This window comes from Lucilia sericata, unplaced genomic scaffold (genome assembly GCF_015586225.1).
Source record: "Lucilia sericata isolate MDLA Ls3-8-SP2 unplaced genomic scaffold, ASM1558622v1 Contig000291F_arrow, whole genome shotgun sequence".
NCBI lineage: Eukaryota > Metazoa > Arthropoda > Insecta > Diptera > Calliphoridae > Lucilia > Lucilia sericata.
This window is the reverse complement of record NW_023994316.1, coordinates 243233-387411: the sequence shown is the minus strand read 5'-3', so window position 1 is coordinate 387411 and position 144179 is coordinate 243233. Positions and strand designations below refer to the sequence as shown.

Genomic DNA, 144179 nt, shown 5'->3' with positions numbered 1-144179 from the left:
ATATGTATTATGTAGCAAAGTTCCGTTTCGAAATAGGAGAAAAGGCGAAAAAACAGGAAAAATTTGTACTTCTATGTTTTAGTCTGATTTTTTTCGTTCTTAAGTAAAAATATTTTAGACGATGAGTTTTTAGTTTCAGAGATATGTGTATTCGAAAGTCCACCTCTAGAGGGAAAAACATATAAAAGAAATTCAAACTAAATGTGCAAAAACGGCTTATTATGCGTTCCTTTACTACATTTTTTGTAGTTTAATGAAATTTGAGAAATATAAATTTTTTTTTTAATATTTTTCCGTAATCGGTCAAAATATGTGTTTTTTGAAAAATGTTTTGGCAAAACATCATTAAAGAGGGAAGGATCCTCTCTGACGTGATTTTCTTAATAAATGTTCTACAACATCGATTTCTGAAATGATACAAAATATATTAAACAAAATACATAAATTTGAATAATTCAATGGAGAAAGAGGGTATGGGTAGTATTTTTGGTACTGTGTTGGTATCTTTTATAAATATTGTTCAAATTCAATGAAATTTCTTTTATAGCTTTATAAGATCACAAAAAATTGCTAGGAGTTTCTTTATAAGGAGACCTTCAGCATTTTTTGAAACATGAATAAGTTAGGGAAAAATTAGCACTTTGTGCTTTAAGTCAAGAATTATTCTTTCTCCTAAGTTAACTATGTATATTATAGTTTTACCTAACTAGATATTATTAGAATTATAATTTTGGAATCTTTTAGCTTTGTAAATTGGAAAAAAATTGTAATATCTTAGTGAGGAATAAAATGAGTAAACTTTTTCATTTCGTAAATGCTATGTTATGTTATTTAAGTCAACGAAATTTTTATATTTCTAAATGTTGAAAAATTTCAGAAATTGTTCTATGGACATAAAGCACATTTTTTAGTTTACTCTAACGGGAGAATACTTAAGTATTATGTTATGAAACCACTTAAAACTCCGGGTACAAAAATCTAGTGATATATAAAATTTACACTTTATTTTGTCCGACAAAAAAGTAAATTTACTTTAATTTTAGATGTTATACAGAAAAATTTTAAGTACAATAATTTAGTTTTATTGTTATTTTTGTAGCATTTTATATGTATTAGGGTGATCGACTCGATTTTTCAACCGGTTTTAAAACCGGTTTTTTCTGCTTTACCAGTGTCGGTTTTTTCTTAATGTTGATTTTTCGAATATCGAATAACCCGTTTTTTTCACTTTTTAAAAACCGGTTTCGAATACTCTTATTTGCTTTGTATTCAAAGATTATTTAAATGAAATTTTTAAGTAAATAATAATACAGCCCGTCTAAATTTTAAAAATATTCGAGTCGAGGAACTAGCGTATATTTTTCTAAAGCTCCTTTGGCTAAACTTTTTTGATTTTCCTAATTAATTAAAAAAATTTATTTGTAAAATTGATAACTGTTTGATAAAATTTTATCAATCTTAAGATTATGTTCCAATTACAATAATTAATTTACGGCTGAAATTTTATGGAAGTGTTGGAATGCCTATGCAAATTTCCTAAACAGGGCTTTTAAAATAAGCTAGGATTCCATAGTACCTTATGTTTAACAGAAGTGTCCCACTTTTTTCCTAATTTTTTTATATTAATGAAATAATGTAAATCAGACGACTAGATCTACAGTTATAATCTTTTAAACTGTTAAAAATAATTTCGGGCCATGTTTTATTAATCAAATTTAAACATAAACATTAAGTTTTTCAAATTAAAATATATTTTTTTATTTATAATGAAAAACCGGTTAACCGGTTTTTTTTCTGAATTTGAAAAATATCAACCGGTTGTTTTTAAATGTCAACTATTCGAACTATTCGAAAACCGGTTTTTGGAAAATGTCGAATAATCGATCACCCTAATATGTATGTACAATGTACATTGTATGTGTATGTACATATATTCGCATTAACGTTAATGTGAGTTTTTATCCTCATTAGATTGCGTAACCCCTATTTGGAGTATGGGAAATCCTTCAGATAGCTTGTGGACAATAAATAAAGCAATAAAATAGTAAAGAAATTAGGTCGATATCTCTCACACATTAGCGATAGATGCGATTTGAGTTTTGAGGATTTTTTAAACCAATTTTTTAGTATTTTTTTGAAATTTGCATTTTATAAAAGATCTTTTCAGAATATACATATAATGCCATATATTAGGAAATATACATCTCAAATTTTGCCAAAATCTAATAAAGTTAACCCATAAACTGTGAAGGCTAAAATCAAACCATCAAATTTTGGGAAATTCTTTGAAATCATAGTAAAATATTTTTTTGTTTTCAACCGATCTAAATGAAACTTAGAAAAAATATGTAATGAAGACCTTGTTTACAATGACATCATATACTAGCTATACCCTGTGTGCTTTGCTACCCAAACATAAATATAAATTAAAAAGAGACTTTACGATTTGTGAAGATTCTAGCTATAAAAGTTTCCCACATATACGAATTTTTGTGTGGGAGCCCCTTATTGAAAGTCCACCAATTTATTACCCAAATATTTACATGGATGTCAGAGATCTTCGTGCAAAATTTAATGATTCTAGCTCTAACAGTTTCCCAGATATACGAATTTTTGTAATTAATTCATATCTGAGATGCCAATCATCCCTAATGATAGACCGCCCCTAAAATCAAGTCCGCTAATTTATCACACAAATGTTGACATGGATGTCAAAGTTGTTTGTGCAAAATGTTAGAATTTTGTCTCTAATAGTTTTTGAGATAAACGAAATTTTGTATTTAATTCATATGGGAGGTGCCTAGGCCCCCTTGTGCCCATTTCATACCCAAATATTCACATGTATGTTAAAAACCATCGTGTAAAATTTTAAGTTTCTAAATCCAATAGTTTCCCAGATAAACTAATTTAGTTTCTTCCAGACATACCGGAAGACACTTTGAAAATTTCAAGAAAATCCGTTCAGTCGTTTATCCGTCTATAAAGTCCAAACAAACATACATACTTACATACATACAAACACACATTCATTTTTATATTTATATATAGATAAAACTTCCGTTATATGTATATGGACTAGATATTCATTGCCATTTCGCGATAAAATTGTAGGTGATAAAGAAAAATATATATGAAATTCTGCATCATCAGCAGCTTTTAAAGTTATTACAAAATAAGCGATTTTATAATTTATCGTAGATTTTTTTAAAGACAAATTACAAAACATCATTAATGGTGGAGTAGGATATGAAAAAAATCCTAATTAAATATCAACAATCTATATAAAAGCTTGACTTGAAGCAAGTACAAACAGAACAAAACATTTTGACATGAATGATTTTCTAAAGCCAACGTCTGTGGAAAGCGTTTGAGTTATATCAGTAGCAGTACATTTTTCCACAAAATAACGGAAAAGTTGATCTTTTCTTATATTTAACTAATTCTAAGAATTATGAATGAATCTTATTAATTTAATACTTAACTATTCCTCTACCTATGGAGTATATGATTTGTTTAGTAGTCCTATGGTATGCAAACTATCTCATCAAGGTTGGCTATGAAGTAACTGCCAAACAACAGTTTCTCTTAGCGGCTAGATCAGGACATTCACAGAGAAGAATGAAGACAGTTTCTTCCTTTTCCCTGCAACTGTACTCATTGCAGGGTAGCTCAAGCCGATTTGCATATCTGCCTAGCACCCAGTATCTTGTTATTACTGCTATTAATCGCGTAATTCGGGTTATAACGTGTCATTGAAAGAAGGCCACAATGCCTTCTATCTATCTTCAACATTCTGAAGAAAGAATGTGAGGATACTGCTCTTTATAATACCTAACGGAGTTGTTACTGCAACGGCGTTGGAGATATCAAGAGCTGATCCCGTTCTAGCAAACTCATCTACCTGTTCATTTCCATAAAAGCCCCTATTCAGAGGGATCCAAACAAAGACAAGGACAGATCATACTTGAATTGTCTAAATAATAGAGAAGTAGTAGTATAATAGTTTAGTGGAAGAATATTTCTATGTTGCCACGAATATTAAGATCATGTAGTACCCTACAGGCTTAATTTAAATAATTATGTTTAAAATTTTCCGTTGGCAAAATTAAAGAAATTGTTTGATTTGTTCTCAAAAGAGGAATATTTTAGATATCGCTAAATTTATAAATTAAGTTTTATATAAATTCTCGGGATTCCCGGGAAATGAATTTTTTCATTCCCGTTTCCCGGGAAATTGAAAAGTCCGAGAATTCCCAAACTCTAATCTGGATCCACGTACCAAAAACGAAATTCAGCAATATTTGTGCTAAATTTTTTATGGATATCATTAGTTGGTAATGAGTAATATGCGCTTAAGTAATTTTCTGAAGGTGACCTTGAATGGAAGCTATGACCAAATATGGACCGATCGTAAAAGAATTTTACGGTAACATTTCTATTTATATGTATATCATTATTTGGTAATGACTTATGTGCGTTTAAGTGATTTTTGGATGGGGACCTTATATGGAAGCTAAGACCAATTATGGACCGATTCAGAAAATTGTTTCTTGAATTCTATTAGTATAAACTTTATACTATAAAGCTTTAATTTGTAAAATTTTGCAAAGATATGAACATTATAACATTTATCTGCAGTAGTATTTGTACACTTTGCCGAACTGTGTGTATGGAGGAAAAATAAGGTGCCAATGTTCCTAACTAAAATTAAAGTTTAATTTATTCTAAGATACCATTTCTCATTTCTCTGGCGTTTATTTGCCAGTAATGTGAAAAAAACCTTAAAAAAGGACCTTTTTATCTATTGATCCAGCTCACAAAAATTTTAAAAAATAGTATTTTATAATGATCTAAATTTTTATTTTCGATGGGAACATCAGCAAATTTCATTTTGGGGCCCTAATATATATATATATATATATATATATATATATATATATATATATATATATATATATATATATATATATATATATATATATATATATATATATATAAATATGTATATATCCCGTGGAGTTTGTCTTAATGTTCTTGCATATTTCGGCAAAAAAGGAAAATGTTTTATTAAAATATTCAGCAAATCATTTATAGCTCATATATGTATAGTATGTTTAACGGCCCAAACAGCAAATTTCTCTCTGAATATCCATATTATCAATTACGTCAGATTTCGCATCTTCTTCAGAGCTTGAAACCTCCTTTTCACTTGCATCCAAATTTTTATCTCTAAAATTTAAGCTTATCTAAGTCAGATTATCTGGCTAGAGCTGGCTGGAACTTCACTGTAATCGTTTATTTAAGGTTTTTTAAAATTTAAAAGCAATTCATCAATTTCTTTTGATTCTTTTCGAACACTGTGTTTTAATTTATACGTTATTTTTAGAATTTAATTTTAAGTACCTTTTTTAACACAAATTTTATATTATTATACCCTCTACCACCATCAGTGGTGATAAAGAGTATTTATAAGTTTGTCATTACGTTTGTAACACCGAGAAATATTCATCTGAAACCCAACAAAATATATTTTTGGTCCTTATGAAATTATTTAGATATGTCCGTCTGTCTGTATAAAACACGCTCACGTTAAAACGAAGCAACAGAACTTTATGAAATTCACCCTTATCCTACCATCCAATCAGCAAGATCGGTAATATAGGTTCAGAGTTATAAGTAAAAATTTGAGTCAACCTCGAAAAAAATTTAGATTTTTCACATATTTATTTGTATTTTTTACAAAAACAACTCCAGATAAATTAATGAATTTTGTCAGAGATATAACTCGTGATGCCACGATCAACATTGTTAAAAATCGGAAAAATCGGTTGACAATTTCATATACCTCCCATACAAATGTACATATTTCCGGAAATGACATTATTGTTAATAACATCAGTAATAATGCCGATATCTTTACAAAATTTTACAAATTTAAGTTTTATGCCGATAGAATTCATATAAAGAAACAATTTTCTGAATCGGTCCTTAATTGGTCATAGCCCCCATATAAGGATCCCTTCTTAAAATCCCTTAAATGCACTTAACTCATTACCAAATAAAGATATCCATACAAACTTTAGCACAAACATTGCTTTTATAAACAGAAATGATACTGTAAAATATGTTTACGATAGGTTCGTAATTGGTAGTAGCTCCATTACAAGGTCCCCTTTCGAGAATCACTTAAACGCATATTACTCATTACCAAATAAAGATATTCATACAAAATTTGGCACAAATATTGCTTTTATCTACAGAAATCTTGCTATAATGTTTTTCACGATCGGTCCATAATTGGTCATAGCTGCCATATAAGGTCCCCTTTCGAGAATCACTTAAACGGATATTACTAATTACCAAATAATGATATCCATAAAAATTTGGCACAAATATTTATTGTTGAATTTTGTCAGACATATAGTTTGGGGATCGAAATCGGTCCACAATTTCTTGTACCACCCATAGGGATTATTTCGTGAAAAATTAAATAAAAACTGTTCAAAACGAACAGGATTCGAACTTAAAATCTCCCAGTTGCTAGTTCTACGCAATACAAATCAATTAGGTTCAACAATAAAAATTTAAATTAAGAAGAAAAATAATAAGAAAATCAAAAAAATAAAATAACGGGATCTTTTATACGAAAACAAAACTATTACGATTTTATAATCATAACTGAGTGTACAGCAGGTATTATTGCAAATACTATTGTTTTAAAATTGTTCATAATTAACATTAAAATAAACCAATCATAAGTATGCTTACGATAAGTTAATTCTTAAATTTAGTTACATTTTGATTATGGCTTGGTTTATTGGGTATGTACTAGGGTGATCGATTATTCGACATTTTCCAAAAACCGGTTTTCGAATAGTTGACATTTGAAAAAACCCGGTTGACATTTTTCAAATTCAGAAAAAAACCGGTTAACCGGTTTTTCATTATAAATAACAAAATCTATTTTAATTTGAAAAAATCAACGTTTAAATTTAAATTTGATGAATAAAACATAGCCCGAACTGATTTTTAACAGTCTAAAAGATTATAGATTTAGATGTAGTCGTCTAATTTACATTATTTCTTTAATGGAAAAAAGTGGGACATTTTTGTTAAACATAAGGAACTATGTAATCCTAGCTTATTCTAAAATCCCTGTTTAGACAATTTCCATAGGCGTTAAAACACTATCATAATATTTAAGCCGCAAATTAATTATTGTAATTGGAATACAATCTTAAGATTGATAAAATTTTATCCAATAAATTTTACAAATTAAATTTTTTAATAAATCAGGAAAATCAAAAAAGTTTAACCAAAGGTGCATTAGAAAAATATACTCTAGTTCCAGGACTCCAACATTTTTATACCCTCCACCACCATCAGTGGTGATAGAGGATATATATAAGTTTGTCATTCCGTGTGTCATCACCAACAAAGTATATATATTCTGGGTCCTTATGAAATTCTGAGTCGATTTAGCTATGTCCGTCCGTCTGTCTGTCTGTTTAAAACACGCTCACGTTAAAACGAAGCAATGGAAATTAACGAAATTCGGCCAAAATATTTATCATTATCCCGTACAGTTTGGTATTGAAAATAAGCAAAATCGGTTCACATCGGGAAAAGTTATGAATCAAAATTTAAAGCAACTCCGAAAAAAAGCATTTTTTTACTCATTCTGATGTAATTTTCTCGAAAACTATGCAAGATAATTATATGAAAATCATTACACATTCGTTTCTACACAAGATTTTGATTCCTGCTGAAAATTGCCAGAATCGGTCCATAATTTCATATACCTCCCATACAAAAGTACATATTCCGGATAATGAGTTTTTTTTATTAATAACTTCCTGGATCGGTTCATAATTGGACATAGCTCCTATGCAAGGTCCCCTCCCGAAAATCACTTAAACGAGCATAAATCATTACTAAATTAAGATATCCATATAAAATTTGGAATAAGTATTGCTCATATGCACAGAAATATTCCTGTGAAAGTTTTTTTCGATCGGTCCATAATTGGTCATAGCTCCCATACAAGGACCCTTCCCGAAAATCACTTAAACGCGCATAACTCATTACAAAATTAAGATATCCATATAAAATTTGGAATAAGTATTGCTCATATGCACAGAAATATTACTATGAAATTTTTTTCCGATCCGTCCATAATTGGTCATAGCTCCTATATAAGGACCCTTCCCGAAAATCACTTAAACGCGCATAACTCATTACAAAATTAAGATATCCATATAAAATTTGGAATAAGTATTGCTCATATGCACAGAAATATTAATATGAATTTTTTTTCCAATCGGTCCATAATTGGTCATAGCTCCCATACAAGGTCGCCTTCCGAAAATCACTTAAACGCAGATTACTAAATTAAGATATCCATATAAATTTTATACAAGTATTGCTCACATATACAGAAATATTACTATGAAAGTTTTTTTCGCATCGGTCCATAATTGGTCATAACTCCCATGCAAGGTCCCCTCCCGAAAATCACTTAAACGCGCATAACTCATTGCTAAATTAAAATATCCATATAAAGTTGGACACAAGTATTGCTCATATACACAGAAATATTACTGTGAAATTGTTTTCCTATCGGTCCATAATTGATCATAGCTCCCATGCAAGGTCCCTTTCAGAAAAACTTAAAGGCACATAACTCATTACCAAATAGTGATACCAATAAAAAATTTGGCATACATACTATTTTTGTACACAGAAATGTTATTTCAAAATTTTTTCATGATCGGTTCATCCTTGGTCATAGCTCCCATATAAGGTTCCCTCCCGAAAATTACTTAAACGCACATAACTTATTACAAAATATTGATATCCATGCATTTAGCACAAATATTGCTTTTATATACATAAATTACATTATAAAATTGTTTTACGATTGATCCATATTTGGTCATAGCCCTCTTACTAGGTCCCCTCCAGAAAATCACTTAAATGCACAATATTCATTACCAAATAATGATATAGATACAGAATTTTATTTTTGTTTTTATTCTTTTTATATTATTACAATAAATTAAGTTAGAAAAACATGATTGATGGCAAATTCAAGAACGAAGTCCAGTTTATATAATAAGTGTCAAAATTCGGTGTAAGTCGGCAAAATAACGGTAATAGGGCTTTTTAAACAAAAACAACCATAAAAAACTGTTTCATAATTATAGCGCACTCTTTGAAATATGTTGAAACAATATTGAAAAATGTTAATTAATTTTGAAAAATTGCAACTAATTATTATGAAAGGACAGTTGTCAGTTGTGCTTCTAAATGCAATTTAATTTGAAGTGACAAATATTAAGCAGTTGTCTTTGGTTATTTTTGCTGAAATGTGTCTTGCACTACTAGTAAATTACTTTATGTCCAAATTATGCCCTTAATTGGTCAATAGTCCAATTTTTTTAGGATTATATCTAGTGACATTGGAGATAACCTTCAAATGAGATTTAAATTTTTTTTTTCCCCAGGGAAAAAACAATCTGACCTTCTAACATGGGTCACTTTTTGGCAGATTTAAGATTGTGATGGTACAAATTGTAATAATTTTATCAAATTTCACTGTAAAACCTTAAAAAACTTGCTTATTTATATCTAATATCGTATTACATCGATTTGATAATAAATTTGTATATTAATAAAAGAAAAATAATAGTTTTCGTTCGAATTGACCTCTATTTTCCATTTTTTGAAATTAAATGATGAAACAGAACTGGGGCATAGCGCTTTTTTCCATACAAATTGGCATTTTTTGAAGTCGTAGAATGCGCTTGTAAAAATAGATTTTATTTTATTTTGAGAGCGTTTATTTTTATGCTCACATTTTTAGGTACTCATTCTCTCAACAGCATTACCATACTTTCAAAATATTTTCATACATTTTATAAACAAAACCAAGTAAATAGGCAACGAAAAATAAAAACAAAAGAAAATAAAAAGAAATATGAAAGAATTTGTAGTTACTGCCGTAGCTTTAATTATGGGCCAATGTCGTTTTGACAACGTTTTTGCTTGAAGTTACAGTCGTATTCTGTTTCATCATTAAAATTTCCATTTACTGCAAAGAAAATTTACATTTATAAGAATTTTATAAACGTTTTTTGGTGGTGTTTCAGTTAGCACATGTGCATGTCTTAGCATCCTTTTTCTTGGCCTATTATCTTTTTATAAAAATATGAAAATATTAGAGTCACTAAATTTTAACCTTTTAGAGAAAATATGATCACATTTTTGGGCCTATTTAAACAGAGGCCTAGTTGAAATATTAAAAACGCTCAATGCTATCGCGCGAAATTCAGAAATTTTGGATCTATCAAGGAAATATTTTCATATAACATTGACTGTATAATTTGATTGTAAAATGCTAAAAAATTAATTTGTTAAAAAAAACCCAAAATGTTGGCTACACTTAGGCAACTCAATACCAACTGGGACTAAATGGGTCTTAAAATATAGGGGCAGACGTATTTTATCATCCCGAGATCCAATATTAATAAACATTTCATTTAAGAATATTTTATTGCCAATTTGATTATAAATGCGCTATAATTTTGAATCAATAATTAAGGACTTGTTTCGTAAAATATTTTCTAGCGCAGTTATTTTGCTATTTTAGAATAAATTTCAATATTGTTTTAATAAAGTGGACTATATGCTTTAATTTACCGCAAAAAAAAATTATTATCTTAAGTTTTTTTAATGGTATAAAAAGAGAAAATAATAAACAGAAAATGCGCTATATTTTTGAGCAGTGCTTTATAAACAGAATTTTGAAATTTTGTCTTAATATACATAATTGGTCATAGCTCCCATACAAGGTCTTTTTACGAAAATCTCTTAAACGCACATTACTCATTACCAAATAAAGCTATTGATACAAAATTTGGCACAAATATTGATTTGGTATACAAAAATTCTATTTCAAGATTTTTTCACGATCGGTCCATAACATGGGTGCAGTCGGTCCCATGCAATTGTCCCTTCAGAAAATCTCTTGAACACACATTACTTATTACTAAATTACGATATAGATACAAAATTTGACTGAAATATAGCTTTTATGTACAGAAATTTAGCTTAAAGAATTTTTTACGATCATTCTGTAATTGGCCATATCTCCCATACTAGGTCCAGCCCCTAAAAGCAATTTAACCATATTTAGGTAGGTAGTATTTAACTAGTTGCATTATCTATTTGTGTAGAACAAAATTATATATATGTATTTTGAAAATCCTTAAATTATTCACACATATGCATACATGCACATTATTAAATATCGTTAAAGCATATCTTAGGGCGCTATAAAAATATAAAAGAAAATGGGGTTTGTAATGTTCAATAAATCCTAGAATTGTAACAGATTTAAGCTATTTAAATCTTGGTGCTTTTCTATTTAAGACATGAGAAAACTTATTTCTACAAATATTTGATCAATTAAAAAAGTATTAATATAAAAGTAGCTGGTGGAGAGTATTTAAGATTCGGCTCAGCCAGATATAGCACTCTAACTTGTTAAAATTTAGATGGGCTGTATTATTATTTACTTCAAAATTTACTTTAAGCAATCTTTGAATACAAAGCAAATAATTCGAAAAAATTCGAAACCGATTTTTAAAAAGTAAAAAACCGGGATATTCGATATTCGAAGAATTAACATTTAGAAAAAAAAAAAACGACACTGGTAAAGCACAAACTCCGGTTTTAAAACCGGTTGAAAACCCGAGTCGATCACCCTAGTACGTACATAAGTACCTATGTATGTATGTACATATGAAACTTGAAATACCATAACATTTAAATACAACCTGCTTGCCTCATGTAAATACAAAATAATGCATTTGGACATATTGCAAGCAGAAATACAATATAACTGCAACCAGCAACATCAAACAGAACCACAAGCACAGAAAAGAAACGCCTGTCACAGAAGTTCGATTGACAGTAGTTGCGTGCATGTTATTTTATTAAATTTTGAAGCTGCAGCAACAGCTCCTCCATCAATATGAAGCTTCACCATTACGGGCCCAACTAAAGGTTCAATTTGGAATAGTGTTGCCAATCATCCACTGTTTCTTTTTACTACGGAATTTTGGTTTTATAAGAAAAAAATCTTTTGCGAAAGCGAATTACATAGATATTCCACTATATTTCTTTTTGCGTGGTATTATGTGAGGTTGAACTGAAAAATATTTCAAGTAATTTAATAGAGAAAAAATATTAAACTATATATATTAAATACCCTCCACTAGGCTTGGGGGTCATGATTACATTTTTAATTACAATTACATTTGAACTAATTGCAATCGAAGCTTTACAATTACTTTTAATTGTAATTGAAGCTTTGGCAATTACAATTACATATTTGTAATTATAATTTGAGCTTTGCAAATTACAATTACTTGTAATTGAAGAATTTCCAAGTAAAATTACTTGTGATTGTGAATTTTGTTCCTTATAATTACATGTAATTTGTAATTAGTGATACCTAAATTACAATTAATCAGAAGTGATTGTAATTGGTAAACTTTAACTATAATATAAAATTTAACTATAACTACAAGTAATTGTAAGTGTTTATTGGTCAATTACAACTATACATATAACTATCTAAAAGTATTATCATTTAGTAATTTCTTTAAGCGGAACTAATTTTGATTAGGTCCGGAAAAATTTATATTAAGTGATTTTCGGATATGAACTTTTTATGGGTGCTATGACCTATTATTTTCGAAACGATGTTGATGACCTGACATAGGAGCTATGACCAATAACGGGTCAATTTGAATTTTTTTTTTGCAAAATGATTTATCCGTTCCCGAATTTTATATATAATATATATAATAACTTAATAATATATTGTTTGGTATTAAGTGATATTTTAGAAGTGAACCATATATGGGAGCTATTATCAATTGTGAACCGATCCGGAAAAAATTCCTTATAATAATTTATTCCGATAACTCAGATTGTCATTGAAATTGTGCGTTTAAGTAATTTTCTGAAATGGTCCTTATATAGGAGTTGTGACCAATTATGAACCTATCCGGAAAAAGATTCTCATAATGATTTATATGATAGCTTTATTAACTAATTAAATATGTGCGTTTAAGCGATTTTCAGTAGTGGACCTTATATGGGAGTTATACTCAATTACGTGCCTATGCGGAAAAAATTTCGTAGAGTGATTTCTATATATACATAAAACATATTCAAGTCGAATTTTATCGAGATACCATTATGGTCTTTATATGGAAGCCGTGGCAAATTGTGAAGTGATCTGTAAAAATTTCGCAAAATGATTTATTTATCAATAAAATATTTGCGTTTTAGTGATTTCCGGAAGTGGATCTTATATGGGAACTATAACTAATTGTGGACCGATACAGATTTACGTTGATAATGTAATTCCTGTTCATATTATATTTTCATATACAAAATTTTGTGTTGATAACGATATATTTGAGGAAGTTTTTAACGATAAATTCATTTCCGGGGATATGTGCCTTTGAATGGGCGCTATGGGAAATTTTGTATCAATTGTTATGTGAAGAAATGTGTAACAAAGTGCATCGAAATATCTTGCATAGTTTCTGAGAAGACTATTTAAGAATTAGGGAAAAAAAATATTTTTTTCAATGTAGTCTAAAATTTTTACTCATTACTTTTTACGTCGTGAACCGATTTTGCCGATTTTCAATAGCAAACTGTTTAGGACAATAATAAATATATTCGGTGAATTTGGTTGATTCCCTTTGCTTAGTTTTAACATAATCGTGTTTTACACAGACAGACAGACGGACATAGCTAAATCGATAAATAAGGACGCAGAATATATTGGTGTTACACACGGAATGACAAACTTATATATATATATATATATATAAGTCTTCGATTCGAATAGGATACTCGTTGTTTGTCTGATAATATAACATTCTTACATGTTTATTTTCAGAACTTCTTCAAAAAAATTAATATGAGTACTTTTCGTGTATAAGTTTCAATAATCCCTTCATTGAAAAACTGTTTTAAAATTTGTCCATCTTTTTGGAATAATAAATTTGGCAACCATACGTTACAGATACAATTAATTTACAAAAGCTACATCCATACAATTTATACACATAGAATAAAGAAATTAGGGTATTCAAAAAAATAATCATATTGTTATTTGAAAATCCCTAGCCTTAGATCCAGCTTAGCGAAATTGACGCAGCGATTAACAATTTAAGAAACTTATGTACTTTTAGATTCAATTAAGTTATTAATTTTGTTAGAAACTTTGATATTGGCGCCACCCTAATGTACTTATCTACATATATACATATCTTTCGATACCAACATCAGAACGTCGATGACCACAAAACGAAGAAATGATGACTCAAACAACGTGTTTGCTAATATCAAAAGGTTTCTGCAAAACTTTCATACGAGTACAAGTCACAAAAATATGAATGTGTTTATACACCCGTTTGAACACAAGGTAATTTAGAGCCATTCTTTATTCATTCAATAGCCCATGGAATATGAAGTCAACATACATTGAAGTATAATGTGTAATTATTATTGTTCAGCAGTAATGATAAAATTGGTCAGGAAATTAGGCTAAATTAAGGGTTGTAAATTGTACAAGAATTATAAATTTATTTAATAACGACGTCCACAGCTACAACAACGTTTACATAATTCCATTGCCATTAATAATTGTCGACTATTTCGTTATTCCCTAATAACACTAGTCTACAACTTATTTATTAAAATTATTCTAAATTTTATTATCATAAACAGACTTTTGAATGATTTATTGAGTATTAATTTATTATCACCAGGGCAAGGATTTGTATGCAAATGCATGTTTGTAGTCAGTAACTCAAAATAACTTTTAACTAGTTTTATTTTCAAATCAAAGAATTTGCAACAAAATGGCATCGATTTGATGTAGCATATTTTTGCATATTTTGTTATAAATGCATAAATTGCATATATTTTGTATATTTCTAACATTTTGATGGCATATTTAGCATATTTTTTTAATTTTTCGAACACAAGTTGTGTTTTTTTTTTGTATTTCATATTTTTACAATACAAAAATCTTAAAAAAAAAGTAAGAAAAAAACCAATTTTTAAACAGTAAAGTAGGTAGGTAGGTAGGTCGATTTGACTACATCAAATCCGAAGAAATACACCTAGGCCACTATCGGGCCTGTTGTGCGCTCCTTATCATGAAAAAAAAAAAATAAAAAAAAGAGAGAAATATTTTTCAGTGTTCAGAAACTCAGTTTCCTGAACGTAATTCGTAAGAATCTTCCAATCAGTGTTAGTCAGGAATGTTATTTCCGGAATAACATCATTTCCAAGATACTTGGATCCAACTTTGACGAACGCCTGGCAGTGGCAAAGAAAGTGCTCCAGAGTTTCACTGTCCTCTCCACATGCTCTACATTCGTCTGAATCCGCACGTCCAATTTTGCATAGATGTGCTCGTAGTCCTGTGTGTCCACTCAGAATACGTGCCATCATAGTAACCTCAGACTTGCTCATTTTGAGGAGTAAGTAAGTAAGTAAGTAAGTAAGTAAGTAAGTAAGTAAGTAAGTAAGTAAGTAAGTAAGTAAGTAAGTAAGTAAGTAAGTAAGTAAGTAGTAAGTAAGTAAGTAAGTAAGTAAGTAAGTAAGTAAGTAAGTAAGTAAGTAAGTAAAGTAAGTAAGTAAGTAAGTAAGTAAGTAAGTAAGTAAGTAAGTAAGTAAGTAAGTAAGTAAAGTAAGTAAGTAAGTAAGTAAGTAAGTAAGTAAGTAAGTAAGTAGTAAAGAAGTAAGTAAGTAAGTAAGTAAGTAAGTAAGTAAGTAAGTAAGTAAGTAAGTAAGTAAGTAAGTAAGTAAGTAAGTAAGTAAGTAAAGTAAGTAAGTAAGTAAGTAAGTAAGTAAGTAAGTAAGTAAGTAAGTAAGTAAGTAAGTAAGTAAGTAAGTAAGTAAGTAAGTAAGTAAGTAAGTAAGTAAGTAAGTAAGTAAGTAAGTAAGTAAGTAAGTAAGTAAGTAAGTAAGTAAGTAAGTAAGTAAGTAAGAAGTAAGTAAGTAAGTAAGTAAGTAAGTAAGTAAGTAAGTAAGTAAGTAAGTAAGTAAGTAAGTAAGTAAGTAAGTAAGTAAGTAAGTAAGTAAGTAAGTAAGTAAGTAAGTAAGTAAGTAAGTAGTAAGTAAGTAAGTAAGTAAGTAAGTAAGTAAGTAAGTAAGTAAGTAAGTAAGTAAGTAAGTAAGTAAGTAAGTAAGTAAGTAAGTAAGTAAGTAAGTAAGTAAGTAAGTAAGTAAGTAAGTAAGTAAGTAAGTAAGTAAGTAAGTAAGTAAGTAAGTAAGTAAGTAAGTAAGTAAGTAAGTAAGTAAGTAAGTAAGTAAGTAAGTAAGTAAGTAAGTAAGTAAGTAAGTAAGTAAGTAAGTAAGTAAGTAAGTAAGTAGTAAGTAAGTAAGTAAGTAAGTAAGTAAGTAAGTAAGTAAGTAAGTAAGTAAGTAAGTAAGTAAGTAAGTAAGTAAGTAAGTAAGTAAGTAAGTAAGTAAGTAAGTAAGTAAGTAAGTAAGTAAGTAAGTAAGTAAGTAAGTAAGTAAGTAAGTAAGTCAGTAAGTAAGTAAGTAAGTAAGTAAGTAAGTAAGTAAGTAAGTAAGTAAGTAAGTAAGTAAGTAAGTAAGTAAGTAAGTAATAGTAAGTAAGTAAGTAAGTAAGTAAGTAAGTAAGTAAGTAAGTAAGTAAGTAAGTAAGTAAGTAAGTAAGTAAGTAAGTAAGTAAGTAAGTAAGTAGTAAGTAAGTTAGTAAGTAAGTAAGTAAGTAGTAAGTAAGTAAGTAAGTACGTAAGTAAGTAAGTAGTAAGTAAGTAAGTAAGTAAGTAAGTAAGTAAGTAAGTAAGTAAGTAAGTAAGTAAGTAAGTAAGTAAGTAAGTAAGTAAGTAAGTAAGTAAGTAAGTAAGTAAGTAAGTAAGTAAGTAAGTAAGTAAGTAAGTAAGTAAGTAAGTAAGTAAGTAAGTAAGTTAAGTAAGTAAGTAAGTAAGTAAGTAAGTAAGTAAGTAAGTAAGTAAGTAAGTAAGTAAGTAAGTAAGTAAGTAAGTAAGTAAGTAAGTAAGTAAGAAGTAAGTAAGTAAGTACGTAAGTAAGTAAGTAAGTAAGTAAGTAAGTAAGTAAGTAAGTAAGTAAGTAAGTAAGTAAGTAAGTAAGTAAGTAAGTAAGTAAGTAAGTAAGTAAGTAAGTAGTAAGTAAGTAAGTAAGTAAGTAAGTAAGTAAGAGTAAGTAAGTAAGTAAGTAAGTAGTAAGTAAGTAAGTAAGTAAGTAAGTAAGTAAGTAAGTAGTAAGTAAGTAAGTAAGTAAGTAAGTAAGTAAGTAAGTAAGTAAGTAAGTAAGTAAGTAAGTAAGTAAGTAAGTAAGTAAGTAAGTAAGTAAGTAAGTAAGTAAGTAAGTAAGTAAGTAAGTAAGTAAGTAAGTAGTAAGTAAGTAAGTAAGTAAGTAAGTAAGTAAGTAAAGTAAGTAAGTAAGTAAGTAAGTAAGTAAGTAAGTAAGTAAGTAAGTAAGTAAGTAAGTAAGTAAGTAAGTAAGTAAGTAAGTAAGTAAGTAAGTAAGTAAGTAAGTAAGTAAGTAAGTAAGTAAGTAAGTAAGTAAAGTAAGTAAGTGTAAGTAAGTAAGTAAGTAAGTAAGTAAGTAAGTAAGTAAGTAAGTAAGTAAGTAAGTAAGTAAGTAAAGTAAGTAAGTAAGTAAGTAAGTAAGTAAGTAAGTAAGTAAGTAAGTAAGTAAGTAAGTAAGTAAGTAAGTAAGTAAGTAAGTAAGTAAGTAAGTAAGTAAGTAAGTAAGTAAGTAAGTAAGTAAGTAAGTAAGTAAGTAAGTAAGTAAGTAAGTAAGTAAGTAAGTAAGTAAGTAAGTAGTAAGTAAGTAAGTAAGTAAGTAAGTAAGTAAGTAAGTAAGTAGTAAGTAAGTAAGTAAGTAAGTAAGTAAGTAGTAAGTAAGTAAGTAAGTAAGTAAGTAAGTAGTAAGTAAGTAAGTAAGTAAGTAGTAAGTAAGTAAGTAAGTAAGTAAGTAAGTAAGTAGTAAGTAAGTAAGTAAGTAAGTAAGTAGTAAGTAAGTAAGTAAGTAAGTAAGAAAGTAAGTAAGTAAGTAAGTAAGTAAGTAAGTATGTATGTATGTATGTGCAGACAATGGGTTAATAACCACCAAAGGGTTAAATTTCGCTTAAGTTTTTTCTAATATACCTATTTATGCCTATGCTCCATCTTAGACTTTAAAGAGTTTCATTATTTTATCGATCTTAATTTCGCACTGAGAAAGTGATGATTTGAACCAATGTGCAGCGAATGCAAATCTTGATCTCAGTACAATATGCTCAAAATATATTTTCTGCGATCTTTTCCAAATGGATCTCAAAAATTTCATAATTTTGAGTTTATCGCGGTAAAAAAATTTATGTTACACTATTCCTGGTCCGCAAAACTACTTTTATTGTATTACGATGGATATATAGATTTCAAAATAATCTAAAAAATTCTAAAATGTATGACCAAACCAAATGACAAACTATTTTTTAATAATTCTCTGTATAAACTAGAAAGTTCGACAATTTTGACAACTATTTCGATAAAAGCGAAAATAATATCGCACACCTAGTACAAAAGTGACACAACTCAAAATTTTATTTTTGCGTTTTTATATTCTTTAAGCCTTAAGTTTAAGCCTTAAACTATACACAAGATACTTGTTTAACTCTACAAAAATATTAGTGTATTTTGTTGTTGTTAACTGTTCAAGAAAAAACGTTATGTCTTTCTTTATCTTTCAGAATTTGTAAAAAATTTGTTTCCTTTTCTTTAAAAAATTTTTTTGAGTTGTGTCACTTTTGTACTGGGTGTGCGATATGCCTCTCCAACCAACTTAAAATCATTTTATGGACCGAAAATACTCTACAAAAATTTTAAAATTATTTTTCCCTTAATCAGCTCAAAATTACGGAATTTTTGAGACCCATTTCAGGATTTTCAATCGTTGGTAGGGAACTGAGGACCATGCAAAAAAAAAATATTTTTTATTTTTCTGGTGTTCAGTACATTAATACGCATCGATTGAGGGGTATTCCTACATGAAAATCTTAAAAAGGCTGTTCCTCGGTACACTCTAATACATATGGGGAATTTCATATCAAGTGATCCTACTCAAAAAATCGATTTCGATCAAATTTGCACTAAAGTTAGCACTATTGGATAGCAGATCAGACACAAATGTTCAGCTCTGTCGTTCAAGAACTGTCAAACTTAGAGGTGGTCAAATTTGGACATTTTTGTCACGTGTAACTTTTCACCTATTGCACTAAGTGACCACAAAGCTCTTAAATGTAATGGTCCAAGCTTTCTTTTGAGTAAAAAAGTACAACAGAAACGTCCATTTTGAAAAAATTGGGGAAAATTAAATTTTTTTGATGGATATCCCTCCCACTCGCATCCCATTATGGGACTATAAAGCCGTTTAAGGAAATTATGTAAGCTTTCTTTTAAGCATATACAATGTATATTATACATATATGCTTAGAACTTAAAAATTAACCAGTCTTTTACAACTTTTTTTTTTGTAAAAATATATAAATTTTACTTAAATTACTTAAGGGACAAAAATTCGTGGGTAATGCCCACTGTTACGTATATGTAACATCTTATAAAACCAGACAAGATAGACAAATTTTTTAAATTAAAATCGGTTTATATACACAAGAAAACTGTCATATCCAAATTTCACATTTCTATCTTACGTGGATTAATTAGCTTTTTAAGAGTTTTTTTCTACCTCTTCAAAAAATATGTTTTTATAAAAATTAGTAAACATTTTTTATAGGATATTTAACGTGGTGGGGAGTTTTTCCTACCGAGCGCGTCCCCGGGTGGCGGATAGGGGGTGGTGATGGACCATCTGTCCTCCCCCAGTTTTAGTTTGAATCAAGCTGAGGGAGGGCAGATTGTCCACCACCTGGGAATATTATATTCCCCGCGGACCAAAAACTGGAAAAAAACAACATGGAAAATAAAAATAAAAATATGAAAATTACGGTGCAGGGTCTAAATAACCCAGTACCGGCGGCAAGTGTTGATCCACTCGCGAGTCACGTGTCGTCGTCATCCTGCAATCGTGAGCAAAATACTACTACGGAGGTGGGTATCTTGGCCTCCGTGGCGGACAATGCGTCAAGTGTACAGCATGCCATTAGCAAAAACATAGGGGTGAAAGAGAAGGATGTACTCGGAGAGAGCTCTAAGCTACCTCAGCCTTTAAATAGGTGAGGGTTCCGACTCTGAATCCTCAGAAGATAATAACAACACCATTATAGCAAATCCCAAAAAGGATGAAGTATAGCAAATGGTTAAACAGGTGAGTGATAGCATAGCTAAACTACCTATTACTAAGAAAAGACTATCTGGAGCACAGAGGAGGAAGCTGAAAAAGATGCTTCAGGAAATCATAGTTAGTCAATCTAACGACACTCCAAAGGAAAAATCGGACTCTCTCACAAGATCTGATCTTCTACAGAGTAAGGTAGAAGATCTGGTAAACAATAAGATAGTGGACTATGCAAGAGAGTTCAGCATGGCGTGATGTGGATGATGTTGGCATCTCACCAATGTGTTAGCACCATAGTTGCCAGATGATTTGGGCGCGAAATCGTCAAATTTCGAGAAGAAAATCGTCAATTAATTTTTCCAAATCGTCGTTAAATCGTCAAAACTATTTTCCATACATAATATACATATTTGATTGTATTTCTACCTTTATTTTTATTATTTATTTTAACTGTCGAGACATTTTTATCAATTTTGATAGTTTTAGTTGTTATTATCTGTTTAATTTGGCAAATATATTTCGAAAGAACTGGTATTGTATTTTTGTAAACTATTTGATATGAATATGTATGGGATGTTTTTAGTATTCAATCCCAATAAACATCGATTCAAACCTGTGAATATTTTTGAAAATTTTCTTAACTAAATAATGTATTTTCCAAATTGTTTTCAAATTTTAAAGTTTAGCCTTTGAAATAAACATGATAATTTCAAAAAAGTTTAAAAAAATATAATGTGTGATATTTATAAAATTTTCAAAGTTTTGTTTTAATTGAACTTAGAAAAGTTTCTTTCAAAAAATAAATTATTTTAGAAAAATAAAAACAGAACATTTTTTCTACAGCAAGGGAGCGAAAAAACGTTAAATATAGGAGAAATAATCGGAGATATAAAAGAAAAATATGCTAAAATAAATGTATGAATGTTTTATTTTCAGGTGATGTAAAAAATATATATGAATTTTGCAATAGTTAGCATTATAATTAGGGTTTGAAATATGTATGAAAATAATAATAAAGAATACTTGAAATACGTTTGAAAATTTTTTAAGTTTCAAGCTTACCTCTAGCCTTTTTTTAAATTTCAAATACATTTGAAAAATACGTTTGATTTCTAACTGCCTTTTTGTTTGAGAAGGCCATAATTTTCCATTTGAAAACAAAAAATTTCAAATTTGTTCTCAAAGGCTATGTATGAAATTTGAATAGGTTTTCAAATACATATTTACATCATTTCAAAGGTTTTTGCTTATTGGGATCTTTTTGGTCGACTTTTTTTTAATAATATTTTTTTAATATATGGGCAATTTCGTGTCAAGTGACCCAACTCAAAAAATCGATTTGGATGAAATTTGCATCACGGTTAGTACTATTGGATAGTAGGCCAAATACAGTTTTTCAGCTCTATCAGGAACTACCGTAGTTAGAGGGGATCAAAGTTGGACATTTTGGTCATACATGATCCTTTTTAAATAAGTGTAAATTTTCACCTATTGTTCCTAGCAAAAATTGTCCAAAGGAGTTTAGATAGCTTTTTCTTCTTCATCGAAATTATGATTCCCTTTAATCAATAAAAGCTAATTTTTCTAGCCTCCTTCCACATCCTATTTTCATAGTTCCACAATACACAGCATGAGTAGGTATCATAAGTGCTGGTCATAAAACTATAATTGGTTTCGCTTTTAGGACAAATATTAGGCCAATATACCTATACCTTTGTTGTAAGTTATTATAATTCTTAATTTTATTAACATATTTATAGAATATTCTGAATATGCTTCGATTTGCTTTTAAATATTAGATCAAATAATGATAAAAATTATGAAAATTTGTGCGAACATCCTGTTTTAAAAATCGTCAAATTTAGAGTTAAAATCGTCAAATCGTCAATAGGTAATTTTTGACACCGAAAATCGTCAAAATGACGATAAATCGTCAAATCTGCCAACAGTGGTTTGCACCCTAAAGACCTTGGTGGAAATTATCCCTCCTCCCTGGGACAGCGCTAAGCTATGACTGGCAAAGAAAAGCGAGCTTCCGGTGCTCTTAAAGTCCACTGTCTACATAAAAGGATGGGGCAGTAAACTGGCTAATGAACGTATACTGGAAATTCTTGGCGGTCAAAATGCTCAGCTGGCCGTGGAAAAATGGGATGTCTTTTACAGGAAAGAAGAACCAGAGGGAACTTTATTTGTAATAGGTATCGACCAGAAATCTATGGCTAGTCTTGCCAAGAATAAAGGTAGGGCTTACTTCGCTTCTAAAGCTGTCATTTTCAAAATTGGGAACGTGCCGATTGGAAGGGCTGTTACAACAAGCCTCGATAAGGACACTAAAATACCTAAGACCACAGCATCAGTGGTCAGGATGTCTTAGTCCTACTATGACAAATTGGCTTTATAAAAGTGTAATTAGACCAATTCAAGCTTATTCTTCAATAATCTGGTGGACTGCTCTGGACAAAAAGTGCAATATCAAACTACTACAGGGAGTTCAGCGTACATGCTAGTTGGGTATAAGTGGTGCCATGTGTACTACTTCAACCAAGGCTCTGGAAACGTTGCTAGATATTCCACCCATTGAAACATATTTAAGATATGAGGGGGCGCATACAGCCGAACGGCTCTTTACTTTAGGCGAACTGACCAAAAGCGGTTATAGGACACGTCATCAATGTATACTGGACACATTGGAAGGATATATACAATCATCGGATGTGCCTGATCGTATACCAGACACAGAATATGTCGGAAACTTTGAAACGCTGATCCCAGATAGAATGTCTTGGTCAAGCAGAACATTAGAGCAAATACCAGCCTCGATAAGGACACTAAAATACCTAAGACCACAGCATCAGTAGCAACTACATATAACGTTAAGGAGTCAAATCCTAAAAGCGAGGAAGCTACCACTAACTCGCCAAAAGAAGGTGCAGCTGCCCTTTCCAAAATTGGGGAGGCGCCGATTGAAAGGGATGTCAAAACCGGCCCCGATAAGGACACTAAAACACCTAAGACGGTACCCAAAGCATCATTAGTAAGTACTGGTAATTTTGAGGAGTCAAATCCTAAAAGCGAGGAGGAAATCACTCACTCGCCAGAAGACAGAACAGCAGTGCTGTCCAAAATAAGGACACCGCAGTCCCATCAATGGTACCCACTGCATTAATAGCCACTTCAGGTTACCCGGATGAGTCAAATCCAACGAGCGGGGATGTGATCACTAACTCGCTGGAAGACAGTTTAAATGGATGACAATGATTGAGGTTATCCAAATAAAACTCCATCGGAGCGAGACAGCTACCAACGCTCTGATGGCTAAAATTAACACAGGTAAGATACATATACAAACACCAATCGCAGGGGACAAGCCCTTATGGATTTCCTTAATACTAAAGACTTGATCACATCGAACTTAGGTAATAAAGCTACCTTCGTCAATAGAATCAGAGAAGAAGTATTAGATATAACCATATGTTCAGAAGAGCTTATAAACGAAATTCAGGATTGGAGAGTATCGGACGAGCACTTCTTTTCTGATCATCGGTACATAAGATTCAAAATACTACGACCGCCACCAAAGCCGATAAAGGTTCGGAATAAGTTTAAAACTAATTGGACAATGTTCGATTCCTTACTAAAGAACCGTTTATGTCAGAACACTTTTCAGTGTCGAAATAAAGAAGACATAGACGCCAAAGTAGAAATGCTCACAAGTACCTTGGTTAAATCGTTCGAGAACAGCAGCCCTCTGCGAGAGCGAAGATCTGCCCAGAAGAAACCCTGGATAACCGGGGAGATCCGGAACCTTGGTAAGACTCTTTGCAAACTATTTAACCGGGCACGGCGTAAAAAGACCGCAGTATACTGGGATGAGTATCGTGGTAAATTTGGTGAATATAAGAAAATTGTTCTTAAAGCCAAACGAGAGTCCTGGAAACTTTTCTGTGAACAGGTAGACAGCGTAAATGACGCATCGAATTTAAAAAAAAAATTTCCAAAACTCATGTCCAACCGGAATCTATGATCGGTGATACGGGCAGGAGGCTGGAGAATATGGAGGAGACTATGAAACTCCTAATGGACTCTCATTCCCCACCCGGTATATCGAATAACATAGATGAACCGATATTGGAGGAAGGGGAGGCTTACACGAAAATTGTAATTACATCTGATATGATTAAAGGGGCGACCAAGTGCTTCGCTCACTATAAAGCTGCAGGGCTGGATGGCATTTTCCCGGCACTCTTACAGATGGAGGCGGGACTGGTTTCCGTGCATCTGTCTCAGATATTTACTGCATGCTTGAAATTCACATATACCCCCATTAAATGGCAGGATGCAAGGGTAATATTTATACCTAAACCAGGGAAACCTAGCTGTTCGACACTTAAGTCTTATCGACCGATAAGACCTTGGAACGGATAGTCGATAATATGATTAAAAGCAGTATACCCGACAAAGACCTAAAATTTAAGCAGCATGCTTATGTAAAGGGACAATCGGTGGAAACCGCTTTAAACGAAGTTGTCCACTACATAGGTGCATCCTTTGATAGCAAACTATATACACTGGCGGTATGTATTGACATCGACGGCGCCTTCACTAACGTGCACACTGATACTCTTATCCAATCCCTAGACCAGTTTTATGTTGACCGGGTGCTCCGTAACTGGATCAACCACATGCTAAGGAACAGATGGATAAGCTGCGAGATGTACGATATAACTATCAGAAAAAACGTATTTCGCGGCATACCACAGGGTGGCATTTTGTCACCTTTACTCTGGGTTACCACGATTAATAGCCTCCTAAGGACCCTAACCAAGAAAGGACTTAGACCTGTCTGCTATGCAGACGAGGTTGTGATACTTTTAAAGGGAAAGGAGAGACCACATAGAGGGTAGGATCAACAAGGCACATCGGTGCTGGCGATATGTAGGAGAACTATAGGCATGAAATGGGGTCTTAGTCCTACTATGACAAATTGGCTTTATAAAAGTGTAATTAGACCAATTCAAGCTTATATTAAAAGTGCAATATCAAACTACTACAGGGAGTTCAGCGTACATGCTAGTTGGGTATAAGTGGTACCATGTGTACTACTTCAACCAAGGCTCTGGAAACGTTGCTAGATATTCCACCCATTGAAACATATTTAAGATATGAGGGGGCGCATACAGCCGAACGGCTCTTTACTTTAGGCGAACTGACCAAAAGCGGTTATAGGACACGTCATCAATGTATACTGGACACATTGGAAGGATATACACAATCATCGGATGTGCCTGATCGTATACCAGACACAGAATATGTCGGAAACTTTGAAACGCTGATCCCAGATAGAATGTCTTGGTCAAGCGGAACATTAGAGCAAATGCCAGTAGGAATCCATTGTTACACGATTGCTCTAAATTGGGGGACCAAGTGGGGCTGGGGTTCTATATTGAAGACCCAGAAACAGAAATATACCACCGTTTACCAAATCATAACACATGCTTCCATTCAGAAGTACGAGCAATAACGGAATGCGTAAATTGGATTAGAATAAATATGGCGCCCACAGCGCTTAATATATTTACCGATAGCCAGAAGGCAAGTAGGGCGATATCAGGCGATAGAACTAAATCTAAGACCTTATTGGATTTTAAGAAAGCTTTAACTGAATACTCTCCCAGAGGTAAGGTTCACATCATATGGGTACCAGCCCACTCGGGAGTAGTTGGTAACGAAAGGGCGAATGTAATATCTTTAAAGGGAAGGGAGCTCGAGGCAGTTAACCTGACAAACGCAAAAGTGGACGTGCGGATTCAGACGAATGTAGAGCATGTGCAGAGGACAGTGAAACTCTTGCTCAGTGAAATGAGCAAGTCTGAAGTTAGTATGATGGTACGTATTCTGAGTGGACACACAGGATTACGAGCACATCTATGCAAAATTGGACGTGCGGATTCAGACGAATGTAGAGCATGTGCAGAAAACAGTGAAACTCTGGAGCACTTTCTTTGCCACTGCCAGGCGCTCGTCGAAGTTAGATCCAAGTATCTTGAAAGTGATGATATTCCGGAAATAACATTCCTGACTAACACTGGTTGGAAGATTCTTAGGAATTACGTTCAGGAAACTGAGTTTATGAACACTGAAAAATAATTCATTCAGTTCCCTTTTTTTCATGATAAGGAGCGCACAACAGACCCGATAGTGGCCTAGGTGTATTTCTTCGGATTTGATGTAGTATACATCCTCTTATCAACCTACCTATCTCTATAAAAATCTTGCTTTTTCAACAGGTTTTTTGTATTTTTTACAAAAACTACTGCAGTTATATTATTGATGAATTTTGGAAGATATATGGCTTTATATACAAGGGTCAACTATGTGGAAAATCGGAGCATAATTTTTTATACCAACCATAAAATAGGTCTAAAAGTGGGTTAAAAAAGTTGTTTTATTTAAAAAAAATGAAAAATATACAAGCAGACTGCGTTTGAACCTAGACCCTTACAGTCGCCGGTTCTATATCCTGACCATTAATTACACTTAAATTTGCTTGTTAACTGGTGGGTTTTACATAAAAGTACGATTTTCACTGCTAACGTGCGATCAAAAAAAAAAAAAAAAAAAAAAAAAAATGTGCACATTGAGAAAACGTAACTCTTTAAATTTTTATGCAATTCAGCAAGACCAGTGTTGACAAAAGGCAACTGTTTTGTTGTACACACCGAAAAGAATATTGTATTTTTATATGACAAACATTAGTTATTGGAGGGTAAAGGAAAGCAGTTGTGTTGTGGGTAGAACAGTGAATTGAAAAGTGGAGCATAAGTGGTTCGAATCTAGGTCAACTCAGTCTTTTTATTTAATATTTAAATTTTATATTATATAATTTTATATTTATATATTAATTGTCGCAAAATTTATAAGTACTTTTGTAATTCCTCTTCAAAAAATTAGATATTTGAAAGGTAATCTTCTGTATCATTAAAAATTCGATTATTATAACCTCTACCACCATCACTGGAGCAGGTTTGTTATTCTGAGTGTAACACTGAGAAATATTAATCTCAGACCCAACAAGATATATCCATATGAATATTGTGGGTCCTTACATATGAATATTGTTGGTCCTTGTGAAATTTTGAGTCGATTTAGCTATGAACGTTTGAATAAATAGTGTTTAATTTTAGAGAATCAAATTAATTCTTTAAAGTATTTTTTCCATACATGTGCCAAATCAGAAATCGCACTTCCTTCAATTTGGAAAATATGTAGTTACTACCCAGCAAAAATAAAACGAAGTTCCAAAAGAATTACATTTTTCTGTCGAAGTGATGTTAAATGACTTTCGAAGAAGCGAAAATAATTATATTTTTATACCCTACACCACTATAGTGGGGAGGATATTATACGTTTGTTCCGATGTTTATAACGCATAAAAATATTGTTCCTACACAAACCTTTAAGTATACCGATCGACTCATCACTTTCTGAGTCGATTAAGACATGTCTGTCCGTCCGTCTGTCCATGTAAACCTTGTGCGCAAGCTACAGGCCACAATTTTCAAGATATTTTGATAAAGTTTTGCAACAAGGAAGATGCCTATTGAAAATGTTTGAATTCGGTCCATTATTTAACCTAGCCCCATACAACCTTACCGTCCGATTTAGGGTTTTTAACTCATAACTACGTTAAACTACTACTATCTCACCAAAAATTGGCACAACTCAGTTTTATATAGGCATAAATGCCAATTTTTATAATACAAACACCTCTTTAAAAAATAACTTAAACGTCCAAAAATTTACTTATGACCATTAGTATCGAGATGAAAGTCAGCATAACTAACCTTTATATAAAATTACATCCCTCTTCCCAATTTGTTGAGGATCGGCCTATATTTGACCCTTACTCCCATATAAAGCCTCTTTTAGAAATTTAGTTTTTCTTCAATAAATTGCTTAAATACATAGGAATTAAGGTAAAATTCAACATTAAAGTTTCTTTATTTAAAATAAATAATTTTCAATATACTCATGGTGTAGGGTATCATATAGTCGGCCATGCCCGACTATACTTTCATACTTGTTTGATCTTACATTTTTGTGAGTTAAAAAATATTATTTTTGAGCTTTTATGTTAAATGTGTCTATTTCTCTTATTAATTCTATAATACCACCATTTCAACTTCCGAAAATAACATAAAAACTACTTTTTGTGAACGACTTCTAAAGTAGTGAAACTGGAATCAAAATTGGAATCCTATGACAAGTCTGTGTTAAAATCACCAGTTCTGCAAGTCTTTTTTAGTACTTCAGTAGAGTAAATTCTACTTCTTTTTCGCTTCTTTTGAAGTTCTTTTTTGCTGAGTAAGTGCATTTACATAAGGCTGGGGTTAATCATCGGTTTTTACTATTTCTTGTTAATATTTTACAAAAAGTAATGCGGATCAATGATTTTGTCCTACATAAACATAGACTTTGGTACTAGGATCAACAATGGAGAAAGTCGTAAAATCGGAACTCATGTTTTTACAAACAAAATTATCTAAACAGTTTTGTAATACATTATTTCCATTTTCAGACAGATACACAACATTTTCATAGTTTAAAATTTGTTAAATTTAGTACATTATGTAACAGTCTGTTAAGTGTTAGTTCCGTTTTACATTGTATATTTTAAGGCGTAATGAAGGATATATTATGGTGAATTGAAATCCATCATTAAAATTTGATGATTTATATTTATTTATTTGTTTATTTATTTATTTGCCTATGGAAAAGTTCCTTACAGGCATTTTTAAAAAATAATATAAAAATGGTTTACATAGTTATGAATTTAGCTTAAATAATAAATTATTTTTAATAACATGTGAAGACAATGAGAAATCAATATACAAATAATATTTATTAAATTCATGAGACATCCTCCTTAATGGATCTGCACTTGCATAGTTAGCTCTAAAAAATTGTATTGATATCGGAGAAAAATATCGGGACGAACGTCGAGGAACATTAAACGCGATGTTGTTAATTAGAAAACTGGAACATACATCGCCAGTAATAATTTTGAAAATGAACGAAATATTTAACATTGTTCTGCGGCTTTTGAGTGTTGGGAGTTTAATTAAAGCAAGTCTAGCGGAATACGAAGGCAAATTTAATGGATTAAAATTTAGTCCACGGAGACAAAAAAGCAGGAATTGCTTTTGGACAGATTCAATGGCGTCGGAATATTTTTTGTACAAAGGGTCCCATATAATGGATCCATACTCTAGAATAGGCCTTACCAATGATGTATAAAGTGTTTTTGTAACATAAGGATCATTGAATTCCTTTGACCACCTTTTTATGAAACCAAGTACACCTCTGGCTTTATTAACTGTCATCGTTATATGGGGAATACAGTTTAGTTTGGAATCAAGTAAAACTCCAAGATCAAGGAAATTATCAACAAGTTCGAGCTCATATCCATCGAAGACGTACTTAGCAGGGATAGGACTTTTTCTTGCAAATCGCATGTATTTACATTTTTTTAGGTTTAGTTCCATTAGATTTATATTACACCACGTAAGAAACGAATTAAGGTCATCTTGAAGATATTTCTGATCACACAATTGGCGATAACTAAGGAAGATTTTTACATCATCAGCATACATCAGGATATTGGAATATCGAATAATTTGAGGCAAGTCATTTATAAACAGCGAAAATAGAAGAGGATGACAAGATGACTTCCTTGTGGAACACCGAAAAGAACATCAATTCTTCTGGAACGGGAGTTTTTAAATATTACGATCTGTTTTCTGTTGGTTAAATATGAATATATCCATTTTATACTCAGATCAGAGAACCCCATTAAATAAAGTTTATTTCTCAAAAGTACATGGTTAACTTTATCAAATGCTTTACTGAAATCAGTATAGATTGCATCAGTCTGTTGCTGTTGAAGAAATCCACGATAAATAACGGTTGAAAGATGAAGAAGATTTGTGGTAGTGGAACACTTCTTTTGAAACCCATGCTGACAAGGGGATATTAAACTTGAAACTTGGAAACATAAGTGGTCGGTAACAATTTTCTCAAATAATTTTGGTATTATACTAAGTTTTGCAATACCACGATAATTTGAAACATCTGATTTATTTCCAGATTTATACAAAGGAATTAGGAACGAATCCTTCCAAACATTGGGAAAAGAGCCACTTTTTATTGAAGTATTAAATAAATATGCTAGCGGAGTAGCAATAGCGTCTGCACAAATAATTAAAATACTGCTCGGAATATTGTCTGGGCCAAAGTTATAGGAAAACTTGAGTTTTTTTATTTCCATAGAAATGGTACAAATATCAATTAAAGGTAAATGATACTAGTTGATTCGCAGTTATTTTAAAAGGATAGTCTAATGAATCATTATAAGTTGCATCAGAATATGTAATTGAAAAGAAGTTAGCAAATAAATTACTAATATAAGCCTCATCGCTGGATTCATATTGTTGAAATTTCATGGATAAAGGAAAACAAGTAGTTTTCTTCTTAGAATTAACAAATTTGAAAAATGATTTTGGATTTCGTTTAAAGTTGATCTTCATTGTGTTAAGGTAATTATTATAACATGATTTATTAAGGATATTGTATTCAGCACGGGTAATAGAGTATCTCATATAATCAATGTAAGAACCGGATTGTCTAAATTTTTTATAGCATTTATTCTTCCTATTTTTTGCGTAAGCCAGTTGTTTATTGTTCCATGGTGGACCGGATAGATTTTCAGATTTTCGCATAGGAACACATAAATTGAGGAAATTATTTAGCTTCATATAAAAGGCTTTTAACTTATCATCAACATTTGTATGACAAGAAAATAAGTATTGCCAATTTGTATCGAGTAGTAGTTCATTTAACTTATTATAGTTGGCATGTTTAAATGAAAATACTTTTTCATTTTTGCTGGACGAAGGCGTTGAAAAATTTAGTGAAATGGATGTTCTTAATTCAATTGTTGGATGATAACGATCTTCTGGACATGAAATAGGAGATGAGCGTTTAATAAAACTATTTGACACATCATTTACGAATATTAAGTCCAATATTTTTGAATATTCGTTACGAATGCCATTAATTTGGAATAGACCCATATCATATAGGATATTAAAAAAATCATCGAAATTAGAATTCTGCCTCGTCTGAATGAGATATCCATCATCTGGTAAGAATTTCCACTCTGTTGAGGGCAGATTGAAGTGTCCAAAGATAAAAAGAGAGTCTCCATCTTTTGAAGAACGAGCAACAGATCTGATAGCTTCAGCATGCTTACCGTATAAAGATTGATGAGAGGAAGGAGGAATATACGAACAAGAAATAAATAATTGATAACCATTAATTTTAATAGAAACGGATATAAATTCAATATCATCATGAGGAGATTCCATGACTACGAGTTCAGATGATAAATTACATGAAACAGCAATTAGGACACCACCTCCTGTAGTATTGTTACCACGATCACGACGGTAGATATTAAATTTATTGCAAAGAATTTCAGTATTCAGAAAATTTTTATTTAGCCATGTTTCCGTAAATATTAATATTTGTTGATCAATATTGAAACTATTCATATACAACGTTGTTAACTTTGTTCTTAATCCTCGAACATTTTGATAGACGATGGACAAGTAATCATTAATTAGTTTTTTGGAATAAAAGATTCACGCTGTGGAAGAGCAGCAATGGTTTGAGGTCTGGACCTGTAAATATATTCCCGGACCAGAGTATTTATTGGCCAGAAATTCGGATCAAGCAATCTTTCGAAGTGATTCATAGAAACTGTAATCTTAAAAGATGATATTGATCTCGGTTGAGAAAAATTAAATTTTTGTATTGATATGTCAGCATCATTACCAAGTTTATTTTTTATGTAGAAATCAACTGAATCGGAAGTAGTATCGCTTGCTAGACGAGAAATGAATATTGTCTTTTTTGGAGGAATTGCTCGGAGAGGAATAATTTCAGTATTTATCAATTGCGGAGGATTATCAACAATCGGATTAATCACATTAGTAGTTACATTGGCAGAACATAAAACTGCGTCAGCATAACTGGATCAGATGCAGTGTTACACGAAGGTACAGAAACAGAAATATTAGTTAATGGAACGTTTGGATCAGATGCAGTGTTACACGGAGGTGCAGACACAGTTGGTTGATCATCACGTTTTTCCTTGGTTAAGTTTCTTGCCGATTTACGTCGTTTGGGAGAAGATTGCGGAGGAGATTTTAAATTATCTAGAGATTTAAAATCATCGAACAATTTTCCGTATGCGGAAATGCGTTCATTTAATTTAACGGCTTCATCTTGAATTTCGGCGAATTTCTTTTTAGTCTCTTGGAAAAATCGATAATAGTTTACACCAAATTTTCTACAACTTTCACAGCACCAATGTAAACCTTTATTTTTAGAAACAGCTTCTGCTACTAGCCCTGAAAGTCCACTGCATTTAAAGTGACAACATTCATGGCACAGCCAACAGACCACCATTCTTTCATCTTCACCTTTAATATTACAATTTTTTAATAAACAAGCCATTTTTTTAAAAAATTAGTATGTATTATTTTGCACAGTGTAGAAACAAGATAAATCAGATGGCAACTTTATCATTTGACAAGCAAACAAAAGAGATGATCAATGTTTGTTGTTGTAGTAAAGAAAAACAAAACAAAAAGGAATAAGAGAATGGTACTTATCTTTGTATTATGTTGTTGTTATAAACGTGTAGATGAGTACAAGTAGAGGAATTGATGATCAATTATTTATCACTGTTGTTGTAAGCTTTTCTTTATATTTCTTTTATGTTTTATTAAATGTTTTCGGATCAAAATTTTGTTTTTTATTTAAACAGATTAATGTGGAAAAATTAGTAACGATCCAAATAAATAAATACACTAATAAATAGCAAATTTTTCACTGATTTTATTAAACAAAGTCTCAGATTTTAATTAAGTTAGGTTGTAAGATAAACTTTAAAAATTCGGAGCGAAATTAATTGCGGCTTTACACTTAGGAAAACAGTCAATACATATAACCTGTTTATGGTGGAGGGTATTTAAGATTCGGCACAGCCGAATATAGCACGCTAACTTGTTACTTCATAGTATTTCAATAGAGTAAATATGTATATATATAGTAAATATATTTATATTATATAGAAAGTTTTGTAATACATTTTTATTTCCGTTTTCACACAGATAAAATTATGTTAAACATTTATCATGGTTTAACATTTATTAATTTAAGGCATTATGTAACAGTCTGTTAAGTGGTACTTCTGTTTTACATGGTTTAGTTTATGGCGCTATGAAAATGAATGATAAGTTTAAATCCATCATTAAAATTTGATGATTAATATAACCTGTATATGGTGGAGGGCATTTAGAATTCGGCACAACCGAATATTGCACTCATAGTGAATTATGAAGATATTTAAATAAATGATTCGACTCTATTAATTTGTGTATTTCCTTTTTTCATAAGTATATGCATTAGAGTGTCCCGAGAAACGTATGCGTATTCCCTCCAAAAAGTGAGCCACGGGACATCCTAATATGCATTCAAGTACACACATACATACATACATACATACATACATACATACATACATACATACATACATACATACATACATACATACATACATACATACATACATACATACATACATACATACACATACCGACTATATGATACCGTACAACATGAGTATATTTGAAAAATGATTTATTTTCCACAAAGGAACTTTTATGTTGAAGTTGGGAGTTAGTTTTAAATTGGTAGGAGGGATGTATTTTTATATAATTATGCTGAATTTCATCGCGATACTAATGGTTATAAGTAAATTTTTGGGAGTCTAAGATATTTTTAAAAGGAGTTTTGTATGTGGGCTAGGGTCAAATGACGGCCCACCATAGTAAAAATCGGTGTACGACCAATATTTTTGTGTGTTACATACATCAGTACAAACGCATAATACACTCCCCACTATAGTGGTGTATGGTATAAAAATGCAGTGGAACTCCATCCCGAAGAAAATAAACATCTGTATCCAGACATTTCGGTAAATATTTCAATTTATAAAGAAAACTCAAATAAAAGAAAAACAAAACAAAGAAAACAGTTAATAACGGCTCGTTTAGAGCGAAAGTAATGGAAATGAAACAAAACAAAACGAAATCAATGCTCCGTAAATACTTTCACGTACCAAAACTTCAACACAATGTTGATAATGATTGTGCGCAGAACTCGTAGAGTACTTTTAAAGAATGAGATATGTATGTAAATAGAGAGAACAAACAGTGGATATGGTTCGTATTTGAAAACCTGACAGAATTGAAGCACTCTAAAATCGAATAAAAAAGTGTTGTTGAGCAGGTATTAAAATGCTATATATGTTTATGTATGTATGTAAGTACATTCATTCACATCAAACACAGATATACTTGAAATCATAATAGACTGGTCCAAAAATTTTAACAATTTTAGTTATAAATTGGACAGATTATTAAACATGTAACAAGTTAGAGTGCTATATTCAATATACCCTGAAATACCCTCCACCCTAAACAGGTTATATAACTTATCAAATTTTAACGAAAACATATCCTTTATTTTTATGGCCCCATAAACTAAACCAAGTAAAACAGAAGTAACACTAAACAGACTGTTACATAATGTACTAAATTTAACAAATGTTAAATAAACTATGGTAAATGTTTAACATAATTTGTATCTGTGTGAAAATGGAAATAAAGATAACACCAAGAAATATTCATCCGAGACCCAACAAATATATATATTTTCGGGGTCCTTATGATTTAGCTGTCTGTTTCCCTAAAACACGCTCACGTTAAAACTAAGCAAAGGAAATCAATCAAGTTCACCGAAAATATTAATTATTGTCCTAACCAGTTTGGTATTGAAACTCAGCAAACTCGGTTCACAAAATATTATGAATAAACAAGTTAGAGTGCTATATTCGCCTGTGCCGAATCTTAAATATCCTCCACCATAAACAGGTTATATGTATATACATATGGGGAATGTCATGTCAAGTGACCCAACTCAAAAAATCGATTTTGTCGAAATTTGCACTAAGGTTAGTACTATTGAGTAGTATGTCAGACACTACCGGACTTATTAGTCCCAGCAAAAATTGTCCAAAGCAGATCAGATAGCTATTTCTTCATTCTTTCCAATTTTTTTTTTTTAATCTTTAAAAATTTATTTTTAATTTTTTTTTAATTCTTTTAAGCAAAAAAGGTCCCATTTAAAAAAAGAATTAAAAAAAAAAAATATTAAAAAAAATTAAAACAAGTTAGAGTGCTGTATTCGTCTTTGTCGAATATTAAATACCCTCCACCTTAAACTGGTTTCATAAATTATCAAATTTTATGAAATTTATTTATTTTTTATTACACTTACTTTCATTACGCCTTACAATATTCAATTAAAAACAAAACTTCCACTTAACTCTTTGACGTATACGGGAGACCGGTGTCCCAATATTTAAGTTCGCAGCTACAGTAAATGGTTATTTCTGAAGAAAAATAAGTTGTTTTTTAGAATTTGATGTCACTACATGCTAAAAAGGATAATATCCTGCGATATCCTTAGAAAACACTTTTTCCATTTTTCACCAAAAATGATCAATACACGTCAAAATTAGGTGTGTGGTGAAGTCATATCCATAAACAGTCTAGCGGTTTAGTTTTGTGAGTGAAAGGGTTAACACTGTTACACAGCGCACAGTGGTATAGGAAAAAAAAAAGAGGGAAATAATTCGGTAACTTCTAAACGGTTAATCCGATTTTAATGAAATTTGGTGTGCACAAAGAGGAGGTGTTGTCGAGTTTAGGTTTTGAATTTGGACCTTATAGGCCAACCAGGGGCCCGGCGGGGGGTCATCAAATTAGGACACCTCGGCTATGTTAAATTTTTAAAACGATCCTATTTCTTCATTTGAGTTCCGATTTAAAAAAAATTTCGTATATAGAATCTCCTCATCGAGCACTATAAAAAATGTCGTCGTAGCAGTAAATTATCTCTTATAGTTTAGGAGATATTCGCATTTGAATATTAAAATTTTAAAATTTTTACCGTCCTTACTTTAGTTTTTTTGATAATAGCAGGTCCAAATATTTCCGATTTTCGCCATTTTTTTTTATTTGCTTAACAACAAGTTTATATACCAAGCAGTGAAAGAATTATGTAAAAATCATGACTGAGTCCAAAGTTATAGGCATTTAAATTTAAAAAATTAAAAAAAGGCGATTTTTTGTCATTTTTTTGGGAAAAAAGTATCTTTTTCTTTTTAAGTTATCTAAAAAGTTTCTAAGAAGATGTATATAGAATTTATACTTTTTGGAAAGCTGACTTTACATAAAATACGATAAATGAAACAAAACCTAAAAATTTTTGATACCGAGGGGACCAGGTCCATCCAAAAAAACCCTATTTTTTATGGAAAATTAAATTTTGAGCAAAAATTCTCAAATCGCATAGTCGATATCAAATTATAGTGACCTGTTTTATATGACCCAATAAGTTCTTAATCATTTTGTAACGGGTTTCGATAACCCCGCCCCTGGTATGGATATAATAGGCAAAAAACCAAAAAATCCCATTTTTGGGATTTTTTAAAACTTTTTTGGGAATTCCGGGATTTCTAATAAGAAAATTCGAAATTTTTATTTAATTTTGGATTTTGAGTAAAAAAATCTACCTAACTGTAAAATTTCATCAAAAAATATTCATAAATAAAATTTTTATTGCAATTTGAAAAATTTGTATCTTCGCAAAAACTGAATAAAAAACATTTTTTAATTTTTTTTAAAAAAAGTATTCCGCGAATTTTTTAATTTTCAAAAATTATATACAGTTTTGAAAAATAGACAAAATTACCTTTCCATTGATATATAACATGCCTACCTAATGTTTTTTAAGTGACAAATTAATTAGGGAAAACTCAACATCTTTTAGAAAATTTGCCTAGCACTATTATTTTCATCCATAAGGTTAACTCTTAAATTTGTTACATATATGGATGAAAATAATAGTGCTAGGTAAATTTTCTAAAAGATGTTGAGTTTTCCCTAATTAATTTGTCACTTAAAAAACATTAGGTAGGCATGTTATATATCAATGGAAAGGTAATTTTATCTATTTTTCAAAACTGTATATAATTTTTGAAAATTAAAAAATTCGCGGAATACTTTTTTTAAAAAAAATTAAAAAATGTTTTTTATTCAGTTTTTGCGAAGATACAAATTTTTCAAATTGCAATAAAAATTTTATTTATGAATATTTTTTGATGAAATTTTACAGTTAGGTAGTTTTAAAAAATCCCAAAAATGGGATTTTTTGGTTTTTTGCCTATTATATCCATACCAGGGGCGGGGTTATCGAAACCCGTTACAAAATGATTAAGAACTTATTGGGTCATATAAAACAGGTCACTATAATTTGATATCGACTATGCGATTTGAGAATTTTTGCTCAAAATTTAATTTTCCATAAAAAATAGGGTTTTTTTGGATGGACCTGGTCCCCTCGGTATCAAAAATTTTTAGGTTTTGTTTCATTTATCATATTTTATGTAAAGTCAGCTTTCCAAAAAGTATAAATTCTATATACATCTTCTTAGAAACTTTTTAGATAACTTAAAAAGAAAAAGATACTTTTTTCCCAAAAAAATGACAAAAAATCGCCTTTTTTTAATTTTTTAAATTTAAATGCCTATAACTTTGGACTCAGTCATGATTTTTACATAATTCTTTCACTGCTTGGTATATAAACTTGTTGTTAAGCAAATAAAAAAAAATGGCGAAAATCGGAAATATTTGGACCTGCTATTATCAAAAAAACTAAAGTAAGGACGGTAAAAATTTTAAAATTTTAATATTCAAATGCGAATATCTCCTAAACTATAAGAGATAATTTACTGCTACGACAACATTTTTTATAGTGCTCGATGAGGAGATTCTATATACGAAATTTTTTTTAAATCGGAACTCAAATGAAGAAATAGGATCGTTTTAAAAATTTAACATAGCCGAGGTGTCCTAATTTGATGACCCCCCGCCGGGCCCCTGGTTGGCCTATAAGGTCCAAATTCAAAACCTAAACTCGACAACACCTCCTCTTTGTGCACACCAAATTTCATTAAAATCGGATTAACCGTTTAGAAGTTACCGAATTATTTCCCTCTTTTTTTTTTCCTATACCACTGTGCAGCGTACTCAATTTAACATATGTTAACCTATGTTCTGTATTTAAAATAATTTCTATGTGTGAGAAAAATGCATGGCAATCTGATCAGTTATAAAACTTACATATGTAAATAATTTTATACGGTAGGTACAATAGATTTTCAACGTTGTTGATCCTATGGAAAAAAATAAAAAAATGTTCTTTTAAATTTTTATTGTTGAACCGGCAACGCCCAGTTTGTTAATTTTCCGTTTCATCCGCTACATTCATTATTTTGTCCGATGTACAATAGATTTTCAACGTTGTCGATGCTATGAAATCCTTTCCATCCGCTACATTCATTATTTTGTTCTTCGATGACTAATATTATTCTTATAAAAATGCCATTTTATTTTCTGTTTGTACAAAACATTGCTGCTGAATAACTTTTATCAACACTGATGTTGCTGAATAGCATACAAAATTTAATCCTGTTCTTTTGGACAGTTTTTATTTAATTTTTTTGCGATAAATAATACATTTTTTAAACCATTAGTACAAGAAATTGTGGACCGATTTCGATTTTCAACACAGTGGATGTCCAAACTATATATCTGACAAAATTCAACAATAAATATTTGTGCTAAATTTTTATGGATATCATTATTTGGTAATTAGTAATATGCGTTTAAGTGATTCTCTAAAGGGGACCTTGTATGAGGGCTACGACCAATTACTGACCGATCGTAAATAAATTTTACAGTGTCGTTTCTGTATATAAAAGCAATGTTTGTGCTTAATTTTGTATGGATATCTTTATTTGGCAATAAGAAATATGCGTTTAAGTGATTTTGAGAAGGATACCTTGTATGGGAGCTATGACCAATTGTGGACCGCTAGTGAAAAACATTTTAGTAAGATTTCTGTAGATAAAAGCAATATTTATGCCAATATTTGTATGTCGTTATTTGGTAATGAGTTATGTGCGTTTAAGTGTTTTTCTGAAGGGGACCTTATATGGGAGCTATGACCAATTATGAACCGATTTAGAAAATTGGTTCTTTATATGAATAAAACTTAAATTTTGTAAAGATATCGGCAATATTACGTAAGTTATTAACAATAAATTAATTTCTGGGAATATGTACTTTTGTGAACTGATTTTTCCCATTTTTTACAATGTTGATTCTGACACCAAGAATTATGACGAAATTCATCAATTTATCTGCAGTAGTTTTTGTGAAAAATACAAATAAATATGTGAAAAAGCACAATTTTTTCGAGGTTGTCTCAAATTTTTACTCATAACTCTGAACCTATTTTACCGCTCTAGCTGATCCGTTGCTATGTTTTAACGTGATCGTGTTTTATACAGACAGACGGACATATCTAAATCGACTCAGAATTTCATAAGGAGCAAGAATACTTTGTTGGGTCTCAGATGAATATTTTTCGGTGTTACAAACGGAATGACAAACTTATATATACCCTCTATCACCACTGATGTTGTGGAGGGTATAAAAAGTGATTATTGGTGAATAAATTTTTGCTTAAATATAGAGAATCAATTTAATTTTTTAAAGTATTTTTTCCATATATGTTTCATCAGAAATCGTTTTTACAAACTGGTTTATATAAGAAAATCGTACTATTTATTAATGTATTAAACAAATTATGTATATTCAGGGTAAAACGCTATTTGGTTTTTATCGACCAAGCTATTGATGTTTTTCTTAAAACAAAGTTGTTCAAACCGATTTTCTTAAAGATGCATTGTTCGGGGCAATATATGCAATAAAATCGATAATAAAACTAATACTTAGGTTAGGGTTAGGGTTGGGTTGATAGGATGTATACTACATCAAATCTGACCACACAACAGGCCTGCTGCGCGCTGCTTTTCAACTTTTAATGTTCTGGAACTCAATTTCCTGGCCGTATTTCCTAAGAATTTCCCAATCAGTGTTCGTGAGAAATTTTCCGCTTGACCAAGACATTCTATCTGGGCTCAGTGTTTCAAAGTTTCCGACATATTCTGTGTCTAGTATGCGAACTGACGATTGTTTATTGCCTTCCAATGTGTCCAGCATACATTGATGACGTGTCCTATAACCGCTGTTCGGTTGTAAGTGCCGCCTCATATCTTAAATATGTCTCAATGGGTGGAATATCTAACAACGTTTCTAGAGACTTTCCGTGTGGAGTTGTCAGATCTCCCATCGGACGCGTCCCAGGTGGCGGATAGGGGGAGCTAAGCATGGTCTTTTTCGACACATTCGACATAATGGTCAAAAACGATGATGCTAGCTCGAGATAAGGCAGACCTGACTAGATACATTTTTTGACAAATGGTCTAACAAGTCTGTCATATCTAGATGAGTGCATGAATCAGGACAATCTTTTATCATATCAGTGGATACATTTTTGACAAATGGTCTACTGATATGTAAAGAGATGATAGAGTGCTGATATGATTTATGATACATCTGATAACAGACGGTCATATATGATAACAGGACTCCTCCTGTTCCCCATGCACAAATCCGCGGACCAAAACTGTCAACCCCACCCCCATCCCCATATTTCCCAATTAAAGAGGACTAGTCGATAACAGCTCCCCTCCGATGCCAGGGTACGGATCGGTTGTAATGCTTAGCCTAGCCCACGTACGCCGTCCCTGCGTGGGTCGTCCACCCATTACGCGCCTACTCATGGGAATCACATGGAAAACACAACAAATAAACAAACAAATAATAAAAAACTCGTGGAAAGCCAGTTGGGGAAACCTAAACTGGTGGACTGCAAACAGCCTGTTATCCAACCTTCTGGTGATAGCACGGCTGAACGCAGCGAGGAAATCTTGTCAGTAGTGGCAAGCACCTCATCAGCTGCACAAGCCTTAGCTGGTACGCCAGCAAACACCCCTGCCTCGGGAACTGTGGACCAAGCAGTGACCCCCGCGACTTCTGGACAGGTTGGATCGTCGAACTCGATGGCGGGTCCAACTAATGCTCCCTCAACCGCCCTCACGGCTAACGAAAACCCCCCTAGTCGCAAAGATCCATCTAGGAAGGCTTTTGTTCAAAGGCGTGCCGCCATGCGTTTAGTCGAGCGACTTGGAGTTAAGTCGGTCGATGCGCTTACCACGGACGAAAAATCGTCCCTAGATTGGGCTAAAGCCCTACTGGCTCAGCCGGAGTGTTCTGATCCTCCTACAACCTCAGATGCAGCGGACCAAGCTACATCTGCAGGGCCTAAACGGTAGCGATCGGAGGAAGAACATGCTCTCCAGGCAGTCCCACAGCCGAAGACTAAACGTCAGAAGCAGTTCGAGACTCGTATAGTCAATAGACCCTACAGCGAAGTTGCTAAAAACCCGCTAGTTAGGGCCATTGTTGACAAGAGTGTCAACGACGGAGCTATCTCCCAGGACAAATGGTTGATAATTCGTCGAAAAATGCTGGAGGTGTATTGGAAAATTCTCAAAGAGAATCCCGGTCCATCTACGCAGAATGATGATGCTGGCTGGTACCAATGCCACATCAAACTGCTGGCGTGCACGAACGAGCGCTCAGCAAACCTGCTTAAGTTGGCGGTTACGTCTATAGGGGAAGTGTGGCCCGGCGCGAAACTTGACGTGATCCCGGTTAGTGAGATACCTCGCAGACCGAGATCAATCACCGTTATTCCGGCGGAACCACACGAACCAGAGGCGATTCTGGCGTACCTTCAGACTGGAAACCCTGACCTACCTACCCACAATTGGAAGGTAGTCAAGGTCTCCGAACCTGAAGGTGCTAACAGGTCGTGGTCCTTAACAAGGAATCGTTGCCGTTACTCCGAGAGAAGCAAGGCAAAGTATACTACGGATTTGATAGTATCAAGCTGCGCGTCTACCGGAGTGACGACAAACTAGACCCCAAACCGGTAAGCACGGACGGAGGGAAGGTAGACGATACCACTAACTCTGACGAACAAGTGGACGCCCAATCAAGTACAGACTTGATTGGGAATCTATTTGATAGCCAGGGCGAAGTGATTGACGAAGACGAGCTTCTGAAAACAGACCCAGAAGACGCCGACGTCACAATCGTCTACGACCCTGACCAAGATGAAGGTGATCCAAGTGAACCTTCATCACTCTAAAGCAGCTTCGGCTGCATTACACCTCCACCTTGGATATCAAGGGGAGGATATAGCGTTGATCCAAGAGCCGTGGACCCATAACGGCAACATACTTGGAATCAACGTAAAAGGCTATAAAATACTATACGCAAAAGGCACAGGTAACATTAGATCTTGCATACTTGCTAAAAGCACCCTAAATATCTTCATTCTATCTGATTACAGTGATGAAGATACAGTAACCGCAGCATGGGAAACAGAGGAATCCACAATGTGGATCCTCTCCTGCTATATGGCGCACGACCAGACAGACCCCCCGCCAAGTAACACGGTCGTCAGGGCAGTAAGTGCAGCAAACGGAAAACGCATCCCTGTTATTATAGGCGCAGATGCAAATGCACACCATACACTATGGGGTAGCACCAACATCAACACACGAGGTGAGTTTGTATTAGACTTCATTTTAAACCATAATCTTGAAGTAGTAAATAGAGGTTCAGAACCTACATTTGTAGTTGCAAATAGACAAGAGGTACTGGACATAACGCTTGTAAATACAAGTCATTCGCACATAATCCGAAACTGGAAAGTATCGGAAGATTGTTCCATTTCAGATCATAGATATCTCGTATTCTCGATAGAAAAAACACAGGAAAGGAAAACCCCCTTTCTAAACAGAAGAAAGACAAGATGGGAAGAACAAAATCGAATCCTGACAAGTCTTCTTCAAAATACGCCGGAAATAAACAATACAGCAGATATTGATATAGTTGTAGACAACCTTACACGCTCTCTTAATCAAGCAACAAGAAGAACATGCAAACCTTCGATACCAAAGGGTAAAAGTAAACCTCCTTGGTGGTCCTCGGAAATAGCGAAGACTAGGAATAGATGTCGCAAACTTTTCAATGAGGCCAAAAGATCAGGTGAATGGTCCACATATAAAGCCTCATTGAATAAATTTAATAATCAGGTTAGGAATGCTAAACGCTGCTCATGGAGAAGCTTCTGTGGTAGCATCGAAAGCTCTTCAGAGACAAGTCGTTTATGCAAAATCCTGTCTAAATCACAAACCGTTCAAGGCTACACCCAAAAGCAAGACGGTGAGTGGACAACGAGTGGACAAGAATCCCTACAGGAATTAATGAACACTCATTTTCCAGGTAACTTACCATTGGATACTACAATGGAAAGACCACAAACGTATTGTCAAACCCCGATCGGAATCACTATAGACGAGGGAATGATAAAATGGGCAATAAACAGCTTTAACCCATATAAGTCACCGGGTCCGGACGGCATAATTCCAGCTGACCTGCAATATAATGCAGAATTAGTTATACCATGGTTACTTGAAATATTTCAAGCCTGTCTTACATGGTCTTACGTACCAGAACAATGGACCAAATGCAATATGACGTTTATCCCCAAAGGAGGAAAAACAACGCATATTAAGGCAAAGGATTATAGGCCCATAAGTCTATCATCGTTTCTGCTTAAAACTCTAGAGAGAATCATTGACGTCCACATAAGATCGTCAATAGATCCTATGCTCCTACCTCCCTCACAACATGCCTACACCAAAGGCAAATCAGTTGAGACGGCCCTACACTCATTAGTGGGACATATAGAAAAGTCCTTGGAATTTGGTGAATACACGTTAGTGGCCTTTCTGGACATAGAAGGAGCCTTTAACAACGTCAAACCCGACATCATCATATCAGCTCTAGAAGAGCTCGGTATTGAGACATCAGTGATTAAATTCATAAAAGACCTTCTTCAATATAGGATTATCCGTTCTAACATGGGAATGGCATGTATTCAAAGAATGGCAATCAGGGGTACACCTCAAGGTGGAGTCCTATCACCACTTTTATGGAATGTGGCCATAAACAGCCTACTAATGAAATTGGACACCCAAAGATACAAGACTGTCGCATACGCGGATGACGTTGTTGTAGCAGTATCAGGTTTCCATCTGAATACGATATCTCAAAGACTCGAATCAGCACTCAATCTACTAAGTAAATGGAGCGTTGATAGTGGTTTGAGTGTAAATCCTAGTAAAACCGAACTTGTACTCTACACCAGGAAATACAAGAATTTTACCCTACCTCGACTAAACGGAGTCGTGCTCTCACTTTCGAACAGTGCGAAATACCTAGGGGTGATACTTGATAGTAAACTATCATGGAAAGAGAATATCACAGCCAGGGTAAATAAAGCCTTAATGGCAATGTACATTTGCAAGAAGGCCATAAGCAAAAGATGGGGACTAAATCCCAAAGTGGTAAATTGGATCCATGAAGCGGTTATTAAAGCTATTCTCCTTATAACAGGAGCACTGAGAACAACTTCCACCAAATCTCTATACGCAATGCTTAATTGGATCCCAACGGATCTGATAGCCAGAAAACTGGCACTCATCACTGCCCTCAGACTCGATGCCATAAATGCTTGGACACACAGGCCATACGGCCATGCGGCCATTATCGAGGAAACATCTTTCCTCCCGGACGATATTGATTACTGCACACTCAAACTTTTCCTCCACAGGGACTTCAGATACACAATATCCAAAAACTCTTCACTGGAGGAGAATAGTTCCCCAAGAACCCTCCTAGTATATACAGATGGTTCTAAAAAAGGGGAACGAGTGGGAGGTGGCATTTTCATCCCTGAATTTGGAACTAAAATAAGCTTTAGGATACAGAATAATTGCAGTCCACTACAGGCTGAACTATCAGCCATAAAAAGAGCAGCAAATTGGCTTTGGTACTACAGAACAGAGATATTCAAATTTGTACCGATAGCCAAGCTGCTATCAAATCCCTGATTGGTGTATATACTACATCCAAACTAGTCCAGGAATGCCGGGCAACCTTAAACAGGATGGCGAGACATTCAATAATCGTGCTCAAATGGGTACGGGGACACGGCATCTATATCGCTGATGAATTAGCGAAACTAGGAGCCTCAATGTCCGACAGGGACATAGACATCTTTTGCGGAATACCGCTAAAAGCTTGCAAGACCATAATGGATGGAAAGTTCTATGAAATTTCTCAGACAAGATGGCGAAATGAACCAACTTGTATCAATACCAGGAAGATATGGCCAAATTTGGACAGTAAACGCACTTCATATCTTCTGCAACTAAACCGCCCTCATATCAGCAACCTTGTTGCTGTCATTACGGGGCATATCTTATTGGGAAACCATGCAAGAAGACTTGGAATTCCCCACAACGACTTCTGTAGAAGTTGTCAAGACGAAGAGGAGGAAGAATCTATTGAACATCTTCTCTGTCAATGCCCTGCGCTAGCAGATACTCGATCCGTATAACTGGGAAAACGACTATTTGATGATTTGTCAGAACTATCCAGTCTAGGACTGGATAACATAAATGCCTTCATCAGGCACAGTAACTGGTTTTAGGACCACCAAGCCATAATTAAGGCACTCACCAGTCCACAAGGACAGACCTCTCAATCTTCTCCTCCACTTCAATTTCTCTTCTATGACTTAATCCTAAACTATCTTCTACTACCATCTACTGTCTTTCTTTTATATTTTACTATCTTTACAGGTATCACAAAGGGACCAACAGGACCCAAGTGTGCGTCTTTGCAGCCTGAATACCTAACCTAACCTTCTAGAGACTTGCTTAACGTTGTGCTTATGACACCTCTTGTGCCCAAGCAGCATGTACGCTGAACTCCCTGTTGTAGTTTAATATTACACTTTTTGTCCAACGAAGTCAACCAGACTTCTTGCCCAGGAAACAGTACACTTAGAAATTGTGGTCTGCCTTGTGAAATGACAGGTACTTAAAGAACCAAATTAATTATTGTTTATCTGTTTCACTTATTGCTTATATTTAGATTTGTTTTACAAAATATTGACATAATTTCAATGCTATGTATAATAAAATGTTCGTAAAAAGTAACATTCGATTAATCGACCAAAATTGTTCCAATTATTCTTTATTCTAAATTGAACATTTTTTATTCGTTCGAAGAAAAACTATTTTTTCTTCGATTAGTCCAATAATTTTTATTCGAATGAGAACCCTAGTTAAAACGCATCAAGTTAAAAATCAACCTCGAAAAATGCATCGTTTTTCAGTATATATTGTGCATTTTTTACAAACACTAATGCAGGTCAATGATGAATTTTGCCTGATATATAGATTTTGGTACTAGGATAAACAATGTTGAAAATCGCAAAAATTTCTGACACTTTAAAAGCTAAATCGAAAGTAGTTCGCTTTAGAACAGATAAAAATCACTTTTTAAGGACCAAAAATACTAATTTTGACAGTTTTTCGTCATTTCCCCCATTTTTACGCGTTTTGGTCAGACTTTCACAACGGAACTTTGCTAATAAAAATTTCTTACTCTTTAGATAGCTAAATCGAAAATATTTTCGCTTTAGAATATACAAAAATCAGTTTTCAAGCACAAAAGTATCGATTTTTTCCGTTTTCCGCCCTTTTCCCAATTTTTGATACCCATTTTGTTCCAACTTTCGCAACGCAACTTTACTAATACATATTTCTGACACTTTATAATTCTAAATCAAAAATATTTTCGCATTAGAACAGACAAAAATAAGTTTTTATTCACAAGAGTACCAATTTTGCTCCATTTCGTCGTTTTCACCCAAATTTGAAGAAAATCGGTTCAGCTGTTTAGGCGTGATTGACGCACAAACAAAGAAACAAATAAACTTGCAAAGAAATTTATAATTATATATTATTAGGATAGGATATTTGACATAGGTAAACATTTGTTAAATTTAGTACGCTCTGTAACAGTCTGTTAAGTGATAGTTTTGTTTGTAATGGCATATTATAAGGAGTAGTGAAAGTAAGTGTAAAATATTAACGTACATTTGAATAAATTCTTAACATTTTATGATTTTTTTCACCAATTCAAGGTGGAGGGTATTTAAGATTAAAAAAAATTAAAAAAAATTAAAAAATTAAGAAAATTAATTTTTAAATAAAAACTGTGTAATTTTTGCCTAACTAAATAAGTAATATATAAAATGTTAAAATATGCTGTCAATATATATAACAACAATAATAAAATTTAAAAAACAAATCCCTTTTAAACAAGTAAAAGTGTACTTGACCATATGATACCCTACACCAGTTATGAGTGTACCTAAAATGTGTATTATTATACCTTCCACCACCATCAATGGTGATAGAGGGTATATATAAGTTTGTTATTCCATTTGTACCAACAAGAAATATTCATCTGAGACCCAACAAAGTATATTCTTGGTCCTTATGAAATTCTGAGTCGATTTAGATATGTCCGTCTGTCTGTCTTTCTGTATAAAATAGGCTCACGTTAAAACGAAGCAGCGTAACTTTATGAAATTCACCCAAAATATTTATTGTTATCCTAAGCAGTTTGTTAATGAAAATTAGCAAGATCGGTAAAATAGGTTCAGAGTTATGAGTAAAAATTCGAGACAACCTCGAAAAAAATTATGCTGCAGATAACTTGATGAATTTTGTCAGAGATATAACACTTGGTATCAGGATTAACATTGTTAAAAATCGGAAAGATCGGTTCACAATTTCATATACCTCCGAAACAAATGTACATTTTTCCGGAAATGAATTTATTGTTAATAACTTCCGTATAATGACGATATCTTTAGAAAAGTTTACAAAATTAAGTTCCATTATTGGTCGTAGCTTCCATATAAGGTTCCCTTCCAACTTTGTCACAAATATTGCTTTTATCTCAAAAATCTTACTATTTTTACACGATCGGTCTACAATTGGTCATAGCTCTCATACAAGGTTTCTTTCTCAAATCACTTAAAAGCTTGTTTCTCATTACCAAATAAAGATATCCATACAAAATTAAGCACAAACATTGCCTTTATATACAGAAATGATACTGTAAAATTTGTTTACGATCGGTCCGTAATTGGTCGTAGCTTCCATACAAGGTCCCCTATCAAGAATCACTTAAACGCATATTTCTCATTACCAAATAAAGATATCCATACAAAATTTGGCACAAATATTGCTTTTATCTACAGAAATCTTACTATATTTTTTTTCACGATCGGTCCATAATTGGTCATAGCCCCCATATAAGGTCCCTTTTCAAGAATCACTTAAGCGCATATTGCTAATAACCAAATAATGAAAACCATAAAAAATTTCTCACAAATACATATTTATTGTTGAATTTTTTCAGTTTGGGGATCCACTGTGTTGAAAATCGGAATTTCTTGTACCACCCATATTTTTGTAGGAATATTAGTGTATTTGGCATAATTATGAGCTCCAAATGGACCGATCAAAATCAATAGGATTCGGGGGTCAAAAGTAATGTGTGTACCAAATTTCATACAATTATCTTTAAAATTGCGACTTGTAGCTTGACTACAAGACAGACGGACGGACATGGCCCAATGGACTCAGAAAATGATTCTGAGCCGATTGGTATAAGTACTTAAAGGCGGGTCTAGAACCGTTATAAACATCGGCACAAATCTAATTTACCCTCCCCACTAAAGTGGTGTAGGGTATAAAAAGCAACATAAATTTATAAAGAATACTAGACTTTTGTAGCCGGCGCACAGTGGTATAGGAAAAAAAAAAGAGGGAAATAATTCGGTAACTTCTAAACGGTTAATCCGATTTTAATGAAATTTGGTATGCACAAAGAGGAGGTGTTGTCGAGTTTAGGTTTTGAATTTGGACCTTATAGGCCAACCAGGGGCCCGGCGGGGGGTCCTCAAATTAGGACACCTCGGCTATGTTAAATTTTTAAAACGATCCTATTTCTTCATTTGAGTTCCGATTTAAAAAAAATTTCGTATATAGAATCTCCTCATCGAGCACTATAAAAAATGTCGTCATAGCAGTAAATTATCTCTTATAGTTTAGGAGATATTCGCATTTGAAAATTAAAATTTTAAAATTTTTACCGTTCTTACTTTAGTTTTTTGATAATAGCGGGTCCAAATATTCCCGATTTTCGCCATTTCTTTTTTTATTCGCTTAACAACAAGTTTATATATCAAGCAGTGAAAGAATTATGTAAAAATCATGACTGAGTCCAAAGTTATAGGCATTTTAATTTAAAAAATTAAAAAAAGGAGATTTTTTGCCATTTTTTTGGGAAAAAAAGTATCTTTTTCTTTTTAAGTTATCTAAAAAGTTTCTAAGAAGATGTATATAGAATTTATACTTTTTGAAAAGCTGACTTTACATAAAATACGATAAATGAAACAAAACCTAAAAATTTTTGATACCGAGGGGACCAGGTCCATCCAAAAAACCCTATTTTTTTATAGAAAATTCAATTTTGAGCATAAATTCTCAAATCGCATAGTCGATATCAAATTATAGTGACCTGTTTTATATGACCCAATATGTTCTTAATCATTTTGTAACGGGTTTCGATAACCCCGCCCCTGGTATGGATATAATAGGCAAAAAACCAAAAAATCCCATTTTTGGGATTTTTTAAAACTTTTTTGGGAATTCCGGGATTTCTAATAAGAAAATTCGAACTTTTTATTTAATTTTAGATTTTGAGTAAAAAAATCTACCTAACTGTAAAATTTCATCAAAAAATATTCATAAATAAAATTTTTATTGCAATTTGAAAAATTTGTATCTTCGCAAAAACTGAATAAAAAACATTTTTTAATTTTTCCCATCCCATTTTTGGGATTTTTTAAAACTTTTTTGGGAATTCCGGGATTTCTAATAAGAAAATTCGAACTTTTTATTTAATTTTAGATTTTGAGTAAAAAAATCTACCTAACTGTAAAATTTCATCAAAAAATATTCATAAATAAAATTTTTATTGCAATTTGAAAAATTTGTATCTTCGCAAAAACTGAATAAAAAACATTTTTTAATTTTTTTAAAAAAAGTATTCCGCGAATTTTTTAATTTTCAAAAATTATATACAGTTTTGAAAAATAGACAAAATTACCTTTCCATTGATATATAACATGCCTACCTAATGTTTTTTAAGTGACAAATTAATTAGGGAAAACTCAACATCTTTTAGAAAATTTACCTAGCACTATTATTTTCATCCATAACGTTAACTCTTAAATTTGTTACATATATTAAAAAATTTTCAGGTATTATTTTTTAAACTGTAATGATTTTTACCCCTATAGGTCACTTTAATAGGTAGCTTATTAAAGTGACCTATTGAGGAAAAATTCATTACATAAGGATACGTTAGACATATTAGGTAGAATATCATAACCCTTTAAAAAATAATTTAATTTAAGTACCTGTAATTAATATATAAGACAGGTTTATATCTGTTTGTAATTATTTGTAATTTTCTAACCATGGCGATCGTACTAAAAAAAAATGATTTGTGCTCCATTTTATTTGAACACTCTTCAGCTCCTTTTCAAGATAAAGTGAACTTCTTATTGAAATATATTGAAACTGCACATAAAAATAAAGTGGATAAAACTGATATATGTAAAATTGAAAATTTTATAAAATCAGTTGATATAAAACTGAAGAGTATTCGGTATTCCATTGCTAAATTTCGATCGAAATTTTCTGATTGGCTGGATGAATGTGTAGAAGTTGCTATTTGCCTATCAACTGTTGGTGCTCCCTGTAAGCAGTATGAGGATTTGAGCTCAAAATCTAAGAGGAAAAGGTTATCAACTTCACTAGAAACCTTATCTAACGAAGAAGTTTCGGACACTTTTAAAGCAATGTTAAGAAAAGAAAAACAGCCTTTGGATGCCATAAAAATTGCAAATATTCTTCCAACCGCATCACCAAGACGACTGAAAAGAATTGTAAAGAGTATACCCACACCATCATCTGATACAACGTTCACTGAGGAAGAAGCTATTGCGCTTATGTTGCAGCTGGGATTAAGTCGTGATAACTACATAACGTTAAGAAAGGCGCTATCTGAAAAAGGAGTGGATGTTTTACCATCATATGACAAAATAAATGAAAAGAAGAAAAGCATTATACCACCTCCTATTGAAATAACTGATCGGAAGGCTGTTATTGGACTCGGCGCTCTACTCGAAAATACTGCTTTAAGGATTGCTTCTGACTTTTCTTCAGACCAACTAAAAAAATAAATTCTTGTGATCTTCAACTCATTTGTAAGTGGGGATGTGATGGATTATCAGCACTCTCGGAATATAAACAAATCAACACAAGTGAATCATCTTCCGAGTATAAAAGTGTATTTATGGCATCGCTAGTTCCATTAAGAATTCGAAAGTATGCTGACAGCGATTCTCCATCAACCAGTTTCGATGATATTTGGAAGAATTCGACTCCAGGATCCAAAGCTTTTTGTAGGCCAATAAGCTTTGAGTATATAAAGGAATCCAAAACAACAACGCAAGATTTGATAAATCGTATTGAAGCAGAAATTAAAAACTTGGAACCTATAACAATCGAAATAGAAAATTATTCGTTTAACATGTCCTATGATTTAAAACTTACAATGATTGATGGGAAAGTTGGAAATGCCATTACAGGAACATCATCTACTTGGTACTGCTACATATGTGGTGATAAAAAATCAGAATTTTCGAATATTTCCAAGCAAAGATCAATAAATGAGGAAACATTACAATTTGGAATATCCCCCCTACATGCTCGCATACGATTTCTGGAACATTTTCTACATTTAGCATATGATTTAAAGTACAGAAGCATACCGGAAAATGCAAACAAAAGTGCAAATAACAATAAGGAGTTAATGGAAATGAGAGCCAGTGAGAAACGAAGAATTCAAGAGGAATTTAAAAAGCGGATGGGATTAAATATTGATAAACCACTCACAGGATATGGAAGCACAAACGATGGTAATACCGCTAGACGTTTTTTTAAACATTTTGAAACTACTTCCGAAATAACCGGAATTAGTATGGATTTACTGCAAAAGGTCAATATTATTCTAATGGCAATAAATAGCAAGCATAAAGTGAACGCAACAAAATTTGGAGAGTATTCTACAAAAGTTTCTAAATTACTTTTGGAATTATATCCCTGGAAAGAAATGACACCTACAGTTCACAAGATATTATGTCATGGAAAGGTCATCATAGAACATAATATTCTGCCTTTAGGAGAGCTTACAGAAGAACCCCAAGAATCGAGGAATAGAGACTTTAAGCATATTCATCAGTTTAGCTCAAGGAAGTGTTCTAGGCAGTCTCAAAATGAAGATATTTTTAATAATCTGATTCTATCTTCTGATCCTGTTTTATCTACTATAAGGAAACGTTGGATTTGCTACAAAACGTTAGCATTTGAAAATATTCATGAATTTAAAGATTTACTTTATCTTTTAGATATGGACTACTGTGATACCGATTATTTTACAAAATTATATTAATTTATAAAAAAAAAAATAAATAAAGACTATTTTTATATAAAATAAATACTTGTTAATTTTTTTTAGGGATAAAGAATAAAAGATTAATCGTAAAAAGTGGCTGTAAAAATTCATAAAAATTTAGGTAGTAAAACATGCCTAACAAATGTATGGATGAAAATAATAGTACTAGGTAAATTCTCTAAAAGATGTTGAGTTTTCCCTAATTAATTTGTCACTTAAAAAACATTAGGTAGGCATGTTATATATCAATGGAAAGGTAATTTTGTCTATTTTTCAAAACTGTATATAATTTTTGAAAATTAAAAAATTCGCGGAATACTTTTTTAAAAAAAATTAAAAAATGTTTTTTATACAGTTTTTGCGAAGATACAAATTTTTCAAATTGCAATAAAAATTTTATTTATGAATATTTTTTGATGAAATTTTACAGTTAGGTAGATTTTTTTACTCAAAATCCAAAATTAAATAAAAATTTCGAATTTTCTTATTAGAAATCCCGGAATTCCCAAAAAAGTTTTAAAAAATCCCAAAAATGGGATTTTTTGGTTTTTTGCCTATTATATCCATACCAGGGGCGGGGTTATCGAAACCCGTTACAAAATGATTAAGAACATATTGGGTCATATAAAACAGGTCACTATAATTTGATATCGACTATGCGATTTGAGAATTTTTGCTCAAAATTGAATTTTATATAAAAAATAGGGTTTTTTTGGATGGATCTGGTCCCCTCGGTATCAAAAATTTTTAGGTTTTGTTTCATTTATCGTATTTTATGTAAAGTCAGCTTTTCAAAAAGTATAAATTCTATATACATCTTCTTAGAAACTTTTTAGATAACTTAAAAAGAAAAAGATACTTTTTTCCCCAAAAAATGGCAAAAAATCGCCTTTTTTTAATTTTTTAAGTTAAAATGCCTATAACTTTGGACTCAGTCATGATTTTTACATAATTCTTTCACTGCTTGATATATTGACTTGTTGTTAAGCGAATAAAAAAAAAATGGCGAAAATCGGGAATATTTGGACCCGCTATTATCAAAAAACTAAAGTAAGGACGGTAAAAATTTTAAAATTTTAATTTTCAAATGCGAATATCTCCTAAACTATAAGAGATAATTTACTGCTAAAATTTTTTTTAAATCGGAACTCAAATGAAGAAATAAGATCGTTTTAAAAATTTAACATAGCCGAGGTGTCCTAATTTGAGGACCCCCCGCCGGGCCCCTGGTTGGCCTATAAGGTCCAAATTCAAAACCTAAACTCGACAACACCTCCTTTTTGTGCATACCAAATTTCATTAAAATCGGATTAACCGTTTAGAAGTTACCGAATTATTTCCCTCTTTTTTTTTCCTATACCACTGTGCGGCGTTGCCCGGGGTTTTAAGTGGTTTCATAACATTATACTTAAGTATTCTCCCATCAGAGTAAACTAAAAAATCTGCTTTATGTCCAAATATTAATTTCTGAAAATTTTCAATATTCAGAAATATAAAAATTTCGTTGACTTAAATAACATAACATGGCATTTACGAAATAAAAAATTTTACTCATTTTACCCCTCACTAGAGATTACTTCACAAATATTTTTTGACAATTTATAAAGCTAAAAGATTCCAAAATTATATTAGTTAGGTAAAACTATAATATACCTATTTAACTTAGGAGATAGAATAATTCTTGACTTAAAGCATAAAGTGCTAATTTTTCCCTAACTTCTTCATGTTTCAAAAAATGCTGAAGATCTCCCCATGAAGAAACTCCTTACAATTTCTTTGTGATCTTAAAAAGTTTTAAAAGATATTTCATTGAATTTGAACAATATTTATAAAAGGTACCAACACAATACCAAAAATAGTACCCTAAAGAAGGTATCTCCATTGAATTATTGAAATTTATGTATTTTGTTCAATATATTTTGTATCATTTCAGAAATCGAAGTTGTAGAATATTTATTAAGAAAATCACGTCAGAGAGCAACCTTTCCCTCTTTAATGATGTGTTGCAAAATTATTTTTGAAAAACACATTTTTTGACCGATTACGGAAAAATATTAATAAAAAAATATATATTTCTCAAATTTCATAATAGTACAAAAATGTAGCAAAGAACACATAATTAGCCGTTTTTGCCCGTTTAGTTTGAATTTATTTTTCCTGTTTTTCCCTCTAGAGGTGGACTTTCGAATACACCTATCTCTGAAACTAAAAACTCGTCGTCTAAAATATTTTTTACTTTAGAACGAAAAAAATCAGACTTAAAACATAGAAGTACAAATTTTTCCTGTTTTTTCGCATATTTCGAAACGGAATACATATTTCAGCCACTTTAAAAGCTTAATCAGAAATGTTTTTGCTTGAGTATAGACAATAATTAGTATTTACTCCCAAAAGTACGAATTTTGTCCCTTTTTCATCAACATACCCCTTCTTGTCCCTTCTTATCCAAGTTTTGGAATCAGAAATGTTTTTGCTTGAGTATAGACAATAATTAGTATTTACTCCCAAAAGTACGAATTTTGTCCCTTTTTCATCAACATACCCCTTCTTGTCCCTTCTTATCCAAGTTTTGGAAAACAATATAGCCTATCACACCATACACCTATACATCTAACTATGTTTCAAATTTAAAGATAATCGTTCCAGCCGTTTAAGTGTAATTAAAAACATTATGCGCACACTACAGGTCCCAATTTGCAAGATAATTTGATGAAATTTGGCACATACTTTTCCAAGGATGAATCCTATTGAAAATGGTTAAAATCGGACCATTATTTCGCATAGCCCCCATACAATCGCACCCCTGAATATGTCTTTTGAGCTCATAAATATGTTAAATGTTCTTGTGTCACACCAAAAATCTGCAAAACTTAGTTTTATATAAGTTTAATGACACTGCTAATTTTCGTAATGATCCGTCATCATTTGATCACATTCCCCATATATAGTCCTCTTCATAAAAGGACATACGGCGATATTCTACATAAATAACTTTAATTTAAACGTAAATCTCTTTAGCACCTATCCCGTATAACCTCTTTTAGAAAATCCCTTTTTGGCCATGCCCAACTATAAATTTTTACTTGTTTATTTATTTGTTTTATTTATTCATTGAAGTAGTTTGAATTTTCTGAAAATATGCATTTATTGAGTCCCTTTACGCAGCAAATACGGATTTGCCTTTTTTACCGTTTTTTTCTGGCTGGGATTTCTAAATATATGTACAAATGTCTGAGACTATCAAAATCATATTTTATAATATTTTGGCTTTAGAATAGAAAAAAAATCGTTCCTAAAGCACTAATTTTGTCAGATTTTCGCCATTTGGCGTATTTTTTTGTCCCCTTTCGGTACAATTTTCGCAACAGCACTTTGCTAATATACATTTCTAACAAATTGATTAGTTTAATTGAAAATACCTTTGGTTAAGAATACACAAAATCAGTATTTACTATCAAAAGTACTCATTTTGCCCGTTTTTTACCCATTTTACCCCTTTTTGCCCCCTCCTAGTCCAAGTTCTGAAAAAACATATAGCCTATAACAGACTTACAAAGAGATTTATAATATATATTAGGATATATTAGGATGGTTGTTTTCGTACTTTGCAATCAACATTGGGGAAAGTAATTAATTCGATTGCAGTATCTAAAATAAAGTATATGTTAGGGTTATCAATTATTCGCGTTTAAAATTATTCGAATAACAAAATTTTTGTTTCCGTATTGAGAGTACTAAAGCTACGTTCAGACCTGTAAAATATTTGGTCCAAATATTTGTTATAAAATATTTATAAAGTTGCGTCAAACAAACGCAATATTTATTTCATGTTCAGACTTGAACAAATATTTGATGGCATTGTTTTATCAAACAGTCCAAAAATAATTTGGTTCAAACACACACATGTTTTGCAGCCACAGAATATCGTATATTTTCATGCAAGAAAAAAGCAATTTGGCAATTTGTTTTAATTTAAACTATTTTTATTAGGTTTAAAATTAAATTTTTATAATAAAAGTGTATAATATTAATATATAACACGATTGAAAAAACTTTGTTTGTCGAATCTGAACATAAAATATTTCATGTTAACAAACAGCAATGCGGATGATTTTCATAAAACAAATTGATTTGCTGGCAAATAAATATTTTCTCATTGTTTCATCAATGTGAACACCAAAAGTCAAATAATTTACGTCATTTTAGTAAAATAATTATTTGATCTTGCAAACCAAATGTAAGATCAAACAGCGTCAATGACAGCTGTTCTTTGTTTATTTTCTGAAAAAGAGTGTTATCACCTCATACAAAAATGTAAATAGTCGCTTATATGACTGGTTTTATTTTATTTTTTATAAAATATAAATCTGAGACAAAGTTGTGACATTTAATTGAAATTCAAGCAATTGCGTAAATTAATGATAATTATTATTTTTGTTGTTTGTTTTGTTATTTATTGGTTGGTAACAACATACTATATATAGTTATGCTACATAATATATGTATCTATAGTCTAGTTTGCAGTCTAGTCCAACGGTTCCCAAATTACAATTAAATAAGAGATACTGTTATCTCCAAGTATGAAGTTAGGCCACATTTCATAATTCAAGGACAAGCTTATCGCAGATTTAAGTTTATCAAATTGTAAACAAAAGTGTTCTTGTTTGGAAGGACTAAAATAATATATTTCCGAAACAGAGGTGACTCTTTATTCGTCTTCAATACGTTAATCCAGGTAATTTTAAATATAAATATTCCATTCCGACGTGATACACAGATTTTAACTTGATTTTGTCGACCAATATTATTAAATTAACATCAGAAAATGCGTAAATAGTCAAAACCATGCAGTCAAATTCACAGTACTTTCGCAAAGAGTTCAAGTCACATATTATGCCGATAACGCATTCCACAACAATATCGAAGAAGTTCAACTTTCTTATATTATTTTCCCGAAAAATTAGCTAACATACTCAGTTCACCCGTCTGCAATCGCAAAAAATTTTTGCAACGTGACTCTTTAAGCACATGTCGACGATATTTGATGAAGAAACCTTTTCGTTACCTTAAAGAAAAATGAACGTGAATCATAAAATTAAACATCATGTTAACATTTCAACAATGAAGTCATTCTATCTTCAAAAACAGGCAATTGAAACTTCTCTGAAATATTAATTATTCTCAATGTACGGGAATATTTTATAGAAATGACATATCTACATCTGTTTGACCTTGGGATTTATGGACTATGACAATTTTCGGATGAACAATTACATATTTAGAACAATAAGATATCAAAATATGTGGGGGGGTCCGCGAATTTAAATAAATTCCTCAAGGGGTCCGCGAAGTAAAAACCGGGGGAACCGCTGGTCTAGTCTATAGTCAAGCTATAGTTTAGTCTATAGTCTTGTCTATACTCTAGTTTATAGTATTGTTTATAGTCTAGTCTATAGGTTATAATCTAGTCTATAGTTTAGTAATTAATTGAGAAATTATTTAATTAATTTATTACTCAATTTATTTAAACAATTATTTATTATATTAATGGATATAAAAATATATTAATAATAAACAATTCTCTATAATTTTCAATTTTATAGATATGTAATTTAATGAAAATTATTTATAATTTGGTTATTTCCGGGCTTATAGCGATTTTTTTGAAATCGCTATAAACCGTTCCAAACAACCAAGGTTTTTCGCTACATTGACTATACTAAATAGCAACAACATGACAGTAAAGATATACCATCTATCTCTTTTCCACTTGCACAAGGTACTGAAATGTAATTTCAATACCTTGTGCAAGTCTATCTATCTCTTTTCCACTTGCACAGGGTATTGAAATGTAATTTCAATACCTAGTGCAAGTCTATCTATCTCTTTTCCACTTGCACAAGGGATTGAAATGTAATTTGTATTTTTTGTGGTAAAATTTTGATGAAAAACAATATTAAATGAAATTTTAGAATATATAGAAGTTATTATTCAATGATATAGCTTTTTAGTAAATATAAACACATATATTTTTGGCTTTTGGTTTGGTTGCGTATTAGCTGTTGTTGTTGTTGTTATGTTCGTCTTTGCCTGCAAACAAAATCTTGTTTTTTTACTGTTTTATCCGTCAATTGTTTTACGAAATTATTTGTTGTAATGTGAACACCGGGCAAACAAACTTTTACTATTTGTATTGAATTGTGTTTGGCTTTGTTTTTTCAAACAAAACGTCAAAATAGAAATACTCATTTTAAGCACATTATGAAATAAAAATGTATTTAATTTTTTGTTTTTAGGCAGAAATTTCTATGAAATCGTAAAAAATATTATTAAATAGTTTTTTTTAACGTTTAACAAAAATATTTCAATTTTGGTGTTCACATTAAGAAAATATTTGTAGGTTGACAAATAAAAATGTTTCACGGAAAACAGCTGATATTTTGTTTGCTCTTCAAAAATATTTTGTGTTCACATTACAGCCAACAAATATTTGATAAAAAACGTCAAATATTTGATAGGTGTGAACGTACCTTAAGATATACACAGAACATACTCATGTGGAATTTATCCGGATATAATCATTTAATAACGAATTAAGTGGTATTAAGTGATTTGCAAAAGTAAACCTTATATGGGAGCTAATACAACTTATGGGCCGACCCGGAAAAAAATCCGTAGAATGATTTATATACACAAAATACACATTTATATCGAATTTTATCCCGATAACTTTGATTGTCAACGTGCATTTAAGTAATTTTCGGGAATGATCCTTTTATGGGAGTAGTGACCAATTATGGACCGATAAGGAAAAAATTTCGTATAAATATGCAAAAAAAAATCAAGTTGAATTTTACTCCAATAGATTTATTAATTAATGAAATATGTGAGTTTAATTGATTTTCGGAAGTAGACTTTATATAGGAGCTATGACCAATTCTATCCTATCCGGAAAATTTTCGTAGAATGATTCATATGTACACAAAACATATTTGTGTAGATTTTTATCAATATATCTTTATTTTATAATGAAATATGTGCGTTAAAGTGAGTTTGAAGTGGACCTTATATAGGAGCTATTACCAAATATGGACCGATCCGGAAAAAACTTGGTAAAATGATATATGCTCACATAACATATTCAAATCGTACTGTATGCCGATAGCTTTATTATTCAAAGAAATGTATGCGTTTAAGTGATTTTGGTAAGTGGACCTCATATTGGAGCCTATCCGGAAAAAAATTCGTAGAGTGACTCATATAAAAACAAAACATATTTGTGTCTAATTTTATCAAGATAACTTTATTTGGCAATTAAATTTGTGCGTTGAAGTGATTTTCGGAAGTGGGCCTTACATTAGGTCTATTAGTTTCCCAGACAAACGACAACGCCAATTTATTACTCCAATGTTCACATAAATGTTAAAGTTCTTCTCGCAAAATTTGAAGATTTTAGCTATAATAGTTTTTCAAATATACGAATTTTGGTAAAAGTCCTCCCTTTATCTCCAAAATTTTCAGATGAATATTAAAGTTCTTCGTGCAAAATTTTAAGAAGCTAGTTCTATTAGTTTCCCAGATAAACGAATTTTTGTATATTTTATTCATATGGGAGGAGCAACGCAACATTGGTAGTCCGCCAATTTATTACACAAAATGTTTACATGGATGATATAGTTCTTTGTGCAAAATTTGAACCTTCTAACTATAATAGTTTCCCAGATAAGCGAATTTTTGTATTTAATTCATACGAGGATACCACGCCCCTTTCTTAAATAACAATATTGATACTAAAGTGGTTTGAGGACTCTGTTTGTTATATTTTCTCAGATATACTAATTGAAGATTTTCTTTATATGGAAGGTGCCACGCCCACTATAGACATTCCGCCAATTTTATCCAAAAATATTCTTATGGATGTCAAAGTTGTCCATACAAAATTTGAGGACACCAACTCTTGCAGTTTCTGAGATATGCGAATTTTAATACTTATTTTTGTTATGTTTGTTTGTGTATTAAACGGATGAACTGATTTTCTTGAAATTTTCACAGCGTATCCTAAATGTCTGAAATAGGTAATAGGCGGAGTAACATTAGGGGGTGTAGCACTTCCCATATAAATTAAATACAAAAAATTGTTTATCTTAAAAACTATTACAGTTAGAATCTTAAAATTTTTGAAAAATAACTTTAACATCCATGTAAACATTTTGGGTAATAAATTGGCGGACTACCCAAGAGGAAGCGGCACCTCCAATCTTAATTAAATACAAAAATTCATTTATCTGGGAAACTAATAGAACTAAATTCATAAAATTTTGCACGAAGAACTAAATTATTCATCTGAACGTTTTTAAGGAAAAAGAGACTTTCATCTGGAGTTGCTTGGAGCCCCCATATGAATAAAATTGAAAAATCGTATATCTGAGAAACTATTAGAGCTAGAATCTTTAAATTTTACTTGAAGAACTTTGACAGTCATCTGAACATTTAGAGTTTAACGGGCGGACTTACAATGGGGGAGTTGGTACCTCCCATATGAATTAAATACCAAATTTCGTTTATTGGGAAACTAATAAAACTAGATTCTTCAAATTTTGCACAAATTACTTTAATATTCATATAAACATTTTGAGGAAAAGGGCGGACTTTCATCTGGGAAGCTTGAAGCCCCACATGAATTAAATAGAAAAATTCGTGTATCTGAGAAACTATTAGAGCTAGAATCTTCAAATTGTACATGAAGAACTTTGACATTCATGTGAACATTTAGAGAATAACGGGCGGACTTTCAATGGGTGTCTTGGCACCACATATATGAATTAAATACAAAATTTCGTATATCTTGAAAACTGTTAATTAAAATTTTTCATAGATAGATAAAAATTGGCTATAGATAGAAATTGCCGAATTTGCAATAATCTCTCATATGTAACATATTGCTAATCTGGAAAACTATTGTAGTTAGAATTTTCAAAATCGTTGAGTTTTTTATTTATATTTATATATTATAAATCAGTAAATTAGTTGAATCTAAACCTATTTTTTCTCAATGGAAGCTGAGGCGTTTTTACAAACTGTTTTATATAAGAAAATCATATTATTTATTAATGTATTGGAAGCAGGCCACTATCGGGCGCTGTTTTCATGGAAGAATTAGTTTTGTTGGTAAAAAAACAACATAGTGTCCACTGAATGTATTATCTTTCAATGTTCTGAAACTCAGTTTCCTGGCCGTAATTCCTAAGAATTTCCTAATCAGTGTTCATGAGAAATGTTCCGCTTCAATGTTTCAAAGTTTCCGACATATTCTATGTCTGCTATGCGATCAGGCACGTTCGATGATTGTTTATAGCCTTCTAATGTGTCCAGTATACATTGATAACCGCTTTTGGCCAGTTCACCTGAAGTTATCAGCAGTTCGGTTATAAGTGCCGCCTCATATCTTAAATATGTTTCAATGAGTGGAATATCTAGCAACGTTGTGCTTATGGCACAACTTGTACCCAAGCAGCATATACCCTGTTGTAGTTTGATATTACACTTTTTGTCCAAAGAAGTCAACCAGATTATTGAAACATAAGCTAGAATTTATCAAATTACACTTTTATAAATGTGTCATAGTAGGAATAACACCCCATTTCAAGCCTATTGTTCTCCTTCATATCGCCAGCACCGATGTGCCTTTTTGATTCTATCCTCTAAATTTACTTTTCTGAAATTTACTTTTAATATCAACATTTTTAGACACAAGAGATTTAAATTTACATAAAACTGAAATGTTGCTAAACATATTTAAACACATAAATAAGTAATTTTAAACATTTTGTATTTATATTTTTGCATACAGAGTGTGTAAAATTTTTTTTCAACATGTATTTTTACCTTAATTATACTAGAAGTCTGGTTACCTAAATTGAATGGGGAAAATTTAAATGAAAATTTATAAGAGTGTAGCAGATTTTAACCAATTTTAATACATAATATTAATAAGATATCTTTATCAAAGCCTGTGTTGATCTCTCAAATCTCATATCGTCACTTGAAATGCAAAAAATTAGTCACTTCCAAAAGTCAGAAAGTCCTTTTTTGATAATAATAGACAATTTCTGACAATACAGTTATATTTAAATGATATTTGGATACAATAGTTGTAAGAAAATGTCGTTTTTATAACAACAATAGCTTTCATTTTATTTAGTTTCTCTCCTGTAAAATTTTTAAAAGTGTTGTTACTTGTTACAATTTTTTGCTTTCAGGTGACGATATAGAACATAATTAAATTTATACCTATTAAAAAGATTTATTGGCATTTAGAATTTATTGGTATTTTAGAATTGTTTCAAAAAATCATCAACATTGATTTTATTTTTTAATTTGTGGGCTACTTAAAATCTGCACTGAAAACCGTATTAAAAAATCCTAAGTCGCAGTACACATTTTAAATATGAATTAGAAAATGTATTCCAATTGTTATGAATAATTTCTATATTACTTAGTCGAATTTTTCAATAAACATTTATTTTATATACACAATTTTCGGTCAATGCTATGTTGGAATAATAAAAAGTAAATATACAATAAAATCATTAACTTTTTTCGGTAAATCAAACCTAGTACTTTTAAGCATATTGTTCTATAAATAGAGAAGAAAAACAAATTTTCAAATCGATTATAAACTTGTGAAATTTAAAATGAACAGTACCCTTTAAATTTATCACCAATTCATATGTATGTGTCAACATAGCAGCCGTGAGAATTTCCAAAATGTTCGTGCAGGAACAAAGAGGCAACGAAACATTCTCCTGCAATATACACTGTCCGTTTGTGTAGCCAGTACAATTGTTGTGTTGTAATAAATTTTCCGATTGTGAGTAAGTGAGCGAATACATATTACATACAATGTTGTTCCGCTCCAGTGTCTACTGTTAAACTCACAGTTGACGTTGCAAGGAATAAATGGAAAAGGAAACAACAACAATAAGATGGTTCACACACACAGACAGACACACAGTTCCAATGGAGGTGACCTAATCCAGGTACTGCAGAAAGTGAATTCAGTTACTGTCTTAGTTTTGAGTCGCATGGTATCCGTCGGAAGCCATTGATGTTTGTTGATGTTCTACGAACAGGTTGCAAATTGTTTTGTTTGCTTTTTGCGTGCATCATTAAACGTGTTTGTTCGAATGTTCCTGGTGAAACCTAAAGAGAAAAAAACAAATAAAAACAAACAGCTCCTGTCGAAAGCCATCCATACATCCATCCATCGAATGTTTATGTAAAATGAAATAAAAATGCACAACCGTTTGTTCTCTCGCGGGTATTTTAAATTAGAGTCATTTTCGTAGTTTGTTTCTATTTTCGCAAATTATACATTTTATTTGGGGTACTTCCGTTTCCCACTATACACAATCGGTGTCATTCTTTTCGCCTGTCGATGCATACATGCACTAAAAGGTACAACTAACCAAAGAGTGAATAAGTGAATTTGTGAGTGAAAAGAGCAGAAGTGGGAGCAAAAATACTCGTACACTTGCACACGGACCGACTGACAGACTGAATCATATGCAATTTGTAAATAATCAATACCATCGGGTGGGGGGGTCAGTAGTAATTTTAATTTTTCAGCATTTGTTAACGTTGATATAATAAAAGAATCTCATATTTAAAATTGCTCGTATAACTACAGAATGTGAGTGAGTGTGTCTATATACATATTTATCTGTCTGTCTCGTAAATGTTTGTGTATAAAACAAATTAAAAATCTCCTTGTGTATGCACGAGTGTATGAATAAATTGTATTTGTTGAGAAGAAAATCAAATAAATCTGTGGTTTTGGAGTTTAGAGTAAGCATGACTATGACTACCACGATAGCAGCTACACTAATACTATTACAACAATTTCCACTACCACTAGAACAACTACTGCAATTACTGTAAGTCCTTGCTGTTGCAGTTTTTAGTTGTACTATAGCATCATCCATCTATCTATCGGTCGGTCGTACATTGAGTCGTTTGTTTGTCGGTCGGTCTGTCGGTGGTCGTTTGTGTATGTCTTTAGTTCCCAGAATATGGATGAGGAGTTGCATCGCTCCTAATCCTTTTTGTAGGGTTAATATTGTTGTAATTGCTTAGGCAAATAAAATAATTGTAAATACTCGGCAATAAAAGTGTTTTAATGTCTGTGTTTGTTTTTCTGTGTTAGATAGTGGATCTGCATATGTGTCGACGGTTTAAACTCTACACAATTTCAAATTTGCATGAGAGTGAGTGCGTGTGTTGAAATTGCAATTTCTCATAGTTACAAACGTATGTATTCGTTGGCCATAGCTTTTGGCCCAGGCAATAACAATAGCAATAATAATAACAACAATAACAATAGAAAAAAGGCTGGGTAATACTCTTATAGCCTTCGGCCTAACATGCATCAAGCCAACAGCATCTCGACACACAATAAATCTGGATTATATTACAGCCACTTTTGGGAATAAATATACATAAATATTTTACATTTTAAGGTAAGTTTACTACTACTACACATACACCAGATCATGAATATGCCATACAATGTATAACAGACAATTTTTAATATCTTTCACTCCTACAATTCAGATTTATTCCTACCGTTAAACCAACCATATATACATATTTTGTCAGACAGACAGACAGACAGACGGTAGAATAGACAGTCATTCCAAGAACGAGGGCGGTATACATACAATACATACATACATTAGGGAGTATGATGTTTTTTAAATTTTAATTTTGAGAATTTCAGGAAGATTTAGTATAAAATGTTTTGTTGTTCTACATTAGGAACAACTTATGTTACATAAGTTTGAAAGAAATAATATTTTCAAATATTTAATTTCGTAAAGTGAATAAATTGAACATATGGTTTTAATAAATACAAAAACACAATTTTTTTTAGAAAATTCATTAATGTTTTAATGAAACCTAAATTTCCTTGCGTAATATTTTATTAAATTTATTTTAACGAACTCAATTCCAATTTTGTGACCAGTACTCAAATATCAAAATCGGCACATGTTCATTTAGTGATCTATAATATCCAGGGCAAGGATATCTATGCAAATGCATGTTTGTAGTCAGTAACTCAAAATAACTTTTAACAATTTTTCTTCTCGAATCAAAGAATTTTCTACAAAATGGCATCGATTTGATGTTGCATATTTTTGCATATTTTGTTATAAATGCATATATTATATAATGGCATCGATTTGTTGTGGCTTATTTTTGCATATTTTGTTATAAATTCATAAATTTAGCATATTTCTAACATTTTTATTACATATTCTTAATTTTTCTAACAAAAATTGTGTTTTGTTTTCTTTGTATTAAACATTTTTACAATAATACTTACATATTTTGATTTTTTTAAATAAATAAAAAAAATATTTAGCAACAAAATACTAGGTTCCTTCTCTGAAACTATGGAAATAAGTTTTACACAGTTTTAGTTACTTTTTAAAACCTACACCACTATAGTGGGGAAGGTATTATGCGTTTGTGCTGATGATTTTAATGTCCATAAATATTGGGTCAGAATCGCTTTCTGAGTCTGTATATCTGTGTGTCCATATAAAGAATAAACTTGACGAAATTTTGCCCACACATATCTCTCACCCTAGCCCACATATAAAATATTCTTCAGAAAATGGCTTTATCATCCATAATTAACAGTCCCACAGATGAACCCTCTTTCATATCATATTTAAATATATTCGAAATTGGTGTAGGGTATCGTATGGTGGTTTGCCGTACTTTCTTGTTTTTATTGGGACATGTTTGTTGTTCTTGAGATCGGGGTTAAATTTAAATTGGTATTAGAGTACATAAAGTCATCAACAACCTATACATATGTGGTCGAAATCTTAAGTTCCCTACAGTACGAGAAGTGCCAATTGACACCTTTCACTAGTTATATTACCGCATATCCAACTAACTCGAAACGTTCACTACATTTCACCATTCACGTTCACTACATTTCACCATTGTAATCAATAGTTCATATTTGATAAATTTTCGCATGAAATTTATGAAAATAAATTCCAGAAAAATTATATGTTTTAAAAATGTCACATTGATAGCCACATGTAGTGCTTAAAGTAACCGCATGTCACATTTCTGACGAAATGTAATGCTAAAAGGGACCGTTTGCATTTAATGAAGCAGAAAATGCAAAAATTGTTAAAAAAAATTCTTGTTATTCATAACAACAATTAGAGCTTTGTGTGAAAAGGAGGTCAGCAGCACAGTGGTGAGAGCTTCTAGCTACTAAACAATAGACCCCAAGTTCAACCCCAGTTTTAGAATTTATTTTTTTGTTTTTTTTTTTTTGGAGAATTTGAACTAGTGATATTTATGGAATCATGTTATGCATACGGTGTCAATCGGCCACTCTCAATGACATCCCCATGTTAAATTCACCAGTAAATAACATCGCTAGTGGGTTGAAAATTCACTGGTTGTTCTTAGTGGCTGTTAATATCGCCGTTGTTGAACTAGTTCGTCGTACTGCAGGGTTCTAAATATCTACAAATACATATGTACTTAAATAAGATAAAAGAAAAACAAGTAAGAATGTATAGTCGAGCGTGACCGACCATATGATACCCTACACCAGTTATGAATATTAAATGTGAATTATTTTTCATAATAAAGCATTTATCTTCAATATTACCTTGTTCTGATACATTTCAGCAATTTATGGATGAAAAACTAATTTTCTAAATGAGGCTTTATATGGGGGACTGGGGGCAAATATGGACCAAGTCCGATAAAGTTTTGTGAATGTATTTATATAATATTTATTCGTGCTGGATTTCATCGCGATATTTGTGCTTACAAGTTAATTTTGTGCATTCAAGTAATTTTCTGAAGGGAACTTTGTATGGGAGTCAAATGAGGACCGATATTTATGAAATTTGGTAAGGTCATCAAGACTTGTATAAAACTTAGTTGTGCCGCTTTTTATCGATATACAGGTATATTTAACATAATTATGAGCTCAGAAGCCCTTATCGGGGTGTTCTGTTGTATGGGGGCTAGGTGAAATAATGGACCGATTCCAACCAAAAAAAGCGTATGTGCCAAATTTCATCCAATTAACGTGGAAATTGCGACCTGTACCTTGCGTACAAGGTTTACATGGACAGCCAGCAGACGGACGGACGCACATAGCTTAATCGACTCAGAAAACGATTCTAAGCCGATTGGTATTTTTTTAAGGTGGGTATAGGACGAATATTTTTGTATGTTACAAACATCAGCACAACCCAATAAAGTGGTGTAGGATATAAAAAGTGATTACAACTGCAATTTTTTCATCGCTATACTCGTACTTCTAAAGCAGTTATGCCCGTTAAAGCCGTTTTTTGGAGGTCCACTTATATGGGGGCTATCCGAAAAAGTGGACCGATAATGCGCATTTTCAATACCAAACAAACCTTAGCGATAGAGAATATTTATGCAAAATTTCAACTGTCTAGCTCCTCCCGTGTGGTCCCAAACGTGATATCAACAGACAGACCGATAGACGGGCGGACGGACATGGCTAGATCGTCTTAGAATTTAATAAGGTCCCGGAGTATATATACTTTTATGGGCCTATGACCAATATTTCGATGTGTTACAAACGGAATGACATAATCAATATACCTCCATCTTTTTTGATGGTGGGTATAAAAATACTAATTTATATCTGGTAAGAGCATTCTTCTACTTTACAGCTGATGGAACACAGTTTTTATAATAGATCTTTAAATACAAATTTTCATGAAAACCCCCTAATGTATTTATACGAAGTACATACATATGTATGTATGTACGTATAAATATGTATATGTACATACATATGTATTAGGGATGCCAAACGGGACTGGCTTTTACAAATCCCGGGATTCGGGATTTTGAAAATTGCAATCCCGGGATCCCGGGATATTTCGGGATCCCGGGATTTTTCGGGATCCCGGGATTTTTCGGTATTTCGGGATTTTACGGGATTTCGGGATTACATGAATTTAATTATTTTATATATGAAAATCTTTAAATCATCATATTTGTAAAGAAAATTGTTTAATTTTGTGGAAATTTAACAGACAGAAGATATATTTAAATTAAAACAATCCAATTAATTCCAATTTTTAAATAAAAACTTTTAGAATTGCATAATTTCTGAAACTTTTTAAATACATACTTACTTCCTAAATAAAAATAAATATCAAGTTCCGAAATTAGACATAAGCACTTTTTAAAACCTCATACTGTTCCATGTGAACTAATAATTATAACTGATACCAATTCAATTATTCGAACATCAATTTAAAACCTATTCTTTGAAAAATATTTGGAATTTTACTCAAAATACATATTAGTTTTGGAACATATTATTATATTCGTAGTATTAATTTAAAATTTTAGGTGCATTCAGAACAAGGTAATTTACCTTTACCGGTATCATTCAGATTTGTAGAAAGTTAGAAATGTAAAATCCTCTAGTATTGAAAAATAAAGTTTGTATTCGACTGTGCCGAAATTAAATACCCACCATCAAAATATTGTAATGTATTGATATTAATATCAGCATCAATGTGATTTTCAGAGGAGGTCCAATTAGGTTTTCTTGTGTCAATTTTGGTCCAAATTTGCAGCCCAAATAGAATGAGTCTTCTAACTCGTGTTTTCAGCTTGCAGACACAGAATGTGTATACTTTTTGGGTCGGTCTACGACCAACATTGCAATGTGCTAACAAGTAAAAAGTTATAGTTGGGCGAAGCCTACCATATAATACCCTACACCAGTTATAAAAATAAAATGTGATTTATTGTTTATAATAAAGCATCTAAGTTGAATTGTACCTTGCCTCAGATATAATTTAGCTATTTTTTGTTGAATAAAATTGTGTACATTTAAGTCATATTTCGAAGGGGGCTTTGCATAGGGGCTAGGGTCAAATGAGGCCGCATCATCAAAAAATACATCAGGGTCATGAAGGCTAGTATAGAACTTGGTTTTGCAGCTTTTTGTCGAGTTACGAGTATATTGAACATAATTGTGAACTTAAAAACCCTATTTGGGGGGTTCAGTTGTATGGGGGCTAGGTCAAATATTGGACCGATGTTATCCATTTTCAATAGGATCCGTCTCTAGTACAATAGAAGATCATGCAAAATTTCATTGAATTATCTTCAAAATTGCTGTAGTTTGATTACAAGGTTTACACGGACGGACGGACATAGCTAAAGGTAAGTTTACTACTACTACACATACACCAGATCATGAATATGCCATACAATGTATAACAGACAATTTTTAATATCTTTCACTCCTACAATTCAGATTTATTCCTACCGTTAAACCAACCATATATACATATTTTGTCAGACAGACAGACAGACAGACGGTAGAATAGACAGTCATTCCAAGAACGAGGGCGGTATACATACAATACATACATACATTAGGGAGTATGATGTTTTTTAAATTTTAATTTTGAGAATTTCAGGAAGATTTAGTATAAAATGTTTTGTTGTTCTACATTAGGAACAACTTATGTTACATAAGTTTGAAAGAAATAATATTTTCAAATATTTAATTTCGTAAAGTGAATAAATTGAACATATGGTTTTAATAAATACAAAAACACAATTTTTTTTAGAAAATTCATTAATGTTTTAATGAAACCTAAATTTCCTTGCGTAATATTTTATTAAATTTATTTTAACGAACTCAATTCCAATTTTGTGACCAGTACTCAAATATCAAAATCGGCACATGTTCATTTAGTGATCTATAATATCCAGGGCAAGGATATCTATGCAAATGCATGTTTGTAGTCAGTAACTCAAAATAACTTTTAACAATTTTTCTTCTCGAATCAAAGAATTTTCTACAAAATGGCATCGATTTGATGTTGCATATTTTTGCATATTTTGTTATAAATGCATATATTATATAATGGCATCGATTTGTTGTGGCTTATTTTTGCATATTTTGTTATAAATTCATAAATTTAGCATATTTCTAACATTTTTATTACATATTCTTAATTTTTCTAACAAAAATTGTGTTTTGTTTTCTTTGTATTAAACATTTTTACAATAATACTTACATATTTTGATTTTTTTAAATAAATAAAAAAAAATATTTAGCAACAAAATACTAGGTTCCTTCTCTGAAACTATGGAAATAAGTTTTACACAGTTTTAGTTACTTTTTAAAACCTACACCACTATAGTGGGGAAGGTATTATGCGTTTGTGCTGATGATTTTAATGTCCATAAATATTGGGTCAGAATCACTTTCTGAGTCTGTATATCTGTGTGTCCATATAAAGAATAAACTTGACGAAATTTTGCCCACACATATCTCTCACCCTAGCCCACATATAAAATATTCTTCAGAAAATGGCTTTATCATCCATAATTAACAGTCCCACAGATGAACCCTCTTTCATATCATATTTAAATATATTCGAAATTGGTGTAGGGTATCGTATGGTGGTTTGCCGTACTTTCTTGTTTTTATTGGGACATGTTTGTTGTTCTTGAGATCGGGGTTAAATTTAAATTGGTATTAGAGTACATAAAGTCATCAACAACCTATACATATGTGGTCGAAATCTTAAGTTCCCTACAGTACGAGAAGTGCCAATTGACACCTTTCACTAGTTATATTACCGCATATCCAACTAACTCGAAACGTTCACTACATTTCACCATTCACGTTCACTACATTTCACCATTGTAATCAATAGTTCATATTTGATAAATTTTCGCATGAAATTTATGAAAATAAATTCCAGAAAAATTATATGTTTTAAAAATGTCACATTGATAGCCACATGTAGTGCTTAAAGTAACCGCATGTCACATTTCTGACGAAATGTAATGCTAAAAGGGACCGTTTGCATTTAATGAAGCAGAAAATGCAAAAATTGTTAAAAAAAATTCTTGTTATTCATAACAACAATTAGAGCTTTGTGTGAAAAGGAGGTCAGCAGCACAGTGGTGAGAGCTTCTAGCTACTAAACAATAGACCCCAAGTTCAACCCCAGTTTTAGAATTTATTTTTTTGTTTTTTTTTTTTTTGGAGAATTTGAACTAGTGATATTTATGGAATCATGTTATGCATACGGTGTCAATCGGCCACTCTCAATGACATCCCCATGTTAAATTCACCAGTAAATAACATCGCTAGTGGGTTGAAAATTCACTGGTTGTTCTTAGTGGCTGTTAATATCGCCGTTGTTGAACTAGTTCGTCGTACTGCAGGGTTCTAAATATCTACAAATACATATGTACTTAAATAAGATAAAAGAAAAACAAGTAAGAATGTATAGTCGAGCGTGACCGACCATATGATACCCTACACCAGTTATGAATATTAAATGTGAATTATTTTTCATAATAAAGCATTTATCTTCAATATTACCTTGTTCTGATACATTTCAGCAATTTATGGATGAAAAACTAATTTTCTAAATGAGGCTTTATATGGGGGACTGGGGGCAAATATGGACCAAGTCCGATAAAGTTTTGTGAATGTATTTATATAATATTTATTCGTGCTGGATTTCATCGCGATATTTGTGCTTACAAGTTAATTTTGTGCATTCAAGTAATTTTCTGAAGGGAACTTTGTATGGGAGTCAAATGAGGACCGATATTTATGAAATTTGGTAAGGTCATCAAGACTTGTATAAAACTTAGTTGTGCCGCTTTTTATCGATATACAGGTATATTTAACATAATTATGAGCTCAGAAGCCCTTATCGGGGTGTTCTGTTGTATGGGAGCTAGGTGAAATAATGGACCGATTCCAACCAAAAAAAGCGTATGTGCCAAATTTCATCCAATTAACGTGGAAATTGCGACCTGTACCTTGCGTACAAGGTTTACATGGACAGCCAGCAGACGGACGGACGCACATAGCTTAATCGACTCAGAAAACGATTCTAAGCCGATTGGTATTTTTTTAAGGTGGGTATAGGACGAATATTTTTGTATGTTACAAACATCAGCACAACCCAATAAAGTGGTGTAGGATATAAAAAGTGATTACAACTGCAATTTTTTCATCGCTATACTCGTACTTCTAAAGCAGTTATGCCCGTTAAAGCCGTTTTTTGGAGGTCCACTTATATGGGGGCTATCCGAAAAAGTGGACCGATAATGCGCATTTTCAATACCAAACAAACCTTAGCGATAGAGAATATTTATGCAAAATTTCAACTGTCTAGCTCCTCCCGTGTGGTCCCAAACGTGATATCAACAGACAGACCGATAGACGGGCGGACGGACATGGCTAGATCGTCTTAGAATTTAATAAGGTCCCGGAGTATATATACTTTTATGGGCCTATGACCAATATTTCGATGTGTTACAAACGGAATGACATAATCAATATACCTCCATCTTTTTTGATGGTGGGTATAAAAATACTAATTTATATCTGGTAAGAGCATTCTTCTACTTTACAGCTGATGGAACACAGTTTTTATAATAGATCTTTAAATACAAATTTTCATGAAAACCCCCTAATGTATTTATACGAAGTACATACATATGTATGTATGTACGTATAAATATGTATATGTACATACATATGTATTAGGGATGCCAAACGGGACTGGCTTTTACAAATCCCGGGATTCGGGATTTTGAAAATTGCAATCCCGGGATCCCGGGATATTTCGGGATCCCGGGATTTTTCGGGATCCCGGGATTTTTCGGTATTTCGGGATTTTACGGGATTTCGGGATTACATGAATTTAATTATTTTATATATGAAAATCTTTAAATCATCATATTTGTAAAGAAAATTGTTTAATTTTGTGGAAATTTAACAGACAGAAGATATATTTAAATTAAAACAATCCAATTAATTCCAATTTTTAAATAAAAACTTTTAGAATTGCATAATTTCTGAAACTTTTTAAATACATACTTACTTCCTAAATAAAAATAAATATCAAGTTCCGAAATTAGACATAAGCACTTTTTAAAACCTCATACTGTTCCATGTGAACTAATAATTATAACAGATACCAATTCAATTATTCGAACATCAATTTAAAACCTATTCTTTGAAAAATATTTGGAATTTTACTCAAAATACATATTAGTTTTGGAACATATTATTATATTCGTAGTATTAATTTAAAATTTTAGGTGCATTCAGAACAAGGTAATTTACCTTTACCGGTATCATTCAGATTTGTAGAAAGTTAGAAATGTAAAATCCTCTAGTATTGAAAAATAAAGTTTGTATTCGACTGTGCCGAAATTAAATACCCACCATCAAAATATTGTAATGTATTGATATTAATATCAGCATCAATGTGATTTTCAGAGGAGGTCCAATTAGGTTTTCTTGTGTCAATTTTGGTCCAAATTTGCAGCCCAAATAGAATGAGTCTTCTAACTCGTGTTTTCAGCTTGCAGACACAGAATGTGTATACTTTTTGGGTCGGTCTACGACCAACATTGCAATGTGCTAACAAGTAAAAAGTTATAGTTGGGCGAAGCCTACCATATAATACCCTACACCAGTTATAAAAATAAAATGTGATTTATTGTTTATAATAAAGCATCTAAGTTGAATTGTACCTTGCCTCAGATATAATTTAGCTATTTTTTGTTGAATAAAATTGTGTACATTTAAGTCATATTTCGAAGGGGGCTTTGCATAGGGGCTAGGGTCAAATGAGGCCGCATCATCAAAAAATACATCAGGGTCATGAAGGCTAGTATAGAACTTGGTTTTGCAGCTTTTTGTCGAGTTACGAGTATATTGAACATAATTGTGAACTTAAAAACCCTATTTGGGGGGTTCAGTTGTATGGGGGCTAGGTCAAATATTGGACCGATGTTATCCATTTTCAATAGGATCCGTCTCTAGTACAATAGAAGATCATGCAAAATTTCATTGAATTATCTTCAAAATTGCTGTAGTTTGATTACAAGGTTTACACGGACGGACGGACATAGCTAAATCGACTCAGAAAATGATTCTGAGCCGATTGGTATACTTTAAGGTATAGGACCAATATTATTGTGTGTAACAAACATCAGCACAAACCCAATATACCCTCCCCACTAAAGTGGTGTAAGGTATAAAAACGAAGTGAATAAATAAATTTATATGTGCTATGTGTATGGACTCATACCACTTTAAAAAATAAAAGGTTCTAATATGTATAAAATTAGCTATGCGGAATTTTGTTTTGCATGAGTCAAAAATAAAATAAGATCGTAATTTTCAAATTAATGAAAATTATGGCTCAAAAAAGAAAATAAAAACAGTTTTTTGAAACAAATCCTAATCCCGAAAAAATCCCGGGATTTATTTTCCAAATCCCGGGATTCGGGATTTGCCAATCCCGAAAAATCCCGGGATTTTCGGGATCGGGATTTCGGGATTGGCATCCCTAATATGTATAGACAATGCTCGGAAATGATGAATTACTTCGATTGTACGTACATACACAAAAAATTTGTTGTTTTATTCTACTGTTTTATTTGCCATTTTTCACATTTATCTTGTGTAGTTGATTTGGATGTGCACTGAAAGCGAATACAGGCAGTGCGAGAGACTGTGGTTTGGCTTGGCATGCTACGTGTAATACATTAAAGCCCCATATCTATTTTGAAATGTATGCATTATATTATTTCCATCCTTTCAACTTACTTCTCATTTACGACGTGCCACATTGCAAATAAATGTGGAACAGAAATTTATGAAATGGTAAGAAAAAAGTATGTAATTTAGGACGACATTTCACTTTTATTCCCAAACACTTAATAATTCTTTTTTTCGAGCACACTCTAATTTTGAAGACAATGTAATAACAAATTCTTAACAAAAGTATGTAAAATGTCTATACGAATAAACGTTAAAAAGCCATTAACGTACAAATGGTACAAACATTATTTAAAAAATTGGGTGATTCTTAATTAGCTTTCAGTCTTTTGACATGTCTATCATTTTTGGTGATTATCTATTTCGGTGAAAAAGTAAGAAAGTAATCCCAAAAAATATCTTGTTTGATGTACTTAAAGTTTTGGTAAAGCTAATGCATATCATATAAGGTTAGATTGATAGGATCATTAGGCCAGTATCGGGCCTGTTATGAGATCCTTTTTATGGAAGAAAAATGTTTAATGGAATAAAAAACATAGTGTTTATTGAATGCTTTATATTTATCGCAATTCCAAAGATATCTGGATCTAATTTCGACGAATGTCTGACAGTGGCAAAGAAAGTGCTATACAGTTTCACTGTTCTCCCCGCATGCTCTACATTCGTCTGAATTTGCACGTCCAATTTTGTATAGCTGTGCCGTACCATCATATTATTTAACCTCAGACTTACTCAATTTAAGGAGATTTCTCATCCTGCTCTCATTAGGGTCCCCCCCATAGGATCTTTGTGGTTCTACACACCGTTTCATTATTCCAAGAGGCCTTATGGGATTCTCACCATCAAAAGAGATGGGGGTATATTGATTTTGTCATTCCGTTTGTAACACATCGAAATATTGGTCATAGACCCATAAAAGTATATATATTCTGGGCCCTTATTAAATTCTAAGATGATCTAACCATGTCCGTCCGTCTGTCCGTCTGGCTGTTGAAAGCACGATAGAGTCCGAACGGAATGAGCTAGAGGGTTAAAATTTTCCACAAATATTCTCTATAGGTAAGGTTTGTTTGATATTGATTATTGTTTGGTATTGAAATATCGGTCCACGTTTTCGGATAGCCCCCATACAAATGAACCCCCGAAAAACAGCTCTAACGGGCATATCTGTCTAAAAAGAACGAGTATAGCCATGAAATTCGCCAGAAATAAGTTTCATATAAGCCTAAATATCTCTACCAAATTTTATGAGGATCGGTTCATAATTCACCCTACATTTTATGTGGGTGGGTCTACAAATGACCCTACCACCCATATAAGGTCCCCTAAAAAAATTACTTTAACGCTCATTGCTTACTTAAAAATACGAATAAAGCGATAAAATTCGACACATATACATAAGTTTCATACGTGTCAAAATCTCTCTTCCAAATTTTATATGGATCGGTCAATAATTTGACCTGCCCCCATATAAGATCCCCTTCAGAAAATTACTTAAACGCTATTTACTGGCTTAAAAATACGAATAGAGTGATGAAATTCGACACATAAGTTTCATGCGAGCCAAAATCTCTCTATCAAATTTTATGTGGGTGGGTCCACAATTGACCCTACCACCCATATAAGGTCCCTTTAAAAAATTACTTTAACGCATAAAAATAAAGCGATAAAATTCGACATAAATAAGTTTCGCATGATCCAAAATCTCCCTAACAAATTTTATGAGGATCGGTCAATAATTGACCCTACCCCCATTTTAGGTCCCCTTCCGAAAATGACTTTAAAGCTCATTATTAAAAGTACGAGTACAGAAATGGAATACGACATCAGTAAACTTCAGACTACATGAAGTCTGGAGTGAATTCCCATGAATTGGCTGATCCATATTTTAATAAACCACAAAGAGTTGATATGTTGATCGACGCTGAGATTTTCTTCAAGCTACTATGCGTTGGTCAAATTGAATTGAATCCAAATATCCCAACACTCCAGAAAACACTTCTAGGATGGATAGTTTCGGGAAAATAAAAAGAATTAAAACACTTTAAAGAATTAATGTCATTTAGGTTAGGTTGATAGGAGGATGTATACTACATCAAATCCCAAGAAATACACCTACACACTATAGGGCCTGTTGTGCGCTCCTTATCATGGAAAAAAGGGAACTCAATTAATTATTCAGAAACTCAGTGTCCTGAACGTAATTCCCAGAATCTTCCAATCAGTGTTAGTCAGGAATGTTATTTCCGGAATAACATCACTTCCAAGATACTTGGATCTAACTTCCACGAATGCCTGGCAGTGGCAAATAAAGTGCTCCAGAGTTTCACTGTCCTCTCCACATGCTCTACATTCGTCTGAATCCGCACGTCCAATTTTGCATAGATGTGCTCGTAATCCTGTGTGTCCACTCAGAATTCGTACTAACTTCAGACTTGCTCATTTTGAGGACATTTTTCGTCGTCCTCTCATCAGGGTCACCCCATAGGATCTTCGTGGTTCTACCCACTGTTTCATTATTCCAAGAGGTACTACTCGTACTACTTCCTGAAAGCTTGTGTTATGATTTTGGTAAACGGTGGTATATTCTGTTTCTGGGTCTTCAATATAGAACCCCAGCCCCACTTTGTCCCTCAATTTAGAGCCAACCGTGTAACAACGGATTCCTAATGGTATTTGCTCTAATGTTCCGCTTGACCGTGACATTCTATCTGAGATCAGCGTTTCAAAGTTTCCGACATATTCTGTGTCTGGTATACGATCAGGCACGTCCGCTGATTGTGTATAACCTTCCAATATATCCAGTATACATCGATGACGTGTCCTGTAACCGCTTTTGGCCAGTTCGTCTAAAGTTAGGAGCCGTTCTTGTCCAGGAAGCAAGGTTAAGTATACTTAGAAATTTTTTGTCTTTCTCGTGAAAAGACAGATTTTTATTTTTGCCGGGTTAACATTGAGGCCTCTCGGTTGAGCCCAACTCAAGGCCGTATTCAGAGCCTCCTCAGCTCTTCTCCACAAACTGGTCTAGGGATTGGATAAGAGTATCAGTGTGCACGTTATTGAAAGCGCCTTCGGTGTCAATGCATACCGCCAGTGTATATACACAGCGAAAACAGATTCGTTGTCACAACCGAATTTGTTGCCAATCGAATTTGGTCGGTTACATGAACTATCACATGAGTCGATTGCAATTACCGAATAATTCAGCTGTTAATACTATATTTTTAGAACTAAGGTTAGTTGTTATTACCGAATTTTCGATTGAAGTCAATGAAATTTTAGTGAGCGTAACTACTAATTTGAAAATATAATTCGGTTATAGAGACCGAAACTAACAGATCTAACAACCAATTAAAATATATGAGCTTATAGTTTTAAATTTATTTTATTTTTTTTATTTATTAGTACTTATAGTTTGTTTTTACATAATTTGGATAATGTATTGTCTTTGCACAGTTTGGATCATTTTTAAAACGGACACCAACATGTCTCAACTTCAGCGGAGTTAGTATGCTGTTTGTACATTAACATCAAACTGTTGTTTAGAAGGCGGCTCAGCTTAACACAAATAGGGAAAAACGATAGCACTACGCAATTCACATCACTGATCTGAAAACAAATAAAATTTTGAATTACATATGTACATACTTATTATACAAATATTTGCATACGTAAAACAAGGCCGTCAATATTCCTATATTATTTACTCGTTTTCCGATAATTAGTGATCTTGCTGATGTTGTTATTTCTGACAACATTTCTGATATGTTCGATTTCAATTACATAAATACATACATACATTCCCAAATGACCAGACGATAAGAAGTTCTTCCAATTTAAAGGGTCCAATGAACTAGCCAGAAACATTCTTGCGTAATTATGGATGGATAGACCCGAATTTCGCTAGTTATCTCATAATTTTAACCAATTTGTAAACATGCATATTATAAAAACATACATATTGGAGAAAATTACTGCATTTTCATAATTTTTTAAAAGAAGAAAAATGGTTAAGCTACACTTATTTTGTCAATGGTACAGTTTTTGTTAACTTACCTTGGCAATAATTTATAAATGCGTCCACTAATCGTATTTATAGCGTTTTTATTTGCGAAAAAAATATTTTTTTAAATTTCATAAAAATGTGTGTTTCATTTATTGTCTTTTATTTTAGAACTATTTTTAAACGTCAAGGCACAAATAACTATTTATGTTATTGTCGGTTGGCAGTACCGAAAAAAGCTTTATTTTAATCAAGATAACCGAAGTTAATAATATTGCGGTTAAAAATACCGAATGAAGCTTAATTGTAATTAATATAATCGAATTTTCTATACTCTTTATATAAATATAGATATATGATCATCAATAACGTATTTTTGTTTTAAATATATTTCTTATTACAGTGAATAATTGTAAATTTAAATTTGGCTGTACTTGACGAAATAATAAAATAAAAGTTTAAAAAGCTCAAATTGGTTATATAAACTAAATTTTTAGTTGTTTAAACCATAGTTTGATTACACTTATCTTTTTTCTGTTCCAATTATAGAAAATTTGTTGCATTTATAGATTTTTAATAGCCATAAACAAAATTCTTATGCAGCTGCTAAGTATTTGTAACAGTAACCGATTTCCGATCGATCTTTTTTCTGTGTGTAGTTTGCTATCAAAGGATGCACCTATGTAGCGGACAACTTCGTTTAAAGAGGTTTCCACCAATCGTCCCTTTACATAAGCATGTTGCTTAAATTTTACACAGAGAAAACAGATTCTTTGTCACAACCGAATTTGCTTCCAATCGAATTTGTTCGGTTACATGTACTTCCACAAAAATTTATTGTAATTATCGAAAATTACGTTCCTTAACACTACTTTTTAGAACAAAGGTTGGTTGTTACTACGGAATTTTCAATTGAATCCAGGGAAATTTTAGTTAGCGTAACTACTAATTATTATAAACAATTCGATCACAGGAACCGAAACTACAATATTAAGAACCAATAAAAATACATGTTTTTTATTTTTTTGTATTTTTTATTTACTCTTTATTTATATATATTTAGCAAAGCTGCAGCATTAGCCTTCGAGGTACCCTTTTTTACCAACCTTCTTGTCCTTAGCAGCTACACGAGACTTTGCTGAGAGTTTGTGCTTATTACAAGCTGCAGCCTTCTTTTTAGTATTCTTAGTTTTTGGCTGAGTTTTAGAGGCAACTTTCTGGGTATGAGTGGCTTTCTTGACAACTGGTTTTTTAGTAGCAACAACAGGTTTTTTCAGCTGGATCCGGCTGCTGCAATTAGTAGTCGAAGACTTCTTCTCTTGTTTCTTATCACAAGGCTTGGCAGAGGATTTTTCGGTTGTAGGTTTGGACACACAGCGTTCTGAAATTAATCGTGTGATGTTTATTTTTTATTTTTTACATGGAAACAGTTTCATTTACTTACAATTTTCTTAAAAATCTGCAAAACTTCTATTTATTTCCAATCTTTTATTTTATTTGTAAATGATTGTTCTTTTTATTTATTTATTATTTTAGTACTAAATATGTATTTTCAAATGTCAAGTAAACTAATCATTTGTATACTAAATTCGATTGGAAATACCGAATTAGATTTTATTGTAATAAATATATATTTTTTCGGTTGGAAATACCGAATTATTCTTTATTTTATTAATATAACCGAACTTTCTATACTTTTAATTAAGTATGTGGGTACCACAACTAAAAACAAATGTTTGGCATTAATAAAGAGATGTAAACAAAATTTTGATTACAAGTACTGATATTTACAGTTGAAGCAAATAATTATACATTTAAATCGGTCTTGTTTAATTACATAACTAAAATAACCGTTTATAAAGCTCAAGTTGGTTAGATTAACTGAATGTATAGTTAGGCGAACCTTAGTTCGATTACAGTTATGTTTTTTCAGTTGTAATTATATAAAATATGTTGAAAGTATTGTTTTTTAATAATTACAACTAATATTCTTTTATAATAAATAAATAATTGCAACTGTGACCGATTTCCAACCAAGCTTTTTTCTGTGTGTAGGTATTTGTCGAGTATACTGCTTTTAACCATACCATCGACTATCCGTTCCAAGGTTTTAAGTAGGAAGGACGTAAGACTTATCGTTCGATAAGACTTATGTGTCGCATAGCTAGGTTTCCTTGGTTTGGATATAAATATTACCTTTGCATCATGCCATTTAATGGGAGTATATGCACAGAGAAAACAGATTCGTTATCACAACCGAATTTGTTGCCAATCGAATTTGGTCGGTTACATGTACTATCACATGAGTCGATTGCAATTACCGAATAATTCAGCTGTTAATACTATATTTTTAGAACTAAGGTTAGTTGTTATTACCGAATTTTCGATTGAAGTCAATGAAATTTTAGTGAGCGTAACTACTAGGTTGAAAATATAATTCGGTTATAGAGACCGAAACTAACAGTTCTAACAACCAATTAAAATATATGAGCTTATAGTTTTAAATTTATTTTATTTTTTTTATTTATTAGTACTTATAGTTTGTTTTTACATAATTTGGATAATGTATTGTGCACCGTTTGGATCATTTTTAAAACGGACACCAACATGTCTCAACTTCAGCGGAGTTTGTACATTAACATCAAACTGTTGTTGAGAAGACGGCTCAGCTTAACACAAATAGGGAAAAACGATAGCACTACGCAATTCACATCATTGATCTGAAAACAAATAAAATTTTGAATTACATATGTACATACTTATTATACAAATATTTACATACGTAAAACAAGGCCGTTAATATTCCTATATTATTTACTCGTTTTCCGATAATTAGTGATCTTGCTGATGTTGTTATTTCTGACAATATTTCTGATCTGTTCGATTTCAATTACATACATACCTACATTCCCAAATGACCAGATGATAAAAAGTTCTTCCAATTTAAAGGGTAAAATGAACTAGCAAGAAACATTCCTGCGTAATTATGTATGGATGGATCGACCCGAATTTCGCTAGTTACATCATAATTTTAACCAATTTGTAAACATGCATATTATAAAAACATACATATTGGAGAAATTTACTGCATTTTCATAATTTTCTAAAAGAAGAAAAATGGTTAAGTTACACTTATTTTGACAATGGTACAGTTTTTGTTAACTTACCTTGGCAATAATTTATAAATGCGACCACTAATCGAATTTATAGCGTTTTTATTTGCGAAAAAATATTTTTTAAATTTCATAAAAATAATTATTGTTTTTTATTTTAGAACTATTTTAAAAAGTCAAGGCACAAATAATTATCTATGTTATTGTCGGTTGGCAGTACCGAAAAAAGATTTATTTTAATCAAGATAATCGAAGTTAATAATATTGCGGTTAAAAGTACCGAATGAAGCTTAATTGTAATTAATATAATCGAATTTTCTATACTCTTTATATAAATATTGATATATGATCATCAATAACGTATTTTTGTTTTAAATATATTAATATAACCAAAATGATGATTGTAAGTACTGATATTTCTTATTACAGTGAATAATTGTAAATTTAAATTTGGCTGTACTTGACGAAATAATAAAATAAAAGTTTAAAAAGCTCAAATTGGTTATACAAACTAACAGTTGTATTCATAAAAAATGCTTATTTTAGATTTAAATCACACAATAGTTAAAGTACACTTTAGACTTAAAAGCCATTAATAAAATTGTGGTATTCATAAACAAATAATAAACCTACATTAACTATTGTGCTGTTTATTGTTTAACTTGGCATCACTGTACAATTTGGCTGTCATTTTCTGTGTTAGTGTTGCGAACAATTAGGATAAAATATTCGTTGAGTCGGTTTTCTTAATTTTATATTTTTGGTTATAACACATTTTTGAAAATAAGAACGAACTTTTAAGAAAAATAAATGTATACATGGCTACAATAAATATATATTTAGTTCAGATGAATGAATATAACATATATATTTTTAATTATAATTAAAAGTATTCGAATAACGAATATTTTGTGACAAAATAAACATCACTATGCACATTTTGTTATTTTTACTTATTTTTATAGCAATTTTTAATTAATTTTTGCAAATACTGATAAATTTCTTTGATAGAAGACTACATTTTATTGCCGGAGAAGATATTTTGCATTGATAGAACACTAATCAATATAATTTACACTCTTAATTACTTCATGGCTTTATATTTAGCGAATAAACTATGAAAAAGACAAATAAAATGATTGTGGCCATGATCTGATTGACAGGCGGGCATTTCCAAATTGCCAAAAATAGTATTGACCAACTGGAATACTGTCAAATATTCATCTATTAATCCAATAATGCCTAGATTTTAGTTTTTTTCACCAAAATATAATCGTTTAAAATTTATCTGGAATTTTATTTACAAATTTGTAAACGTTAAAATTACAATTTTTAGATTTCATTTCAGAATAAAACATGATTAGTTTTCGTCTTCAACCTAAAATTAATGAAAAAAGCTTAATCAGAGACAAAATTTGTAAGAATTCAACTTATTGTTGGCTTAAAGTATTTGTCATTGGTTTATTGAAGGTATTTTAAGCTATTTGACGTTTATGAATACCATTTTCGTGGATTTTGCTTAATAATGTTTAATAAACCTAAATTAACTTTTTATGAATACAACCGTAAATGTTTAGTTGTTTGAACCATAGTTTGATTACACTTATCTTTTTTCTGTTCCAATTATAGCAAATTTGTTGCATTTATAGATTTTTAATAGCTATAAACAAAATTCTTATGCAGCTGATAAGTATTTGTAACAGTAACCGATTTCCGATCGATCTTTTTTCTGTGTGTGTGAATTTCAAACATGCAGTGAATACCTGAGACAGATGTACGGAAACCGGTCCCGCCTCCATGTGTAAGAGTGCCGGGAAAATGCCATCCGGCATTTTCGAAGCTCTTAATTGCCCCTTTAACCAGCTGCACCATCTTTTGGTGAGTAGTAGTACCTTCCTCGCTTTTAGAATTTGTCTCCTTAACGTTATCAGTAGTTGCTACTGATGCTGTGGTCTTAGGTATTTTAGTGTCCTTTTCGAGGCTTGTTGTAACAGTCCTTCCAATCGGCACCTTCCCAATTTTGAATATGACAGCTTTAGAGGCGATGTAAGCCCTACCTTTATTTTATTTCTTTCATGTCATTAATGAAAACGAAGATTCATTAGTTTCAATAGTTCGTAGATTTTGGGAATTAGAAGAAATTCCTAAAGAGTCAAATGTTCTATCAATTGGACGTCAGGAATGTGAGAAAAGCTTTTCGAAATCTGTTCAGCGATTGCCATCAGGCAGATTTAAAGTGGCACTTTCTTTTAAGAAGATCCAAATACATTGGGTCTCTCTTTTGAAACAGCAAAAAGACGATTCTTATCCTTAGATCGTTGGCTGTCAAAAGAACCACAGTCGAAAGAGTTGTACAAATCATTCATGAAAGAGTACATTAATTTGGGTCATTTGTTTATAGCAGACAATGAAGTACCCTATGTTTATCACTATTTTATTCCACATCAATGTGTATTACGACCGCAAAGTTCCACTACAAAACTTTGGGTAGTTTTTGACGCCTCTTGTAAAACGTCGGCATAACTTTCTCTTAATGATTTACTAATAATCGGTCCTACGATTCAAAAGGAGTTGTGCCAATTGGCTCTAAAGTCGTAAAGAGAGACTTTTATGTCGATAATCTTTTAACTGGTGCTGACTAAATTTAAGATCTTAATATAAAACATCCCAAGTCACACAGCTTTTACAATCGGTGGGTTTTCATATTACGAATCCTAATATATATTATAAATCTCTTTGTAAGTCTGTTCGTTTGTTTGTTCGTTAATCACGCCTAAAAGGCTGGACCGATTCAAATTTGGAACATAGTTAGATCTATACTTGGAGAGTGTTATAGGCTATATTTTATTTTAGAACTTGGACTAAGAAGGGCAAAAAGGGGGCAAAATGGGTGAAAAACGGGCAAAATGAGTACTTTTGATAGTAAATACTGATTTTGTCTATCCTTAAGCAAAAGCATTTTCGATTAAACTACTTAATTTTTTAGAAATATATATTAGCAAAGCGCCACTGCGAAAATTGGACCGGAAAGGGACCAAAAAATAGGCCAAATGGCGAAAATCTGACAAAATTAGTACTTTTGTGCTTTAAGAACAATTTTTTTCTATTCTAAAGCCAAAATATTATAAACTATCAGACATATGTATGTACATATATTTATAAATCCCACCCTTAGGGGGAAAATGGGTAAAAAAGGGAAATCTGTATTTGCTGCGTAAAAGGACTCAATAAATGCATATTTTCAGACAATTCAAACTACTTCAATGAATAAATAAAACCAATAAATAAACAAGTAAAAATATATAGTTGGGCAAGGCCGACCATATGATGCCCTACACAAATGTTGGTTATTTTTTAATAATAAAGCATTTAAATAAATTTTTACCTTAATTCAGAAATATTTTAGCAATTTATTGACAAAAAAGAGATTTTCTTAAAGAGGGATATATGGGGATAGGTGGTTAATATGGGCCTATCCTTCTAAATTTTGGTAAAGGTATTTAGGTCTACATTAAAGTATTTATGTAGAATATCGCCGTAATATTAGTGTTTATAAGTGAATTTGAACCATCAAGTTCTTTTATGAAGGGGACTGGGGATGTGATCAAATGAGGACCGATCATTACGAAAATCAGCAGTGTCATTAAAACTTATATAAAACTATGTTTTGCCGATTTTTGGTGTGATACAAGAACATTTAACATATTTATGAGCTCAAAAGCCATATTCAGGGGTGCGGTTGTATAGGGGCTATGCGAAATAATGGCCCTTGGAAGAGTATGTGCAAAATTTCATCAAGTTATCTTGCAAATTGCGACCTGTAGTGTGCGCATAATGTTTTTAATTACACTTAAACGGCTGGAATGATTTTCTTTAAATTTGAAACATAGTTACATATATAAGTTTATGGTGCGATAAGCTATATTGTTTTCCAAAACTTGGATAAGAAGGGACAAGAAGGGGTATGTGGAGGAAAAAGGGCAATATTCGTACTTTTGGGAGTAAATACTAATTATTGTCTATACTCAAGCATCTTTTCTGATTAAGCTTTTAAAGTGTTTGAAATATGTATTATGTAGCAAAGTTCCGTTTCGAAATAGGAGAAATGACAAAAAAAAAAAAAAAAAACAGGAAAAATTTTGTACTTCTATGTTTTAAGTCTGATTTTTTTTCGTTCTAAAGTAAAAATATTTTAGACGATGAGTTTTTAGTTTCAGAGATATGTATGTGTATTCGAAAGTCCACCCCTATAGGGAAAACAGGAAAAAGAAATTCAAACTAAACGGACAAAAACGGCTAATTATGTGTTCCTTTGCTATATTTTTTGTACTTTTATGAAATTTGAGAAATATATATTTTTTATTAATATTATTCCATAATCGTTAAAAAAAAGTTTTTACAAAACATCATTAAAGAAGGAAAGGTTCCTCTCTGACGTGATTTTCTTAATAAATGTTCTACAACTTCGATTTCTGAAATGATACAAAATATATTAAACAAAATACATAAATTTGAATAATTCAATTAAGAAAGAGGGTATGGGTAGTATTTTTGGTACTGTGTTTGTACCTTTTATAAATATTGTTCAAATTCAAGAAAATTTCTTTTATAGCATAATAAGGTCACAAAGAAATTGTAAGGAGTTTCTTCATAAGGAGACCTTTATGCAGCACTTTATGCTTTAAGTCAAGAATTATTCTCTAAGTTTAATATGTATATTATAGATTTACCTAACTAAATAGCATTATAATTATAATTTTGGAAATTTTTATATTTCTGAATGTTGAAAATTTTCAGAAATTGATCTATGTTTTTTAGTTTTTTCTGACGGGAGAATACTTAAGTATAATATTATGAAACCACTTAACCCCGGGCAACGCCGGGTACAAAAATCTAGTCTTGTTATAATGAAGATTTAATATGGCTAATGCAGCTAGATTGAGATGAGTCTATTCCCACGCGCTTTGACACTTCTTGGACAAATTTTAAAGCTTATTTATTAAGAATTAGTACAATAGAAATTCATAGGTTTGTTTTGACCACATCCTATGCTGAATGTCAAATTCATAGCTTTTCTGGTAAAATTTCCTCTTCAAGAACTAGATCTATTCCAATGCGCCTTTATACTTTTTGAACAAATTATTAAGAATTGATACAATAGAAATTCCTAGGTTTGTTTTGACCACATCTTATGCTGAATGTCAAATTCATGGCTTTTTTGATGGCTCTATGCGAGCTTATGACTGTTGCATTTACATCCGAAATAGAGCTTCTGGTAAAACTTCTTGCCAATTATTAACGGCCAAATTGAAAGTTACTCCTCTGAAAACCAAGTCTCTACCAAGACTTTAACTATGCGCAGCGCATTTCTTAACCAAGTTATGGTACAAAATAAAACATACAATACTATTTAAAGTGAATCATATTGTGAAGATTATTGAAAGTTACTCATCATATAACAAAATGATTCTAGTATCGATATTGCTCGAAGAAAGCAAAGCCGCAATTTAGGTACAACTACAGCGTAAGAGCGAGGAAACCAAAAATTAAGAAAATCAAAAAAAAAAATGAGACTACAAATAAAATCTTAAACAAGTGAGAGTGATATATTCGGCTGTGCCGAAACTTAAATACCCTGCACAATAAACAAGATATATAAATTATCTCCATTGTTTATCCTAGTACCAAAATCTATGTACATATATGTAGGACAAAATCATTGATCTGCATAACTTTTTGTAAAAAATTAGCAAGAAATAGTGAAAAACGATGATTAACCTCAGCCTTATGTAAATGCACTTACCCAGCAAAAAAGAACTTCCAAAGAAGTGAAAAAAATGTAGAATTTACTCTATGGAGGTACTAAAAAAGACCTGGCAAAATGATGATTTTAACACAGGCTTGTCATAGGATTACAATTTTGATTCCAGTTTCACTACTTTAGAAGAAATTCTCAAGAAGTAATTTTGATGTTATTTTTCGGAAGTTATATGGAATTGAAATGGAAGTATTATAGAATATTACTAATTTAGTATAAATACTATTAACATTAATAAGAGAAATAGAACTCACAAAAATATAAGATTTAAAAATATAATTATTTTCGCTTCTTCGAAAGTCATTTAACATCACTTCGACAGAAAAATCTAATTCTTTTGGAACTTCGTTTTATTTTTGCTGGGTGCGATTTCTGTATGGGAAAAATACTTTAAAGAATTAATTTGATTCTCTAAATTTAAACGTTATTTATTGAAACGTACATACATAGCTAAATCGACTCAAAATTTCATAAGGACCCACAATATTCATATGTCTATACCTTGTTGGGTCTGAGATTAATATTTCTCAGTGTAACACTCAGAATAACAAACTTGCTCCAGTGGTGGTGATGGAGATTATTATAATCGAATTTTGGATAGATACAGAAGATTTCCTTTCTGAAATCAAATTTTTTGAAGGGAATTACAAAAGTACTTATAAATTTGGCGACAACACAACTGCTTTCCTTTACCCTTCAGTAACTAATGTTTGTCATATTAAAAACTATATTATTTTCTGTACAGTTGCTGAATACTTTTTGTCAAAAATTAAACAGTTACGTTTTCTCAATGTGCGCATTTTTTTGATCGCACGTTAGCAGTGAAAATCGTAATTTATGTAAAATCCTCCAGTTAACAAGCAAATTTGAGTGCAATGAGTGGTGCAGTGGTCAGGACATAGAACCAGCGACTGTAAGGGTCTGGGTTCAAACCCAGTCTGATTTGTATAGTTTTTATTTTTTTTTTTTTTTGTAAAATGAAATAACTTTTATACCTATTTTATGGTTGGTATAAAAAATTATGGTCCGATTTTCCACATACATGATCCTTTTATATAAAGCCATATATCTTAAAAAATTCATTAATTTATCTGCAGTAGTTTTTGTAAAAAATACAAAAAACCAGTTGAAAAAGCAAGATTTTTTTAGAGGTTGTCTAAAATTTTTACTCTCTAAACCTATTGAACCGATGCTGATTTCCAATTTCAAACTGTACCGGGTAATAATGAATGTTTTGGGTGAATTTCCATTGCTTCGTTTTAACGTGAGGGTGTTTTACACAGACAGACGGACCGATAGACGTACATAGCTAAATCAACTCAGAATTTCATAAGCATCAGGAATATAAATACTTTGTTGGGTATCAGATAAATATTTCTTGGTGTTACACACGGAATGACAAAGTTATATATACCCTCTATCCCCACTGATGGTGGTGGAGGATGTAAAAATATTAAAATTTGTTAAGAAACAAAATTAATTGTCGCAAATTGTATGTACTTTTGTAATTTCCCTTCAAAAAATTAGATTTCGGAAAAGAAAATTTCTTTAACTACATATTCAAAGTTCATTTATTATAACCTCCACCACCACCACTGGAGCAGGTTTGTTAGTTTGAGTGTTACACAGAGAAATATAAATGTCAATGTATAGACATATGAATATTGGGGGTCCTTATGCAATTTTGAGTCGATTAGCTATGAAAATAACGTTTAGAGAATGAAATTAATTCTTTAAATAATTTTTTCCATACATGTGCCAATTCAGAAATCGCACTTTCTTCAATTTGGAAAATAATTACTACACAGCAAAAATAAAACGAAGTTCTTCCAAAAGAATAACATTTTTCTGTTACTGACTTCCGAAGAAACGAAAATAATTATATTTTTCTCAATGATGAAGTTATATTTTTTGGTCTTACATTTTTATGTGTTAAAAAATATTATTTTTGGGCTTTTGTGTTAAATGTGTCTATTTCTCTTATTAATGTTAATATTATTTATGTCAAATTTGTAATACTCTATAATACTACAATTTCAATTCCAAATAACTCCCAAAATAACTTAAAAATTACTTCTGGAGAATGACTTCAAAAGTAGTTAAATTGGAATCAAATAAAAAGAATATCCCTCCTATGACAAGTCTGCGTTAAAATCATCACTTCTGCAGGTCTTTTTTAGTACTTCCATAGAGTAAATTCTACTTTTTTAGTGCATTTACATAAGGCTGGGTCTTATCATCGTTTTTCACTATTTCTTGTAAATTTTTAACAAAAAATAATATGTACAGATTAATGATTTTTCTGACATATAGATTTTGGTATTAGGAAAAACAATGTTGAAAATTGTAAAAATCGGATCACAAATTTTTACAAACAAAATACGGTGTAGGGTATTTAATATACATATGTATTATAGCACTCTAACTTGTTCAATTTGCACTACGCAACGTCGAAAGATTATTTTTTTAAATATGTCTTTAAGTCACATGGGAAAGGATCCAAATTACTTGTGTAGAAGAGCTGAGGAGGCTCTGAATACGGCCTTGAGCTGGGCTCAACCGAGAGGCCTCAATGTTAACCCGGCGAAGACGGAAATCTGTCTTTTCACAAGAAAGACAAAAATTTCTACATATACTGAACCTTGCTTCTTGGGCAAGAAGATACCGGTGACAGACAAAGTTAAGTACTTAGGTGTAATACTTGACCGGAAATTAAAATGGAGACACCACATAGAGGATAGGATCAACAAGGCACATCGGTGCTGGGCGATATGTAGGAGAACCATAGGCATGAAATGGGGTCTTAGTCCTACTATGACAAATTGGCTTTATAAAAGTGTAATTAGACCAATTCTAGCTTATGCTTCAATAATCTGGTGGACTGCTTTGGACAAAAAGTGTAATATCAAACTACTACAGGGAGTTCAGCGTACATGCTGCTTGGGTATAAGTGGTGCCATGTGTACTACTTCAACCAAGGCTCTGGAAACGTTGCTAGATATTCCACCCATTGAAACATATATAAGATATGAGGCGGCGCTTACAGCCGAACGGCTCTTTACTTTAGACGAACTGGCCAAAAACGGTTATAGGACACGTCATCAATGTATACTGGACACATTGGAAGGTTATACACATTCATCGGACGTGCCTGATCGCATACCAGACACTGAATATGTCGGAAACTTTGAAACGCTAATCCCAGATAGAATGTCTTGGTCAAGCGGAACATTAGAGCAAATACCAGTAGGAATCCGTTGCTACACGGATGGCTCTAAATTAGGGGACAAAGTGGGTCTGGGGTTCTATATTGAAGACCCAGAAACAGAAATATACCACCGTTTACCTAATCATAACACAAGCTTCCAGGCAGAAGTACGAGCAATAACGGAATGTGTAAATTGGATTAGAATAAATATGGCGCCCACAGGGCTTAATATATTTACCGACAGCCAGAAGGCAATTTGTGCGATATCAGGTGATAGAATTAAATCTAAGACCGTATTGGATTGTAAGAAAGCTTTAACTGAATACTCTCCCAGAGGTAAGGTTCACATCATATGGGTACCAGGCCACTCGGGAGTAATCGGCAACGAAAGGGCGAATGTAATAGCTTTAAAGGGAAGGGAGCTCGATGTAGTTAACCTGACAAACGCAAAACCATTCAACGCAACAAAAGCTGAATTAAAAATATGGATGAGAGAATCCCATAAGGCCTCTTGGAATAATGAAACGGTGGGTAGAACCACAAAGATTCTATGGGGTGACCCTGATGAGAGCAAGACGAGAAATCTTCTCAAAATGAGCAAGTCTGAGGTTAGTATGATGGTACGTATTCTCAGTGGACACACAGGATTACGAGCACATCTATACAAAATTGGACGTGCGAATTCAGACGAATGTAGAGCATGTGGAGAGGACAGTGAAACTCTGGAGCACTTTCTTTGCCATTGTCAGGCATTCGTCGAAGTTAGATCCAAGTATCTTGGAAGTGATGTTATTCCAGAAATAACATTCTTAACCAACACCGATTGGAAGATTCTTAGGAATTACGTCCAGGAAACTGAGTTTCTGAACATGGAAAAATAATACATTCAGTGAACAATTTTTTTTTTTTTTTTTTTTTTTTTTTTTTTTTTCTTGAATTGGAGCGCACAACAGGCCCGATAGTGGCCTAGGTGCATTTCTTCGGATTTGATGTAGTATACATCCTCCTATCAACCTACCTACCTACCTACCTTAAGTCACATGTTTGTTGTAGAAACGATGACGTTTTTTTAATGTTTTAAGAAATTTAAATGCATTCATATAGTAAAAGAGTTTTAACTGGTGAAATGTTTGTATTGGGAGAAAGAACCCAGCAAAATCTTTACATAACAGGTAAGCCGGAAAGTAATATTGGAAACAAGTAGAACCTACTTACTTTTGGGGGGAATAACTACTTATTTTTTTCGACTTTGACCAACAAATAAGTAGTTACCTACAAAAACTAAATATGTGGTTACCAATTTACTTACAGAAACTCTGCGAATAATGAGTTATTTAGCTTGTTACAAATTGTAAACGAGTAATTATTTATAAATCTACATACTAAAAACGAAGAAATAATAATATTCATATTCTGATCGTAATTACAAAAATAAAAATGAAATTTTCACCAGCCGGGATTTGAACCCAGGCGTTCAGTTATTGCCAGTGTTTCTTAATCGAGCTGTTTGCGCAATGCTCCATTAACTACTTGTTATATTGTAACTTTGTGAACAGTTTTACAAAAATACAAATCAATGTCATTTCAAAAAAAAAAAAAAAAAAAAAAATATTGGAATCAAGCACGGCTTGAACCACTAACCTCTTGTTTGTTAAATAGACGCACTAGACAATTGGGCTATAACATTTCCAAATTACTTTGCTCTATATCCGAGAGTACATATTTAGATAAATAAAATAATATGGATGATAATGACTACTTATTACCAAGTAATGTATGAAATAACGATTTTTCTTTATAAAAAATTCCATTTTGGAAATAACAAAATAAGATCAATTCGTTAAGTTTTTTATTTTTACCAAGAAAATACAAATATGTACATTAGAGGTGGTCAAAAAATACCTATTTTGTTTGTATGGATCTTATTTTATTATGTCTCTTTTGATAATTTTCTCAAAAATATAAGGTTTAGTCGAAATGTTAAAATTAAATTAAATAATTTAAAATTTTTGAAGAAATCAAAGAAAGTCCTATTGCTAACGAAATCGTCCACGTTTCAATCAATTTCCGCCACGGGATCCCGTTATGCGATTGGGCTAAAATTTTACACAAGTTGGTTTTTGACACTAAACAATAACAAAAAGAAATATGTAAGAAATTCATTAAATAATGCTAAAAGTTGGATGTTTGATCGTTCGTACATTATAAAAACAAAACAATTATATTTAGGGAACTGTAAAAGATGAATATAAATATTCAAAACCTAAATAGAGGTCATGGTAATCCAGAAAACTATAAAATCTAGATTCCAGAAGTTGTATATTAAAATTTTACCATATGTTTTTTTTACGAATACTTGAATTTTAAAATTTGAATTTTTCCATACAAATTTTTTGAACCTTTGTCATTTGGTTTTATAAAATGAGACCCTAAAAAAATATCCGATACAATTAAACATTTTGGCATTTTGATTTTTTACCCTTTTCTTTATGTCTACACCAACAACCATCAATTTCAATCAGTTTTACCAGAAACTCTAAAGTTGAAAAATAAATCAAAGTGGTAGAAATCTAAACTCTGTACTCTAGAGTGCAATAAATTTTACAGCGACGTTTTATGTACATATGAACATACATATAAAAAATGTGCCACAGCAATTTCATAACATTCAAACTCAAACGCACACAATAGACGAAATACGAAATCATATTTTGCAATTTTTAATCAATTCCCAACACACATTGTCCGATTACTTTCAAATTTTGCAAGAGTTATACCAAATAATATTATATAATTCATATTCTTTGGTTATACAGATAAACAAAACAGAAATTATTCGAAGTAGATGTATTTTTAAGAACATGTCTATTCTTCATATATTGATACATAGATACTTTTGTAAATGCTAGTAAAGTTTAACAAGGGGACACAGTGGTATAGAAATAAAAAATAGGGGAAAACATAATTATTTAACTTCTAAACGGTTTGGCCGGTTTTCTTTTTAAGTTATCTAAAAAATTTCTAAGGATCTCATTTTATAAAACGAAACGACAAACGTTCAAAAAATGTTTATGGAAAAAATTAAAATTTTCAAAAATTTTCCAGTATTCTTCATCCAATTTTTTTACGTTAACGAAAGTTTCGTTTTAGAAAATTAGAGGGTTATAAAGAATTTATACTTTTTGAGAAGAAAGAATTTATTTATTAATGATAAATTGATATGGTTCGACTAAACTTAAATAAATAGAATTTAAAGTCTCTTATGATCTGCTTTTGGATCACATATTCTCATGGGCGTATGATTATGATCATTGAATTATATATTAATCATACGTACATGTGTAATACATATTTGCACGATTGGTATCAGTGCTGCCAGAAAATGAATTTCAAAATTTTCTAATATAACAAAACAATTTATTTCAAAACTTGCGAATATAAATGATTGTTTTTTTCTAATTTTATTTTTATTAACATACTGGCTTTCAAAACATTTCAATTTCACATGAAATCAAGATTTCACACGAAATTAAAAATGTGATGTTCCCGTTTTCAATTGGTTTCAAATTTAGTTTTACAACAAGTAATCTTAGTCATATCATAACACATAATCTTAGTCATATCCCGCGCAAAAATAAACGAAAAAGTTTAGAAATGATAAAAAAATGCTTGAACTTTTTTCTATTGCATTGATTGTAAATCCAATTTTTGCTATTTAAAATGCTTATGTTTTTATAAAAATATTATATTTAAACCAGAGTACGAAAACAAATGAAACATTTCGCAAACGTTTCCATAATGTACAAAACTTTTCAAAATTTTTAAATCGTTTTGTACATGAGCAAAACTAAAACAAATACTTTTTAAGTGAGAATGAGCGAAAACAAAACAATTGGCTTTTCGCTCATCTACTTGCTTTTGTTTGCCTTTATAATCGTACATTTGAGAACAAAACAAATGCAGAAACGTATTTTATGAAAGAATCATAAAGTGTGTGTGGATTTCTTTTAATTTGTACGGTTTTTATTTTGTTTTTGTTTTTATACCCACCATCAAAAAAGATGGGGGGTACATTGTTTTTGTCATTCCGTTTGTAACACATCGAAATATTCATCTAAGACCCATAAAAGTATATATAAATTCTGGATCCTTATTAAATTCTAAGACGATCTAGCCATGTCCGTCCGTCTGTCCGTCTGTCTGTCCGTCTGTTGAAAACACGATAGAGTCCAACCGGAAGCAGCTAGCAGCTGAAATTTGCACAAATATTTTATATTGAAAATGGGCAATATCGGTCCACGATTTCGACTAGCCCTCATATAAGGTCCCCTTCAAAAAATGACTTTAACGATTATAACTGACTAAAAGAAACATCTATAGCGATGAAATTCGACATGAACATATTTTATAGGAACCTTAATATCATTGTAAAATTTCATAAGGATCGGTCCATAATTGACCCTATCCCCCATATAAGGTCCCCCCTGAAATGACATTAACGCTCATAACTGGCTAAAAGAAGCAGCTATAGCAATAAAACTCGACATGAACATATTTTTTAGGAATCTTAAATCATTGTAAAATTTTATAAAGAGCGGTCCATAATTGACCCTATCCCCCATATAAGGTCCCCTTCAGAAAAAGTCATTAGCGCTCATAACTGACTAAAAGAAGCAGCTATAGCGACGAAATTCGACATAAACATATTCTATAGGAACCTTAATATCATTGTAAAATTTTATAAGGATCGGTCCATAATTGGCCCTACCCCCCATATAAGGTCCCCTTCTGAAAATGCTTTTAAGGCTCATAACTGTCTAAAAGAAGCATTTATAGCGATGAAATTCGACATAAACGTATTCTATAGAAATATTAACCGCTTTGTAAAATTTTATAAGGATCGGTCCATAATTGATCCTACCCCCATATAAGGTCCCCTTCAGAAAATGACTTCAACGCTCATTACTAGCCTAAACTAAAATCGTTCTAGAAAATTTGAAGAGGGTCGGTCCATAATTGACCAAACGTCCCCCCTAAATGAGGTCCCTCTTAGAAAATAACTTTAACGCTTTTTACTACCTTAAAAATAAAAAGACAGCGACAAAATTCGACAAAAATGTCTCTACTAAATTTTAGGAGGATCAGTCCATAATTGATCCTATCGATATACATATGTATGATGGTAAAATTATACATAGATGTAATAAATGAGAAAATTGTTTTGATAATAACAAAAGCATCGATTTTAAATATGAAAATTTATTTATAAGGAAGCATTCCTTTTTGGCAATGATTTGATGGTGGGTATACAAGATTCGGCACAGCAGAATATAACACTCTTACTTGTTATTACTACTGTATTCCACATCTACAAAAACTTAAACCTACAAGTCTTCTTTTAATTTTGCTCAAAAATGTTTTTGTAATAAGCAAAACCATAAGAAAACGTTTGCGAAAATGTTTCGCTCAAAACTTTTCAGTTTTGCTCCCTTTGTTTTCCCAGCGGTTAAAATACACATTATGTACACGCTTATCTAAATGATATTTCGTCGCAGTCAGTGGTGATGCTTTCACTTATTCTTCCAGTTAGATTTAACATAAAAGTGTCCTAGGCTGCCTCATCGATGTGCTCTCGCTTAAAATGTAAGCCACAGTTTCATTAAGACAAATTAAAATTTCACTCACATAATGTGTGGAGTTCTAAGCGAAGTTAATGAGACGCCTATAAACGCTTGCAAATAAGAATGTAATGTATGTAGATTACAATCCTATTTGCATTTGTTAGTTAAAGTACCATGTCTTCCGATTTTGTTATAGAAAAAATTTATATTTTTTTACGTTTATTTCAAATTATGTAAGTTTATTTAAAAATTATCATCAAATAATAAACATGTATTATAGTTAATTCAATAAAAATATAATTAAACAATTTTAACGAAGATAAATGAAATGAATCTTAATTTTCTTTTGAAACTTTCGGTCATCTTCCTTTACAGATCCTGTAAACAAACAAGAGGAAATTGTCAGTATTAAAACTAGAATGTATGAAGTAAATTTACCCCAATTTTTAAATCCGTTTGTGCCATTTAGATCACCACAATTATTTTAAATTTTTACAATAAAATAAATTTTTTAAGAAAACACAACTTCACTTACAAAAGATCAACTTTAAACTGAAACAAAAAAATTATTCTTTTCATGTAGTACCTATACATACAAAAGAAAAATAAAACGGTACTTTAGTTCTGTTCTTTTAAAAGATATAAAAACAAAAAAAAAAACAACATGAAAAAGGCAGCTAACTCTCTGCTTAAATCGTAATCTATGTTATAATTAAAGTGCATGATATGTTGGATTACGCATACATTGCACTCTAAGTACTTAGATTGCTCGCTTAGAACGTCATACTGATGTCATCGAATATTATCTAAGTACTTTGTTTCATTTACCGCTGGGTTCTTTTTTAGCTGCGTACATTTGAGTTAATGAACATGATGTGCTTAAAAGCAAAAACAATACAAAACCAAATGAGAAATCGTTTTTGTTGTTTTGGTTTTGTTTCTGTTTTACTCACTGCAAAGATCAAAACAAAACAAAACAATTGCAAACATTTCGTTTAGTATATTTTCGTACTCTGATTTAAACAAATTAATATCTGAGGTGTTAGCTTTCAACGTCTCCTATTTCAAGTTCACCTATATTTGTCCAAACGTTCGTATTGGTTTTATAAGTAACATGCTAAATTTTAAGATTTTACCTTGGAATTTCAATTTGGTTATTTAATTCATATAAAACCTCCCTAATCAAAGTCTGCCCATTTTTTACCAATATTCACAAACATGTAAAAACTCTTCCTGCAAAATTTGAACATGCTAGCTCTAATAGTTTCCCAGATAAACGAATTTTCGTATTTTCATATATTGGGTGTCGTGGAATATTCATATAGGACGTGCCGTGGAATTCTAGCTATAATAGATTTGTAGATTAACGAATTTCTGTACTTAATTCATATTGGAGGTGCCACGCCCCTTATTGCTAGTACGCCAATTTTTTCCTTTATATTCATATTGAAACTAAAATGGCTTTGAGAAATTTTGAGGACTCTAGCAGTTATATTTTCCCAGATATACTAACTTAATATTTTTACAAGGAAGATGCCATGACTACCTTAGCTAGACTGCCCATTTTGCCATGTGTTCATATAGATGTCAATCTTGCACTTTGTGAGATATGCGACTTTTAATAATTATTTTGTATGTGGACGTTGTACCTCACCTACTTCAAATTCCAAAACAAAAGGTAGCCTATAGTTACTTCCAGGCATACTGGAAGACACTGTGAAAATTTTAACAAAAAGTCTATAAAGTTCAAACAAATGCATATTCATGTGAATTTTTAATCCTTTTCTGTCTCTGAAGTTTTTCTATTAATTGATATGCAATACTCAGTGGGGTTATTAAAAAAATAAACAATTTTAGAGAAATTTTATTTTTTAATAATATAATTATTTTACTTCATTCACAATAAAATTTATTGACTTACCATAAACCGTTCCATAAATAAATCCCAATGTACAAATACAAAAGCGTTACCGTTTCAATGAACAAGTAAAAAGAATTTTTTATGTTTCATTTTATACATAAATATAAATATTTGTAATTTTGGTTTTATTAATTTCAATGTATTCATATACACACAATTATGTACATATACGTATACAACATCCAACTTATTTATATATTTTTGTTGTTGTGTTGTTTTTGCAGCAATAAAGGAGCAATCAATACCGGAGTTGAAAAAAATACGACGACCACAAAGAAATGCTATCTATGAATATTGTCTGATAATTAAAATAACCGAAAGTGAACATACAATATGATTTATAGAAACGAAAAAGGACAATGCGCAACATAAACAAACAAAGAAAACACATACATTTGTATGTATATACATATATGAGGATGACGATGGCCACCGAACAGAAACAGAACCAGTTAAAAACATTATCATCAACTATAACTACAAATTCAACGGCAACTACAAGCGATTCTTGCCACACGTGTGTATAAACACATACACATAAGGACATTATATATACGTATATGTATTTAAATTGTATCCAGATATAAATACAAAAGTTATGCCAAACAAAATCCATAAATAAGAACGATCAACGAGTATGTGCTCTGCCTTGTTTTTTGGCTTGAATTCCTTTATTTGTGTTGTTTCAAATAATATAGTATGTATTCGTAATCTGTGAAATACAAAAGCCAAATAAATAAAATACCAAACCAAATAAAAAAACAAAAAAGGAAGCAATCGAACACCACACCAGTATTGAACACTGGATAAAGGATCATAAAACCATAAATGTATACAAATCTGCCAACCAACCAACCAGCCAGTGGGAAAAGGTTACGAAAACAAAAATAAAACTTTTTGTTTCTTTGTTTTTATGAACAAGTACTCTGCATATTTAAGAGCTGTGAGCCGAATGCTGTGATATCACTGAAGTTTTTCTTTTTTAACAACTACAACACAAATATAAAATAATAAACCAACAACAAATAGAAAAACTTTCTACATTCATATGAAAATTCATATTTCTGTTTTGTAAAACAGTGTGTTTAAGTTTAAACGCGTCTGTTTGTTTGCCTGTCCGTATGTGCGGATGTGAATGTGCCCCAAAAACTACAGACACTTAAAATTGTATTGTTGTATACTTTGCTCCTTGAAACGAGTATTTGGCAGATACCACACATATATACAATCATCCTAGTGCGGATGTTAAGGAATGATAGAGAACAGAACAATAAGTACAAGGCCAACGAGAAGGAAAATTGTTTTTTAACACTATACAACTACATAAAACGACGTTAAGCCAGTAGTCAGTCATATAGCGGACCAACCAGTCAGCCACATAGTCTGTCAGCTATACAACAGTTTCGTACCCAATTGCCTTGGAAACCAAATAAAAAAGTGTGATTTATACGCACATTTTTCTTACAAACACGCACACATACACAAAAGTAAATCATTGTATGGTATATGTATATGTGTAAATAATTGAATGGTTGAACGTACGGACGGACAAATAGCCATTTGTTCGATTGTGTGTAAATTTTACGTATGTTTCAACAAACTACTTTATACCCAAATACCCAAACGTACCGTATCGCATGAATGTTATTCATTGAAACATTTAAAATCTCCGACAATCATACAAACAAACATACGCAAGGACAAACGCACAAACACACGCATAATCATAAATATCACATACATCCATTCAAGGATTGAAATTACTGACCCACTTGTGTACAATACATTCATTTGTACTTATGTGTATGTGTGTACTTGTATGTTTGTAGGGAGCAGAAGAGCAAGCAATAGTTCATTCTATTTGTAATTTTACTATTTGGTGCTTGCTAAAGAGGCTTTACGAGCAATAAATGTCGAGTTAAGTCCTTTACGTCTTCTGCCTAAAGAGGCTGGTCAACCTAAACTATTAATTAAAGGCAACTAAATCTGACGGAAAAACAAGCTCGCACACACAAGCAATTTTCGCACACCATTTAGATTGTACGCACCCAAACAAATAAAAGCAAAAAAAAAAAACATAGAAAAAACAAAAATATTTGGTAAAATACTACAGCAGCAGGATCAACGAAATATATGTGAGACACTTCCAACTGCCATCTAAGCAACCCCAAATAGAAAACAAAAACAATCTAACCATCATACACCTACTGAACAAACATTGTACAGTCGGAGATACACACAGACAGGCGAGGCCGGCCGTTAGCCAGTTTGTATCACATAATGACCACACCGACGGAAGTGAAATATACGAGTTTATCGCTGTCATCGTTAATCACATGTTTTATATCCTCCATTGTACTTGTTAGCTGCCTGCTGGAGAACTTTGTCTCGACGTCAGCTAATGCTACGCCATTGGCAGTGGCCGAGGAAGTTTTAAGTTGGGATCATGCCGTCGATTTGAATGAGGATTTTCGTATTTTATGGAAAATCATTAATCAAGATATAACATTTGAAATACAAGCACGTACACTGGGCTATGTAGGTTTCGGATTTTCACCCGATGGTAATATTGCTGGCTCTGATATGGCCATTGGTTGGGTTGACAGAGGCCAAACATACTTTCAGGTAAGTTTGTTTTTTTATTTGCATTTTCTTTTATATCCAAATATACATACATTCATACTCGCCATTTGTCTTAACCTTTATAGAATTAGAGCAAATTTTTATTACAACATACGTGAATTTTGTGCTTAACACTCACTCTTTCTGTCGCTATGGTCATAAAATGTTAAATCATTATTTGCTAAACGGATTCATGGTTAAAATAATATTATTAACAAAATTATTATATTTGGGAAACATGTGTCCATGTATGTGTACAATTATTAAATTAATCATTGTTTGATTAAGGAACGAATGCTAGAGCAATTCTTGGTTTGATACGCTAAGAATGCACATTAGACGTGCCCAAAAGATATCTATATTGTTTAAATAACTAGTTAGTTTTACCGTAAGAAAATGATTGTAAAGTGAAAAATTGGGTATTAGTACATTTTTTATTTATTCAAAATTTAATAATTATTTTTTCTTAATATTTCTTCTAAATCTCAATTTGACATTTTTGCCAAACAGATGATTTTCTTATCCATGTAACTTATTACTAGGGAAACCAAAAATATATGCCCTAAAAAATAGTGTTTATGTGCATCAAATATACAGTAAAAAAAAAATATGCTCTTAAAATGTACAAAATATGCCCCAAAAAAAGTTTTAATGATTTTTTAACATACATATACATATCACGTAAAATATGCTCTATAAAACTCGAATATGCCTTAAATATGCTGCTGACATCAAATAATACAAAATTATGCTCTTGTGGATAAAATATGCGCTAACAAATCGATGCGAAAATTCTTAAATTGTTATGAAACGTGTAAATATCTTGTCCATGAGTCAATAAGACGCATCAAAAAAATTGATTTGCATATTTAGGTTTCCCTGCTTATTATACCCTACTCAGAATCACTTTTTGAGTTGATTAAGACATTTTTTTCCCAAGGACGTAGCCTATTACAAATAAAAACTGCAACTCAGACATTTGACCATAAATTTTGGATTTTTTTTTAAGACAACATTTGTTTCTTTAAAATATATCAGATTTGAAAATCGGTTACTTATGATTTATCAAAGCAAAACTTCAGAAAAGGCGCCTTTTCACGTCTTTCGCTCTTAAAAAGTAAGTTAACGAAGTGATGGGGGAAAACTAAAATGTGGGAAAACAAAATAATTTTTATTTGGAGTTTAATACTGTACAACATTTTACAAATAAAGTTGTCTTGGCGCTGTTATAATGTCTTAAAAAGGGCCAAAAATTGAGTTTTCTCAAACTTCAGGACACGATATCTCAAATCCCTGATATGATGGAGATCAGATTCGCATTCAGTGCTGATCAATCCTTTAGAATCGTCTTACTTGGTCTCAAGCTTTCGACATTTTTCCAAATTTTGTCGGCCTGTGTTACTTTTGGTCCCTGATATAAAACGTCAATTTACCCTACCCTTTTCAATAGTGCGTATGAGTAACATTTATAAAAAATAACAAGTATACTCAGTAAGAATGATATCACGGAAACCTGAAAATGCAAATACAAGTCTTCGATACCCTCCACCAACATCAATGATGATAGAAGGTATATGTATATAAGTTTGTTATTCCGTGTTTACCACCAAGAAATATTCATCTGAGACCCAAGATATATATATATATATACATATATGTCTATTAGACCGACTCACTCTGTATGTAAAGCAAAAACGTGTTTTTGTTACCCCTCTCAAAATTTACATTGCCAAAATATTTGAAGTCTTGCGATGGTCGTTCGTGAGCTGGACCAAATTTAAAAAAGGTATTTTTTAATTATTTTTTTAAAATTTTAGTTTTATTTAGAAACAATATATTCAATATGTGGTATCGTTTGAAAGGGGTTTTAAAGCCGCGTCCAATGATGTATTAATCATAAATAACAGCCTGCTCATAATTATCACATTACAAAAAAAAAAAAAAATTAAATTGTTAGGTTTTTCATTAATATAAATTAAATGTATGCAAAATTTTAAACACCACTAGAAGTGGCTTCAAAAAATCTTTCAAATGATACCACATATTGTATATTTTGTTTAAGAAAAAACTGTAAAATTTCAAATCATAACTAACAAGTGAGAGTGTTATATTCGGCTGTGCCGAATCTCATATACCCACCATCAAACCGTATGCCGTAAAAGAAATGCTCCCATATAAACATCAGGGTGATATTTGGAATATGGCTTAAGTCAATTATGGATAGAGCTCTTTTGAACTAACGTATGAGTAATTTTCTGACCTTTATATGCGTCAATAATGAACCGATACTCATAAAATTTTGTACATAGATTTCGTTTTGTATAGAACTTGTTTATGTCAAGTTTGATCGCAATACTCGTATTTTAAATAAGGAACACTCTTTCCTGAAAGAAACCTTTTATAGGCGCTAGGGTCAGTTATAGATCAGTCTTCATTAGATTCGGAATGAAGAATTATGTTCCTAAGTATATACTTTTTTATGCCGATTTTCATAGCTCTAATAGTTATTTTCTGAATCCTCCCCATCAAATTTTCTAAAAAGGACCTTATATGAGGGGTATGGTCAATTATTGATCTATCCTCATGACTTTTTGTACACCAATTTTTGTTCATATACAACTTGTTTACATTGAATATCATCGATGTACTCGCATTTTTATGCCAGTAATTAGAGGTAATGTAATTTTCTAAAGGGGGCTTATATGCGGGATAGAATGAATTACCGCCACATTCCGCATAAAATTCGGTAGCAAGATTAAAGTTCATATAGAAGTTTGTTATGTCAAATTTCATAACTCGTATTTTTAAGCCAGCATGATCGTTTAAGTAATTTTCTAAAGGGGGACCTTATATGGGGGCTCGCGAGGAACTTACTTGTGTCAAATGTTATCGCTATACTCGTATTTTTTAACCAGTAATGAGCGTTCAAGTCATTTTGTGAAGGGGACCTTGTATGGTCAATTATGAACTGATCCTCACTAAATTTGGTAGAGAGATTTTGGCTCGCATAAAACCTTTGTGTGACAAATTTCGTCACTATATTCATATTTTTAAGCCATTAATGAGCGTTAAAGTCATTTTCAGAGTTAAAAAAAAGTTAATAGAGAGGTTTTGGTCCTTAAGAAACTTACTTATACCGAATTTCATCGCTATACTCGAATGTTTAGGCCAGTAATGTGTGTGAAAGTCATTTTCTGAAGGCGACCTTATATGGGGGGTAGAGTCAATTATGGACCGAACCACAGTACATTTGGTAGAGAGATTTTGGATCACATAAAATTTATACGTGTCGAATTTTGTCACTATGTTCATATTTTTAAACCGATCCTAATGGAAAGTTAATAGAGAGGTTTTGGTCCGTAAAAACCTTACTTATACCGAATTTCATCGCTATACTCGAATGTTTAGACCGGTAATGAGTGCTAAAGTTACTTTCTGTAGGGGACCTAATATGGGGGCTAGGGTCAATAATGGACAGATCCTCAAAAAATTTCGTAGAAATATTTTGGCTCATATGAAACTTACTTATACCGAATTTTATCGCTATACTCGAATGTTTAGGCCAGTAATGAGTGTTAAAGTCATTTTCTGAAAGGGACCGTATATGGGGAGTAGGATCAATTATGGGCCGATCCTCAAAAAATTTTGTAGAAAGATTTTGGCTGATATAAAACTTATTAATATCGAATTTGATCGCTATACTCGTACTTATAAAACAGTTATTCCCGTTAAAGCTGTTTTTTGGAGGTCCACTTGTATGGGGGCTATCGGAAAACGTGGACCGATATTGCTCATTTTCAATACCAAACAAACCTTAGAAATAGAGTATATTTATGTAAAATTTTAACTGTCTCCCGTGTGGGCCCTATCGTGATTTCAACAGACAGACGGACGGACAGACGGATGGGCATGGCTAGATGGTCTTAGAATTTAATAAGGGCCCAGAATATATATACTTGTGTGGGTCTATGACCAATATTTCGATGTGTTACAAACGGAATGACAAAATCAATTTATCTGTAAAACTCACTCACGTTAAAAGGAAGCAATGGAAATTAACGAAATTCATCTAAAACATTCTATAATATCCGTTACAGTTTGGTATTGAAAATCAGCACAATAAAGTTCAGAGATATAAGTAAAAATTTCAGACAACCTCGAAAAAATTTTCACCCATTTGGGAAATACTGTGTTGACAATCAGAAAAATCGGTCCACAATTTCTTATACCACCCATACAAATAGGGTTTTTCACAATAAAAGAACAAAAAATTGTTCAACAAGAAACAGTACTCGATCTCACAACGTCGATATATCAACTAGACTCAGTTGCTAACACATCATCAAAAAATTGAGCACATTGAGAAAATGTAACTGTTTATTTTCAGAAACATCAGCATTGATAAAAGTTATTCAGCAAAATTTTTTGAACAATATATGAATATGAAAAATATTAGTTTGGTGATGTGGATTGAACAGAGAATTAACAAACTTTAAATCGCCGGTTCGTATCCTGGTAAACTTATGCTTTTTCTAAATAATACGTCCACGGACATTATGAAACGCCACCATTTTAGTTATATGTCCGTTTCTTTAATACAACATATGTATAATATACATTCAATATCAAGTTTTATAAAAACTCAAGGAAACAAGTTAGAGTGTTGTGCCGAATTTTAAAAATCCACCACTATCAACATGTTATAGAAATTATAAAATTTTAAATATTTTAATATATTTGAATGTGTGTGAAAAATGGAAATAAAGATTTTAAAACCTTTTATATAATTTTGTATGATAGATATAAAAAATTGTGAACCGAAAATTCCATCCGGCCCTGCAGCTTTATAGGGAGCAAAGCTCTTGATTGCCCCTTTAACCATGTCAGTTGTAATAACTATTTCCGTGTTACCCTCCCCTTCCTCCAATATCGGTTCATCTATGTTATTCGATATACCGGGTGGGAAATGAGAATCCATTAGGAGTTTCATTGTCTCCTCCATATCCTCAAGCCTCCTGCCCGTGTCATCGATCATAGATTCCGGTTGGACATGAGTTTTGGATAGGAATTTTTTTATCTTCGATACATCATTTACGCTATCTACCTGTTCACAGAAAAGTTTCCAGGAGTCTCGTTTGGCTTTTCGAACGATTTTCTTATATTCACCAAGTTTATTACGATACTCATCCCAGTATACTGCGGTCTTTTTACGCCGTGCCCGGTTAAATAGTTTGCGAAGAGTCTTCCCAAGGTTCCGGATCTCCCCAGTTACCCAGGGTTTTTCCTGGGCAGATCTCCGCTCTCGCAGAGGGCAGCTGTCCTCGAACGATTCAACCAGGGCACTTGTGAACGTTTCCACTTTGGCATCTATATCCTCTTTATTTCGACATTGAAAAGTGTCCTGACCTAAACGGTTCTTTAGTAAGGTCCCGAACATTGTCCAATTGGTTTTAGACTTATTCCGAAACTTTATCGGCTTTGGTGGTGGCCTTAGTATTTTAAATCTTATGTACCGATGATCAGAAAAGGAGTGCTCGTCCGAAACTCTCCAATCCTGAATTTCGTTTATAAGCTCTTCTGAACATATAGTTATATCTAATACTTCTTCTCTGATTCTATTGACGAAGGTAGCTTTATTACCTAAGTTCAATGTTATCAAGTCTTTAGTATTAAAGAAATCCATGAGGGCTTGTCCCCTGCGATTGGTGTTTGTACTACCCCAAGCTACATGGTGCGAGTTGGCATCACAACCTATTACAATTTTCTTATTTTTCCTTTGTGCCTCTTCAACCAGTTTCATCAGATCCGACGTTGGTGGTAGTGTCGGAGAATCGAAAGGCAGGTAAATAGATGCAAGGAATATGTTGCCACGACCTTGCTTCAGCACCGTTGCATCCGATGTTGATAATCCTGTTGAGAGGAGAAAACATAAGTTCTTGTGACATAAGATACATGTTCTAGGGCGAGATCCTGTATCAGCGTAGAAAAGTTGGAAATTTACGTGATTTAATCCAGAAACCTTGTTGCGAATCGTCCAAGGTTCCTGGATTAAAGCTATATGTATTTTACCTGTGTTGATTTTAGCCATCAGAGCGTTGGTAGCTGTCTCGCTCCGATGGAGGTTTATTTGGATAACCTCAATCATGGTCATCCATTAAACTGTCTTCCAGCGAGTTGGTGGTCACCTCCTCGCTCTTTGGATTTGACTCCTCCGGATAGCCTGAAGTGGCTATTAATGCAGTGAGTACTGTTGATGGCACTGCGGTGTCCTTATCAGGCATAGGAATAGCAGTATTTTTAATAGACACATTCCCAATTCTGGAGAGCATTGCTGTTCTGTCTTCTGGCGGGTGAGTGATTTCCTCCTCGCTTTTAGGATTTGACTCCTCAACATTGCTAGTACTTGCTAATGATGCTTTGGGTACTGTCTTAGGTGTTTTAGTGTCCTTGTCGGGGCCGGTTTTGACAGCTCTTTCAATCGGCGCCTTCCCAATTTTGGAAAGGGCAACTACACTTTCTTCTGGCGAGTTAATGGTAAATTCCTCGATTTTAGGATTTGACTCCTCAACGTTATCAGTAGTGGATACTGATGCTGTGGTCCTAGGTTTTTTAGTGTCCTTTCCGAGGCTTGTTGTAACAGCCCTTCCAATCGGCACCTTCCCAATTTTGAATATGAAAGATTTATAGGCGAAGTAAGCCCTACCTTTATTCTTGGCAAGACTAGCCATGGATTTCTGGTCGATACCTATTACAAATAAAGTTCCCTCAGGTTCTTCTTTCCTGTAAAAGACATCCCATTTTTCCACGGCCAGCTCAGCATTTTGACCTCCAAGAATTTCCAGTATACGTTCATTAGCCAGTTTACTGCCCCATCCTTTTATGTAGACAGTGGACTTTAGGAGCACCGGAAGCTCGCTCTTCTTTGCCAGTCCCAGCCTAGCGCCGTCCCAGGGAGGAGGGATACTTTCCACCAAGTTCTTTAGGGTGCTAACACATTGGTGAGATGCCAACCTCATCAACATCACGCCCATGCTGAACTCGCAGCTCTCGCTCTCTATTGGTTGTTTGCCCTTTGAAGCGATTGCATGGTCCACTATCTTATTGTTGACCAGGTCTTCTATTTTACTCTGTTGGTCTATTGGAATTTTGCCTGTCGGATTACCGGCATCGTAAACTGCATAGCAGAGATCGTCCCGGTGCCTACTTCTGGCAACTTTGGCGTAAGATGGCGGCTCTTTTCCTTTTCCTCCGTCTAGCTTCTCCTTCCTCGTTTTTCGGGGCTTCTTTTGAGATTCCCTTATCTTCGAGGTTGATTTCGCCGACGTGTTCGTCTTCGGAATATCTGGCTTGGCGTTGTCACCCTTACTCGCAGGATTCTCACTTGAGATTCCTTTGAGTGAAGTATGGCTTGGCTTCGACTGTGTATTAGAAGATGGGGAGCTCTTTTTCTTCTTAGGTTTATTCTCAGTTGTCAACTCCTCGGGAGACCTGATCCTTTTTGCCTCAGATCTTGTGAGAGAGTCCGATTTTTCCTTTGGAGTGTCGTGGGATTGACTAACTATGATTTCCTGAAGCATCTTTTTCAACTTCCTCCTCTGTGCTCCAGAAAGTCTTTTCTTAGTAATAGGTAGTTTAGCTATGCTATCACTCACCTCTTTCACCATTTGCTCTACTTCATCCTTTTTGGGATTTGCTATAATGGTATTATTATTATCATCTGAGGATTCAGAGTCGGAACCCTCACCTATGTTTAAAGGCTGAGGTAGCTTAGAGCTCTTTTCGAGTACCGAGTTCTCTTTCACCCCTATATTTTTGCCAGCGGCATGCTGTACACTTGACGCATTGTCCGCCACGGAGGCCAAGGTACCCACCTCCGTAGTAGTATTCTGCTCACGATTGCAGGATGACGACGACACGTGACTCGCGAGTAGATCAACACTTGCCGCCGGTACTGGGTTATTTAGGCCCTGCACCGTAACTTTTATCTTTTTATTTTCATTTTCCATATTTGTTTTTTTTTTTTTCCAGTTTTTTGGTCCGCGGGGAATATAATATTCCCAGGTGGTGGACAATCTGCCCTCCCTCAGCTTAAGTGAAATTAAAGCTGGGAGAGGACAGATGGTCCATCACCACCCCCTATCCGCCACCCGGGGACGCGCTCGGTAGGAAAAATCTGGAAAACTCCCCCGAGTCTGGAAAACTCCCCCGCCTTATGTAAAAGCACTCGGTAATTATTTTCCAAAAAGGAGAAAGTGCGATTTCTGCTTATTAAATTGATTCTCTAAATTAAAATACTATTTATTCACTAATAATCACAGTTATTAAATTAATATTACATTTTTTTTCGATTTTCAAATAACCTGCTATATTTGGCTTTGCCGAATCTTAAATACACTCCATCTTAAACTGATGACGTTTGTAAATTATAAAATTTTAAGAATTGATAAAAATTTACCTTTACAATATTTACATATTATATACACATTTTCATTACGCATTTAAATATGCCATTAAAACAGAACTACCACATAACAGACTGTTAAAATTAAGAAATATTAACCTATATTAAGTATTTAACATAATTTGTATGTGTGTGAAAAATGTATGGAAGTAATGAAGTATTATAAAAACTGATTTTTAACACTGTTTATCTGCAGTAGTTTTTGTAAAAAGTAAAAAAATATGTTAAAAAACACAATTTCTTTCGTGGTTGTCTGAAATTTTTACTTATATCTATGAATCTATTAGACCGATTTGATGATTTTCAATACCAAACTGTACCGGATAATGACGGTAAATGGTTTATGCTTTCTTTTGAAAAACGCCCATTTTAAAAAAAAATGGGGAAATTAAAATAATACCTGTGCCAAATATTGCAAAATCTTGTTCTTGAGTTAAAAATTTTATTGATAGACATTCAACGCGGATCCTATTAAGCGACTATAAACCTCTCAGAGTAAATCCGATAAGCTTTCTTTTGAGCCAAAAAATGCCAATTTTGAAAAAATATTTTTGGAATGATTAAAGAAATAGCTATCTAAAGTCCTTTGGATAATTTTTGCTAGGATCAATAGGTGAAAAAACATCTTCCAAAGAACCGAAAAATAAGTAGAATTTACTCTATGGAAGTACTGAATGTTCTTTTTATTTTATTCTAAATTCATTACTTCTGAAGACGTTTTTCAAGAAGTAATTTTTATGCTCTTTTTTAGAAGTTATTTGGATATAAAATTGTTGAATTATAGAACACAACTGATTTGACTTAAATATATTAACATTAATAAGGGAAATAGACACACTTAAAACAAACACAAAAAGAGGGAAAAAGTTATATAACATCTAATGGTTTGGCCGATTGTATTGAAATTTTACAAGCGTAACGACTAAGAATTTGGACCTCATGTGCTCTGGTGGACCCATGGGCACGACGATGTTTTTATAACGCTTGATGAGGAGATTATATTTCTGTAATAGATGAAACAGGATCGTTTTAAAAATTTAACATACCCGAGGTGTCCTACTTTGCGGACGCCTGACTAAGCCCCATGAGATCCAAATTCAAAACTTAAACTCGGCAGCAAGCTCTCTTTACTAATTTATAGATATATCAATTTTAGACCCATTTAAATATTCCTAAAAGTACGAGTTAAATATTTTATAATTATGGATCACTTAATATTTTATTTTCAGGACCGTCATTTAAAACGTAATGGAGACCCTGAGCCAATTGTTGACCCCTCACAGGACTACATGCTTATGCTGGGTTATGAAAATAGAACGCATACTGTACTAAGATTTCGTAGGAAACTTGATACTTGTGATAATGTACATGACATAGCAATAACGGTAAGTAAATAACTTTTATACATGATAAATGAATTACAAAAGTAAAATTAAATTAAACAATTTTAAAAGATGCTCGCTCACACCATAACCTTGATTAATGACACATTTCGCTTTTTTTTCAAAAGTTTTAAGCTGTTTAAATATTTTGTTAAAAACATTGATTAAATGAGTTTCGAAACTTTTTATGCTTTCAAAGTAATGAATTGAAAATGTATTTAAACTTTTTGTGTATTGAAAGCAGACTTATACTAACCCATCTTACAAACCTACATATACATATATGCATGTATATTTGTACATTAGGGTGGCCTCGTTTGATGGAGAAAATGAAAGCTTGATTCTATCTCAGATACCATTTGTAAAAATTTTTGTTCTGGTGTCTGGAGAGATGAGTTAATAGATAAAAATTCCCTTTTTACATTTTTCCGTGTTTCGCGCAAAGGAATGATATGAAGTTTTGATATCTTGTGAGATGTCTTGAGAGGCCTTTTTTAATATCATAAATTTTTGTGTTAGTTAAAAAAATGTATACATTTTAAACTTCTACGGAGATAGGTATATATTTAATGTAATTAACCGAATCATAAATCTAATTATATTTAACCGAAACTTTTTTTCGTTTTTCGAAATTAAATTACATCTAAATAATGTAAACAACAACAATCAAAATGTTGTTTACAAAAAAAGCAAGACAGTTAACATCAATAATTTCTAATTTAGGACCTCCTTAATGTACATACATACCCAGTAAACAATTTTTTCAGACTTTATCAGAATTTTTAACGAATTTCTAAATTTCCCTTAGACATTTTGCGGAATAATCGGCAAACTTTTTGTTAGACTTTTCTGCACATTTTCTGAAGTATTAAACGATTAACATCACACTCGTCTGCACATTATCGAAAGGGAATTTCAGTGTTACTACAATAATGAGACTACTCTGCACATTGGCGGAGGACAATTTGTTTTTTTATACCCTCCACCACCATCAGTGGTGATAGACATATTTCATTAATTAATAAATCTATTGCAGTAAAATACGACCTGTTTTTTTTTTTTTTTTGCATATAAATGATTATACGATTTTTTTTCCTGATCGGTCAATAATTGGTCACAACTCCCATAAAGGAACATTTCCGAAAATTAATTAAACACACATTAACAATCAAAGTTATCGGGATAAAATTCGACATAAATGTGTATTTAGTATATATAAGTCGTTAAACGGAAAATCGATTGTATTTCCGATAGAATTATTGAAAATTTGAATCTCGCAGATATCTGGGGTCTTCTGAAAACTGATTTCATCATACACACAGACAGACAGACGGACATGGCTAAATCGACTCCGCTATCTATAAGGATCCAGAATATATATACTTTATAGGGTCGGAAAATTATATCATATAGGGTCGGAAAATTATATCATAGAAATTACAAACGGAATGACAAACTTATATATACCCTTCTCACGAAGGTAAAGGGTATAATTACATAAAAAGTTTTGTAGTATATCTTTATTTCCGTTTTCACATACATACAAATTAAACATTTATTAAACCATGATATTTGTTAAATTTATTACATTATGTAAACATCTGTTAAGTGTTAGTTCCGAATTACATGGTATATTTTAAGGCGTAATGAAAATGAAGGATATGTTATGGTAAATTTAAATTTATCGTTAAAATTTGATGATTTATATAACTTTTATATGGTAGAGGGTATTTTAGATTCGGCACAGCCGAATATAGCACTCTAACTTGTTCTTGTGTGTCTTTTACAAAAACTATTACAGTTCAATGATGAATTTTGTCAGTAAAAAAATCGTGAAAATCGAATCACAATTTCTTATACCTTTCAAATTACAGAATTATGTAAAAAGATTTAAAATACATTTGTATTTCCATTTTTCATGAATTTCATCAGCAAACATATTTTTATTTTAGTTTTGCACCGTTGTCCAAGTTTGGAGATGTTTTTTGAAAGTATTTTATGTAGGAACCGTACTATTTATTAACCGATTAGAAACCCATGTTTATTCATGAATAAAACGCAACTTTGTTTTTAAAAATCCGTTAACAAGTGACGATATTATTGATCTCTTTCTTAATACAAAATTTTTTCAAAGCTGATTTTCCGAAAGATAGGGGATAGGGCTAAATATGGTCCGATCCTCCCACAATTAGGAGGAAGGATTTAGATTTATATAAAAATTATTTAAGCTGAATTTCATCGTGATATTGATATAATTAAGAGAATTATGGAATTAAAGTCGCTTTCTTAAGGAGGATTTGAATGGGGACTAGGGTCAAATAAGGTCCAAACAATACAAAAATCGGTATAAATGAGTTTGCTGTAATTTTTAGTGATACTGCTGATTCTTTAGACAATACGGTCTTATTTGACCCTAGTCCCCATACAAACCCTCCTTCAGAAAATGACTTCAATTAAATAATTTTCCTCTAAATATTAATATCACGATGAAATTCAGCATAAATAACTTTTATATAAACATAAATCCTTCCACCAAATTTTTCGAGGATCGGTCCATATTTAACCCTATCCCCCATATAAAGCATCCTTCAGAAAATCAATTTATGAACAATTTTCTTAAGAAAAAGATCAATAACGTCGTCAATTGCTAACGGATTTTTAAAAACAAAGTTGCATTTTCCTATGAATAGACAGGGTTTTCTAATCAATTGATAAATAGTACGGTTCCTATATAAAATAATTTAAAAAAACAACTCCAAACTTGGACAACGGTGCATAACTAAAATAAAAAATATGTTTGCTGATGAAATTCACACATATATAAACGTAATATATGTCATTATAAAGGCCTCAGCTTCTGCTTTCTAAATCCATAGATAAACTTGAAATCAGTTCAGATTCAACTAAGTTACTGACTTATAAGTGCTTAAAGGTACGAAAAAGCGGGTTTTTGCCTGTAACTCAAGATTTTGGAGGTGTTTGGCAAATTTAAAAAACATATTCTTGTCCTACTCGGATCCACCTTTCAGAAAAATAGTGTCACTTCCCAGGTATTTTTTTTGTCGCATAGTGTTAGCATTCGTTAAATTTAGTACGTTATGAAATATTCTTTTAATTGCTAGTTCTCTTCTACACGATATTTTTTAAGGCATAATGAAAATGTTTTTAATATGAAAGACATTTTATGGTAAATTTTAATCAATCGTTAAAATTTGATAATTTATGTAACCTGATTATGGTGGATGGTATTTAAAATTCGGCACAGCCGAATAAGTGCTGATAGAGGGTATAAGTGGTGATATAGGGTATATATAAGTTTGTCATTCCATTTGTAACACTGAGAAATATTAATCTGAGACCCAACAAAGTATATATATTCTTGATCCTTATGAAATTCTGAGTCAGATATGTCCGTCTGTCTGTATAATACACGCTCACGTTAAAACGAAGCAATGGAACTCAATGAAATTCACCCAAAATATTCATTGTTATCCTAAGCAGTTTGGTATTGAAGATCGGTGAAATAGGTTCAGATTTATTAGTAAAAATTTGAGACAACCTCGAAAAAAATTGTGATTTTTCACATAATTATTTGTGCTTTTTACAAAAACTACTGCAGATAAATTGATGAATTTTGTCAAAGATACAACTCTTGGTTCCAGGATCAACATTGTTAAAAATCGGAAAAATCGGTTCACAATTTCATATATATCCCCGGAAATTAATTTATTGTTAATAACTTCCGTTATAATGCCGATATCTTTACAAAATTTTACAAATTAAAGCTTTTTGCCAATAGAATTCAAATAAGGAAACAATTTTCGGAATCGGTCCATAATTGGTCTTAGCTTCCATATAAGGTCCCCTTCCAAAAATCACTTAAAGGCACATAACTCATTACCAAATAATGATATACATACAATACAATTGGTACAAATATTGCCTTTGTATACAGAAATGTTACCTTGAAATTTTTTTACGATCGGTCCATATTTGGTCATAGGTTCCATACAAGGTCCCCTGCAGAAAACCACTAAAACGCATTTAAATCGTTACAAAATAATGATATACATATAAAAAATGTGGCACAAACCTTGCTTTTATCTACGGAAATGTTACTAAAAAGTTTGTTTACGATTGGTTCATAATTGGCCATAGCTCCCATACAAGGTCCCCTTCCGAAAATCACTTAAACGCACCTTACTCATTACCAAATAACTATATAGATTAAAAATATGGCACAAATAATGCTTGTATATACAGAAATAATACTGTATTTTTTTACTAAAGGTCCATAATTGGTCGTAGCTCCCACACAAGATCCCCTTTCGAGAATCACTTAAGCGCATATTACTCATTACAAAATAATGATATTCATAAAAAATTTGGCACAAATATTGATGAACTTTGTCAGACATATAGTTTTTGGTACGTGTATCCAGATCCACTGTGTTGAAAATTGATATCGGTCCACAATGTTATATACAAACCATAGGGAGTTAAAAATATTTATTTTTTCGAAAAAAATTAAATAAAAACCGTCCAAATCAAACAGGAGTTTGAACCCACTATCTCTCAGTTCCTAGTTCTACGTCATATCCATTACACTATTAAGTCTGACGATTGTTTGTCAACTAATGATCTTGACAGAGATTTTCTTTCCTGTTTGTGTAAAAAACTGTCGATAACCCACGATCAAATAAAATGATCACATTGAGAAATTGTTACTGTTTCATTTTTTATGCTATTCAGCAACATCAGTGTTGATAAAAGTTATTCAGCAGCAGTGTTTTGCACAAACAGAAAATAACATGATATTTTTATATGGAAAATATTAGTTAACGAGAGTTGAAATAAAGAAGTGGTGTTATAGATTGAACGGAGAATCGACAAGCTTGAACATCGCCGGTTCGATTCCTGATCGATCTTAATAATTAAAATTTTTAATATTTTTTTAAAAACCAAATTAAATGAAATTTTTTGTTTAAAAAAAAATTAATTTCTGAGACAATTTAGCTATGTTCGTCTTCTGCTCATCCGTCTTTGTCAAACACGATCAAAATTTTGATAATATTCTTAAGTTTAATACTGAATATCAGAAATTTATATTTTCATACATATATACAAATTATTATAAATATTTTTATACTCTCCACCACCATCAGTGGTGATGGAGGGTATATATAAGTTTGTCATTCCGTGTGTAACACCTAGAAATATTCACCTGAGACTCAACAAAGTATATATATTCTTGATCCTTATGAAATTCTGAGTCGATTTAGCTATGTCCGTCTGTCTGTCTGTCTGCCTAAAACACGCTCACGTTAAAACTAAGTAAACGAAATAAACCAAATTTACCAAAAAATATTCATTGTTGTCCTAAGCAGTTTGGTATTGAAAATCAGCAAAATCGGTTCACACCGTTAAAAGTTATGAGTAAAAATTTCAGACTACCTCGAAAAAATTACGTTTTTTTCGTAATTATTAAGTCGTTTTCTCAGAAACTACAAAAGATAATTCGATGAATTTTGTTACACGTTATTTTTTTTACCCAGGGAGCAATTATGTTGAAAATCAAAACAATCGATCCAAAATTTCCCGTAGCCCCCATACAAAGGTATATATATCCGGAAATGGATTTATCGTTAATAACTTCCTCAAATATATCGGTATCAACTCAAAATTTCGCACATATACATAAAATATCAACAAAAATCATACTACCAACGTAGATTAGTATCGGTCCACAATTGGTCATAGCTCCCATATAAGGTCTTCTTCCGAAAATCACTCAAACGCGCATATTTCACTGATAAATAAAGCTATCACGATAAAATTTAACATGAATATATTTTGTATACGTATAAACCAATTTACGTTTTTTTCCGAATCGGTCCATAATTGGTCATAGCTCCCATATAAGGCCCACTTCCGAAAATAATTTAAAAGCTCATATTTCATTGTCAAATAAAGCTATCTTGATAAAATTCGACACAAATATGTTTAGTCTAAATATTAATCATTCTACGAAATTTTTTCAGGATAGACCCATAATTGGTCATGGCTCCCATATAAAGTCCACTTCCGAAAATCACTTAAGCGCATATATTTCATTGAATTATAAAGCTATCGGGATAAAATTCGACACAAATATGTTTTGTATACATACAAATCATTCTACAAATTTTTTTACCGTTCGGTCCATTATAGGTCATAGCTCCCATATAAGGCCCACTTCCGAAAATCACTTAAAAGCACATATTTCATTGTCAAATAAAGCTATCGTGATAAAATTCGACATAAATATATTTTGTCTAAATATGAATTACTCTACTAAATTTTTTTTGGATAGGCCCATAATTGGTCATAGCTCCCATATAAGGTCCACTTCCGAAAATCACTTAAACGCATATATTTCATTGAATTCTAAAGCTATTGGGATAAAATTCGACAAGAATGTGTTTTGTGTATATTCAAATCATTCTACCAATTTTTTTACGGATCCGTCCATTATTGGTCATAGCTCCCATATAAGGACCACTTCCGAAAATCACTTAAACGCACATATTTCATTGTCAAATAAAGCAATCTTGATAAAATTGGACACAAATATGTTTTGTCTTTATATGAGTCATTCTACGAAATTTTTTCCGGATAGGCTCATAATTGGTCATAGCTCTCATATAAAGTCCACTTCCGAAAATCACTTAAACGCATATATTTCATTAAATTCTAAAACTATAAGGATAAAATTCGACTTGAATATGTTTTGTGTACATATAAATCATTCTACCACTTTTTTCCCGGATCGGTCCATTATTGACCATAGCACCCATAGAAGTCCCTCTTCCGAAAATCACATATTTAATTGTCAAATAGAGTTATATTGATAAAATTCGATACAAATATGTTTTGTCTTTATATGAGTTACTCAACTAAATTTTTTCCGGATAGGCTCCCATAGAGGGTCCACTTACGAAAATCAGTTAAACGCATATATTTCTTTGAATAATAAAGCTATTGGGATAAAGTACAACTTGAATATGTTTTGTAAGCATATAAATCATTCTACCAGATTTTTTCCGGATATGATAATAGCTCCTATATAAGGTCCACTCCAAAAAAATCACTTAAATGCACATATTTCATTATCAAATAAAGATATCTTGATAAAATTCGACACAAATATGTTTTGTGTGAGGTCATAGCTCCTATACATATAAAGTCCACTTCCGAAAATGACCTAAACGCACATATTTAATTAATTAATAAATCTATTGTGGTAAAATTCGACTTAATTTTTTTGGCATATTATACGAATTTTTTTCCTTATCGGTCGATAATTGGTCACAACTCCCATATAAGGACCAATTCCGAAAATTACTTAAATGCACATTGATTATAAATGTTATCGGGATAAAATTGAACATAAATGTGTATTTTGTATATATAAATCATTCTACGGAATTTTTTTCCCGGATCGGTCGATAGGTTGTCTTAGCTCCCATATCGGGTATACTTCTGAAAATCACTTAATATCACTTAATTCGTAATTAAATGATTATATCCGGATAAAATTCAAAATGAGTATGTTCTGTGTACAGATAAATCATTATATTAAAATGTTTTCAAACTGGCCTATTAATATACATTTTTCTCGACCTAATAAAAATTAGTTTGACATATGCATAAATGTTAGTACCCTCAATACGGAAACAAAAATTTTGCCAAGTCATCTAAAAATTAGATAGTTAAATGGGTTTTAATAAAAAGTAGCTTGCTGGTGGAGGGTATTTAAGATTCGGCATAGCCGAATATAGCACTCTAACTTATTTATTATAGTTTGTAGCGTAGAACGACTAAATTTAAGTGTTTTGGCAATTTCTCCATAGGACTTACTATCCTTTCGAAGATTTACCATCACATTGCGAACTGAAGGGTTGTATTTCTTTTCGTCATTTTTGAATAAAATATGTGATTTAACAATCACTTTTTGTACTTAAATGATAGTATTGCTTATAAAAAAAGTAAATGTGGAAAATAACGGATCTTTTCCTTTTTTTTTTTGCTCTTAACTTTTTGTTTAATTTAAGCGGTTGCCATACTGTATGTAGACTTTTTTCCAGCGGCTTAATATGATAATCGCTAATAATTTGTATAAAATAAATTTTTATACCCACCATCAACAAAGATGGGGGGTATATTGATTTTGTCATTCCGTTTGTAACACATAGAAATATTGGTCATATATCCACAAAAGTATATATATTCTGGGTCCTCATTAAATTCTAAGACGATCTAGCCATGTCTGTCCGTCTGTCCGTCCGTCCGTCCGTCCGTCCGTCCGTCCGTCCGTCCGTCCGTCTGTCTGTCTGTCTGTTGAAAGCACGATAGAGTCCGAATGGAAAAAGCTAGAGGGTTGAAATTTCACATAAATATTTCCCATAGGTAAGGTTTGTTTGGTATTGAAAATGGGCAATATCGGTCCACGTTTTCGGATAGCCCCCATACAAGTGGCCCCTCGAAAAGCAGCTTTAACAGCCATAACTTGTTTAAAAATACGAATATAGCGATGAAATTCGAAATAAGTAAGTTTCTTATGATCCAAAATCAATATGCAAAATTTTATGAGGATCGGTCCATAATTGACACTACCCCCCATATAAGGTCCCCTTCAGAAAATGACTTTAACGCTCATTACTGGCTTAAAAATACTAGTATATAGATGAAATTCGAAACTTACATAAGTAAGTTTCATACGAGTCAAAATCTATCTAAAAAATTTTATGAGGATCGGTCCATGATTGACCCTACCCCCCATATAAGGTCCCCTTCAGAAAATGACTGCAACGCTCATTAATGGTTTAAAAATACGAGTGTAGCGATGAAATTCGACACAAATAAATTTAATACGAACCAAATTCTATCTACCAAATTTTATGAGGATCGACCCATAATTGACCCTACCCCTCTATATATATTCTACAAACTACTTTAATATTCATCTGAACATTTTGGAGTAAAGAGTGCGGACTTTCATCTGGGGAGCTTGAAACCCCCACATGAATCAAATAGAAAAATTCTTATATCGTATATCTTCAAATTTTACATGAAGAACTTTGACATTCATGTGAACATTTAGAGCATAACGGGCGGACTTTCAATGGGTGGCTTGGCACAACATACATATATGAATTAAATACAATATTTCTTGTGTATTGGAAACTCTTATATTATTCAAATTTTTCATAGATAGATAGAACTTGGTGAAAAATAGAAACTTGCAATAATTTGCTTGACATCTCTCAATTGTAACATATTATAAATCTAGAAAACTATTGGAGATAGAATCTTCAAAATCGTTAAGTGGGTTTTTTATTTATACATATTGCTTTTAGGGTAGCAAAGTACACTGGGTATAGCTAGTATGTATACAGTGGTGAAAAAAATAATAGAAACGACTTTATTTGGTGGTGAAAACTAAATTTTCTCAAAAACTACCCGTTAGAATTTGATGAATATGTATCTTAAATAAAAGGTATTTAAGGCTACTTTGCTATGATATATGGAGTTTTTAAATTCTTTTGCTCCGTCGCATTTTATTGGTATTTAAAAAATTTGGCATTGGAAAAAATAATAGAAACGATACATAGTATTACACTGGGGACACAAGCTTTGATTTCTTAAACTGCGTTTTGTATTTATTTTTAAAAATTTTAATTATAAATAAAATCTTAATATAAAACTATACTTTTTACTTTAATTTTTATGTAAACATTTGTTTTTTGCTGAATCAGATGCCCGACTTTCAAGTTTTCTTAAATAAAAAGTGCAGATAGTGAAAGAAATGACTTCTAATGGTTAAATTAACTAAAAAATTAGTTTTTGAGAAGATTTCGAAAAGAAAAAGTTTTGAATCCACTTTGAATCCAAATTTCGAGCAATATTTCGCTATTTTGCAATTCGACCCGTTCTTGGTGGTTAAAAAGGGGCTAAGTATCAAAGTATATTGATGGACTTGTGAAATAATGCTAAAATAAGTTAAATTTAACACAAAAAGTTTACAAAATCTAAAAATTTTTAAAATTCAGTTGGAATTGTAGGTAGTTTACTGGTACGTAAGTTTAGATAAAATATATTTTAGAAATAATATATTAAAATAATATATAAAATATCATATTAAAATATCAGAAAGAATGTTTTTGATAATTTTTTTCATAAAATAAACGTATTAGATTTTAGAAAAGATAATGAAATAAAAACCATATTTTATTTTCCTCATTTAAAATCATTCTGTTTTATTTTTTGCAATAGATCGTATTGGCCCTATATACTAGTATTAATTCCCAAACAGTGCTATACCTAACTTTAAAATAAATTTTTGAAATTTTTACATTTCTTGAAATTTTAGTTTTAAATTCAACTTATTTTACCTGTCTATCAAGATATTTTGATATGTAAGACCCTTTTTAACCACTAAGAACGGGTTGTGTTGCCAAAGTGTGAAATATTGCTTAAAATCTGGGCCAAAAATCGGTGGATTATCGTTTTCTGTGAGTTGATTCAAAACTTCTTCGGCTCGAAATCTTTTCAAGAACTAACTTTTTAAGTAATTTAAACTGTTAAGCAATTTCTTTTTATTTAAGAAAATTTGAAAGTCGTGTCTCCAATTCAGTCGTCAGAGCTCATATTGTCAACCAGGCTTTGAAAAAAAACACGTTAACATAAAGAACTGAGGAAACAGTATATTTTAATATTAGGAATATCATTTACAATTAAAATTTTTAAAATAAGTACAAACACGCCGTTTAAGAAATCTTAGGTGACGTCTACAGTGTACTACTATGAATAGTTTCTATTATTTTTTCCAATGCAAAATATTTCAAATACTAATAAAATATGATGGAGTAAAAAAAACTTGTAAACTCTATATATCATAAGAAAGTAGTGATAAATACCTTTTATTTAGGATACAAATCATATAATTATAACAGATAATATTTCTAAAATATATTTTATCTAAACTTACGTACCAGTAAACTACCTACAATTCCAACTGAATTTTAAAAATTTTTAGATTTTGTGAACTTTTTGTGTTAAATTTAACTTATTTTAGCATTATTTCACAAGTCCATCAATATACTTTGATATTTAAGCCCCTTTTATATAAGTAGATTCAAAACTTTTTCTTTTCGAAATCTTCTCAAAAACTAATTTTTTAGTTAATTTAACCATTAGAAGTCATTTCTTTCACTATCTGCACTTTTTATTTAAGAAAACTTGAAAGTCGGGCATCTGATTCAGCTGTCAGGATCCATATGGTCAATCAAGCTTCGAAAAACAAATGTTTACATAAAAATTAAAGTAAAAAGTATAGTTTTATATTAAGATTTTATTTATAATTAAAATTTTTAAAAATAAATACAAAACGCAGTTTAAGAAATCAAAGCTTGTGTCCCCAGTGTAATACTATGTATCGTTTCTATTATTTTTTCCAATGCCAAATTTTTTAAATACCAATAAAATGCGACGGAGCAAAAAAACTTAAAAACTCCATATATCATAGCAAAGTAGCCTTAAATACCTTTTATTTAAGATACAAATTCATCAAATTCTAACGGGTAGTTTTTGAGAAAATTTAGTTTTCACCTCCAAATAAAGTCGTTTCTATTATTTTTTTCACCACTGTATATATACTAGCTATACCCAGTGTACTGTGCTACCCCAAAAGCAATATGTATAAATAAAAAACCCACTTAACGATTTTGAAGATTCTATCTCCAATAGTTTTCTAGATTTATAATATGTTACAATTGAGAGATGTCAAGCAAATTATTGCAAGTTTCTATTTTTCACCAAGTTCTATCTATCTATGAAAAATTTGAATAATAATGAATGTCAAAGTTCTTCATGTAAAATTTGAAGATATACGATATAAAAATTTTTCTATTTGATTCATGTGGGGACTTCAAGCTCCACTGTATATATATATATATATATATATATATATATATATATATATATATATATATATATATATATATATATATATATATATATAGACTCACTGAATGACTGACTGATTCATTATCGCACAGCCTAAACGGTTATATTTCATAAATTTTCGATCAATAATGATTGATTCTAGTCTCAATATTACAGGAAATCCAAAAAATATCACCTGGTGAACGAAAATGTTAAATAAGGATGGAACATGTTAAATTTTCAACCAGATAGATTTTTATAAATTCAGGAAGAAAATTCAAAAATACATTCAGGAAGAAAATTCAAAAAGTAATACTAAAAGAAGAAAAAGTACCAGAAAGCCTCTTTTTAGAAATTTTCGTCCAATGTTTATATATTCAATATTTTACAAATATCAAAAAGTATCAGTTGAAGTACGAAAACATGCCAAAATACATATTTTATTTATTTTTGTGTTTCTAAGTTCAATAGTTTCAATGTCTAGGTTCAATATTATAGAAAATTCAAAAAGTACCTATTGAAGAACGAAAAAGTGCCAAAACGCCCCTTTTAGAGGTTCTCATTTACTCCGGGCTCTACATGCTTAATTTCATGTTTCTAGGTTCAATATTATAGAAAACTCAAAAAGTACCGTTAAATAATGAAAAAGTACCAAAAAGTTCCCTTTCATGGGTTCTCATTTACTCCAGGCTCTAGTCCCATTTTATAGATTCTCATTCACTCTGCGCTCTACATTCTTGTTTTCATGTTTCTAGGTTCAATATTATATAAATTCAAAAAGTACCTTTTGAAGAACGAAAATGTACCAAAACGTTCCTTTTATTGGTTCTCATTTACTCCAGGCTCTACATGCTTAATTTCATGTTTCTAGGTTCAATATTATGGAAAACTCCAAAAGTACCATTTAAAAGTACCAAAAAGTACCGAAAAAGTCCCCTTTTATGGGTTAACATTTTCTCCGGTCTCTACATGCTTAATTTCATGTTTTTATGTTCAATATTATAGAAAACTCAAAAAGTACCATTTAAAGGACGAAAGAGTACCAAAAAGTCCCCTTTTATGGAATCTCATATACTCCGGTCTCTACATGCTTAATTTGATGTTTCTAGGTTCAATATTACAGGAAATTCAAAAAGTGCCTTTTGAAGAACGAAAAAGTACCAAAAAGTTCCCTTTTATACGTTCTCACTTACTTGGGGCTCTACATGCTTAATTTCAAGTTTCTAGGTTCAATATTATAGAAAATTCAGAAAGTACCTTTTGAAGAACGAAAAAGTACTAAAAAGTCCTCTTTTATTGATTCTCAATTACTCGAGGCACTACATGTTTAATTTCATGATCTATATATAGATCATACATACGCAGCGAGCTCTCAATTGACCTCTCTGGTTTATTATCCAACACACGTACAGCACTTCCACAAACAATGGAAATATTTTATTCTCGCTTGACACTTGAATCAAGCAGGTTGTATGACGGATGATTTTGGTTTTTATTTTTCTACACATAAAGAAATGTTCGACCAAAAATATGAAATGGAATTCTTGTTTGCCGAAAATGTTTTCGGCAAACCAGAATGCTTAGTATGCTAGTGTACTTTGGAGTACAAAGCTGCAAATTTAAAACATTTCCAAGCATTCCACGGTGAATATTTGAATATCACCGGGGATGAGCGGAAATGTCTTGTTTTAAATTAAAAAAAAAAAACAATTTTATGAGAAAATTATTGCAGATTCTCAAGATTCTACAACGGATGACACAAGTCATAGTAGAATTAAGAGAAAGGCCTCTTACATTGTTGCTTGTTCATTGGCCAAGCGTTGTCGTCCTTTGGAGGATGGCGCATTTTTCAAGGAATTGAGCAACAATGTACTAGGATGCCTTGGAGAAATGGGGAAAGAGGTTCGGGCTATTATTAATGATATTCCCTTATCTTCTCTGACAATTGCGCGACGGACTGAGTCTATAAGTGACTTCATCTATTTAAACTTAAGCAATATAATTCTGAACTGTAAATTCTATTCCATATGTTTAGATGAAAGCACTGACAGGAACGACATTGCCCAATTATTGATATGTATAAAAACTGTTGATAGCAACTTTGACACTCATGAAGAAATGGTAAGACTAGTTTCTTTACATGAAAATGTCAAAGGAAAGCTTTTATTCGAAATAGTTAATGAAGAAGTAATTTTTCTTGCGGATAAAGAGAAATTATGCTCGGTGTGTACGGATGGTGCAAATGTAATGGTAGGAAAACAAAATGGTTTCGTAGGAAATTTAATAAAAAATAATTTTGATATATTTGCTTTTCATTGTATCATTCACCAGTAAGCTTTATTTACAAAAGATCTAAATGTAATGGATACAATGAAAATTTCAATTAAAATTGTCAATAAAATTCGGGGTGGCCATAATTCATTGAGCCATAGACTATTCAAGGAATTACTTGATTAAGTAGATGCAGAATTCGGTGATTTAACTTTGTTCACCGAAGTAAGATGGCTTTCCAAAGGTCGTTGTCTTCAAAGGATATTCAGTCTTCGGAATCATGTTATTACATTTTTCGAAGAAAATTCAAGTCCGGGAACGATAAAATGGATTTTTTAATCGATTTGCACAATAATCCATTATTGTGTGATCTGCAAAAGCAAAGCCCTATAATTCAAGAAGAGGTAAAGAGGGTGAGATTGGATCTAAGTTTACCCCTTTCTAGTGGAAAGGAGTTTTGGGTAAACTTAGATCAAAACCTCTATCCAAATACCAAAATGAAATCTACAAATTGTATTCGATGTTTGGAACAACATACATATGTGAATCTTCATTTTCCAGTCTAAAGTTAATACTCAGTGGAAGAAGAAGTAGACTCACTGACGCAAACGTTGAGCATCTTCTGCGAATCAAGTGTTGTCCTTATGAAGTAGACATTAACTTGATACTGGAAAATGAAAATCAAGGAGATTCGGTAACTTTTCAAACTAATTAAGTTTACATCCTTTGAATTATACAATAAAATTTCTAGTTTTTCTAACAAATTGTGTAATTGACAATACTAGTTTTTAATTTTGTTTAATTTTCTCCTTGTAATTGAAGATTAAGCTTGATTATAAACTCTACTATTTCAGTCAAAAAAGCTAAATTGAATATAAAGTTAGGATTTTTCAAATTGACAAGTAATACGTCCGTTTCCGGACTTGAATTTTGTTCGAAAAATGTAATAAATGTTTTCGAATGCTGCATATCTTTGGAAAGCCATCTAATTTCGGTAATTAAAGCCGAAATTCTGCATTTCTTTCTTCAAGTAATTCCTCGAATTTACTATGGCTATATGTACTATAGCCAAACTGAATTTTATTGACAATTTTCATTGTATTCATTACATTCAGATTTTTTGTGAATAATGAAAAGCAAATATATTAAAATTATTTTTTATTAAATTTCCTACAAAACCTACATTTTTCCTACCATTACATCCGTATCCGCAAAGGAAAACACTTCTTCATTTTTGATATAGAATAAAAGCTCCTTCTACATTTCCATGTAAAGAAACTAGTTATCACTTAACTATCAACAATTTTCACACAAATCATTAACTGGGCAATGTCGTTTATATCAGTACTTTCATCTAAACATATTGAATATAATTTACAGCTCTGAATTCTATTCCTTAAATTTGAGTAGATGAATTCACTGATATTTTCGGTTCATCGAATATTTGCCAAAGAAGATAAGGGAAATTCATAAATAATTGTGCAAACTTCTTCGGACATTGGACTTTAACTTACATACATTTCGGACATTTAAAAATACATACACACACACATATATACACCCATACATTTACACATACATACACATATTCATACATATATACACATATTCATTCATTAATGAATTAATTCAGTAATTAATTCATTAATTAATCAATTAATTAATTCATTAATTAATCAATTAATTAATTTATTCATTCATTCAAGCATTAATTCATTCATTCGTTCATCGTTAAATTCATGCATCATTTACTACATACATTCATATATTTAAAAAATATATAGTACACTGTAAAGCAGTGTGCAAGTGTACTAAAAACACACAAAATTGTTAAAAATCGTTCTTTCAGTGCTTGTGGAATGTAAGAGTAGTACAACTCAAACTGCAATAGTATTAGTTTTTGAATTTAATTTTTCGCCCTGCCGATGTGCGGTATAGATAGACAAATAGATAGGTAGATAGATAGATAGATAGATAGATAGATAGATAGATAGATAGATAGATAGATAGATAGATAGATAGATAGATAGATAGATAGATAGATAGATAGATAGATAGATAGATAGATAGATAGATAGATAGATAGATAGATAGATAGATAGATAGATAGATAGATAGATAGATAGATAGATAGATAGATAGATAGATAGATAGATTAGATAGATAGATTAGATAGATATATAGATAGATAGATAGATAGAAGAGCTAGATAGATAGATAGATAGATAGATAGATAGATGATTTATGTTAGATAGAATATTCTTGTGTGTTATTAATGGGATTTCCTATGCTAGTGAATGAAAATATTAGTTAATTATTTTTTTTTTTCAAAGATATATTTATCTTAAACATATTATTAATTCGTTATTATACTCACCATCAAAAAATAGGGGGGTATATTGGTTTTGTCATTCCGTTTGTAACACATCGAAATATTGGTTATAGACCCACAAAAGTATATATATTCTGGGTCCTTAATAATTCTCTCTGTCTGTTGAAAGCACTAAAGAGTCCGAACGGAATGAGCTAGAGGATTGAAATTTTCCACAAATATTCTCTATATGGCAAGGTTTGTTTGGTATTGAAAATGGGCAATATCGGGCAATATTCGACACACATAAGTTTCAATGGAGCCACAATCTCTCTATCAAGTTTTATGTGGATCGGTCCATAGTTGACAAAAAATTACTTTAATGCTCATTACTGGCTTAAAAATACTAGGATAGCAATGAAATTTGTTATAATTAAGTCTCTTATGATCCAAAACCTCTTTACAAAATTTTATGTGGATCGGTCCATAATTGACCCTGGCCCCCATATAAGGTAAGAAATTCGACACACATAAGTTTCAATGGAGCCAAAATCGCTCTATCAAAGTTTTATGTATAAGGTCCCCTTCAAAAAAATACTTTAACGATCATTACTGACTTAAAAATACTAGTATAGCGATGAAATTTTACATAAATGAGTCTCTTATGATCCAAAACCTCTCTGCGAAGTTTTATGTGGATCGGTCCATAATTAACCCTACCCCCCCATTTAGGGCCCCGTTCAAAAATATTACTTTAACGACCATTAGTGGCTTAAAAATACGAGTATAGAGATGAAATTCGACTTAAGTAAGTATACTACGAGCCAGAACCTCTCTACTGACTTTTATGAGATTCTGCATATGATGGACCCCATATAAGCTTCCCTTCAGAAAATAACTTTAAAGCTCATTACTGGCTTAGAAATACGAGAAAAGCGATGAAATTCGACACATATATGTTTTATACGAGTTAAAATCTCTCTACCAAATTTATTGAGGATCGGTCCATAAGAAAATTACTTAAACGATCATTTCTTACTTAAAAATACGTGAACAATTACGAAATTTGGTAGAGGAAACATTTATAGGAATGTAAATCTTCCTACCGAATTTTATGCGGAAAGTGGTGGAAAGTGATATTTGATGTAAAGATGTTTTATACTTATGAACCAAAATCGGTCTAAAAAAGATTATGAAAAATTTTATAAAAAACGGTCAATAATAAACCCTATCTCTCATATAAAGTCCGCTTCAGTTAATTTGATGAGTAATATCACCCTGATGTTTATAGGGAAGCATTCCTTTTACTGCATACGGTTTGATGGTGGGTATATGAGATTCGGCACAGCCGAATAGAACACACTCACTTGTTATATACGCCATTGTCAACGTTATAACAACTGATAGGTTTCACTATTAAACAATTTGTTTATTTACTACAAATATTTGTGGCCTCCGGTAGGTTAGTGGTTAGTGTTCTAGTCTGGTAGACCGGAAGTGGTGGGTTCGATTCCCACCTGAGGCACTGGTTAAGGAGCGCACAACAGGCCGATAGAGGCCTAGGTGTATTTCTTCGGATTTGATGTATATACATCCTCCTTTCAAACTAACTAACTACTACAAATATTTAAATAGCGTTAATAGAAACAAACTTTTGAATTTAAATAGTTTTTTGCTTCTCCTGAAAATTTTCAAAAATGTTAGATAGGGCCGTTTGCGTTTTAGGTGACGATATGTATATGATATGTATGTATACTTTAGTTTTCCTAACTAGATAGTATTAGAATTATAATTTTTGAATTTTTAATGCTTTTTCTTTCTATAGATCTGATGCAAATAAATTTATGGCTTTATAAATTGTCAAAAAAATTTTGTGAAGTAATCTCTTAGTGAGGGATAAAAGTAGTAAAATTTTATTATTTCCTAAATTTTATGTTATTTAAGTTAACGAAATTTTTATGTTTCTGAATGTTGAAAATTTTCAGAAATTGATCTATGGACATAAAGAAGACTTTTTAGTTTACTCTGATGGGAGAACACTTAAATATAATGTTATGAAACAAACAATCTAGTATATGTATATTAGAGTGTCCAGAGAAACAGTCTTTTTAAGAATTTCATTTAGGAATACTACTCAATCGATGCGTATTTATGTACTGAACACGAGAAAAAAATATTTTTTTAGAATGGTCCTCAGTTCCCTACCAGCTATTGAAGATCCAGATCTCAGTATACTTTCTGAAAAATAAAATATTTTCGATTTTTTCGAAATGGGTCTCAAAATTTCCGGAAGTTTAATCTAATTACGGGAAAAATAATTTTAATTTTTTTTAGAATATTTAGGGTCATAAAATGATTTTTAGTGGGTTGGCTTTTTATTGAAATCGGTCTCACAATTGTCGCTCATATAGAAAAATGACGGAATTTTTGAAACCAATTCGAAAAGATTTTCGAACATGCAGGTAGGGAACTGGGGACAATTTAAAAAAAATAGTTTTTTATTTTTCTAGTATTTAGTACATTGAAACACTTCGTTTTATAGGTATTCCTCCTAAAAAGTGGTCCATGGTATGTATATATATGTATATAAAATTTAGACCTACATTCTGAAATATTACCAAAAAGTCTATTTTTATTGATCAAATTTTTTACTGCTATATTTCCTAATATATTGTCCGTAAATCTCCACGAGATCTCTAAAAAAATTAAAAAATTGCTAAACAAAGTTTCGAAAAACTAAAATTGATTAATGACCTAGGGAATTTTCAATAACTTTTAAATTTTTTAGGTTTTATATAATTCTGTATAAATTACTAATCATTTACAATAAAATGCAAAATAAATTATTGAATGGAATAACTACAGAGCCGTTGGGGCACCTGTTAAGTTATCCTATCAGCTCAATTTTTTTCGAAGTTTTACAACCCTCGGACAAAATTGTTTTTACTTCATACAAGCTTGGGATACTCTAATATACGTACATACATATTTGGATAAAAATGAATATAATGTGCTCCTTCATGGCTGCCCTTTGTTATTCCTTTGTTTGTGTTTTTATTAAACAAAAATAATGTTAGGTGAGATAATAATGTTACAATACATGTAGTCAGAATCTTTGGAGGCAGTAATCATGGCATATTTTTAGACGCATAACAAACGATAAAAAACGTGTCACGTTTTACAATTCATATATTTAAAAGTGCGAACAGCTATTGTTTCTGCAACACGTTTAGAATTGCTAAAATATGAATTGTAGGAATTTTAGTCGTCATCGTCATCAGGAACGACAAAGCTCCCACCAAAAAACCAAAAGGCATTTTCATGTTCTTCTTCGTTACCATCATCTTTATCACACTATTATACCACTAACATCATCAGCAACAACAAGCAGCCTCCGAAGTAATAACAACAACGTGAGTAAGTTTGCTATACCTTTATACTGTAAGTAAATTGGCTCCATTGTTGAGAAAGATTACATATCGACAATGTAGACAACAAAAAGCAGTGGAAGCATGCAACCAACGAACCAAGAAGACAAGATAGCTGCTAACGAATCATGCACCACACCGAATGCCTTTTTCCTTATTGTATGTAGTTTTTACGTTTTTCACCAACGGTTCTTAAGAAATTTTAATAACTGCAACAACAAGAACTACAAACCATTGTTGTCGGTATGCACCTCAACATTACCGACACCATCTCTGCAGGCACGTTCTAGGTGTACGAATACGTTTGTGTGTATGCATTTATTTATATCTGTAGGACTATTTGGTTCCTTGATTCGGTTGTTTCGACAATACATAACATAGTTATTGTATTACAGTGAAGACACCAAAGATGTTGGGTCGGTCATGATACAAATCTTTCTTATTTTCTTATTCTTCTGTTTAGTTTCTTCTTTTTTATTGTTATTATTATGGCGCTTTTCGCGATGTTTTCTATTTTGCACATTCAAGCGTGAACAAACCAGTGCCACACTCCTCCTCACAATAAATGTTTTGTGAATCTTTTGGTTTTTAATACATTAAATACAGTCATATACCATAGACTAAAGTTCAGCATTTTAAATCTATCAATTTCATGACAATTTATTTTTCAACGACTAATTTATAACATATACATTACTTTGAAGTAGTCTAGTAATTACATACATATAATTCGATATACATATGGGGAATTTCATTTACTCTAAGGTTTGTAGTATTGGATAGTAGGTCAGACACAAATTTTCAGCTCTATCGGTCAAGAACTGCCGGACTTAGTGGGGGTCAAAGTTGGACATTTTGATCATTCCAATGACCAATGAGTGTAACTTTTCACCTATTGGTCCTACCAAAAATTGTCCAAAGGAGTTCAGATAGCAATTTCTTCATTCTTTTCAAAAAATTTTTAATTTTTAAAAAAATTTGTTTTTATTATTTTTTTTTTTTTCAAAATGAGCTTATGCAATTCCCTTAAAGGGGTTTATAGTCCCATAAAGGGATGCGAGTGGGAAAAAATATTTTTTAACTCAAGAATAATTTTTTTCAATACTTTCCAAAAGCAAAGTTTTTGAGTTAAAATATTATTTTTTCACATAAACCCCTTGCATCCCTCTAAGTGACCACAAAGCTCTTGAAGGAAATGGTCTATGCTTTCTTTTGAGTAAAAAAATACAACAAAAACGTCCATTTTGGAAAAATTGGGGAAAATTAAGTGCCAAATATTGAAAAAAAAATGTATTATTGAGTTAAAAAATAATTTTGTTGATAGATATCCCACTCGCATCCCATTATGGGACTATAAAACCCTCCCATACAAATGTTCATATTAGCGGAATATAAGTTTATTGTTAACAACTTCCGTTAGAATATTGATATCTTTACAAAATTTTACAAATTGAAGACTTATATCAACAGAATTTATATAGAGATAAAAATTTCTGAATCGGTTCATTATCGGCCATAGCTAACTTTCAATGTCCTCTTCAGAAAATCACTTAAAAGCACATTATTTATTACCAATTAACAATAAGATACAAATTTTGGCAGAAAAGTAGCCTTTATATACATAAATGTTACTGTCAACTTTTTTACGATCAGTCTAGAATTGGCCTAAGCTCCCATACAAGGACCTTTCCGAAAATCACATTTACTGTATATAATTACCCAGCAAAAACTTTAATAAGCTAAAAATTCGCTTTTCACTACTAATTCATCAGCATTTTAACTCATTATTTTAATACGTTGGTGACATTGGAGGCAAGTACTTACCACTCTCAACATATCACTACTTAAATAAGAACTTACAAATAAGGAGTTAAAAAGTTGTTTTGTTTTAAAAACAAAAAAATTGCTCTCACAGAATACGAACCTTGTTCGTTAGGTCGCTGTCATACTCCTAACACCACTGCTAAGTTATTTTATTCTGCGTCCAATAATGGTTTTCACAGAAAAGCTATTTTCTCCTTGTGTGTGCAGAAAACAGTTGCTATATAATAGAGTAACAGTTGCTATATAATAGTGTAATAGAGTGTCCCGAGGAACAGTTTTTTTTACGAATTTAATGTAGGAATACCTATCAATCGATGCACATTAATGTAATGAACACGAAAAAAACAAAAAAAAATTTTTTCCAATGGTTCTCAGTTCCTTCTGTAGAGTATTTTTGGTCCACAAAATGATTTTTAGTGGGTTGGAGAGGCATACAACCGTATCCCCGAATATGAGCCTTTGAGCTCATAATTATGTTAAGGCCCATTATTATAACTTGACAATAACTAAAGTTAGGAAGTTATCGTACAGATAATGTGTTTTTCGTTATTACAAGTCAACTTTAGCTAAAAGTGTCCGATAGGCTAACGGCAAGATCACCATACCTTTATCTTTTAACGAAAGCTTTAGGATTTTTTTTTAAATATGAATGAAAAATAAATTCAATGTCATTTTTCATATGAAAAATATTATTAATGGCTAAAAGTATGCTACGGTTTTTGTATAATAAAAAATTATGTTGTAATAATGAGAATATTTAAAGTTCACTTTATTCCTCACTTTAATTAAAGTTACCTTTTATTATTACGAACATTAAAGGCTAGTTGTTATAATGGCCCTTAATGTTCTGCCGATTTTCGTAATGATCGGGCATCATTTGACCCTAGCACCTAAACAAACTCCCCTTCAGAAAATGGAGAAGGTCAAAATTTACTTACAAACACTAATAACACGAAAAAATTCTGTATAAATAACTTTAATGAAGACGTAAATTCTACCAAACCTTCTTGTAGAAATCACCCATTTTGTCAACAAATTTTAAAAATACATATTTCGGAATTACGGTAAACAAACAGATTAAAAGCCATTATTAAAACTTGCCTTTAATGTTCGTAATAGAAACAGTTAACTTTAATTAAAGTGAAGAATAAAGTAAACTTTAAATATTTTCTTTATTATAACTTAATTTTTTATTATGCATAAACCATAGCATACTTTTAGCCGTTAATAATATTTTTCATATAAAACATGACATTAAATTTATTTTTACTTCTAATTTTTATAAAAATTCTTAAAGCTTACGTTAAAAGTTAAAGGTAATGTTGACTTGTAATAACGAAAAACACATTATCTCTACGATAATCTCCTAACTTTAGCTATTGGCAAGTTTTAATAATGGGCCTAAATGCTTTATTATTAATAAAATAATCCACATTTTTAAGAATGGTGGTTGTTTTAGTAATATTTAGTTAATTATAATAAAATTTCGTTTCAGAATACATAACGATCGGAATAACGATCGATTTGCCATCGATCCTTTTTCTGTGTATAATATTTCGATTTTTACAAACGGAATAACGTGGCAACACGAATGAACATAAAATCATTGTTTTCATTTAAATTGCCATCGTCCGTATTTACACAAAATATCGAATACAATGATTCTGTTAGTTAAAAAATATTCCCATTGTTAGCGTCGTTAAGGTAGGTGCTATAAGTAGAATCTCATACATTATTGTAGTTACTTTACTGCACTGATGTTGCGATCTATGATCACACCTCATTTTTATAATTGTATAACGTTCTGTTCTGTTTAGTTTTTATTGTATGACTACTTTTTAGATGAGCATTGCAACGATTTTTGTATTTGTCTGCATTTGATTTTATGGTTCTAGTGGAGGTGAAGAAAATTTTTCGTTGTGCAATATTTCATTTTTGTCAAAGATTTCTGTTGGATGCATAAATGTTGTTTGTTTAAATCGATGATGGCATAAATGCTTATTGATAAGATATTTTTCTCTTAAATTACCATATAACCAATGTTGCCAACACTAGGATACCAAAAATGGCTAAAAAATTACAAAAATCAAGGAATAGTACAACATTCAGCTGTGCCGAATCTTATATATCCTTCACCATAGTGTTAAATTGTTTGGAAGGATTCGTTCCTAATTCCTTTGTATAAATCTGGAAATAAATCAGATGTTTCAAATTATCGTGGTATTGCAAAACTTAGTATAATACCAAAATTATTTGAGAAAATTGTTACCGACCACTTATGTTTCCAAGTTTCAAGTTTAATAGCCCCTTATCAGCATGGGTTTCAAAAGAAGTGTTCCACTATCACAAATCTTCTTCATCTCTCAACCGTTATTTGTCGTGGATTTCTTCAACAACAGCAGACTGATGCAATCTATACTGATTTCAGTAAAGCATTTGATAAAGTTAACCATGTACTTTTGAAAAATAAACTTTATTTAATGGGGTTCTATGATCTGAGTATAAAATGGATATATTCATATTTAACCAACAGAAAACAGATCGTAATATTTAAAAACTCCCGTTCCAGAAGAATTGATGTTCTTTTCGGTGTTCCACAAGGAAGTCATCTTGTCATCCTCTTCTATTTTCGCTGTTTATAAATGACTTGCCTCAAATTATTCGATATTCCAATATCCTGATGTATGCTGATGATGTAAAAATCTTCCTTAGTTATCGCCAATTGTGTGATCAGAAATATCTTCAAGATGACCTTAATTCGTTTCTTACGTGGTGTAACATATGTAAATCTAATGGAACTAAACCTAAAAAAATGTAAATACATGCGATTTGCAAGAAAAAGTCCTATCCCTGCTAAATATGTCTTCGATAGATATGAGCTCGAACTTGTTGATAATTTCCTTGATCATGGAGTTTTACTTGATTCCAAACTAAACTTTATTCCCCATATAACGATGACAGTTAATAAAGCCAGAAGTGTACTTGGTTTCATAAAAAGGTGGTCAAATGAATTCAATGATCCTTATGTTACAAAAACACTTTATACATCATTGGTAAGGCCTATTCTAGAGTATGGATCCATTATATGGGACCCCTTGTACAAAAAATATTCTGACGCCATTGAATCTGTCCAGAAGCAATTCCTGCTTTTTTGTCTCCGTGGACTAAATTTTAATCAAATAAATTTGCCTTCGTATTCCGCTAGACTTGCTTTAATTAAACTCCCAACACTCAAAAGCCGCAGAACAATGTTAAATATTTCGTTCATTTTCAAAATTATTACTGGCGATGTATGTTCCAATTTTCTAATTAACAACATCGCGTTTAATGTTCCTCGACGTCCGTCCCGATATTTTTCTCCGATTTTTTAGAGCTAACTATGCAAGTGCAGATCCATTAAGGAGGATGTCTATAGATGGGATTCTACCCGGTATTTACCCAATGTATGGGTAAATTGAGGGTAAATACCAGGTATATTCCTTTTTTATATCTTTTTGGAGTATTTATAAAAAGTTTTTTTACATTCAATTTTTTCATAAACTGATTGAAATCACTTCATAAATGTTTTCAAATATTTTTTTTACATTTCATTTGTTTGATAATAATAAAAATTAACAAAATACAATTAAAAAAGCAAAATAATTAAAAAAAATGCGTCCAAATGCATTACGTTGAATACAAATTGTAGAGAATGAATATATCAGTGATGCCTGTAGTTACATGTAGTGCATCCATAAATGTTATTCTTTATACCCTACACCACTTTAGTGGGGAGGGTATATTGGATTTGTGCTGATGTTTGTAACATACAAAAATATTCATCCTAGACCACCATCCCATCCCACCTTAAAGTATACCAATCGGCTTAGAATCGTTTTCTGAGTCGATTAAGCTATGTCCGTCCGTCCGTCCGTCTGGCTGTCCATGTAAACCTTGTGCGCAAGGTACAGGTCGCAATTTTCAAGATAATTGGATGAAATTTGGCACGCACGTTTTATTTGACCCAAGGACGAAGCCTATTGAAAATGGTTAAAATCGGTCCATTATTTCACCTAGCCCCCATAGAACAGAACCCCCCGAAAAGGGCTTCTGAGCTCATAATTATCTTAAATATACAGATATACCGATAAAATACGGCACAACTAAGTTTTATAGAAGTCTTGATGACCCTGCCAAATTTCATAAAGATCGGGCCACATTTGACCCTAGCTCCCATACAAAGTTCCCTTCAGAAAATTACTTGAATGTCCCAAATTAACTTATAAACACAAATATCGCGATGAAATTCAGCACAATAAAATATTATGTAAATATAAATATATTCACAAAGTTTTATAGGGCTTGGTCCATATTTGCCCCTAGCCCCCATATAAAGCCTCTTTTAGAAAATTAGTTTTTCATCCGTAAATTGCTTTAGTGTATCGGAACAAGGGGATATTGAAGATAAATGCTTTATTATGAAAAATAAATCACATTTAATATTCATAACTGGTGTAGGGTATCATATGGTCGGCCACGCCCGACTATACTTTCTTACATGTTTTAGGTTCAAAAATTGGAAGTTCTACATGAGAAAAATACCAGAAATACCACCTACCAACTGGTGGAAAAGCTTAAAAGGGTTTTTTTTTGCTATATCTATAACTTTTATCACATTTACAGATTCAGCATCCACTTTATATAATTTGATAATAAATTAATTAATTTTTATACCCTACACCACTTTAGTGGGAAGGGTATATTGGATTTGTGCTGATGTTTGTAACATACAAAAATATTCGTCCTAGACCCACCTTAAAGTATACCAATCGGCTTAGAATCGTTTTCTGAGACGATTAAGCTATGTCCGTCCGTCCGTCTGGCTGGCTGTCCATGTAAACCTTGTGCGCAAGGTACAGGTCGCAATTTTCAATATAATTGGATGAAATTTGGCACGCACGTTTTATTTGACCCAAGGACGAAGCCTATTGAAAATGGTTACAATCGGTCCATTATTTCACCTAGCCCCCATAGAACAGAACCCCCCGAAAAGGGCTTCTGAGCTCATAATTATGTTAAATATGCAGATATATCGATAAAATACGGCACAACTAAGTTTTATAGAAGTCTTGATAATCCTGCCAAATTTCATAAAGATCGGGCCCCATTTGACCCTAGCTCCCATACAAAGTCCCCTTCAGAAAATTACTTGAATGTCCCAAATTAACTTATAAACACAAATATCGCGATGAAATTCAGCACAATAAAATATAATGTAAATATAAATATATTCACAAAATTTTATCGGGCTTGGTCCATATTTGCCCCTAGCCCCCATATAAAGCCTCTTTCAGAAAATTAGTTTTTCATCCATAAATTGCTTAAATGTATCGGAACAAGGGGATATTGAAGATAAATGCTTTATTATGAAAAATAAATCACATTTAATATTCATAACTGGTGTAGGGTATCATATGGTCGGCCACGCCCGACTATACTTTCTTACATGTTACTTTTTACAATCCATGTATTTAAAAATTTTTGTACAACTTAGTTTATACCCAGCTTTTTTGTAAACACTTGGGTATTTACCTATTTTTACCCAATTTATCCATTTTACTGGGTATTTACCAAATTGGTTTTTACCCTTTTCCCATCTCTAAGGATGTCTCATGAATGTAATAAATATTATTTGTATATTGATTTCTCATTGTCTTCACATGTTATAAAAAATAATTTATTATTTAAGCTAAATTCATAACTTTGTAAGCCATTTTTATATTATTTTTTAAAACTGCCTGTAAGGAACTTTTCCATAGGCAAATAAATAAACAAGTTAGAGTGCTATATTCGGCTATGCCGAATCTTAAATACCCTCCACCAGCAAGCTACTTTTCATTGAAACCCATTTAACTATATAATTTTTAGATAACTTGGCAAAATTTTTGTTTCCTTATTGAGGGTACTAAGATTTATGCATATGTCAAATTAATTTTAATTAGGTCTACAAAAATGTATATTAATATGGCCTATTAATATACATTTTTGTAGATAACATTTTAATATAATGATTTATCTGTACACAGCACATACTCATTTTGAATTTTATCCGGATATAATCATTTAATTACGAATTAAGTGGTATTAAGTGATTTTCAGAAGTATACCTTATATGTGAGCTAAGACAACCTATGGACCGATCCGGAAGAAAAAATCCGTAGAATGATTTATATATACAAAATAAACATTTATGTCGAATTTTATCCCGATAATTTTGATTGTTAATGTGCATTTGAGTAATTTTCGGAAATGGTCCTTATATGGGAGTTGTGACCAATTATCAACCGATAAGGAAAAAATTTCGTGTAATGATTTATATGCAAAAAAAAAAAAAATTCAAGTCGAATTTTACTACAATAGATTTATTAATTAATGAAATATGTGCGTTTAGGTGATTTTCGGAAGTGGACTTTATATGTATAGGAGCTATGACCTTACACAATACATATTTGTGTCGAATTTCATCAAGATAGCTTTATATGACAATGAAATATGAGCTTTTAAATGATTTTCGGAAGTGGGCCTTATATGGGAGCTATGACCAATAATGGACCGATCGGTAAAAAATTTGGTAGAATGATTTGTATGTACACAAAACATATTTAATTCGAATTTTATCACAATAGCTTTATTCATAATTGAAATATGTTCGTTTAGGTGATTTTCGGAAGTGGACCTTGTATGGGAGCTATGGCCCATTGTGGACCGACTGAGATCTACGTTAACAGTATGATTTCTGTTCATATTTTATTTGCATGTACAAAATTTTGTGTTGATACCGATATATTTGAGGGAGTTATTAACGATAAACTAATTTCCGGGAATATAAACCTTTGTATGGGGGCTATGGGAAATATTGGATCGATTCTAAAGATTTTCAACATAATTGATCACTGCTATGAAAAAATAATGTGTAACAAAATTCATCGAAATATCTTTAGTTGTTTCTGAGAAAACTTCAAAAGAATTATGAAAAAAACGTAATTTTTTTCGAGGTAGTCTGAAATTTTTACTCATAACTTTTTACGTTGTGAACCGATTTTGCTGATTTTCAATACCAAACTGCTTAGGATAATAATAAATATTTTGGGTGAATTTGGTTGATTTTCTTTGCTTAGTTTTAACGTGAGCGTGTTTTACACAGACAGACGGACAGACGGACATAGCTAAATCGACTCAGAATTTCATAAGGACCCAGAATATATATACTTTGTTGGGTCTTAGATGAATATTTCTTGGTGTTACACACAGAACGACAAACTTAAACTTATCACCACTGATTAAACTTATCACCACTGATGGTGGTGGAGGGTATAAAAAATTATTTTTTATGCCCTTCACCACCATCAGTGCTGATAGAGGGTACAAATAAGCTTGTTATTCCGTGTGCAACACCAAGAAATATTCATCTGAGACCCAACAATGTATATATGGAAAATTTTTTTATACCCTCCACTACCATCAGTGGTGATAATATATAACAAAGTATATATATTCTTGGACCTTATGAAATTCTGAGTCGATTTAGCTATGTCCGTCCGTCCGTCTGTCTGTCTGTATAAAACATTCTCACGTTAACACAAAGCACCAAAAATTAACGAAATTCACCCAAAATATTTATTATTGTCCTAGACAGTTTGGTATTAAAAATAAGCAAAATCGGTTCACATTGGGAAAAGTTATGAATCAAAATTTAAAACAACTCTTAAAAAAATAAGCATTTTTTACACATTATGATGTAATTTTCACGAAAACTATGCAATATAATTGCATGAAAATCATCACACATTCTATACGAGAGCTTGACTACTGCGGAATCGGTCCACAATTTCATATACCTCCCATACCAAAGTACATATTCCCGGAAAATGAGTTTATTGTTAGTAACTTCCGTCAGAATGTCGATATCTTCACAAAATTTTACATGTAAAAACTCATGTGAATGGAATTCAGTCAGAGAAAAAATTTTCAGTATCGGTCCATTATTGGTCATAGCTCCCACACAGGGAGCTATGACCAATAAGCATTTCTTACTTCTTCAGAAAATCACTTAAGCGCACATAACTCATTACTAAATTAAGATATCCATATAAAATGTTGTTTTTTGTGAATTTTGTTTTCCGATCGGTCCATAATTGGTCATAGCTCCTCATACAAGGTGCCCTCCCTAAAATCATTTAAACGCTCATAACTCATTACTAAATTAAGATATTCATATAAAATTTGGTACAGGTATTGCTCTTATATACAGATAAGATATCCATATAAAATTTGGTATAAGTATTGCTCTTATATACATTAATGTTACTGTGAATTATTTGTCCGATCGGTCCATAATTGGTCATACCTCCCATACAAGGTTCCCTCCCGAAAATCACACAGAGAAAACAGATTCGTTGTGATAACCGAATTTGTTTCCAATCGAATTTAGTCGGTTCTAACAACTATCACTTAATTCAATTCTGATGACCGAAAAATTCGATTGGCATTATTGAATATATAGAACACGGAACCGTTTAAATATACAATTCGGTTGTAAGAATTAAAACTAACAGCAATACTAATTGAAATATTATTTATTACCCACATATTTGTGGATTGTATTTATGTACAATAAAATTTTATAAAAGAAATATATGTATGTATGTAAATGTTTATAAATAAAATATATACATCTCGAAACTGCTTCAGAGTACCTTACATATCCTATTTTTGGTTTGGTGTTACATAAGATTTTGATCACAGCTCGTCAAAATATTCCGCATTAGATGGATGGCTTGTAGACAGCATTTCTTACTTCCATTGCTGCAAAAGTGTTAAAAACTCGTCAAATCATATACAAAATTGAAAAATGATGAACATTACCTTTTTATATTTTTATTCATCTTAATATTAAGCCGCATCACTTTCATATTTATGCACAATAACATCTATTATATTTATCTTTTTAAAATATTTACAATATTTTTTATATTTTCTTTAATAATTATTCTTGAAACGTCAACAAAAAATAAATGTACCAAATTTTCGGTTGGGAAAATCGTATTGTTTTTTCAGCTTTTAAGTATTTCTAATATATAATTGGTTGTAGTGATTGAAAGCTAACAATCTGACTCCAATTTGTTAGCCCTAATATATTTTTCAATTACAACTACTAATATTTGAAGTTGTTGCATTCAAATGATAAATTAAATTCGGGTGTATCTACTGAATTAATGAAAACAATTTATAAAAGACACAAGTCGGTTAAATTAACTAATTTGAAAATTATTAAAACCGTAATTTGATTACAATAATGGTTTTACAGTTCTGAATATAGAAAATCGCTTGGTTTTATGTTTTTTTAATAACAACGATGGAATTTTAGTTCAAATCTCTAAATATTTGTAATAAGAACCGATTTCCAATTGATCCTTTTTCTGTGTATACAAAGTCCTCACCCCCCCATAACTCATTACTAAATCCATATAAAATTTGGTACAAGTATCGCTCTTATATACAGAAATGTTACTGTGAAAATTTTCATACTAGATCCTGCCCCGAAAATCACTTTAACCGTATTTAACTAGTTGCATTAGTGCCGGTTCACTTAGGCAAACTTTTTGTTTCCCAAAAAAAGTTTCCCTGTGTGGTACTTACATGCAAATTATTAAATATCGCTAAAGCATATCTTAGGGCGCTATAAAAATATAAAAGAAAATGGCGTTTGTAATGTTCAATAAATCTTGCAATTCTAACAGATTTAAGCTGTCTAAGTCTTGGGATTTTTCTATTTAAGACATGAGAAAACTTATTTCTACAAATATTTGATCAATTAAAAAAGTATTAATATAAAAGTAGCTGGTGGAGGGTATTTAAGATTCGGCTCCGTCGAAATAGCACTCTAACTTGTTTTGTTTTAGATTTTAAGAAATCAACTTTATGCATTAAATATATATGTATGTATATGGCTATAATAAATGTTTATTTAGTTCAGATGTATAAATATAACATATAATTTCTAATTATTATTAAAGGTATCGGAATAAAATCCGAATACTTATTTTCCTTGTAATTTTTGATAATTGACTAATTTTAACGCCGGCCAATATATTTTGCATTAATATAACAGTAATAATTGTTATTTACATGATTAATTACTTTATGGCATTATTTTTAAAAAACAAACTTTGAAAATGGCAAATCAAATAATTTTGTCCATCATTTGGATGACAGACGGGCATTTCCAAATTGCCTAAAAATAGTGCTGGCCAATTGGAATATTGTCAAATATACATGCATTAATCCAATAATGCCTAGATTTGAGTTTTTTTCCAAAATATAATCGTTTAAAATTTTTCTGGGATTTTATTCACAAATTTGTAAACGTTAAAA

The 144179-nt window shown here is 31.7% G+C and overlaps 3 protein-coding genes across 3 annotated transcripts; 1 reads left to right on the top strand and 2 right to left on the bottom strand.

Annotated features, from left to right (window-relative positions):
• Positions 1-30716: 30716 nt before the first annotated feature.
• Positions 30717-31985, bottom strand: LOC119603306. Its single transcript, XM_037955305.1, has one exon. The coding sequence runs from the start codon at positions 31983-31985 to the stop codon at positions 30717-30719; it is 1269 nt and encodes a 422-aa protein (XP_037811233.1).
• A 445-nt stretch (positions 31986-32430) lies between these two features.
• LOC119603305 lies at positions 32431-32904 on the bottom strand. Its single transcript, XM_037955304.1, has one exon. The coding sequence runs from the start codon at positions 32902-32904 to the stop codon at positions 32431-32433; it is 474 nt and encodes a 157-aa protein (XP_037811232.1).
• A 31287-nt stretch (positions 32905-64191) lies between these two features.
• On the top strand, positions 64192-113772 carry LOC119603303 (MOXD1 homolog 2-like). Its single transcript, XM_037955303.1, has 5 exons — positions 64192-64589; positions 65338-65650; positions 99707-102107; positions 111795-111950; positions 113749-113772. The coding sequence occupies exons 3-5, from the start codon at positions 101763-101765 to the stop codon at positions 113770-113772; spliced, it is 525 nt and encodes a 174-aa protein (XP_037811231.1). The 5' UTR covers positions 64192-64589; positions 65338-65650; positions 99707-101762.
• Positions 113773-144179: the final 30407 nt, after the last annotated feature.

What these genes read in the sequence shown, in the direction of transcription:
- LOC119603306 (XM_037955305.1), bottom strand. Translation starts at nt 31,985, where the DNA reads ATGAATAGTTTCAATATTGATCAACAAATATTAATATTTACGGAAACA.
- LOC119603305 (XM_037955304.1), bottom strand. Translation starts at nt 32,904, where the DNA reads ATGGTGGTCTGTTGGCTGTGCCATGAATGTTGTCACTTTAAATGCAGT.
- LOC119603303 (XM_037955303.1), top strand. Translation starts at nt 101,763, where the DNA reads ATGACCACACCGACGGAAGTGAAATATACGAGTTTATCGCTGTCATCG. An exon ending in GAGGCCAAACATACTTTCAG is followed by an intron (nt 102,108 to 111,794) that starts GTAAGTTTGTTT and finishes TTTTATTTTCAG; the next exon opens with GACCGTCATTTAAAACGTAA. An exon ending in TACATGACATAGCAATAACG is followed by an intron (nt 111,951 to 113,748) that starts GTAAGTAAATAA and finishes AAACTATTACAG; the next exon opens with TTCAATGATGAATTTTGTCA.